Consider the following 128,726-nt stretch of genomic DNA (forward strand, 5'->3'; position numbering starts at 1 on the left):
ATGGCCAGTGGTGTAATTCAGTGCTACACGAATACTGAGCAGAACAAGCGAATCGCAGAGCCTGATTGCGCGCTGGAACACGGTAGAAAATGGCATAGTTTCGGTACCTGCGCATGTGACTGCAGGACCTTGGGAACAAGCAGAAGTACATCTCTCTTGCTTCAGTGCGAAGTAAAACAATAAACATGCAGACATTCCGTTTGTGTGTTTTATTAGAGAGGTTTAGCTTGTCCGGTATTCGGGTAAACGCAGGCGGATGGGGACGTTGGGACGGAGGTTAAACGGGAGCAGCCTGAATGGTGCAGCCACTTGGTGGCACAGACCTCAAAGAGAAAAACAGCTAGTACTGCCTTAACCAAGTGTATTCTACTTCACTGCTGGTGTAAATTTTCGGCAGCAACGCGACTGCGCCAGTGCCGAACATTTACGCCAGCAGCAAAGTAGAATACATTTGGTTAAGTCAATACTAGCTGTTATTCTCTTTGAGCTCTGTGCCACCAGGTGGCTGCACCATGCAGGCTGCTCCCGTTTACGCCTCTGCTCCAACGGCCCCGTCCGCCTGCGTTTACCCGAATACCAGACAAGCTAAACCTCTCTATTATTTCTCTAAATTTCACTTTGTCAATTCAAGCAACAGATCACACAAATACCAGATGTTGCCTTGGATAATTCTCAAAGTCACGTGTCACCACGAGCGAAGTCACAGTGTGGACCCGACTACGTAGGCATAGGGACGCGACTATGTCGCCGTCCGGCTTGGAGCGCGGTCGCCGCGAGAGGAAGCGAAAGCGGCGTTCGGATTGAAATTTCAGACCTTTCCATGGTGCGTAGCGACGTAATTCTTTGCAAACACGATTGTTAGTACGCATTGTACGCTCTACGCTTGTCAGCTCAAAAGGGCCAGACCTGGTGAGGGGCCTTTTAACGGGAGAATTTCAATGTACAGTGCAGCACTTTCCACTGGAAACTATGACAGAGTTTATACAGCCAGTTTCATCACAGTGAAGTATTACACAGAATTGAATGCATGCAGGTCCATGCAAGCACATTAAAACTTCAACAGCAGTGTCAACAGCAAGGTATTACATCTAGTGAAGTGCAAAAATTCAGTAAGTACAGTAAGTAAATAGGCACTACAGAAAAAGCCCACATCTTTCTAAACACTAATGCATTACATAGAAACAACAATAAAAACAAAATATTCGCACTGCTTCACACAGATCAGTGAAGCTGAGCACCCTCAAGCAGAAAAATATTGCCCAACTAAGGCTAAGCTTACGTGACGTATAAAACCTGCAGTGACTGAAGCAAAATATGATTTCACCCAATGGAAGACTTCATAGAAAGTGTAGGCATACAATAAAGCTCTGCCTCAGGGCTTTACATTCTACGTTGAACTGTTCTAAAAGCAAAGTTATGTAGATATGGAAAAGAGAACACGCTGACATAACATGTAATTTAATGCTTTTGAAATCATCGAAATAATGCAACATTAAACATTTCTGGCTTTCATTTGACACTTTCAGCACTCCTTGGTGCTTAGGTTTCATACTGACGCTTGGCATGTGAACAATTGAACTGTTTATTATTTTTCTGGAGGGCCAAACTGAAGCCAAAGCACTGCAGCTGCAACAGCAACATGAGAGCATTTGTACACTTAATAAATGCACAGCTGAGAGCTCAAGCTGAAGTCTTTCTCTTAACATTATGATTAAGATGGTTGTGGCACTTAAAAACTTAAGGCAACACTCTTATGGCATCCTGATTGATTAGGGTGCAAAAAGAACAAACCTGGGAGCCATATTCTGTAATGAGCAATTCCACTATACATTCTTTAGGCCTTATTGTTGGCTCAACTACCGTTGTGCAACCATTATCACTGTGATTTATCATTTGGCATGATAGATGACAAGGAAAGAAGAATGGAAAATGAAATACTGCATCCAGGTATAATGAACATTTTCAAAAGTAAGGCGCTGTGCTATCACAACTAACATTTCAAACCCTGTAGCTGTAAAAGGGGGATGCATGTGAGGTTCCGAAGCACGGAAGTACGACCAAACTGGGCGTGATACTCAGGCGACCAGAGTCAGCATGAACACGGCTCGACAGGCCACTGCCACGCAAAGTGTTGGCTGTTATGGTTTGTCGACCATTTGCTTACGTTGATGCTGATAACGGTTCACGATGGTGTTCTACCTTTAGAACTTTGCACTTTTTTGGTCAAAGTGAAAAGAAAAAGGAAAAACGTAACTTTGCGGCGCACGACGTAAATGTGGCCGATGCTGCAGCCATGGCGGCAAGACTTTTGCAAAATGCTCGTATGCCACAGTAGTTTCCTCTTCCAGCCAACTAGAATGCTACTCTATCGTATTCAGAATCCACTCATGTCGCACTCTTAGTAACATATATCACAAGCTCTCGAACAAATAATGAAGTGGATGCACTCGTAGTTTCTAAATGACAGGTGATCGGAACTGGCCGGGCACCGTTTCAAAGAGGCTTTTCATTCTTTAATGTTTAATGTTTTTAAAGGAAATTTGCAATTAGAAGATGCATAGAAGTGTCAGGAACAAAAATGAAAGCAGTGAAAATTCAATTTTCAGACCAACGTGGTGTTGAATCGTAACAGCCAATGCCAGCTGCAGTGTCTTTAATTTTTTTGCATTTTGAAGGGAGAGTCCACATACAGTCGAAACCACTTATAATGATTACCAGTTTTAACAATATGTCGATTATAATAATGGGAAGCTGCTGCACCATCAACTTCTGTATGTTTTCCCCGCTTACTACAATGCCCGGATGCCGCATTATTGGTTATAACGACAAAGTTTGGCTGCTAGGTGTCTGAACCGAACGGTAGTGAAATCCAAAACCTTGAAAAAAGAAAAAAGGAAAACGAGAAATTCGAGCCCTTGCATGATGGGCCGCTGCTCCAACAGCCACAGTGCGCTCATTTTCTAGCCATCTCCGCGCGCCTCTCTCCTGTCGCCCTTCCCCCCTCCGAACAGGAATGGGCTGTGCACACAGCTTGGTTACACCCACAGCTCTACGCCGCCCCACCCTCTGAAACATGAATGGACCGCGCCAACTGCGCTGCTCACAGGTTGCTTGCATGTTGCTTGCTGGCTCCTCATTCAGTGCAGTTCTGCAAATGTTTAATAGCTCGCGTTGGTCTTCGTTGTTTGCGTCGAAATCGTTCCTGGCCACGCAGTTTCTTGCCGCCGAAACTGAAGGTGGCTGATCCGCCCACTGATCATTGGCAATGCGCGACGTTGCCGGTGAAAAGAATGCGCACAGCTGTAGATTTTGAAACTAAGTGCTTCTAACCGATGAGGCGATCGGCGCGACTGTGCTTGCATCAGATAGCGACGGCGACGACGGCAGCAATGACACGGTTGGGCACGCTGCCTCAACGTTGTCCTCACAGGAGGCTCGGCAGATGATTCCGTCACTCCGGGGCTTTGTTATCGCGAGAAACCTTCCGCTGCACTACAAGAAGCACCTGGATGCCTTGGAGAAGGATGTCGGCAAGCTTCACGTAAAGCATGCAAGGCTGAGGGACTTGGGGTTTTCTCGTGCAAGTCAGTGAGAAGTACGTGTCGAGATGCTTGTGGTGATCCCACCTCAGCGTTTCTTCTGAATTTCTCGCAATATTTAAAAGGCCCCTTTTGGGGCCACCAAAGCGATGCCTCGGCGGTACTCACATATCGCTTGCCACCCGCGAAACCTCTTTGCGGTTGTTACAGCAGTGCCATTCCTTAACGCCATGAGCCGTGGCTTGTTACACGCGATCAGAGTGCCCAGGAAGGAGTTAAACGAGTGAACACAATCAGCAGCTGGATGGAGGAAGATGGTGGGGAGGGGCACTGGCATCCCTGCCATTATAATTTCCTCACAACAGCTCTGCCATCACCCTATTTTGATTTTTTCATGCAACCCAGTTATAACAATTATCGGTTAGAACAATGGAATTTTCATGGCACCTGAATATTGTTATAAGGGGGTTCAACTGTATAACAAACTGCTGATACAAAGACCACTTTTTGTGGAATTATTGAGTCAATTAAAATTAAAATTAGATTATGGGGTTTTACGTGCCAAAGCCACTTTCTGATTATGGGGCACGCCATAGTGGGAGGCTCAGGAAATTTGGATCACTTGGGGTTCTTTAACGTGCACCTAAATCTAAGTACACAGGTGTTTTCGCATTTTGCCACCAGCAAAATGTGGCTGCTGTGGCCGGCATTCGGTCCTGCAATCTCGTGCTTAGCAGCCCAACACCATAGCCACTAAGCAAACAAGGCGGGCGTCAAGTTCATTATTAACGGGTTCAACCGTAGCACCCCTGAAGGCATGGAGCGTTTACTGTACACAGAGCTATGTATATCAGTATGACAATCCATATGCTTCATACTTCCTGCTGTTTATGTGCAAATCTACATACACTTCAGACGTGTTAGAACAGCATTTTGCCTGTAGCATAAAGGTGCTTGTTTTAGAGTTGGAGGAAGGTAACACTTCCTGCCGTGGCACCGAACCTCTTTCACTTATTGTGGGCATCTATATACACTGTGGCCGAAGCGAAGCCAGCAATGCTCAGCATCACGAGCTGGTCTCATTCTCAAGTACTGACAAAGCACAATGCTGTTTAGCATTGGTGATGCGATGAGAGCTGGCATATTCGGCATGATATAATTAATGGTCTCTCTTCCACATATAACAGCAAATTCCATAACTCTCTGCTGGCTCAATGTGGTCCTTTCTGCCACAGAATATCACCTTCTTAAATTTGCAACGTGGATACACATTAAACTAACACATCTGCTTGTTTACTACACATAGCCACAAGCGTTTGGCCAAGTGCTATGACTGTGCACAGTTCATGCCAACAAATAACTAAAACAACTAACTAACTGAGCAACAAGTTAAATTTTCTCAAGCAATGAATGTGAACACAGAGAAACAGAAGCACAAATCTATGATGCACAAGAAAAATGGAGATCATACAGTAGTGTGGAATGATAAAAAGTATACAGTGTGACAATGTGGCTACATAAATGGTCAACAATCCATGGCTCTCATGTCAGTCGCAGACACAGTAAGGAGATGAGGCATCAAAGCACCAGTGAAAATGTGAGGGCCAACTGTTGATGCTGTTAGGCACCACCCTCCATCATACTGTACGATCTTTAAAGTACTTTGTCAATTCATGAAAGTGTTGTCTTAGAATCACTTCAAGCAAATTACTCTGCACTATACAGACAGTTTTACAAGAGCATATGCAAGGCCCTTGGATACCTAATCAAATAGCATGTCCAAATTGTGCAGTGCAGAATACAATGCAGTTCTTTGCAAGTTACTTATGCATGTCATCTTTTGGATTTAGTATGACAAACTTTGTGTGGATTGCATAGCTAACATGAAAACATTGCGCCATACAGGGCATCCCCTTTCTTCCACATAACCTTTACTATTTCTTCTTCATTGCATATGCAACAAGCAAATGATAAAACAAGCTTTCATTTGGCCTAATCACTTCAAGAACTAAATGTCAACAATGTTTTGTGGTTCTTTTCAAGAGACAAGTTGCCCGGTATTACACTGCTATGCTTAAAAAGACATCAGTGCTGCTGTAAGTGCTTCGATTTCAGCCTACCAGACAGTGCTGCAAAATTCGACCATTGTCAATGCTTTGGAGATGTAGAACGGTTTGCTAAAGGCCTCTTTGAAGATATGAGTAGCATGCCATAGCTGTTTTGGATGCATACATGCGACGCTGCGCTAAAGCTGTACATTACAGACTTTGTGCAACTCCAGTGCTGCACATGAGCCTGTGGTCTGCTCTGAAGAGCAAGTGAGCCATTTCATAGGCATTGGTCTTGTTGGAACAATATGCATCCCACTATAGAATCAAAAATGATTTTGTACATACAGGATGAACATGGGATCCTAGCAGACAAATTTCCATGCTTGAGTATGACAGCTAGCTTAGTGCATGCAAAGCTGTACCATAAGATTGCAGCAGAAAATAATAGCACCATATGATACATGATGGTAACAATATCAGCCAGCAGAGTGCAGTGCTTTTTACCCTATGCAAACCAAAGCCTGCAAGCAACTGGGATGCTGGGAGAAGTGTTTCAGAAACCGCATGTCAATCAGCACCCATGCTAAGGAACAATTATAAGCTATAATGCTGAGCAGAGCTACCAACAAAACATTAGGACATGCATAGTTGCTTAGGGCATGGATTTGGTTGCTTCACTGCACTGAATGATTAACACAAAGTGAAAGCTCACCAGTGAGCTAACCACAGATAGCTGTTTTGAGTGGACCTCTGGGCCCACTTTAAGAACAGCACTCAAATGAGCATGACTTAACCTAGGTCATTTGACCTCTCTATGGGAGGGCAACTACACTACTTAATAAATGACAAGAAAAAATCTTGCGGAAGGACGATTACAGCAAATCACACGAGTGCAGTGCTGACGATCTCAAGATGCAGCACTGCTGCTTCAAAAGAAAAAAAAATAATGGCACTTAAATTACAAGAGAGTGACTGGTGGAGAAACCTCCTTTGTACAATGTCTCAGGTCCATGATTCATAGAAACTGAAAAGAGTCTTTCTCTACACTATTGGAGACGTGTGCTTGGACTGCCCAATCACCGTCATTGCCTGGTGCATGCACCATCTGGGCAACAGCATGATGTCAAAGACATGCGAGTGCATTGGAAGAGGGTGTTCACCTATGCTTGTAGCCTGCTTCTACATATTCTCCCTTTTACTTTTATATTTCGTGGACATTTTCATCTGTATAGAAACACAGAACTAGGTTGAAATCGTTTGCAGCCTTCTAACACGTCAAGCTATCTTAGGTATGTTCCGCCTTCACAGTAAAGCATGTGTCAGTGGGTGTCACAATCTCGACCAAGCAACTTGATGCTTCTCAAAAGGCGTTAGAACAGCAGTAAAGGCATTCACACTGAGACAACTTTCCAGTGTACTCAGTGGTGAACCTATCCCAAGACAGTGTTTTAAGTCTGCCTTAAGAGGAAGCTTTAGCTCGGGCCCAACTCCAACGCGGTCTATTCAAATACATGTAAAACGCAAAAACGCTTTTCTGAGATAACGCCTGGACCGATCTTAATGAAATTCGTTGCATTTGAGAGAGAAAGTTAAATTCTAGTGACTGTTAGAAGCGGAATTTCGATTTAGGGCTTGAATTATGTTAAAAATATTTTCAAATATTCGACCGTTTGAAAAAAATAGAAGCACGAAGTTTACAATTTCTTTGCGCAGCATCAAGAACGGATATCGCGGTTCTGTAAACGGCATCCATTAGATCATTCAAAGCGGACAAATTCGATATGTCATGTTACATTTTACGTGAATTTGTAACGTAGGTTACAAGGGTTCTGCAAAAGCTGTATTTCCATATTATAAAATTTTTTTATATTCATGTGTAACATATCAATTTTGTCCGCTTTTATGTACTATTAGTTGCAATTCCCAGAATTGTATTATCATTTTTTGTTGTTGAGTTACAGAGTTGTAAACTTGATGGTATCGTTTTTTGAACATTTTTGATTTTTACCAATTTTTAATAAAAAATTGGCGACCTAACTTAAAAATTCGAAACTAACAGTCACTAGATTTTAAGTTTTTCTTTTAAGTACAACAAACCTCGTCAAATTTGGTGCAGTGGTTGCCAGGAAAAACGAATTCTCCTTTTACATGTATTTAGATAGGAGCACCTGAGCTAAAGCTTCCTCTTAAGGCCCAAGTTATTGCAACTTTGCTCTTCTTCAGATGCACCATGATTACTGCACTCTGAATCCCAGTCCCAGTGAATATGCAGAGGGGGTCCAGAACCACCTGCTCTTTGTCAGCCATAGGCAGCTACAGGCACAAACTTTTCACTTCAACAATTCCTGCAATGTGGTAGAAGCCAAAGTTAAAGACTATGAGCAATATCAGAAGTGGTGTATGGCTCATAAAGGGACTGGTCACAGCACAGCCAAATGAGCTGGACAATTCCAAACAAATATCCTCAGTGGACCTGGCAGGCAGCTTGCTTGGCCTAGCTTGGCCCTCTTCAGATGTCCAGCAACAAGCCCACCTAAGAACAAAAGTGCCCATTATCAAAATCTCAACGTGTGTCAGCATCAATGCGCATCGAGCCTGGTACATGTGCTAGGCATGTTCTATTTATGCTTGCATAAACACTCACCAACCCCCCCACCCCCTCCCTGGTGATGTTTACATTTACTGTAGGCCGAGTCCTCAACTCCATTACTGCACTACCTGCCACCTAATTTCTTTCTTATACTGGCGAAAGCAATATTTTTACATCTCAAGCATGCAACAAAGATCACCATACTTGATATTCAAAGAAGAGGTTATCCCTCACCCTGTCACAGATGTAGACAGGTCACCCTTGTAATCTAACCAAATGGGACTTATGCAAACTGTTTCTATGTAGTCATTATGGTTTCAGTTAAAATTCTACTGCATGTTCATGTGAAGGGTTGCACCAGTGTAACAGCCGCAACCCTAAATTTGAGTTAAAGGAACACTTAAGTGCAACACTATATCACTTTACTGTGCTCTTTAAAAACTATATTTTCATTCAGTTGACTACTAATCCAAAAAACAAAAGTCATGCTTCCCTTACTTATAATTTTGCGCCAAAATCTTAGCACCAATACAGCAGTGCGATGCCAGGTATATCGAAATATTTTCTTGATTATTGGCTCATTATTTTTCTATTTTACCATTTAAGTCATTTTTACTCCTGCATGGGCTGCACCGCACAATTTAGCCCCCCCCCCCCCCACCTACCCCCCCGCCCCCCCCAAAAAATTAAGTGCTACCCTTATACCAATGGTTCTTAAATGGGGGTCCGTGACACTCAAGCCCGCAAAAAAATAAAAAAGGAAAGAAAAAAATTCATATTCGAATTCGATTTGAAAAATCACCATTATCATCATCATCAGCCTGTTTTATGTCTACTGCAGGACGAAGGCCTCTCCCTGCGATCTCCAATTACCCCTGTCCTGCGCCAACCGATTCCAACTAGCGCACATGAATTTTCTAATTTCATCACTCCACCTTGTCTTCTGCCATCCTCGAGTGCATTTCCCTTCTCTTGGTACCCATTCTGTAACCCTAATGGTCCAACAGCTATCTCACCGGTGCATTATGTGACCTGCCCAGCTCCATTTTTTTCCTCTTAATGTCAATTAGAATATTGGCTATACCCTTTTGCTCTCTGATCCAAACTGCTTTCTTTCTGTCTCTTAATGTTATGCCTAGCAATCTTCATTCCATCGCTCTTTGTGCGGTCCTTAACTTGTTCTCAAGCTTCTTTTCAGTCTCCAAGCTTCTGCCCCATATGTCAGCACTGGTAAAATGCACTGATTCTACACCTTCCTTTTCAATGATAATGGTAAGCTTCCACTCAGGAGCTCACAATGTCTGCCGTGTGCAAGCCAACCCATTTTTATTCTTCTATGAATTTCCTTCTCATAATCAGGGTTCCCTGTGATTAATTGACCTAGGTACACATACTCCTTCACAGACTCTAGAGGCTAACTGGCGATCTTTAACTCTTGTTCCCTTGCCCAGCTATTCATCATTATCTTCGTCTTCTGCATATGAATCTTTAACCCCACTCTCACACTCTCTCTGTTAAGGTCCTCAATAATTTGTTGTAATTCATCTACATTGTTGCTGAATAGAACAATGTCACTAAGGTATGTCACTAATGTTGCTAAGGTATTCACCGTCGATCCTTACTCCCAAGCCTTCCCAGTTTAATAGCTTGAATACTTCTTCCAAGCACACAGTGAATAGTATTGGAGAGATTATGTCTCTCTGTCTGACCCCTTTCTTTATAGGAATCTTCCTGCTTTTCTTGTGTAGAATTAAGGTAGCTTTGTAACTTCTGTAGATATTTTCCAAGGTATTTACGTAAACGTTCTGCACTCCTTGATTACGTAATGCCTCTATGACTGCTGGTATCTCTACTGAATCAAATGCCTTTTCGTAATCTATGAAAACCATATAGAGAGGCTTATTGTACTATGCGGATTTCTCGATAACCTGATTAATGACATGGATGTGATCCATTGTAGAGTATCCCTTCCTGAAGCCAGCCTGTTCCCTTGGTTGACTAAAGTCCAGTGTTGCCCTTATTCTATTGGACATTATATTGGTAAATATTTTATATAATACTGAGAGTAAGCTAATGGGCCTACAATTTTTCAATTCTTTAACGTCTCCCTTTTTGTGGATTAGAATAATGTCTGCATTCTTCCAGTTTTCTGGGACCCTTGCAGTCAATAGACACTTCGTACAAAGAGCCGCCAGTTTTCCAAGCATTATGTCTCCTCCACCTTTGATTAAGTCGACTGTTATTCCATCTTCTCCTGCCGCTCTTCCTCGTTTCATGTCTTGCAAGGCCCTTCTGATCTCATTGCTAGTTATAGGATGAGTTTCTGTATCCTATTCATTACTGTTTCTAATTGAGGTATCCTGACTCCTCTGGGTACTGCACAGGTCAGTATAGAATTCTTCCGCTGCTTTTACTATCTTCGAGAGTGCTGATGATATTAGCCTGCTTATCTTTCAGTGCATACATCTTGGTTTGTCCTATGCCAAGTTTCCTTCCAAGTGATCTCAGGCTGCGTCCATTTTTTATGGCTTCTTCAGTCTTTCTCACGTTATAATATCGAATATGACTTATTTTCTTCTTGTTGATCAATTTTGACACTTCCGCGAATTCTATCTTATCTCTTGAGTTAGACATTTTCATTCTTTGTCGTTTCTTTATTAGGTCCTTTGTTACTTGGGAGAGCTTACCTACTGGTTGCCTTGGTGCCTTGCCTCCCACTTCAACTGCTGCCTCTGAAGCCAGCCTAGTCACGGTTTCATTCATTACCTCTATGTCATCTTCAGCTCTCTATTCTAGGGCTGCATATGTGTTTGCAAGTACCAGCCTGAATTTGTCGGCTTTTATCCTTACTGCCTCTAGGTTGACCAGTTTCTTCTTAACCAATTTTACTCTTTCTCTCCTCAAATTGAGGTGAATCCTAGCCCTCACTAACCTATGATCACTGCACTTTACCCTACCTATCACTTCTACATCCTGCACCATGCTGGGATCAGCAGAAAGTATGAAATCAATTTCATTCTTGTTTCACCATAAGGGCTTTTCCAGGTCCACTTCCTGTTGTTACACTTCCTGAAAAAGGTTTCATTATTCGAAGCTTATTCCTTTCTGCGAATTCTACCAGTACCTCTTCCTTTAGCACTCCTAGAATCAACGCCGTAGTTGCCAACTACTTGTTCACCAGCCTGCCTTTGCCCCGCTTTTGAATTGAAGTCACCCATTACTACAGTATACTGAGTTTGCACTTTTCTCATCGCTAATTCAACATCTTCATAAAACTGATCTACTTCATCACCATCATGACTGGATGTTGGAGCGTAGGCTTGTGCTTCCTTTAATCTATACGTCTTACTAAATTTGATTACAACTACAGCTACCCTCTCATTGATGCTCTAGAATTCGTCAATGTTGCCCGCTATGTCCTTATGGATTAGGAATCCCACCCCGTTTTGCTTCTTATCTGGCATACCTCTATAGCAGAGGACACGTTCGTTATTCAGCAATGTATAAGCTTCTCCAGTTCCAATCTCACTAAGGCCGATGATATCCCAAACAATGTCTGATAGTTCCTAAAAGAGTCCTGCTAAGCTAGCCTCACTTGACAGAGTTCGGAAATTGAAGTTTGACAGTGTCAGTTTCTACTGGTGTCCTGTCCGGACCCAGAGGTTCTTAGCAGCCTCTGCTGCGTTACAGGTCTGACTGCCGCCTTGGTCCGGTGCTCCGCAGCTGCTGGGGACTGAGGGCCGTGGGTTGATTGTAGGAATCATTCGGGAGATAGCTGCGGAATACTGCACCAGGGAGGCCAATTCCTGTTCTGGTTCTGGTTTGTTGAAGCTTAGTGGGCTTTCCTAATTTGGTTGTACCTGGATTAGTACAGCAGCCCCACTCGCTCTCGGTATCTTTTGCTGGTGTCAAGCATCACTCCAAGCCTGCAGATTTGTGCACTGGAGGAAGTGAATTTCAAGCTCACCACCGTCGATTTGAAGAATAGATGTTCAAAAATGTTCGAATATTCGGTTCGATACGAATATACCAATCAAATCGAATATGTTGCTGGCTGTGCAGGAGCAAATATGGTTCTTAGCACTTGGTTTTATTGAATCTAAGAACATTGTTGTGATATTGTAATGAATTTTATGATAATTTGATGCTCCTTGCAAAAGTTCACTTGTAAAGCGCACTTAGCCGCTAAACGTCTAAACTGTGCGGGAAAGCCAGCCTCAGCAGCAAGGGGCAAGGGTTTGCAGACAGCAAGGATGCTTTCTTTTTTTTTTTGTCAGTGCCACCTTTAATTTTGAGTTTATTGCTTGAAAGCAAGTGCGATGAGTGACCACTGGCACAGGGTCAAATGCCTGCGAGTTTGCAGGCATTTGATGCGGTATATTAAGGTGCAGGTTAGCAAGGGCAGCTAGTGGGAATTACTCAATTTTCTAAATTAACATGAGCCAAATGCACAATTTCTTTAGTATAATGGCTTGCTAGTCTAATTTAGTAACAGTGACAATGTAATTGTAATGTTCCAACATATCAAATTAATCTAACTTGCTAATAAGTGCATGTGCATATCATTACTCGATATTCGATTCAATATGTGAAGCTTAAGTATTTGTATTAGAAAATTGTGATATTAGCAAACCCCTAAAAAAGCATTTTTTTTTTTAATTGCATGTTTTTTGGAGGCCAGTTTAGCCTCGACTCATTCCCAGTTCTGGGATCTGGTCCCGGAACTGCGGCAGCAATCCACACAAGACAATAAAAATATAAAACACGTCACAATGTTCGCTGCCAATTTTGTTCATAGAAAAGAAAATCTTCCTATAAAGAAAGACTCTTCGTAGCCGTCAGCACAAAAAGCAAGTGCTGCCACAGCTAACCTTTGGCTGCCACTAACTTGCGAATTTGGTGAAATGAGCTATATATAACGTTTCCTCTACTCTAGAATTAAAAATAAAACTACAAAAGAAAATTGCAGTCACATGCAATACGAGTGGTAAAACAGTACCCGAGGTCGAAAGCGCCCCATGGCTACACGGCGGCGCCGACATACAAAAAATTGATTTAAAAAATATAAGTAATTGGAATAGTGTTCAGCTCTCTGAAGTCTCATATGCTGGTGCCAGTGAGCAGTCTTGGGGCCCCTTCAACTATGAGCACTGTCTTGCAGCTCATATTGCACGCAACTGTAGAACATAGACATCGAGAATTGCACCAACACTTCTCATTTAGAAACCAGAGATGGTACCACTACACTAATGTGCCACTCAAGATGGCGGCTTTCTGACTGGTTATTTGATACATTGTGAAAGGTACATTCAATTGCCTTCGCAATGTTTCTTTCTTTTTCCCCGAATTTCGGCTTGTTAAGGCATCTTTCCTCCTAGTCTTGGCAAATTGTATACATAAAACTTCGCTCCCTCACAAACATGGAGCCTGCGAGTGCCACTAAAAGCACCTTTCTTTTCAACACTATGGTTTATGGCTGTATTGACATGGATGTGCAGTGCTCACATCTTCTACAGCGTGCAGTCGCTGCCGTTTACTTCCTGAACACACCTGCAGTGCAAGACAAGCGCAGTACAGTGCTGGTACACTTGCAGTTCAAGATGAGCGTAGTACAACACTGGTATCATTGATGTTGCTGCTGCCAAAGAAGACATTGCAACACCTATTTCCATGTAAGAACCCCCCCACATCCCTCCGGCTGCTGTCACCACTGTACATTTGGCTTCTGTTCATTCGACTCCAGTTAATTAGATTTTTCGGTTAATTTCATCCCAGCCGAAGGTCCTGGCCAGCACCCATGTATTTCTATAAACTCAAAGTTTCATTATTTCAATCCTAAAATTAACCTTTGCTAGATAATTTGCACTTGACTAGTCAGCAAGCACGTGCCTGGCCCCTATGATGAGTCTGAAAGCAACCCCTTTAGTGGTAGCACCCGTCTCAGCAAAGTTTAGGGGGCAGTGAATGTGTTAAACGCACGTCATTGCTCATCGAAAACACTCATTTTTGGCCTGCCCTAGGAAGATTTCCCACCAATAGCCATAGCTCACAATGTCTGATTATGGTATTTACCCGATTCTAACATGTACCTTTCTTTTCCTAAAAAGAAGATTGGCCTTAACATTGCTTGCGCAGTGCAACTGAACAAGGACACTAAAACCACCTTTGCAACGTTTGTATGCTTTACCGCATAACACGCACGTGTCGCGGCGAAGCTCACTTAAGGAAAAACGTGTGTCGAAGCTGACTTTAGGAAACCGGCTGCAATTGTGCAACAATATTTCTTGCTAAAGAATCGGGTACGCATTAAAATTCTTTTTTGTTTAGGCACTTTTACGTCATTTCTAAATTGTTTTTTTACTTTTAAGACATAGAAAATGGGCGCGTTTGATTTGGGGATATGTTAGAATCGGGCAAATACTGCCAAATGAATCAGCAGTGTGTTTTGGCCTATTTTGTTTTTTGCACCTTGTTTAATTTGAACTGCCGGATAATTCTACCAATCTCATTGGTCCCGTAAGGGTTGAATTAATGGAAGTCAACTGTACTCACAAATAATACTCACAATTCACACCATGTTGCAAATTATTCTGGGCAAAAAAGGCAAGTACTGCATCCAAGCATTTTAATTAAACAACTGCCTCCAGGAAATGACACCTGTGTGTGAAATTTGAGTGCAAGCAAGCTAGTTGTTTAATTGGTACAAGCATTTATACCAGGCTCACTTAGGCATGCAATATCAGATAAATTGTCCCAGATAATGAAAGAAAAACTTATCCTCCATCCAACAGTAGCACAGAGTTTTAATGGAAAGCCTTGCTTCAGAGTTGCTGATTACTGTATTTACTCATGTAAGGCCCGTATTTTCTTCTCTTCGATCTTTTACAGGGTGTGAGCATTACACAAAGGAGGCTCATGGCTACTCGTTGAAGCACTGAACTGTAGTCCGACTGCTATGCAGGAAAAGGCCGTCACTAGCGGCAGACTATGAGCGCATTTACAGTTCCAAACCAACTTTTGTACACAGACAATGCCGCTCAAATGTACGAATAATCGGGCCGACATTTAAATGAATTGTGGTGGTAAAAATCAATTCTGCTGTTTTTTAGACCACCAGCACAATGGAAAATTAATTTACAGACTTTTGCTCAGTGTTATGTGCCATTAACATAAAATTAATCGAAAGTTTCGTGATGGCCAAGGCCTAGGGTGTGTCCCGGGTCGTCGTGAAGTGCAGATGCTGTGCATGTGGCCTTGACTTTGTGTCAGTTAAGCTATGCTGTGCAAGATCAGTCTGGAACTTTATATGGCTCTATGGCAACAAGCAAGCTTACGCCGTTCTGCAGCCCAGTAAGTGCACAGACAAACTTAGTAGGCTGTCACAGTAGTTTCCAACTGAATGGCTACAGACCCAAACTCCACTTCAGGCTTGTAGCCGTCAGTCCAGCCTGTGCATGTGATATCACAACCAATTATCGATGTGGTCTGCTTGTACAAACATTGTAAGGGTGAACCTCCCAAAACGACTTGCCACCCACCCACTCCACCTACCGGCTAGGCCTGACCGGCAGTGCTTCATCGGTGACCAAAGTTGCAATTTAGCTCGACTTTTAGTGTTACCATATGGGGTGCAGTGATGGTGATAATGTTATCATTAGCCAAACTACCGTATTTACTCGCATAATGATTGCACTCGCGTAATGATTACACCTCTGAATTTTGTCGTCAAAATTCAATATTTTTTATTTTCCGTGTAATGATCGCACCCTGAACTTGCCGCAGCGATATGTCGTGTGCCAAGTCTAGCTAATAATGATCGCGCTTACCATCTGTCGAATGCTACGCAAATGACTCTTCAAGACAAACCAAGTGGTCTGCACACACCAAACATTCTTAAGTACTAGATGCCTCATTTCATTACTTTCATCACTTTCCGCACTTCCATGACTAAAAAAAAGCTGCAATCAAACATGCCTTGATTATGTGTAGGCATTATAATGGTTGTGGTCAACAACAACAAAAAAGGCGCCTTTTCGATTCTTCTCATCTGCACTCGTGGGCACGAAACAAATCGCAAGCGGCAACGATAGTAGCCACGTTTACACAGATACGTTAGAAGTGTACCCTATTCATACGCCGACGCTTGTAACACAGCTAAGGTATTCACCCAACCTCAGCGGGAACATGCCGTATTAGGATAGTAGTGAAGATAGATGCCGCAGTTTCCGCAGCATGCCGGCCATGTGTTTCTATGTCACTGGCAGCTAAGCGCGCCCATCTGTTTCTGTCCCCTCAAAGTGGACATGGCTACGTTATTGCCGCAAACTTGCCGATATTAATGATATTATTCATTACTGGTATGAAAGAAACTGTTTCAATGCACATAATGTACTCAAGAGAAGAAAAAAAAATAACATTTGGCTTGCTCTGCCGGCCGCCATTCTTGTTTTGGTGTCCCACAGCAAACGCGGGATGAAAAATTTTTTTATTTCTTTTCGCGGGATATTTAACCCGCGTAATGATCGCACCCCTGACTTTGCGTCAATTTTTCTGACAAAAAAGTGTGATCATAATGCGAGTAAATATGGTAGTGCCATCTAGTAGCAGCTTGCGGAATGTTGGTATGCATGTGTTCCAAGTTTTCGCACTCCGGGGTGGGAGTCCAGCCCTTACGCAAGTAAATACGATAATTCAACTTCGTTCTACAACCTACTAGCCTCCTGGTCATCTCAGATGGTAGAGCGACTGCCCCAAAAAGGCAATCCATGGTTTGATACATGGACAAGCACAAATTTTTCTTCAGCTCTGAAGCTTTCTTTATGAAAACCGACATGAGATTCCTTCGCAGCTTTGTACTACTGTTGGGTGGATGAAAATATTCCCTTTCATGAAACTTTCTCTAAACTGCAGATTTCCACATATTTTATTTGCAGTTTTAATGGATTACATGCTTGCGTTTCACCTAAATACAGCCTACTCTCATTACAACGGACCCTGATAATCCGTCAAAAAACGTCCGTTTTATCCGCAGTCCGTAATATCCGATATGCCTCACTCCTGAAACTTTCGTTGCAATGTCTACCATCATTGCAAAGAGTGAGTGATGAATGTCCACAGTAAAAAACAAACAAAAAGGTCGCACTTCTGCTTGAAAGGCAAAGCATCGATTGCGATAGCAAATTAAGCTAATTAAGCAAGATAAGCGTGGCAGTAGCAGCAAGTGAATTGACCTTCGTGCTGTCTCACTTCAATGCGAACTAAACGTTGAAAGCACAGTGCATACGAAGCTACCCATACTGGGTGCACTTTGTCCCCATGGCAGATTGCTTTCAAGATATGGGGTCCACGCGGGCCTGCACTCTGTCCGCGTCACAGATCGCTTTCAAGATACAGCGGCCGTGCCGTAAGGGGCAGCTGCTGCAGAAAAATCCCCCTCTCTCTCACCTCACCCCTCAACCCCACCCCCCGTGACTCGCACGCGAAAGAAGATGGCACATGTCTGCCCTACCTTCCTCCCTCGCGCACATGATATTGAGCTGTGACTGTCGGCTGAGCCTCACAAGTCAGTTGTCAGCCCGTGTCGACATGGCAAAAGTATGTTTTAGATGGCCAGTATTGAAAAAAAAATTCTGCTAATTTCGTCTGCTGCAGCTGATAGTTCGTTGTAGCACGGTCTGTTAAAAGTGAACTTCGTTGCATTATTAAAATAGGCAGAACAAACTAAGGCTTAAATATGGTCTGTTATACTTGAAAGTCTGTTGCACGTGGGTCCGTTGTAACGAGCGTAGACTGTCTCTGCAAAGCTTTACTTGGTGTAGTATGGTGAGCAGAGGTTTGTCAACTGTGCATGCCTCCGACTGTTGGTCGGGGGGCAGCAGGTCAACTGGGCACATTCCTTCCTTGTTACGTGCCTCCAGGGGTGCCCCGTGGTGCATCAGCAGGCGCACCAGCTTGTCCTGCTCTCGGCTGGAGGAACGGCAAGCCATGTGCAGTGCTGTGTCACCCGCGTTATTGGCAATGGCAACCAGGTGGCGGGGGTTGTCCGCATTCAGCAACAGAAGCTGCAGATGACATGCCAACAGGCTCTTTTTGTTCTCTTTCGAAAAATAGTGACAATTTGCCTAAAACATAAAGGAAGCCCATATTTCCGTAATAAGAAAAGAGATATTTCCCTTTCAGTGACAGTAGACACATCCGCGCACATGACTTCCTTTTACAAGTTCTTTCCAGCTGTGGGAAGGAAAAAAGCCCCAGACATTCAGCTGCAAGTAAATTGAACTCTCTGCTTAAGCAATGTGGCTCCGTTTTATTTTAGTCTGCAATCTACAAGTGAATTTGTTTATTTCCACCCTGACAGGACAGATGAAATTCATCTAATTATTCGGCGGGTCGAATTAAACAAGATGCAGAAAAAATGGCAGAACACATTGTTGCTTCATTTGGCAGTAATTGTCCAATTCTAACTCACCCCCGAATCAAGCATGTGCCCACTTTCTATTTGTCCAAAGTAGAAAACTAACATAGAAACAGCGCCAGAAGTCCTAAACGAAGTAGAAATCCAATGCACTTCCGATTTTTTAGCACGAAGAATGGGCGTTTAATGTATTGTGCAATGGCAGCCACTTCATTATAATCAACTTTGCAGCAATATATTCGTGTTATGCGGTAAAACATACAAACACCGCAAAGGCAGTTTTGTTTCATGTCCGATTGCACCGCACAGTCCATTTTCAGCCCAAATTTTTTGGAAAAAGAAAGAAACGGCATGCATCAGAATTGGGTAAATACCATGATCCTACAATGTGAGCTTCACTATTCCTTCAACATCTTCTTAGGCCAGGCTGAAAATCGGTGTTTTCAAGAGGAGATGACGTGTGTCACTGCCTTCTAAGGTTTGCCGGGACAGACACTTCCCCTGAAAGGGTTGCTATTTGGGTCACCATAGGTGTCAGGGGGCATGCATGCTGACTGGTCAAGTTCGAATTATCCGGCAAGGCCAATTTCTCAATCAAAATAATGGAAGCTTGGGCCCATAGTAATGCATGGGTGCCGGCCAGGACCTTCGGTCGGGATCCAATTAAGCGGAGTCAAATTAATGTAAGTCAACTGTATTGGTATATATGACCATTTTACTGATGGCACTGCAATGTTTGACCGGATGTTGAATGTGTTTCTACCAGCGATGGTTAAGAAATAGATTTTTGTTCCTCATAATCTCAGTAGCCAACATAAAAAAAAAAGAAACAGAGAGAGAGAAAAAAGAAAAAGAAAAGGAGGAATCACCGACGATTACGATACAGCTATATTGGCTGGCGAGGACAATCTGTCTCGTGTAGTGTGTTGCAAATGGAGCTAAGTGTGGCATGACTGCCCAGCTAATCAGGAGATCGCGAGAGGCAGTGTGTGGGTGACGCGTGGGCATGATTCACAGCAGCCGTCACAGACACTCAGGCAGTGCCTTGTTTCCATATGCGTGACGTGCGACACTCCGGCACCATCTTGTCGGCACTGTCGCCGCAGAGCCCTTCTTGCACAGCACTACACTTTTCTTCTCCCGCTTTTGCCATACCCTCTTTCTCCAATTTCATCCTTGCTATCGGTGTCTTTCATTCCCCGCTGTGCTCCACGTTTGCTCTTTCACCTTTCACTGTGCTTGTTCGCTCGGTTACAAGGGATGCTGACGCTCACCGCAGGAAGCGGCGCCCAAGAGCTGCACTCTGAAAAGAAGGATTAGCTAATACAAGAAGTGCTTAGTGCCCTTCGAAATACCATATTTGCACGATTCTACCGTGCCCCCGATTGTAATGTGCAGTTATATTACAACCAAGATGTATAAAAAAGAATAACTTGCTGCCGATTCTACCGTGCACATCAAGTAACGAAAGCTTAGTCGATGCGTACCGTGTTGAAACAATTTTATGGGACACACAAAGGCACAGACACGCACACAGGTGAATCTTAGCAGCTAGTCGCTATCGGAAACTGACGACACCTCCTTATCGCTGTCTACCGGCCACATAATGTCATCTTCAGTTCAACTGATTAGAAATGCGTTAGATGGAACAACAAAACAGCAAACAGCAAACTCCAAAATGACGGGCGCAAAGCAAGCCCCCCCCCGCCTCCCCCAAAAGAAAGAAAACAATGTCCATTTGATAGCAGTGTGGCTAGCTACCATGCATGGAGCATTTTGTTTTAGTAAGAACCAGTTTCTTTTTTGATGTTGAGTAGAATTAGTTAAGACTGTAATGCACATGCAAATTTGAACACACTTTTTATCGAAAAAAGGTACACACTAGAACCGTGCAAATACGGTAATCTCTAATGGAGTCAACACACTTGTGTAACCTTTTCTCCCACTGTTCAAAGCAACCCTGGATCTCCTCAAGCTTAATGCTGTTGAGTGCCCTCTGTGAAGTAATAAATCTGCTTCATTTATTGAATTTTCTTTAAAAAGAAATAAAAGGATCACAGGAAGCTTGGTCTGATGAATAAGATACATTGGCCCATCCCTGAGAAGCTAATTACCACGTCATAGCCAAACCAGTTGGAGCTGCGGCGCTGTCGTGATGGAGAAACCAGTCACCTGCATTCTACAATTTTGCACATTCTTTCTCAATCGCCTTAATAATTCCAAGTAAAACAAGTGATAGACAGCCTTTCCAGGAGGTGCAAATACCCACTGCAAAATTCCACAAAGACCAAATAAAAGATATATTAAATGATGAACATTGTCTTCCCATGAGTGCACTTGTCGCATTTTTTCAGTCTTGCTGAACACGTATTTTGTGGGCTCGAAGCTTGTTGGTGCGAGCTCTTGAAAAGCTGTCATGTCATCTGAAGGGCTCTTCCTTTGTTTTTAACATCGATCACTCCCACTTAGTGTGGTTGAATCGAATGTCAAACAAATATGGTCGCTTGATGTGGTGGTGTCTAGCAGATCAACAGTTTGATTTCCTAGTGCGGCACAAAAAAGGCAAATGCCATGCAAATGCTGACTGCCTTAGCTGTATTCCCTAGATTTTTTTTTTTATTGCTTGTGTGCATGCAAGTTGATGCAGGCCTTTTCGATTCTTGTGTTGTTTTCATGTGTTCTGCTCCCAGTTAATTCAACTGCCGGGCTTTCCTAAGCTTGGGCGCGAAGTTGCTTCTGACGTAGTTACTGTGTTTTTTCCACTTGTTCACTAAGTCCCTTCAGATCCTGTCATGTCGGCTGACGGGGTGAACCACGCGCCAAAGGTCTGCGGCGGCTCCCTGTCGCTACGTGCTCAGCAGCCTTTCAGCACTCAGCGAGTAGTGCTAATTATCAGCGTCACCTACTCCTGGGCATCCCAGCCCCTCTCCATGGGCTTGTTGTTCGAGCCTGAAGACGCATAGTGCTTTCTTCACCCTTTCTGCAATGTCTAGCTCAACTTGCCCGCCTGTGCCACTATGCACCTCGGTGTCTTCACCTATTCCAAGGGCAAGGAAAATGTGATCGTGCAAAACTTGTCAGTGCTGTGCTTGGACAATCTTGTTTCCATCACTGGCTACCTGTTCCCACCTCCAGTTGTTCAAGAAGCGTAATCCTCTTGAACGCCTTCCAAAATGGGTAGCTCTGGCTGAGCTGTAACATTTGCGGTGCTGGTCACATTCTAAGTTGGGGCCTGCAGATAAGATTGCCTTGCTTGCCACAATATATTTTATTTTATTTTGCCACCCTCTGATTGGCTACTTGGTGCACAAGAAGCACATCACTGAAGGAATAAAGGTGATCATTTTCCTGGCGCTGAGTGGGTCGTCTGTTCCCTAGGCCGGTCGTCCTGCCACCCTCGGCATCTAGCCGCCGAATATGTAACAGCCTCCAGTAACCCGGTGCTATTTTGTGAACTGTAATATGTTTAGGGAAAAACTAAAGCTCTCCAATTACTTTATTCTGTCATGGGAAAACAAGGGGAAGGTGGGAGATGGAAATTCAAGATGATGTATTGAAAGCAACATGTAACATATTCTGCTAATTGACACTGAAATCCGCATCGTCACCGATAATCCGAAATCCATTGTGAATTGTGCGCCATCCATCGTGAATGGGGAGAGTGCTAGTGCACAGGAGCACATTGGCAATGTTGGTGTCGCCGCGCCGGCTGCGCACCTTTACTTTTTCCATCTGCGGCTCGTTCTTTAGGCCCGACTGGCGAGAGACGCATTTGCACCTAGCCAGGCATAGCCAACGCCTCAGTTACAGGTCACTTCTCTCCAGTGAGGTTCCGTACAAAGCTCAAGGACGATAAAATCGTTGCCGTGCGCCGTATGCTGTATGTGCGAGCGAAAGCGTGCGAGGGTGAGCTGGCTTAGGCGGCTCAATCCAGCACACGCGAGTGAGGAAGGCGGGGCGGATGCACGCCCTCCTGAGGCACGGGGGTGAGGTGAAAGGAGAGCGGGCGGGGAGACCTTCTCCAGCCGCTGCTGCTTAAAGTACGGCCATGTGGGCTTCATATCTTAAAATTAAATTATGGGGTTTTACGTGCCAAAACCACTTTCTGATTATGAGGCACGCCGTAGTGGAGGACTCCGGAAATTTCGACCACCTGGGGTTTTTTAACGTGCAGCTAAATCTAAGCACACGGGTGTTTTCGCATTTCGCCCCCATCGAAATGCGGCCGCCGTAGCCAGGATTCGATCCCGCGACCTCGTGCTCAGCAGCCCAACACCATAGCCACTAAGCAACCACGGCGGGTGGGCTTCATATCTTGAATGTGATCTGCAATGTTTGCAGAGTGCATGTAGTGCTGGTAGCTTTTTATGCAATGTGCTTTCTATGTTTGGTTTGCGTTGAAGCGAGAGCTGTATGAAGGTCAATTCGCTAGCTGGTACTGCCGCGATTCCTCACTTCAGCGTTTTTCGTTGAGTTTGCGCAGTCATAGAGCGAGATGTGTTCAAGTTTACCTGCACGCGTAACACCGCACTTGTTAATTTAGTTAGTAAGCGAATGTTTACAAGTTTATATGGCCGATAAAACTACTATCTTTACTTCGTATAGCTATCTACTAATTTGCTATCGCAATCAATGCTTCGCTTTTCGGGCGAAACTGCGACATTTTTTTACCTCCGCGCCAGTCACCGCGACAAACTCAAGCAAGAGCCATCTCGACATTGGTCACGTTGGACCGCGTCGGCTGAGCCAGTGCTTCAAAGTATAGACGTTGTTGTTCCCGCCAACGTGATGTAGCGCGTGTGCGCACATGCTCAAGCCACGTCGGACTATATACGCGCCTTAACCGAGCGATTTTTTTCTGACTTTCATTAGTTCGAATTTTGTATAATTCGAATTTCTGTAGCATCCCTGCAGAATTTGAATTAACAAGCTTTTACTGCATACTCCATTTTTGTCAAGCAGCGCACACATATTTTCATTACCTGTTTCTGCCTTATAATTTCTGCAAGTTGATCAGAATCAGCCTGTGTTGCTAGTATACCATACAATCAACATATGCATCCTTTGCACATTGTTTTAGTTTATTAAGCACCATTTGTACTAGCATCATCTGTCAGGACTACCAATTAGTATCAAAAAAGTTAACGGAAAAGAGATGCTTTTGAAAAGGCAATGCATCTCTTATACACAACCCTGTGATATGTTGTTGAGGCTAATAAATCGACAATCAATGTTGGTAAAAGTGGGTATGGCAAATTGACAGATGCCTAATGTCACCAAAATCAGAAAGGTACACAGCTGTAACAAATACATAAAAATTTTATTCTGGAGTTTAATGTCACGAAAGTGCCAGTTGGTTTTGAAGGATGCCATAATGGAGGGTTCGGCATTAATTTAGACCACTTCAGTTTCTCTAACTTGCACCCAACACATTTTTTCTTTTTGCCCTGTGATGACAGGTTCCTTGAGTAAGAGTTATTCAAGTGAGGCAGAGCCTCACCCCAGGAAAGACGAAACCATTTTTTTCCAAAAACAAAACTTAATATTCATTTCAAAAAGAAAGAAAAAGAAAAGAGAACAAAGAGCACACAAAAGGTACAAAATAGCAAAAGTACAGCAGGCAGTGTTAGTCCACGCAATGAGTTCAAATCACTCACAGTCCAAAACAAGAGGGGAAAAAAAAGGAATAAAACCTCAAGCATTGGAAATTTTATTTACTTGAGTGGTAGCGGCGTGGCGGGCAATGGCAAACTAGGCACGGGGACGCACGGTAGAGCCAACCCCGGATGACCGATTCCAAGGCCCAAGTTTAAGGCCAAGGCTATTGGAGTCCAAGGCCATCCAAGTGCAACTGCTACAGCTGAGCAGTGTTCGTACCGGTTCCTTGGCTCGCGGTTCTTCCCAGGTGCCTCTCACCAGTGCCACCCCAGGCCTCTGGTAGCCTCCAGGCAACCTCCGCTTTCCGCACGGCGGCTCAGGATCAGGACCAGGATGAGCACCAACAGCAGCAGGTCCAGTCGGAACATCTGAGCCCTACGCTTGGCGGATCTGTCTAGCAAGGGTCGTCCTGGTTCTGTCGAGGCTCTCGGGTGCGGCTCTGGACTCTAACAACACCGACCTTAACACCAGCGATATTCGAGCCCCATTCCCGAGCAGTGTTTCTCCTTTCCCCCGGTTTCCATCCTGTTCTCCTTCTCTCTCCTGGTTCCTTGTTCCGCTTATTTCGTGCAGCCCCCTGATTGAGTGATGTTCCTTCTCCCTCGTCCGACAGCTCGTGCCACCGCCTGCCAACATCTTCCTTATTGTTCGGCCACTCGAGGGTATTTGCAGCTATTGCTGTTCCACAGTGTTTTGCCACTGCACTTTTCAACAGTCTTCAGCAGACACTTTCCACTCACTCATTACATGCCCCCATTGGACTGTGGCCACCGTGCCATGGCCTTGTGCCCAGTAGCGCAATGTTATAGCCACTGAGCTAACGTTGAGAATTGTAATGAATTTGAGTATTTTCAATGAACATATATGGGAGAAAATGGACTTGGGCTTTTTCTGTATTTTTGCCCTAGTGCAAGAAAGAAATTTAACTTGTGGGGATGTGCGACTCTTACACGTGCCCTGATCTGCTGTTTTTCCCACATGTCTAGAGTCTCCTGTGATCTGGCTTCTTCGCGTAGCTTAGTACCGCCAGCGGTCTGTCTGGTTGCAGTGCATTACGAGAGATGGTGCGAGCGTTGTGCTGATGATGCTGCCTGGCAGTGGAGTTGGTTGGGTGCGACGGGAAGTAGGCTCTTTCTCTTTGGCTCGGGGACAGCAAGTGGCACAGATGTGTTGTGCACGTGTGCCAATGCATGCTTCTGCGAGACTGTCTCGCAAGGCCTACACCGGAATGGACGAACGCGTTCATTCGAATGCACCAGCATTCGTGCGACTGTACACGGAAACAACCAGAAGTTGGTGCCCAGCATGGGGCGAACATACCGTATATACTTGCATAATGGTCGCACTTTCTTGTCAGCAAAATTGACGCAAATTCAGGGGTGAGATCACTACGCGGGTTAAATTTCCCACGAAAAGAAAAAAATTTTTTTTTCGGCCCGCATTTGCTGCGGGATGCGGGACACCAAAACAAAAATGGCGGCCGGCGGAGCAAGCCGAACGCGCCGAACGCGATCTTTCTTTTTCTTCGCGTGAGTACATTACGTGCATTGAAACAGTTTCTTCCGTATCAGTGATGAATGGCAAGTTTGCGGCAATAACGTAGCCATGGCCACTCTGAGGGGACAGAAACAGATGGGCGCGCTTACCAGCTGCCACTGACATAGTAACGCATGGCCGGCGTGCTGCGAAAACCGGTATCTGTCTTCACTACTATCCTAATCCGGCATGTTTCCGCTAAGGCCGGGCAAATATCTTAGCTGTGTTACAAGCGTCGGCGTATGAATAGGGTACACTTTTAACGTATCAGTGTAAACGTGGCTACTATCATTGCCGCGCACGATTTGTTGCGTGCCCACGAGTGCAGATGAGAAGAATCGAAAGGCGCCTTTTTTGTTGCTGCTGACCACAACCATTATAAAGCCTACACATAATCAAGGCAAGTTTGGTTGTACCTCTTTTAGTCATGGAAGTGCGGAAAGTGATGAAAGTAATGAAATGAGGCATCTACTTAAGAATGTTTGGTGCGTGCAGACCGCTTGGCTTGCCTTGAAGGGTCGTTCGCGTAGCATTCGACAGATGGTAAGCGCGATCATTATTAGCTAGACTTGGCACACGACATATTGCTGCGGCAAGTTCTGGGTGCGATCATTACACGGGAAATAAAAAAAATCGAATTTTGATGACAAAATTCAGGGGTGCGATCATTATGAGAGTGCGATCATTATGCGAGTAAATACAATATTTTCTCGCTGTCCGGTCATAGTGAGTCGGACTTCCTTGATTTGTTGCACATCCATCGGCATGTTCTGTGGACAGGAATTCGGCTAGTGGGCATTAGTGTATGAAAGCTGCAATAAATGCCCATGTGATTGTTTGCACTACTGCGTTGTCGTTCCTTTGTCTCAACAGCACAGGTGAGACCTCCACAAACTCAACAGAGACTTAAATTATGGTTGTGGTGGCTCAAGAAATGCTGTAGATATAAAACATAGTGGAAAAGAAGTAAGAACTTGATCCATCCATTCTATCTAATGAATTCCAGAGAGAGCCATACGAGGAAGTCCAATCATGGTTGCAACGTTTCCGCAGTGCATTGCTGTGAAGTTGCTCTGTGAATTCAAACAAATATGTCCCAGCATCCATCAAAGAGTTTAGAGAAAGCTGCATTCTGATGTCATGCGAGTTGTCCAACATGTTGGCATGCCACCATCTCCTATGGAAAACAACACTCTGCACACAGTGTTTCCAACAGAGCTGGACACTCAAGAAAACTCCTACTGTATCCACATAGGCACTGTAATGTCAACCTGAGGTGTATACCTGTACAAGGTCAACCTTGTGGTGCTGGGCAGCATAGTGCAAGGCAGTCTCTCCAACCCGGTCCTGCAAGCCCAGCTGGGCATTGGTTGTGGTGGCCAGCAGCTTGACCACCGTGTGGCAGTCAATTCTCTCATATGCTGGCTGCTGGCCTCTGCTGCTTTCGTTACGCAGTTTTCCTCCATGGCAAAGAACTGCCAGATGAAGTGGTGTGCGTCCTAGCACAGATCCAGGAAAGAAACAACAAATGCAATGTAATGAAGCAAAATGCCCATTTTTAAGATTCCTGTTACTCTATCAAGGTTTAACTGCACAATGTCTTTAACACATCAAAAATGTACATTTCATTTTTGTTGAACAGACTACATCTTGATTTCACGGATGTGCTTATTTCACTTTATATGAACACTTTTGGTAACTCAAGATTTGATATTGAACCCACAAGCGGCATTGTTCGGCATTAGCTTAAATTTATTTAATCACACGATCGCACAAGCTCACACCTATACGAGCTTCAACCTCTGAACATTCCCTTTGTGTAGTAAACACATCTGTGCCGCTGCCACCCTGCTCAATTGCAAATGAGCGCTCATGCACATTCCCTGAGCAACTACTAAGTGACTTGATAGGAGTGTACTTAAATTTGTATCGAAGAAATCACACACAGTGCCGCTGCCACCTCACTCAATTGCAAATGAGCGGACACACACACTCCTACAGCTGCTTATACACACACAGAGAAAGAGAGGGTAACAGCCAACCAAAACTGTCTGCCACATGGCAGCATTACACAGTGAAGTTTCCTATTCCAAGAATCTCTTACTTAAATTTGTGTTCAAGAAATTACACACACACACACACACAAATAAGGGGGGAGGGGGGAACAGGAAACCAAATGCAAACTTAAACTTGATGCAAGTGGATACTAATTTTGCAAAGAACAGAGATCGCGCACACAAGCAAATAAAGAATAAGGGAATTCATCAAAGCCTATGCTATTAAGGTTGTTCTTCATGGCACAGGTATCACCGTGTCTGCCATAACTCTGAGCAAAAAAAAAAAAGTCATTAGCTTAACCAGTGGCAATCACTGGTGTCGGCATGGCTCCACAACAGGTCATTGCGCATGCAATGTCAGCACGGTATATACAATAAAACCTTGGTCATATGTTTTGGAAAAAACCGAGAGAAACAGTACTAACTGGGAGAACGTACGGTCCAAAGTAACTGAAAAGTTTGACAGGCTCAGCTATCGTTGACATCTACATAATGTGGATTGTTGCAGCACGAGAAGCTGACATGCATCAAGCTGGTCGTGCTCTGGCGGCCCGAGACACGTTTTGTTGCTTTCTTATTGCATAGTGTTTTAAGAGGGCGAAGGAAACCAAAATGAAATCGAGCTGGTGGGCGACACCGGATGCCGCCGAAGCGAAATGTGATGCCCACATCGCACTACCTGCGGCAGGGAAAGGTGGCGCGTTTGGATTATTGCCTACTAAAAGTGTGCAGTATGCACTACGCACCACGCGCTGTAAAACAGATAGGTGAAGATGCTTATCGTAATAGGTTTTGTGGCAACAGCTGTGAATGCGGCTTGCGACCACCCGGGCGGAAATTTGCTGGTACCGGAATAAGAAACTGTGCGTGCAGTCATTTTCATGTGAGATGGGAGGCTACATACTGTTCTCGATAATGCGCATGCCTCATGCCTTTTCTTGTTCACATGGGATTTAGCGGCCAGAAAACGTACACGATCCCAGCCTGCAGCAGGGAACGATGGCGTGTTTCAGTTATTTATTGCCCATTAATAGCACGCTCCACGCTTCCAGCGGCACCACGTGCTATGAAACAGATAGGTAAAGATGCTTATTACAATAGGTGTGGCGGCGACAGCATGAATGTCGCGTGCGACGACCCGAGAGTAGATGTGCTGGTACTAAAATGAGAAACTGAGCATGCACCGGCGTTTTCACGAGACGGACGGGTGAGTTTTGCAGTGAACCTGCCGTGGCGGGCAGCTAATACTGTGCTCGATCACACGCGTCTCGCATATTTTTTCATTTACATGGGTGGTCGTGTTTTTCGGGAACGTATGAACAGGTAAAAAAGTGAGCGTAACTCTATTGGGTCATATCTTATGTTCTCTATTGCGAACATTGGTGCCGGAAAAATGTGCACAATGGGAACGTATCAACGAGCTTCTATTGTATTCATAACTTTGTTGAAAAATAAACAATCAATATTTTGTGCTTGGTGTCCCGGGTCTGTGTATGCTTTAGTGTGTTTTTTCATAATTTTTGGAGCACTTCTTTAAGCATGTCTAGTAACTATGGTCGGCTGTCATGTTTTCATTAGGAGGATTTGTCACAAGCCAAGCGAAGAGCACACAAGGCCAGGTACCTTTGACATCTTGGGCATTGACGGAGCCAGGGCACGGGGGTGCCAGCAGCTGCTCAACACATGGATGGTCTCCCCGCTCTGCAGCCAGGTGCATGGCTGTGGCACCATTTTTGTCCCGCATGTCCCGGTGGACCCCGGCCTCACACAACAGGCCCACGACTAAGGCCTGTCGCAGCTGGCACGCGTAGTGCAGTGCTGTCTGCACACACAGACACATACACTGTGTACCCAGGAGATTAATGAAGGAAAACCTGATTTTGCATTGACAACTGCTTTGCCCTTTTCTTTTTCTTGCTCCAGGCCAAGAAAGATACCATAGTGCCCACACGCAAGCTACTCAGCAAACTAAGTATAAAGAGAAAGCTAAACTATGCAAGCTGGTGTTAATTTCACAATTACAACAGCACAAAATGTGAGGACAGAAAGAGGACAACTATGATCAAGGAGTAGGACCCAATGCTCACTCCTGTTATCTTTTTGACATATAGCTCAAACCTATTTGCTTGTGATTGCTGCAATCATTGCTTGAATACCAATTATTTGTTCTACCCGCCCATCTAGAGGCAGCTGTAGTGTCAGGGTTCTCCCCATGGTGAGCAGCAGTTTTGCTGCTTACCACTCCGGCCGACCGCCCACCTGTCGGGCTTCAAGTTTTCTGAACTCGGGGACAACTTTCTGTGCCTATGCAGTGAAACCTACGAGCGCGAGGAGGCTGGCTTTCACAAATGCGCTATTACAGGCAAGCATGAACACTGGCGGAAAGCAGCTGCACACACTCACGAGTGAAAAACACAGGCTGGGAAGCTGGCGGTAATTGCAGAAAATCACAATACTAAGCCTCTAGAACACTGTAGTGGTATGGTGGTGGGTGCTATTCTGGACACTTGTTGAAATCCGCCATGTTGTTGAAATCTCAAGGTTGCATAATCAATTGGCTGAGAGCAGCCCGAGAGCCTGCTCTCAACCAATCAGATGAGGCAACCTTGAGTTTTCAACAATGTGGCATATTTCAAAAAGTACCCAGAATGGCACCCCATAACGTCAGACATGACCTTCGGCCTGCCGATATAGATTATGCTGCCCCCGCTTACTGTGCGAGTTCTTCTATCATCGTTGTCATTGTGGGCACCTATTTAAATGTGGTCACGGCTTGCTTCCTTTAATTGATTTCAAGGTTGTTTATGTTTTTATGAAGCTGCATTTTTCTCTCCAATATTCGCACTAGTACAGCGCCGACATGTCTAACTCATTTACGCTTTCAAAACATACAGTTTTTTACCATAGTGTGGCTACGTTGAATGTCCCACATACAGGCGAGGCCGGCATGTGGGACTCCCAGTAGACTGTGAGAGGGACTTCTCAGCTCTGAAACTTATTAAGACACAACTGATAAATTGCCTCAAAGAGAAGTCATTGGACTACTTCATTCGTACTGCATGTGAAGGGCCTGACACCCATATGATATGGTAGTGGAAAACTGGGCCAAGCTGAAGAATTGGCGGATTAAAGTGTAGTATGTCTGGAATGCAGAAATAAAGACTCTTGCATTGTTGTGTTGTGTTTGCGCTTGAACGTCTGCTGTGTTGTCATCATTCAGTATATGCCTGTGCCTCCCCCTCCCCCAGTCCTCAAATGTCCACCTCTCAAAATTTTCTGGGGAGAACCCTGTGTAGTGTATAGTATAAACTTTATAGTATAAACAGCGAAACAATTTCTTTTTGTATCAGCTGGGCATACAACTTGCTTGCAACAAAACAGACTAAATAAATTTTTGCACGTACCTTTTTTTACCTCTTTATAAGCCATACCTCTCAAGCCCTACATCTCACAGTGAATTGAGAAGTACTATCTTCATGCTGGTGTAAGTCACATGTTATGTAGACATATTCAAGAGATTTTGCATTTCTCTATTTACTTGTGTAACGTTTAGTCTAAGTGGTCTTAAATTGCTGTCTCTGCATTCCATGTGTTTTAAGTGCGATCAACAACTAGCCTTTGACTATAAATGCTGCTTTTTCTGTATTTAATGTTAACCATATATGCATGAAGTCATCATCATCATCATCAGCCTGGTCCACCTTCAGTGCCTCGCTACCTATCATAAACTGCTGTTCTCTTCCGAGGCTGTTAAACATTACTTTAGTTTTCTGCAGATTAAGTTTTAGACCCACCCTTCTGCTTTGCCTCTCCAGGTCAGTGAGCATGCATTGCAATTGGTCTCCCGAGTTACTAAGCAAGACAATATCATCAGTGAATCGCAAGTTACTAAGGTATTCTCCATTAACTCTTATCCCCAATTCTTCCCAATCGAGGTCTCTGACTACCTCCTGTAAACATGCTGTGAATAGCATTGGAGAGATCGTATCTCCCTGCCTGACGCCTTTCTTTATTGGGATTTTGTTGCATTCTTTATGGAGGATTACAGTGGCTGTGGAGCCGCTACAGATATCTTTCAGTATTTTTACATACGGCTCATCTACACACTGATTCTGTAATGCCTCCATGACTGCTGAGGTTTCGACTGAATCGAACGCTTTCTCGTAATCAATGAAAGCCATATATAAAGGTTGGTTACATTCCGCACATTTCTCTATCACCTGATTGATAGTGTAAATATGGTCTATTGTTGAGTAGCCTTTACGGAATCCTGCCTGGTCCTTTGGTTGACAGATGTCTAAGGTGTTCCTGATTCTATTTGCGATTACCTTAGTAAATACTTTGTAGGCAACGGATCAGTCTATAATTTTTCAAGTCTTTGGTGACCCCTTTCTTATGGATTAGGATTGTGTTAGCATTCTTCCAAGATTCCGGTACGCTCAAGTCATGAGGCATTGCGTATACAGGGTGGCCAGTTTTTCTAGAACAATCTGCCCACCATCCTTCAACAAATCTGCTGTTACCTGATCCTCCCCAGCTGCCTTCCCCCTTCGCATAGCTCCCAAGGCTTTCTTTACTTCTTCCGGCGTTACTTCATTTTTTTTCTTTCTTTTTTTTTACTTGTGGGATTTCAAGTTCCTCTAGACTATTCTCTCTTCCATTATCGTCGTGGGTGCCACTGGTACTGTATAAATCTCTATAGAACTCCTCAGCCACTCGAACTATCTCATCCATATTAGTAATCATATTGCCAGCTTTGTCTCTTAACGCATACATCTGATTCTTACCAATTTCTAGTTTCTTCCATGAAGTAATATAATTAAAATCAGAACTCCTCATGCAATACTGTCATGCACAACACACTACTCTTCTTACAAGATGCTGTCCAAAATTATGGCAATAAAGTAACAGCAGAAGTTAGCCCACCTGTCCATTGAGGTCACACACTTCTAGGAGTCTGCTGGAGTTGTCCTGGCGAAGGCGCACCACCAACCTGTAGACCAGTGCCAGATTCGCACAGGCCACAGCCTCGTGAAGATGCCTGTAAGTGCAAAAGTCTCTCAAAATGGAGCCACACACAGTGAATTGAAGAGTACATGCAGCTGTAATGATGTTTGCTTTCACACTAAGCGCTTTCAAGAGGCTATGACTCAGTTTTTAGAATTGGTTCTCTGGTTACAAGGGCTTCTATTAAGAGGAAGTGTTGCCTCAGGCCCAACTCTGGTTTACCTATTCAAAAACATGTGAAACACAGAAATTCTCTCATTAGACAGCCATTTAACAAATCTGAATGAAATCTGTTGCACTCAAGATAAAGAGCTGAATTATTAGGAAGAAATTTTTATTTATAGCCTCACAGTTTTTACAAAATACTGCTGAAATTTGGTTAGTGTAAAAATAAATGAAGCACATAGTTTGCACATCCATAACTCTGCACTAAAAACAAATGCTTCCGCTCTGTGAACTGTGTCTGCTAGAGCAGTGGTTTTAAACAAGCAGCTCGCGGTGTTGCATCGTAAAGTGTATGCCTTCTTAAACAGGTGGCACTAAGCGACCTAGCCAAGACCTGCATGGTTATGTCACGTGTCGGTGTCACATGTACAAACGGGCAAGGTACTTAAGCACAGCATGAAATAGAGAAAGCTCCATTTCATCTGTTGCCTCGTAGTGTTTTTCACTTGTCGCTGCCTCAGTGGTTCTGGTGCAGTACAGCCTGTTTGCGAGCAATGCTCCCAGCTCGGCAACAAAACACGTGGCACTCTAAGGTACTGCCTGTGTAGCCCCACTGCATCCCCTCTTTTCCCTACGACTGTGCTGCTGCGCATTTTCCGCCTTGCCAAAGTCTCAGTGTTCCTTTCAGTTCAGCAGTTTTCGTGCCAGAAAATCGCAAACATCGGCAAAGGAATAACCAGTACAGACAGACCTCTCAAAGTGATAATAGCAAGCTAACAAGATTATGATAATGAGCATGCTAAGAATACTAAACATGACCATGGTCATCCTTTTACTTGAAAACAGGTGCGGGTGCAATACGACTTTCCCCTCTCAACATATAATAATATGAGCGGGACAGGCACATGCCAAGGAAGACATATGCGGAAGACGTCCTTACCCACGTTTACATTACAGGCAGTTTTGCAAACGGTCAGTTCTTTGGATCTTGTTGCGCCCACACTGACCCCTTGGCATACAGTGTCAGACATGGCTCCCTCTTATGTGCTGAATGCTTGGCAAGAATTTCCATGCAATTACAGGCAAATGCTGGGCAAAGGGGTGGGGGCAGACAAGGAGCGAGAAAAGGGTGCCGCATGCCTGGCAGTGGGGACCTCAAGGAGCTATGTGGACTGGATGCGGCGCAGTGTCAGAGATCAGCTTGAGACCACTGTGCTAAAACATCCGGAGCAGACAAATGTGTTGTTTGACTTTACAGCTTATGTGAAAGTGTTACATTCTTTACAGGGGTTTTGCAAAAGTCCTGCTAACAAGTAGGTCGTATATATTTCAGTGGGCTGTACATAATACGTTAATTTTGTTCGATTTAGGCTTCTCAGTAAGTGCAGTTTACAGATTTCCGATACTGTTTTTCATTGTCAAGTTGCTAACTGGATGCTTTAGTCCTTTTATTTAATTTCATGATTTTTAAAAACCTTTTCAGCAAACATCTGGAGGACTCTTAAGCTTCACCTTTAAGAGTGGATCGCGATAAATTTAAAAGTGTCCTGACTGATCGTCACGCTTCCCAGCAATCGCTGCTTTCTTGTGTATGCGGGGAGCTGAGTGCAATGGTGTTGTTGCAAGGAGCCGAGCGGCCTGCGCCGCTTGGGAAAGGGGTTTTTGTTTGGGTTTCTGTGGAACAGAATGATGTTTTCTGGTATACTGAAATTAAACTCCGACGCTATCGTGTCTGTGGGTTGTGTTTAGATCATACTTTACAATTTTTCGGAGGCATTTTCTTTTAAGGAATCCAATTATTTCAGTAAGGCCTTGGGCCACGTGGAGGGCCTGAGTGGGTGTGGTTCAGAATGATTTTTCGTCAAGCGACGTCCGATGCTGACATCGTATTTTTTTTCGACACGGGGGCCTTAACGCTATCACATTAAAAGTTATGGCTGACTTAAATATCTACTTCCTACAATCAGTAGATTGGAAAATTTTTTGGAACACACAGATTGGAACACATTCACTTCTGCAGTACTTTTTTGAAGTCCTGATTCCTGTGTGTGATGACCCACCATGGGTCACTTGTCATATTCACCTGGTGCATCATGGTCCATGGCAAGTCTCCAGGGACTTATGCACCTTTGATACTTTCACAAGTTGCAGAGAGATACAACTACAACAGCTCTTAGTCAGAATCAACAAGTCTTCTTTTTCTCCTTTGTTGATTTGTATAGCACAGATATCGATGCAGAAAGACATGCACAGCTGAACAGGGTGAATAACCACTGTAGCCCACCAGTGCCCTAAGTTGCAGTGAATGTGTCCAATGCAACAAACCTAATCAAATTTGGTGCAGTGGACACTGACAAAAACAATTTCTCTGTGCCGTGTATCTTTGTGTAGGAGCTCCTGCAATAAAGCATTATCTTAAATCAAGTTAGTAAACCTACAAACAAATTCTTTCATAATTTCATTTTCACAACTTATTCTGCACAATCTGCTTTGCAAGACTGACGCGCACATGTAATTCTACCTACAACAAACAAACAAGCAAGCAAACAAACAAGCAGGAAGACAAACACATACTAAACAGTATAGGGTTGTTTGTTCGTGGAAAACAAACTTAAAACAACTTTTCTTTTCTGATTAAACTGTACCACCAGTTGGACTAAGCAACGGTGCTTCATAACCAAAACTACACTTGGAGATAGTTGTCCGATTCAGCACGAGCTAAGAACATAACTAATTTTTTCTTGTAAGGAAGACCAGCTCTATGTGAGTGGGTATTGTAAACAAAACTCAAGTTCCCAGTTCAAAGTAGTTTTTGTGTGGGTGCCTTACAGTCTCGCCACAACTTGAAAATGGTAAACGCACCAGCAGTAAGCAGAATGAGAGCACAGTTCAACGCATGCATGCTGCTTTCGTTCAAACCTAAACTGACTTAAGTGCAGACTCCAAGGTGGCCAGATGAATTCGGACAAAGCAGATAACCATCTCAAAACTAGCCCAAACAATCTACATGGCTTTTTCAAAAATAGCACAATACAAACAAAACAGTTAATCCAAAGAATCTACTTTAAGGTATGGCTACTAATTTGAGTTCGAAGCATACTTGGAACACCAGCTTTTATACAGATCTTTAGAGATGGCCGAAAGGCTAAAATAAGAAATAAAAAGTAAGAACAGCCACAAACTAGATACCATCGCTGATTAGAATATTTTGCACTATGCTGTGATGGTCATGGTAGCTTTAGGGTTGCTCTTCTTGCTTTCAGTGAGAGCCATGTAACTTATGAGAATTGCAGAACACTACAACCAATCTGAAAATATGAATATGTAAAGGGACTCCTAAATGCTAGGATATAAATCAAATTACAAACTTGGGAGATTGAAAAGCTGATCACTACCAGGCTAAAAAATCTGTGACCAGTAATTTGAGAATTTTACAGATCACTCAGTGAAAGCAACAACAGGGTGTCTACCAAGTTGACATTTCCAAAATCCCCGAGTTTTCCAGGTTTTCCCTGAGTGCCTTTGCAAAATTCCCTGAATGACGCAGAGCTATGTTTTGTGTCAAGACGGGCTGAAACCATGTCGCCTGATGCTGTCACTCTCTAGTAAGCATATGAAAAAAATTTTTAAAGAGACTACTTAATCAAGTTTGAATACTAAGGAGTAGTGTTTGTTATTCAAGAAGAGGATAGAAGGTAGGGGCTAGTAAAGTGCACAGCAGATAAAATGTCTTCGAAAAAAATCGCGAATGGAGTCGGACTATCTCAAATACAAATAAAAGGAGATGCATACAGAAGCAAATATTTTCGAATACGAGCTATTTCTATCAACTGATAGCTAGCTCAGTGGTATGAAGCCCGAACTTTGTCACAATTGAGATTCTCTCTCAACAGCTCGTAAGTCAACCTCCACTGTCCTGAAATACTCTCAGCCCGCGCACAACACCTCAGTATTGTGTTTCATTGCTTTAAAGAGTTTTTTTCGGTTTGGAAGAGGGACACCAGCATCTCAGCATCAGCCAACACTTTGATTTTTGAGCTCAAGCTCCTTCAAAACAGCGGCAGCACGCTTCCTTTCCCTTCCATTCCTCAATGTGTAGGTCGTTCTTGTTCTTGTCCTCCTTCTGCCATTCATTCCCCCCACGGACCATTTGAAGCATCTTCTTGGTCAGTTGCACAGTCCACGTCCAATTTTTCGAACTCCCTAGAGGCCGCGAAAACGTCCGAAAAATTGGCCAGTTGGAAAAAATAAATGCATGTCATTTACTGCCCTTAAGGTCTCAAACCGCTCCAGGCACATTCGAAAACGCTCTGAAGGCCTGTCGGTACACGCATTAGGCAAATCAGTGCTCGTACTGTGACAGGAGACACCGGGCACACGCATGTATAATTAAGGAATAGATAATGTGTCCCGTGGCAATAGCCCCTTCCCACGCTTGTTATGCTTCACTGCAGCACTTCTGCGCATCTATCACCAAGTCACATTTCTGTACAGAGGCAAGCAGATCTGCGTGCGAGAGCGCCAGTTTGAGGAGGCGAGGTAATCAAAACGGCAGCGGTGGTGGCTTAGATTAATGCCCTTTTGGACCTGCGGTCACGGCAAAAAGCACCGGAAAATCGAACGGCGAAGATTTCTTGCGCCGAAATTTCAGACATTCTGATACATTGACTCAATGGGGTGCGTGGTGGTGCTGTGAAGCTATGCAAATTATTGGGCATCCGGAAAGTCGGTCGTTGACTGTACACTGGCAACTTCTCCAGCTGATGATAGGGCGTCAAAGACGATTCATTACGATTCCTGTCTGTTACTCGAGCCAGCATTACCGCAACTTTTGACCCTTTCAATAAAATTACAGCTAATTTTCTCTGATAGAGGCACAAATTCCTTGAGTTTTCCCTGAGTTTTTCCAGACTACTCAAAATGCTTGAGAATTCACGGTTTTCCCAGCTGGTAGACACCCTGAACAAATTAAACAGCCCCTTATTTTTCTCCTCTGCAGAATAACCTTGTATTCCCGTCGGTACAAGAGTTAAAGTGTTGCAGGCACAGCACAAAGTGGAGCACGTGCTTCCCTCTTTGCACATCAAAACAGAATGCCCAAAAGTTGTGATTGGCACTTACGTGCGGCCCTGTGAGTCTCGAGCCATTAGGCTGCCTTTGGCTTGCAGCAGTGCAACAATACCGGCTGCATGGTTGCATGCGGACAGGGACAGCGCCTTGCGCAGACGTGCTTGCTGAGGCCACTCTGGGTCGGGATGCTTGGCAGGAGGGCTGACAGGGTCCTTGTCCCTGCAAACACTGTCAAGGGGCCTGCTCATCAACACACACTTCCCAGGTCTCTCTTGATTTGGCTGCACTTTGTGAATCAGTTCTACAGAGTGTTGTGCACAGTGCTGCAAGAGTTGACATTGTGCAAGTGCGGCATGTAGTGCCTACTTGCCCCGTGGTCCTTACTTACAGATAGAGAAAAGTGCAGCAACAAATGAGCTCTGTCATCTACTGCCTGTGGTTAGGTTTTTCCAACAAGTGCACATGTAGCAAAGAGGAGGGTGGTCTGTTTCTATTACTAGAATAATCTCTATCGTGGTAGTACTATCTGGCGGCAAAGGAATAGTGGCCGTGGATGCTATCTTTTTCATCAGAAAACGCATCAGAAGATGAAGTAATTCAAACCAAAGGAATTTAATGTGTTACAAACTTTTATCAACGTACCATACAGGCATTGAAATTGTACCTAGCCTCCTCATGCCAGCTAAAGAACAAGTTGTAACCAAAGTGGGAGATAATTATGTCTGCATACTACAAATCAACTTGTGCTGCACCAACATGCCTGCTGTGAAGAGCCTGCACATCACCTACCTTTCCAAAGTAGCAAGTTCAGCAGAATAGTTAACTTATACTGAAGTGGCCTTGAATGGAGTTAAATTGAAGAGCACGGTGGAGGCACAACGTGCTTTGCACTGCTGAATTGAGGAAAAAATTTCTGCGTTCCTTGAACTAGTGCAGAAAGTGCAGTCAAATTCAAAAAGATAGCGCCAGACATAAAGGAGCTTGTAAAAGCTTCAATAATGTGTGCCTTGATTTAGGATGATAGCATGTGCCATGAAGAAGACAAACAGGCAATATGTTGCTACCATTGTTCGCGCACATATTACCTAGTGTGTTACTGCATTTTGTCAGTTTATTGTTCTATTGTATACTTTATGTCTACTATTCGACATCTTGTTCAAATGTCATATTCCTAATGCTGGCTGATGAGCTTCGACCTGCACCCTTCTTCCTTTTTGTTTTCGTTTTGCCTGTTTTGTGAAACTGGTTAGTTCTTTTTCCCACCTTGCGATGATCCCGATATTGGGATTGCAGTTAAACCGTTACACCGTTTAAAACTGTTGCATGGTATTATTAATAATTTAACAAACATTAATTTTGACTCTTACATGAAATATAACACTTCTTGCCCAACACGTGGCAAACACGACTCGACAATAGTAGTGCCACGATGCCGAACTAAAGCTTACCAGTTTTCTTTCTTTCCAAAAACAATATCAGAATGGAACGGGCTTCCGCGTGACGTGGTCAGCTTGACAAACCAAGATTCCTTCTTATCTGCTGTCGTGTCTCTGTTATAGACAGTGTGTTTGTTCATGCTCTTATTTTTTTTTTTTGAGAAACCCAAAATATTTGTTCTTGCTCCTGTGTTCGCTTTTTTTGTGTGTGCGCACGCTTTGTTGCATCGCATTGTACAGCGATGTATGCTTGTTCCACTCCTACCTTGGCTACCAAATGGCGGCTGGCAGTATTGAAAAAAATATATATATATGATGATTCACTTGGAAGGTCAAGAGGGAAAGGGATAGTTTTATACTTGTGACACTGATCTTGGGCAAGTATTGCAAGTATTGTTCATCTGAACCGCAGCTTGAAGTAAGTACACACACACCTCAACCTTTCTCATGCTGTTAAATTACATACTAGAGTTTACGTATGGACAAATATTTATTCTTATTGACAGAGGCAGAATTACAAAATTTCACCTGAACAACTTTAAGCAGAACATGAACATCATGGCTATTTTACATGGTCTTCAAAGATGTTACTAGACAACATGCATACCACACAAAGCTGTAGCAACCTTGTCTGCACTTGGCAGAAATGAACTTAAGGAAATTGCTCTAAAGGCAAATTTCAGCTGCAATTTCAATTGCAAATTCACCCACAGACATTATCACTAAAAGAAATTACTTTCTTGTAAGTAGAGGCAACAGAGTGATTTGGGTAATAGGGAAAGGGGTTCAGACGCTCAAAAGACAGGTATTTTCTTCAATAACTCAGTTGCAAGTGGTGCACTATGGTGCCTTCAACATTTCTTTATCTGTCTCATGCATTTTAATGTTTTTAGGGTATCAGAGCCAAGTAATTCAACAATCAGCTTTGTTGCAAGCTTGACTAGTCCATAGCGTTCCAGCAGGGGTACTGTAAATAAATAAAGGAAACAGTGTCATGCCACCCTCAGTACAAATAGAACAAGGCTTCCAATGGACCCCTCTCATGCCTTTTAACACACTCCCAGCGAGTGCACTGCACTTATGGCCTCCAAAGTAGTTAGAAATGAAGTTTGCTTGACATTGTACACTTTGTTTCGTGATCCCAAGTGATTTCTATTAATAAGTGGTGCTGCCTTTACGTGGAAAATACAGAACAGTGGAACAACCCCACAGCTTGAAGTAATGAGTTGTCATTCTTCAGGGGAACATATTATGTAATGCATTTTGATAAAACCTCGTTCTTTTTCTACTGTGGTTGATACGACACTCCAACCTGATATTTATCGATAGGAGGCTAACCTGAAGGCTACCATTACAAGTATATATGAGTTTTTAAATACCAGTGAGGCACCTAAACTAACACAGTTCAACTTATTTTCCTATTTAGTGTCTCTCCAAGTTAGGAGTGTTTATTTCTCATTTGCATGAAAGAGACAGCCATCAGTTCCATAGCCTCACAGCATTTCACCAGTATATATAGGTTTTCTGAGCACCATAATTACTACAAACTAATGTTAATGGTAACTATGGGAAGCAAACAATCCAAGCAGACAGTCCAAAAGTGCAAGTAATTTCACAGCACCCGACAGCAATGTTCCACCAAGCATACGCACAGGTACATGGCGTGCACCAGCTGCGTAGTGTATCAAATTACCTCACGTGGGGACGAATCTACACAGGACACTCACTTGTATCTGGCTGCTCATTGTAAGACCTGCACATGCCAAGTGCAGTTCGACTGAACACAAACACTTTTTCATCACAAAGGTGTGATCCTAAGGAAGATAATGGAGGCACTGTGTATCAAAAAAAGTGGAAGCTTGTGTGTGAGCTAGCCATCACTGAACTTTCTGAACTTGCTCTCTTAGATATCTGACCATTGCATTAACAGGTATCTGTTATTTATATGCCTGCGTGTTTTGTTAGATAATGGTGTGATACTGGTGTCAGTATGGCGAGCATATGCAGAAAGAAGCTTGGCGACTCTATAAAAGACTTGTTCCAATAAAAAAAGGTCAGTTGAGAGTCAGTGCATGGTTCTGTCGTTTTGTGTCTCCCCTTCATCTTCTGTACTGTAGTAATTATGAAGTAACCAATTTTTTTTTATGCTGTGTCCACTTGGAACTTGCTGCCTATTGCCTTTAAATCAGCTGATATCCTCACATCATCATTTAACAATATACTTAAAAAATGTTTTCTAGCTAATCTGCTTTCAGTACGTTCTGAAGTAACTATAATTTACTTTAATTACGTCTTGTTTGCATCTCAATAATTTGTGTCATGTTGTGTGCTCCCTTATTGGCATTATTTCTGTTGTAAAGTTGTAACGGGTTATATTATTTGCGTTTAAAATATTTCATTCACTGCATATTGTCTTGATGGTATGCACCGTCTCTATTAAACGATGAGAACTCTACTGATGCGATTAATCACCTGCTTATATTCAGGGGCGGATCCAGCTTTTTTTCAGAGAAGTGGGTCAGCAAGCAAGAAGGGGGGAGGAGGGGATATCAGTATGACAGTTGGTGAAGATATAGTCACAAGAAAAATCTTTTGCACATGAGTGGGAAATTTATTTTCCAGCAGAAGTACTCTTAAACATGGAGTTGTAAAAGTATTGTTCCCGTCCAAAACCTTCACTATTACTACTGCCAAACTCCTTCACTGTGCATGGGGTTGGTGGAGGTTATTGAATCACTAAAGTAGATTCCCTCTTGTTGGCAAAGTGAACTATGACAACATGAAATAGAGCAATTCTCAGAAGATATTTCTGCTCACACTATGTCCCTGTAGGACATAGCAAAACCCTGCAAATCCTGCAAAACCAGACGTTTTGCTGGAAAAAAGCGGAGTGCACCTATGCTTCACAATATCCAGGAACTGCTTCACCGCATGGCATGAGCGATGAACTGGTCTTAGATTCTTTTCTGTATCCGAATAACAGCGGTGTACTGAGCATCTATTTTTTCAGACACTATTCCTGGGTTATTTATCTTTGAAATGTATATTCTGAATTTCCCTTGATATTAACGTTTTTGTACATGTTTTTTATTATTGTTTTTATCAACCGCCAGCAAAACGGGCATATCTAGAATTGTATGTTTTACCTAATGAATTTTTTTGTTTGGCAACGTATGCTTTTGGAAAGAGCAGTCCATTATGCACAATATGTTGTGCAGCAATGTGTTCTGGAACATTATTTGTAGTGGTAAATAATTTTTTTCCTGAGACCTACACAGATCGACCATTTTCTCGTGGTAACGAAAGAGTTAAATAACATTCCAACAACCCACAAACAATGTGCTGAGCTCCAGCTACACTGGAGGAAAAACACACACGGTGCGCCACTGGTAGTAAAACGCTGCTGCGGCCATGTGCTGCAGCCACGCCGACTGGCAGTGCGCTGCTGCTCAGCTGAGCAAGGAAACGGCAGGTTCGTTTTTTAACTTCCAGAACTTTTCTTCCGGTCATCCAAAAGAAAAAAGTTCAGTGCAAGGTATTTCAATGTAGCTGAATAAAAGTGCGTTGGCTGCAGTTAGTGTCCTGTCGAGTGATGGTGCTCCACAGAACGTGTTATGCGAAACAGTATAACTCAATGCCACACAAACTTTTGCTACTGAGTATGCCCATATTCATACTTTTTTGGAAATTGCTTTAGATAATATAACTGTCGTATTATACGTGGAGTGTCAAAGGAGATTTCACTGCAATCCGGCATAGCACCAAAGCACAAGATGTGCCCCTGTGCACCAACCTGTGCTGATAATATTGCTGATGTACAAACGTGACTACAACCGTTTTACCGTGACATCCAGCTGACGTTTCGACAAAAGTCTGAACATAAACCCTGGATCTTCCCCAGCCTATTCTTGCATATGCATCTTGTACATGCATGCTCAGTTGGTTGCCCTGACTTATTTTACCATAGCCTCCTCCTGTCAAGCTTACATTGTCATGTAATTGCTTGTGTTAATCATGTGCAATAAATCTCAATGGTCCACAGCCACATAGCATAAAAAAAAACATAACTCAAGATATAAAAGTTACCTTGTGGACCTGGTTAACTAACTTTCTTTTTCCCGTGTAAGAATGCATAACTTGCCACTTCTGACAATAAACAAGGAATACAGTAAGCTGCTGGCATAATGGCTCATGTGAAATAATATGACATTACACACCTAACTTCTCAGGTTAGTCTTACATAATCACAAGCCTGCGTGACCTGTTCCCTCACCCTAAAGCCACCTAGTTGTACACCCACGCCACCTTTCATTCTGGGACAAAACTGAATATATATATATATATATATATATATATATATATATATATATATATATATATATATATATATATATATATAATTTTCTTATTTTTTTTTTTTGCAGGTGCACCCGAGATACGCACTGCAAGATACTGAAAGCACGTAATATTTCCCCAAGGTAGAGCGGTTGTCAATGATGTCAATCAAAGTTGCTCGGCCTAAACAGCGCACGTTTCCGCGACCAATGGCGGGCATATAAGCTCAGGTTTAGCCACCGTACTCAGGCGCAACTTCTGGATCCTGCAATGCTACGGCGCATATTTTACTACGTATTGGTACGTGAGAATATCACCACGTCCAATTTTGAGTAGATATCGTCTCATGACCTATCTGCACATCGTTTCCCACTATATGAGTGAAAATCGGTAGTGGGGGGTAATCTTCATGAAGAGCTAACACTTTTTGTAAAAGTGAGCGTAGAACGCACACATGCATAGTGTGCACATAGTACCTGTCTTTTTCTCGCGGACGGATGGGCTTGAACCGAGAGGCAGCCCCGCGGTTGAGCTCTTCAACAACTACTGGCAAGGGTACAACGACTGGCAAGGGTTCAACGACTGGCAAAGGTTCGGGCTCGCCTTCATGTAGGAATTGCAAGATCGCCTCTAGTTTCGCTTGTTTATCGGGATCGCCGTACTCCACATCAGTGCCGCTGCTCGCGGTGCTGTGAATCGTTTCGTTCGATGCCGGTGGAGACAGCGAAACGGCCGAGTCTACCGATGAAGACCGGTCGGGCGAGGGGCTCCGCCAGTCGTCGGTGCTGCCATAACGATACGGATGCGGGCATAGTCGAGGCGCCGTCTCGTGACGCAGGGGACCTCGGCGCCGCACTGTAGGACTCGCGTAGTTCGCGTCGCCGTCATCCTCGTGATCGGGCGACTCGTAGCCTTCGTCGTCGACGCAAAGCGAGTCGAACAGGTACCGCAAGTCCTCCACTGGCTCTCCGCTCACCATTTTCTTTTATCAGTCGTACCCGCCAAGTCAGTGACTAAACACGCATCCTTCGACGTTACGTCCGGCCGGCAGCCTCGCTGACGCCAACAGCGAGTCGATAGGACAACACGCCGGTGCCACAGAACAGCTATGGTGCGCTTTTCGTGCTTTTCACCCCAACAGCTGGCATACAGCTGGCCGGCCGTACTGGCACTACACAACTCTTCTGGTACACTAAACACTGCAAGACTGTAACTGGAAGACAGAACACCGCCATGCACCTCGCTTAACTCTATGCCTAGCTGGCTGGCATAGCAACCAGCAACTTGTTGGCTTGTTGCGCCACATGGCCATGTCGTCACCATTCGTCACTGCCTTCCCGTTGTTTATGCATTGGTGCGGTTTGCACATCATGCTGCAATGGTCGCTCTCTTATACATAGATGTCACGTCACACGTTTTATTTTCAATCAAAAATAAAGTGCTGTTATTTACGTTTAATATACTGTTGCTTTGAACTACTTGAACGCATAACCTTCTTTTGTGAAAGTAGCGCAGCTTAAGTATCTAGTCATCGCGAGCCAAGTCAAAGCTAAGCGAAATCCACAAGCGTATATGTACAAAACGCAAACGAAGCCTCCAGCGGCCTGTGGTCTCATGGTTTCACATTGTGCGAGTGTCGTAGAAGGCGCTCAGTGAAGATGCCGCGAGCAACCAGCGGTTGTAGCTAGCCTAAGTCTCAGAATGCTGGGCCCAGCAGCTGCTGTGGCGCTGCTTTGGGCGTGCTTGGTGCAGCCGACGCCAGCGCAGCTGATCATCAACGTGCGAAACGCGGGCGGCGACTTACTTCGCGAGCGGCTGCTAGCCAACACCAGCGACGAGACCATCACTCTCGAGTTCCAAAGGGCTGATGGCACGCACGTTACCCAGCTCATCGACTTCCGCATGGTTAGTAGACGTCGCCACATATGCGTGATACACCGTACCTGTCGCGACTGTGAAAGGGCGCGCGCATCCTGTAACTGAAAACTCTTCGCGCGGGTTGAGAAAGGTACGTTCCCGTAATGAAGCCCAACATAGTGAAGGTGTTTCTGCACATGTTGGTGAAAGGCGAATCGCAGAATGAAGGTTGACAGAAGGTTAAGTCAGCGCTAAGGATTATACAATGAAACGAGCATCGAAAAGTGCGTTCATGGAAAAAGGACGAACACTGCAGGTGATTCCGAGTGCTTGGTTGTCTTCATACCTCGTATTAGCTTTGTAAACCTGAGAAATAAGCGACTGATACGGCGCCTTTATAGCGCTCGTGTTTAAGCTATTTTCCTCCTGTTAATTGAACAAGCCGTTTACATATTCTACTTATATGACATGTTTGCATTTAAATGGTAGTTTTTTTCTGCGACTTTGTATACCATAAGCTGCTTCACAACAAAGAAGTTAGAACTAAACTGAACAAGCACTTGCCCCTCACAAAAAATAGAAAGGGTAAAATATCTATTAAACGTATGACTTAATAAATTTGCAATCTGTAGCTGTGCTGTTTCTGCTTCACTGTTGTGCAATTTAAGGCAGTGATTATGGGCTAGGGTGACTTTAAATTGTGAAGTGAAATTATATTGGAGTACCGAATTTTAATCGCTTGATTCTTCAGATCCATGCCTGCCAAGCTGAGTGTAGCGTTTCACTCAGTGGCTGCTAGACTGCTAACGAAGGTGTTCTGAGCATCTTGCATTTACTCCGGGGTGCTGCGACAGCACCTGTTGATTGATTGTTGGCACGGTTCCTGCTTTGTGGCAGAGGTGTGCTCTGCTCAGCTATGCTTGTTTGCTCACGAAAGGCACTGACGTACATGTGCTCAAGGACAAGTAATGTGAAACCCAGTACCCTAGCAATAGCTGCCACATATATGGTTAAACAGAAACTAAGCTTGTGTGTATGCCAAATAAATATCTCATTGGGCTTGATATTCGAAGAGAGAATGCAGAAAGCACTACAATAGTCTGAACGATATGATATTGTAGTGCAGTAATACTGGAAAGGAAAGCCTAGCAGCAACAGACAGAGCAGAAAGAAAGATGGCGCTACTTTCTGCTCTGTCTGTCGCTGCTAAGCTTTCCTTTCCAGTATTTTTACGCTACAATATCATGTCGTTCAGCAAGCACTAACTCACCCGAAAAAGAAGTTATTGTGCAACAGTCTGGAATGGCATCGTTGTGCACAAATGACATTAGCCTTGTTTTACCGACACATATTTTGCTTTCTTGCGGTTACACTGACTGTTTTGTACATGACCAGTTTTGCATATTGCCCCCATTGAAAAACATGGGCTATTTATCTACACAATGCTGTGAAATTTGTAATATTTTATTTTTGTGTTTTTCATCGTTAGAAATTTCATATGAATGCAGCCATAGTGGCTAGGAATCGAAACCATGACCATCATAGATGGCATAGCCTCTGATCTACTATGATGGTATTAATTCCAGCCCCTATTCTTTTTTTATGGCATATGGTAATATTGAAGCATGTGATACCATAGTAGGTAATGTCCCAATGTCTTCATTTCTCTTGTTATGAACTGAATTCATAATTTTATTTCAGGGGCTGGATTGATGTCAAGTGCTTACAAAAGAGTTTTCATGGTGCAGTAACCAATTGGTCACTTCTTCAAAGCAGTGCACACACACACACTTGAAGTACAAGTAAGCGTACATTTTGTAAAACATGAAAAATTAAATGGGATCCATCTTTATGGCACTTAATGACTCAGTTATATGTTGTGAAAAAAAAAAAAGGGAGGTTGAAAAGCAACAATGGAGCTTTTGTTTTAGGTGTCTGCTTTAAAATGTCCCATCTGAAGTCTGTTAATACATATTGCATAATATCCTAGACAGTGAAAGGAATGATGAATGATTACAGATAACTCTTCAGCTCTTTTATTATTATTCATGATTTAGAGAAATGTCAGCATTATGCATCAGAAGGACGGTTTAGCTGTCTTGTAGGCCTCATCCATTGTTTCATCTGTAAGAAGCACTTGTTTTGTTTGGTAAGGTGCGCTGAAAAATTGTATTGCAGCCCACACAGCAAAAAGCATGTGAGCTCACTTCCTCAGTGGCATGACTCAGCACAGCAGGCTACCTGGAAAAGCAACTAGACAAGCCCTTTTTGTGACATGTGGGCTACTGAAGTGCTGTGTCAAATTGGTACCTGGACAGCTTTAGAAACAAAGCATGGATCAAACAAGAGAAAATGAAAACAGACAGGACAAGGATTGCACTGGCAACTGGAGAGTTCATTGTAATAAAGGTCAATTAATAGATGGTGCTGTGCATCACACAGGCACGATAAAAAGAAAACTCTCGAGGCACTCAAGTGTGCAACATAAATGTTTAAGTGTTAGCTGTTGTGCGGGAGTAGGCAATCTTGATCTCGCTGAATTGCTTGGGGGTCTGAAGGTCCTGCTTCTTGCACGACATTGCAGTGTAAAGGATGTTTTATAGCATTCTTGCTTAAACAACCACACTCCTCTGTGAGTGTTCCCTGACTTTCTAAGCATACAATGGTGCAGCCGAAGACGGTATGACGACAATGGGATGATGATTCTGAAATGATAATGGTACAAGGGTCATTCAGGTCAATCCGGGACATTTTTAAAAACAAATAGAGGAACAAATTTCAAAGTGTGGAAAGTGGATTTATTTCTCCACATAACCTCCAGCTAAAGTTATACACTTATCGCAGTGTTCACCTAACGCCTGGAATGCTTTGGCATAAAAAGATTTATTATTATGACAAGACCATTCTAGGACACCGTTCTTCACTTCATCATCAGTGTTGAAATGTTTTCCTCCAAGGAATTCCTTCAAGGGCCCAAACAGGTGGAAATCACTTGTTGCTAAGTCAGGACTATAGGGGGGGGGTGTGGTAATACAGTATCTCCCAGCCAAGTTCCTGGATTGTTCAGAATGTGCGTTTAGCGGTACGTGGTTGTGCATTGTCTTGCGGAAAGACCACACTCTTTGCAATCAAACCCGGATATTTCTTCCGTAAACTCTTGTGCATATCACACAGAACATGACAGTAATACTCACTGTTGATAGAGACATCATGGGGTAAAAAATCAACATGAATAATGCCCTGTTTATACCAGAATGCACTTGGCATCACCTCACCAGCAGACGCAACTGTTCGAAATTTCTTGGGAGCTGGTGATTCCATATGCTTCCACTGTATCGATGCTCTTTTGGAATCTTGGGTGGAATGGTGAACCCATGTTTCGTCACGTGTCAACATGCGATTCAGAAAATCCTGGCCTTCCCTTTCACAGTGTTCCTTCGGTTCTCTACATACTTCAAATCTTCTGTGTCTGTCAAAAGCAGACAGCTGCTTTGGGACCCAGCATGCACTCACTTTTCGGAACAACGAATGATCATGAATTATTTGTTCACTGTTCTTAATGACGGATTACATACCCTTGCAATTTCAAGACAGGTTGTGCGACGATTGTCCACGATCAGCTGCTCCACATGCTGAATATTATCAGGAATGACTACCGTGGGCTGTGATTTACCACGACCGGGATTGTCAGTTATAGAGATATGGCCATCTTTGAAGTGCTTACACCATTTAAATGTCTTACTGCGACTGAGTGTCTCATCACCGTAGTGAGCCTGAAGTCTTCTGTAAATTTCAGCAGGTTTTATGCCCTTGTTCACTAAAAACTTCATCACAACACGCTGCTCTACATAGACATTTCACACTGTTGTCTGCCATCTTGAATAAGTCTATCCAGAAGCGCGGGAAATGAGCGCTGTCTACCAGTAACAGGATACCGGTGCCAGTTTCTACTGCATACGAAAACTCCAGCCTAGGCAGCCATTTAAACCTGAAAGAAAAAAAAGTCTCAGATTGAGTTGGACGACCCTCGTATAATGATGACTGCATAAGGACAATGGGGTTACATCACTGGTATGATGAGAATCGGATGACAAGACTGTAAATGACGACAATGCAACCACCATGACTGCATCACAATGGTGGTAAGACAACAAATGCATGACGACAGTGCAATGATGATGGAATAATGGTGACTATGATGACAATGGGTGGTGGTAACAACTTTATTGAGACTCTGCTTAGTTATCATCTGGCAGGCCCGAGTCCTAGGATGGCTCCTCACGAGGAGCGACCCTTTCAGCCCAGGCAACGAGGGCTTTTTGTAGTTTTTCATCCGGCTTTCTGAGCAGCTCCTCCCACGTCTGTTGTGAGGGAGCTGGCAGGAGCGACCTGGGAGGGGGTAAGCCCTCGCACCCCCAAAGAATGGGATTTTGGGTAGCCAATGTTTGATTTGTGCAGTTTTGACATATTGGGTTCCATTGCCCATTGGTAATTATGGCTAGCCAATGTGGGCTGGGGATTGATTTAGTTTGGATTCGACGCAAGATCGAGGCTTGCGCTCGCGTGAGGCTTGCGTTTGGAGGCGGGTAGATTCACCTTTTTTGCTTGTAGTAGTTTGTTATCTCGTGGTATGTCGTCGGTGCCTCATCCATGGGATCTAAGTCTGAGGGGCACACCTCCCGGTTGATTAGACCTTGGGCTACCCAGTGCGCCTCCTCATTCCCTTGATTCCCCAAATGGGCAGGGACTCATACGAGTTCAACGGTATTTTAATTTGTAAAGTCCCGTAGGACTCGCGCTGCACAGACGCCTATGCTGCCTCTCGAAAAGTTGACTATTGCCCTTTTGGAGTCGCTTATGATAGTTTGCACGGAGGGATTCATGATGGCCAAAGCAATGGCAGTCTCTTCCGCTTCCACGTTGGACGCTGTTTTTATGGTCGCGGCATTGAGAATACTTCCCTCTCCGGTCATGACGCTCACTACATAAGTTTGGTGATTTTGCTTTGCTGCATCGACATAAACGGTGTGCTGGTTGCTTTGGTACCTTTCTTGAAGGGCCTTGGCTCTGGCAGACCGCCTCTTGTCGTGTCTCCCAGGGAGCATGTTCTTGGGTAACGGTTTTATAACCAAACGGCGTTTGACCGCACCGAGTAATGTTGTTCTTCCTGCTGCATTCATGACGGAATTCAGCCCGAGTTTACTTAAAATGACCCTGCCAGTTGCGGTGCTGGAGAGTCGTTCACGTTGGGCTGTTTTATGGGCCTCCACGAGTTCGTCTAGGGTATTGTATATACCTAGCTCAAGTAATCGTTCAGTGTTTGCATACCTCGGGAGACCAAGGGCAGCTTTATGAGCTGTGTGAATGACGCTGTTAACCTTTTCCTTGTCAGAAAGGCGTAGGTGGTTGTAAGGGAAGGAATACATGACGCGACTGATCAGGAAAGCCTGCGTCAGATGGCAGATATCAGCCTCCTTCATACCGCGGTGTCGTGTGGCTACTCATCTGATTAGGCCACATATTTGGCGGGCTGTCGTCCGTAATCGGACAATCGCCTCAGAATTATGGGTGTTATGTTGAATTAGCATGCCCAGGACTCTTATAGTCAGTATGGGCAGAACTGGGCTGTCTTCCATACTGACTCGTATAGGTGATGTGGCATCCCTTTCGGTGGCGTGTTTGGTTGATTTATCTCGGATGATGATTAGCTCCGATTTTGTCGGCGAGCACGCTAGACCATTCTGTCGCACAAAATTTTGTACGGTATCCGCGGCCGCTTGTAATGCTTCCGTGATTTTTCCATCGGAACTGCTATTGGTCCAGATGGTGATATCATCGGCATAGATGGAGTGTTTGATATGCGGGATCCTTTTCAGTAATGGAGGCAGGTTTCGCATAAAAAATTAAAATTAAATTATGGGGTTTTACGTGCCAAAACCACTTTCTGATTATGAGGCACGCTGTAGTGGGGGACTCCGGAAATTTCGACCACCTGGGGTTCTTTAACGTGCACCTAAATCTAAGTACACGGGTGTTTTCGCATTTCGCCCCCATCGAAATGCGGCCGCCATGGCCGGGATTCGATCCCGCGACCTCGTGCTCAGCAGCCCAACACCATAGCGACTGAGCAACCACGGCGGGTGGCAGGTTTCGCATGGTCACATTGAAAAGGAAGGGGGAGAGGACCGCACCCTGAGGGGTGCCCCTTGTACCTAATTGAAATTGTCCGCTTTTAATGTCCCCAAAATGTATTTCTGCAGTGCGATCCTTGAGAAAGCTTGTAATATAGCTATAAGTGCGCTTCCCGACATTCATTTGGGCTAGATTTGTGAGTATTGAAGCATGTGACACATTGTCAAACGCTTTACTGACGTCCAGCCCTAGAATTGTACGGGTGGCTCTTATAGGGCCCGGATGTAGGATATCTTGCTGAATTTTTCACATAATCTCTTGAGTGGACAGATTTGATCAGAAGCCTATCAACGTATGGGGCAGAAGGTGTGACGAGATTTGGACAACAAAGCTGGAGTGGCCTCGACACCATCATGACGACTGTATGACAACAAATGGAAGGTAATGCATGTATCCAGATCTAATTTTAATCCTAGCACTTACTATCTTAACAACATTCCCTTAGATTTCGTCATGTGATATAAATATCTTGGTGTACACATTACAAATAACTTTTGGACCATTAATATAGATTATGTCATGTCATTATTAATGCTAATCACATGCTTGTGTACTTACAGTGGAACTTTCCCAAAGCGCCATCTACTTTAAAACTACAGCTTTACAATACTCTAATACACACGAAACTTGAATATGTATCTGCAATATGGAATCCCAGTCATGTTAATCTTATTATTTCACTTCAGCTAGTACAAAATAACTCTACTTGTTTCATTTTTTTAAATTATAACCATACTGCAAATATAACCTCAATGAAAACTAACCTAGTACTTATTCCACTAGTTAACCGCCGCAAGGTCGCCAGTCCCTTTCACTATTTCATAAAAATATTCCATCATGCAACACTCATGACGCCTTCATACTGCGGCCTCAGTACATTTCAAAACGTGTTGATCATCGCAGTAAGGTAGGAATTGATTCATGTTACACATTTCTTTCAATCTTTCATCCCCCACACATCTCGGGAATGGAACCACCTTCCCTCATGTATTGTAGCCGTCATGGATAACAATTTTTCACAAAATGTTACCTGACATTATATAATCAGGAGAATTATTATATTACCAAAACTCACTGCACTTGTTTATGTGTTTGGTTACGTTACTTCACTACTTCATAACCACTCTCCTCTTTAATGCCATAAGGTCCCAAGGATCATCATCATCATCAGCCTTGTTATGCCCACTGCAGGGCAAAGGCCTCTCCCATACTTCTCCAACTACCCTGGTCATGTACTAATTGTGGCCATGTTGTCCCCGCAAACTTCTTAATGTCATCCGCCCACCTAACCTTCTGCCGCCCCCTGCTACACTTCCCTTCCCTTGGAATCCAGTCCGTAACCCTTAATGACCATCGGTTATCTTCCCTCCTCATTACATGTCCTGCCCATGCCCATTTCAACTAAGATGTCATTAACCTGCGTTTGTTCCCTCACCCAATCTGCTCTTTTCTTATCCCTTAACGTTACACCCTCCTCAATTTAAGCAGAACTCTTTTCGTCAGCCTCCAGGTTTCTGCCCCATATGTGAAAACTGGTAAGACACAGCCGTTATACACTTTTCCTTGAGGGATAGTGGCAACCTGCTGTTCACGATTTCAGAATGCCTGGCAAATGCACCCCAGCCCATTCTTGTTCTTCTGGTTATTTTGGTCTCATGATCCGGATCCGTGGCCACTACCTGCCCTAAGTAGATGTATTCCCTCACCACTTCCAGTGCCTCGCTACCTATCGTAAACTGCTGTTCTCTTCCGAGACTGTTAAACATTACTTTAGTTTTCTGCAGTTTAATTTTCAGATCCACCCTTCTGCTTTGCCTCTCCAGGTCAGTGAGCATGCATTGCAGTTGGTCTCCTGAGTTATTAAGCAAGGCAATATCATCAGCGAATCTCAAGTTGCTAAGGTATTCTCCATCAACTTTTATCCCCAATTCTTCCCACTCCAAGTCTCTGAATACCTCTTGTAAACACGCTGTGAATAGCATTAGAGAGATCGTATCTCCCTGTCTGACGCCTTTCTTTATTGGGATTTTGTTGCTTTCTTTATGGAGGACTACGGTGGCTGTGGAGCCGCTATAAATATCTTTCAGTATTTTTACATCTGGCTCATCTACACCCTGATTCTGTAATGCATCCATGACTGCTGAGGTTTCGACTGAATCAAACGCTTTTTCGTAATCAATGAAGGCTATATGTAAGGGTTGGTTATATTCCGTACATTTCTCTATCACCTGATTGATAGTGTGAATATGGTTTATTGTTGAATAGCCTTTACGGAATCCTGCCTGGTCCTTTGGTTGACAAAAGTCTAAGGTGTTCCTGATTCTATTTGTGATTACCTTAGTAAATACTTTGTAGGCAAGGGACAGTAAGCTGATCGGTCTATAACTTTTTAAGTCTTTGGCGACCCCTTTCTTATGGATTAGGATTGTGTTAGCGTTCTTCCATGATTCCAGCACGCTCTAGGTTATGAGGCATTGTGTATATAGGGTGGCCAGTCTTTCTAGAACAATGTTCCCACCATCTTTCAACAAATCTGCTGTTACCTGATCCTCCCCAGCTGCCTTCCCCCTTTGCATAACTCCCAAGGGGTTCTTTACTTCTTCCGGCTTTACTTAAGGGATTTCAAATTCCTCTAGACTATTCTCTCTCACATTATCGTCGTGGGTGCTACTGGTACTGTATAAATCTCTATAGAACTCTTCAGCCACTTGAACTATCTCATCCGTATTAGTAAGGATATTGCCGGCTTTGTCTCTTAACGCATACATCTGATTCTTGCCTATTCCTAGTTTCTTCTTCACTGCTTTTAGGCTTCCTCCGTTCCTGAGAGCATGTTCAATTCTATTCATATTATGGTTCCTTATGTCAGCTGTCTTACGCTTGTTGGTTAACTTAGAAAGTTCTGACAGTTTTATTCTAGCTGTAGGGTAAGAGGCTTTCATACATTGGCGTTTCTTGATCAGATCTTTCATCTCCTGCGATAGCTTACTGGTATCCTTTCTAACGGAGTTACCACCAACTTCTGTTCCACACTCCTTAATGATGCCCATAAGATTGTCGTTCATCATTTCAACACTAAGGTCCTCTTCCTGAGTTAAAGCCGAGCACCTGTTCTGTAGCTTGATCCGGAATTCCTCTAGTTTCCCTCTTACCGCTAACTCATTGATTGGCTTCTGATGAACCAGTTTCTTCCGTTCCCTCCTCAAGTCTAGGCTAATTCAAGTTCTTACCATCCTATGGTCACTGCAGCACACCTTGCCGAGCACATCCACATCTTGTATGATGCCAGGGTTAGCGCAGAGTATAAAGTCTATTTCATTTCTACTTTCGCCATTTGGGCTCCTCCACGTCCACTTTCAGCTAACCCGCTTGCGGAAGAAGGTATTCATTATCCACATGTTATTCTGTTCTGCAAATTCTACTAATAACTCTCCCCTGCTATTCCTAGAGCCTATGCCATATTCCCCCACTGACTTGTCTCCAGCCTGCTTCTTGCCTACATTGGCATTGAAGTTCCCCATCAGTATGGTGTATTTTGTTTTGACTTTACCCATCGCCAATTCCACGTCTTCATAAAAGCTTTAGACTTCCTGGTCCACATGACTGGATGTAGGAGCGTAGACCTGTACTACCTTCAATTTGTACCTCTTATTAAGTTTCACAACAAGACCTGCCACCCTCTCGTTAATGCTATAGAATTCCTGTATGTTACCAGCTATATCCTTATTAATCAGGAATCCGACTCCTAGTTCTCGTCTCTCCGCTAAGCCCCGGTAGCACAGTACGTGTCCGCTTTTTAGCACTGTATATGCTTCTTTTGTCCTCCTAACCTCACTGAGCCCTATTATATCCCATTTACTACCCTCTAATTCCTCCAATAACACTGCTAGACTCGCCTCACTAGATAACGTTCTAACGTTAAACGTTGCCAGGTTCAAATTCCAAGGGCATTTTAAGTAAAATAATAAAGTGTGACTGCCAGTTTCAGTCAAAATGAAGTACTACTTCTTCAAAATTACATTGAGCAATCTTGATCAATTTGAAATTATTTGAATTTTCATGTAACGAATTAACATTGTGATGAAGCATGTGATGCCTGGTGGTAATGTCCATCAAGCTGATTTACAAAGAGCAATTGACAGAGTTTGTGCATTAGCAAGGAGCTTGCTACATTGTTTTTGTTCTAGTCATCATGGTTATAATGACTAGAAAAGGAACAAGTTTGGACTCAACATGTTACTTCTCTGTTTGTCATAAAACGCACTTAAAAGCAAGTAAGCTTGTGTGTCAAATTTGAGCAATCCCGCTCAGTGCGATACCAAACTGTAGACTGCTGCTTTCCTGATGGGGCTCACACCCCTCTATCTGGTAAACTTGCAAACATTTCATGGTGAGGCACATAGCTCAAGAGGACCTGTTGTCATTATAGTGACCGTTGAGCTTCTCATGGTGTGGCTTGGGCAGCTTGCAGACCAATAATCTCTTGAGGCAAAGTGCAAAAAAGCACGATGACAACAGAAAGGAACGAAGACACAGCACTGTGTCTTCGTTCCCTTTTGTTGTAGTCGTGCTTTTTTGCGCTTTGCGTCAAGTTATGCAATACCAACTAGCCCACCAGTCTGTGCTCTTGAACTTCAATAATCTCTCTTTTGTCTGTCTTCCAGAAAAGAGAAATGATAAAGCCATGACAAAGATGCAAGCAAAAAATGATGAAACAAAAGTTAGTCCAAGAAATGAACAAATCACGGTTCTAGTTGAAGTGTTCAGAAACATGCCTTGTGGGGATTCAGGCCCTTGATGTTGCTTCCATTGGTCACACATTCACTGTTGACTCATAAGTCCAGGAACAATAGAGTCCAAAAGGATGAACAAATATGAGCAGCATTCTTGGAGGCTGAAGTCATAAGAAAAAAGAGCCTCAATTACTATGGTGGAAGTTTGGGTGAGTTTGTGATTTATGCATGACTAAGAACAGTGCAGAAAGTGCCCCATGACAAAAAAGTGCGCACGCACGTGCACACACACACACCACTGTTTCACATGTGCATTTCTTTCAATGGTGTCTTTGTGTGGGCTCTGCTTAGTGAAGCCTTGTTTAGATGACAAATTTTTCTGCCAGATACTAGGCAATAAACACTCATTTTATTATGTCTCAAATGCAATCAGTCTAACTGTATTACCAGAAGTACATTTGCCACTAATTTGCAGTGAATTTAGCTCAGTTTGTCATTATGCAGAAGCAGCCAAAACTATTTATTATTTATGCTGCATTCCATGTCGGGAATTTTAGCAACATGGCCAAATAACAAGAGCCTCGTTTGAATTGCCTTTAAACAGCAATAACCTTACAATTATTATTAGTTTCCACGTGTAAGAAATGACTACATGAATCTGTTTTATCCGCCTCGCACGCAAAGTTGAGATTGCAAAGCAGTGCTTTTTTACTCACCGGTGCACATGCCCAGAAGCTGCAAGGTTAGTTCACTTTCATGGGTAGTCTCCAAACGGACTGTGCTCAGCGATGAATTATTGCACTAGCTAGCAAATTTTTTCTAAGCAACACGGCATTGCACCAGACACGGCAGATCACTAACGATGGAAGCCATGCAGTCGTTATGCCAGTGAAATGCTGCAACTGATAAAGTTCACTGTCTTTATATATAAACATTCGCTTTGTGGCAGCTACCGAATGTTGGATGCATAAACTGGCCGAGATGCTATTGTCATCTAATTAAAACAAACCTGCTGCTCAAACGAAATGACCACCTGGTTTCCAAATATTACTGCCATACAATTTGAATCGATAAATGGCCTGGACTGCAATCGATGCCAATGAGCTGCTGCTTAGAGAATGTCAGTGACGTCCTGAAACCTTTATTAAAGTAATAAAACACAGACTTATTATTTAATAACAGAAGTCTAATAAAAACAGTAACCTACTTAGTTTGTATAAAATGACATGGTAACTATGTTTGTCGGTTATTATATGTACATATACAGATAAAATATTTAGTCGCATTGAACGCCCCTAGCGTAAAGAATACAAATTAATGCATGTGACCAAATTACAGTAGCTCCATTACTGTAACTGTGGCCTGTTCCACTAATGCTGGAACACGCTACGGTTGATTTTTCAGCCTCTTTGGCAATCGCTGGAACTGAGTGCACGAGGCTTGGTCTGCGCCTGCAAGTGGCGACACAACGGCATAAAACTAAGAAACATGGCGTCGCATGCACTTCTCTGGCTGCGAACGGCACAGACCTGATCAACGAGCTATGGAAAGCTAACAGAATTTAAAATGGTAAATTGAGGCTCGTAGACAAAACAGGAAACTCATAAATTGTACTTATTCACTCATGCAGCACAATGAAATGTGGCAAGGAAGCCTTTAAAAAGGGGTCCCGAAACATTCTTCTAAATAATCGTAGAATAGCCTCACTATTATAGCCTCGTCTTATAGCCTATTAGCCTATTAGTATTATAGCCTATTATAGCCTCGTCTACAACACTTCCCAACGTGCAGCGTTTTGACTCTCTAACAATGGATCCAGTAATTATACAACCCCTTGGCATCGAAAAAATTATCGAATCATTGAAAGTGTCCTCAAGCCCAGGAATTGACCTTATCAATGCGAAATTCTTAAAAAGTACCAAAATATATTCTAGTATTATGCTATCCAAAATATTCCAACAATCACTTGATGAATCCACACTGCCATCCGACTGGAAAGTCGGCAAGGTGGTTCCAGTTCATAAATCTGGAAGTAAAAATTCACCCCTAAACTATCGCCCGATTTCACTAACTAGTATCCCGTGTAAAATCCTCGAACATGTTCTTTACACAAACATTGTTAATTTCCTTGATGCCAACTCGTTCTTTTCGAAGGCTCAACATGGTTTCCGCCGATCTCTTTCCTGCGAAACACAGTTAGCTTCCTTTACACACAAGCTACATACAATTCTTGATCATCGTTCTATAGCTGACTGTGTCTTCCTAGATTTCGCAAAAGCCTTTGAAAAAGTTTGCCACAGTTTACTTCTCTTTAAATTAAGCAAATTGAACATTGATAGGAAACTTCTCTCCTGGATCGAATATTTTCTAACCGGACGCTCACAATTCGTGTCTGCTAACACTTATAATTCCCCGTTGAAGCCAGTTCATTCTGGCGTGCCCCAAGGCTCAGTGCTCGGCCCTCTCCTGTTTCTTATTTATATTAATGACTTGCCGCAATGCGTGACCTCTAACATTCACTTATTCGCCGACGATTGCGTAGTCTTCCGAGAAATTATTGACCAAAATGATGTTACGATCCTTCAAAACGATATCAACTGTATATCTAACTGGTGTAAAGTCTGGCGGATGGAACTCAACACTACAAAATGTAAGGTATTACGCATCTCCCGTACAACTTCTTGCCCCATTTCCTACTTGCTCGAGAATTCCGCTCTCGAATCCGTAACATCCTATTGCTATTTGGGTGTACACATAACTTCCTCTCTTTCCTGGTCTCTTCATATTAGCAAAATAATTAGCAATGCAAACTGCTCGTTAGGTTACCTCCGGCGCAATTTTTCATCTGCTCCTGTTTCTTTAAAACTCCTCCTTTACAAATCTTTAGTCCGAAGTAAACTCGAATATGCCTCTTCAATCTGGGACCCCAGCACTGCTATATTAACCTCTGCCCTCGAGCTTGTCCAAAATAACTCTGTTCGCTTCATTCTAGGAAACTACAGTCGTACTGCCAGTATCACTTTAATGAAAGAGTCCCTACAGCTTGCGTCACTCGCCTGCCGCCGCAAGTTTTCCCGCCTATGTCTCTTCCACAAGATATACTACAGTCCCGCCCTACGCAACGACCTTATTCTTCATCCATCATACATTTCCCCTCGTTTCGATCATGCACAAAAGGTGGGAATAATGTCGTGCTTAACTCAAACATGTTATCAATCATTTGTACCCCGCACCTCACAGGACTGGAACCACCTTCCTGGAGCAGTCACGTCCACTGTTCAATATTCCCAGTTTCATAATGTTTTAAACACAAGTGTATTGCAATGTAACTAACCAACTATGTAATTATATTTGTTATCGGTCAATTGCTTGAATTTTTGTTGCTTCACGTTTCAGCTAACATTGTATTAGCAGAAGAAAAACCTGTATAGTGTCTTTTTTATGTTCCACTCCCCTCTGTAATGCCTCTGGCCCTGAGGGTAATACTAATAAACAAATAAATAAAAGGACGTTTTCTCACAAATATCATGCCGCAGTAATTTTTCGAATTTGTCAAGTGTAAGCAAGATTATTGCAGTGACACGCAGCTTTATTTTTTTGTCCCCGCTAGTGTGCTGGAAGCTACACAGGGGAGAAGCCAAGGGCACAAAGCCCCATTGAAAGTTGACTGTCTGGGTGGCAAAATTGCTTGTCACGGCACCCCACGCTGGCCGTGGCAGACTGCACTGTGCAGCATGCCGCTGCTATCTTGGAAACCTCGTGCAACTGTTGTACGTAAACCGGCAGCACAAAGATGAAATTATTTTTCTGTCTTTTCGAGATCGTAGACATGTATATGTTTCATTCACTTAAGGGGGCCCTGGACACTCTTTGAACACAGTAAAGAAAACAAGAACAATTTGTTAACGAGGCTCTTGTAAACATGCGAGCCAAATATTATTGCACTGCATGCCGCAGGGAATTTACAATGTCGTGTCAAAAGCAGTGAACAGACACTTGGTCTCGCATATGCAATGTCGTCATCAAAGCTTATCGAAAGCAGTTGTTCAACCAGTGTTATTTATTGTTTGATTTCATGATTGCGAGAACATTCTCAGTAATGCATTATTGCTAGATTTGAGTTAAATAAATGAAATATGTATATGTCTGCGATCTCAAAAAGGCCAGAAAGCCATTTCATCTTCACGTTGCATGTAGCGGTGTCTGCAGTGTGTGGTCTTCAAGATGGCAGCGGCATGCTGCCTAGTGTAGTCTACCGCAGCCACCATGGGGTGCCGCGACGCTCAACTTTCGGCCGAAGCTTTGCTCTCTTGGCTTCTCCACTGTGTATTTTCCAGTGCACTAGTGGAGATGAAAAAAAAAGAGAATGCCGGGTATCAGTGCGATAACTCTGCTTAAAGTTGAAATTCGTGGGACGATGTACTTTCATAGTGAGGCCATTCTATGACTAGTTATAAATGTGTTTCAGGGCCCCTTTAACTGAAAACTAGCAATTATGTGTTACTGGTAATGTCTTCGTGCTCATGAAATCAGGCAATAGGTGGTGGTGTGTCCAGCTGCTTGTGATGATGCTGCATGGCGAAATTGCAGAAGCGAGAGGAAGTGATATTTCTCTATTTTTTACATCAGATTATAAAATCCCTGTTGCATGCATCATCATCAGCCTATTTTTATGTTCACTGCACTATGAAGACCTCTCTCAGTGATCTTCAATTAGCCCTGTCTTTTGCTAGCTGATTCCAACTTGTACCTGCACATTCCCTAATATCCCACCTGATTTTCTGCTGTCCTCGACTGCGCTTCCCTTCCCTTCCCTCGACACCCATTCTGTAAGTCTAGTGGTTCACTGGTTATGTGCCCTATACATTACATGGCCTGCCCAGCCCCATTTCTTTCTCTTAGTGTCACATAGAATATCGTCCATCCCCATTTGCTCTCTGATCCACACTGCTGTCTTCCTCACGTAACATTTTTTTTTGTTCCATCGCTCTTGGCACGGTCCTTAACTTGTTCTCGAGCTTCTTTGTTATCCTCCAGCTTCTTTGTTATCCTCCAAGTTTCTGCCCCATATGTTCTGTTCATGCTATTTCCAAAGATGCTTTGTGTGACAGGATTTACTTTCGTGTTTGTGAACTGCCACAGAGTTATCGGATTGCACTGCAACCATGCATGATGACACGCCACTCAAAGGTTTACGTTCATATTTTCATAAGCTATGCTTTGTGGCAGGGTTGTGGAGGAGTATGTGAAACTCTCGAACATTGTGGGAAACCTCTGCATTGTGAAAGCAAGCAGCCTTCACCTACCTTCGGTAAAGATGTGACCCCATGCAATTGGTCACATTATCCTTGCTTTTCTTTTTGCTACTTATGTTTTTCGCACCAGGTTCAGACAGAACAAATTACTTATATAATGACTGCATCTTGCAGAATTATCGTGTTTACAAGTGGTTTCAATCATATTATAGTTAGCCAGAGAATAAAATTAACACACATCTCATCACAAGTTTACACCACAGCAAAAAAAAAAAAAGAAAACATGGTATTTGCATTAAACAAAACATATTGGAGAGAAAATGAAGCCGATGAGAGGGAAAGGTGTCTTGACCTTCTTTTAGCATGGTCTTCTTTTGGGGTTTGTTTTAGAAAGATACTTAATTCAGAAAGGCACTTAATTCTCATAAATGAGGTTATGAAACACTCGAATAATGGTGACACACTTGTCAAGGTAGGCTATCTTGCTAGACGTTGCTAGTGCAGCAGTGGTGTGTCTTTGCTTGTTGATATGCAAAGGCTAGTCAAGTATGCTGCTCAGTTGATTAGGAGAATTATAGTAACTTTTGAGATAAAACAGCAGAAATTTGAATTATGTGAGCTGCAGATCTGTCGCATTGAAGGAAGAAAAAAGGAAATCCCACTCCTGCTGGGTTGTACTCTGCATTGTTTTTCTTCTGACAGTCTAATGTTATTTTGCTCCTCACTGTAATGTGTTGTCACCCTTCTTCACTCTTGCTTCTGGTCATCTTGTATCTTGCAGGTTCTGCCAGTGACATGTTTCAGATTCAGCATAGAGCCACTAATGCCCCCCCACTGGATGTAGTGTTTCTGTATCATGAATGAATGAATTATTTCGGAAGTGTAGCGAGAATGGGTCATTATTGTATTGCTGTGTTGGTGTGTAGGTGCCGTGCCTAGTGTCCGGGCTGATGCAAAGTTTATGACTGCAGGAGGTGCAGGTGTTCCGGGTGGTGGTCCTGGCCGAGGAAGAGCAAGGCCACAGGGAGCCTCAGGTCCTGTGCTTCCTCATCCGCTTCAACCGCCTGGGCTTCATCTCGGTTGATGCCATGTCCAAGTTGCGGCAGGTCACTTGCTTTCCCTTGTGGGCTTTCAAAGAGGAGAGCCAGTAAATAGATGGAATAGATGAGATTTAGCATCCCAAAGCAATGTGGGGGCTATGAGAGGTGTCACAGTGGCAGTCTATGGATTAATTTTGACCACTTGAGACTATTTAGAAAAGAGTAAAACTTAAAGACTTCAGAGTGATAAAAATCAAAACAAGAAAAGTTCGCGGGCAAATGAAAGCTTGAGGTCGTGAACAGTAGTAAAGTATGTTTTGACACTCTGTTTTCATTCATTTGGCAGTAAAAAGTTTATTACTAGTGGAGAAATAAACCAAAGGCCATACTTCATGTTTCTAGCTTTTATGCCAGAAGCTCCACACTGGTACGTCAATATGACGTTATGAATTTCAAGGTATTTTCTCATACTTGGGCTCACAGGAAAAGTTCTCAAAGCTTGCTAGGTGGAGTCCATGGTTCCATTATAATGCAATGTAGTCATTATTTACCGATAAACATATAACTAGGCTTGAATTCATGCTGTCATAATGAGTTGGCATGGAAAATTGAGAGTGGCATTGCAATAACATCTTTCATTATTTCACCTTTTCTGGTGTACGAAGGCCCCTCTCACAGTAAGAAAGGTAGTTTTGCTATTAGAGTCATAATTTATTAATACAGCTGAACTTAGTGGTTCTTTTTAATATCCCTTTACTGTACACAACACACAAGTGTTGTTGCATTCCACCGCCATCAAAGTGCAGCCACCACGGTAGGAAACCCATGACCTCACACTTAGCAGCAGAATGCCATAATAACTGATCCATTGCAGCAGGTATTTGGGAAGCCATAGTGAGTACTAAAGATGTCTACTGCTTTATAATGGCATAGGAAAAATGTATGGGAAGAAAAAAGAATGGAAGTAAAAAAAAATGGTAAGACAAAATTTAACAATTGGGTTCCAGGATTTGAAGTCATGTCTTCTTGATTTAGAAACCCTTGCTTTAGACAGCTCAGTCATGGTAGTGGTATGCCATTCGGCTGCCACATTTGTGTGCTATAGCATATAATAAATATTGGTGGCAGCACCTCAAGCATCACTTGCAAGGATTTGTGTTTGTTAGTGGCTTGACTCACTTTCAATACTCACTTGAACATGGTCAGTGCTTGGCAATTCTAGCAGCACTTGCTGAATAAGTCCTTGTCACTTCCCTGTGCATTGAACAGTCGGCATAAAGCGGCCCTCTAATAATGTTTTATGAAACCCTGTGGTGTGTTATCCATTTGCAATACCATCAACAACAGCTATGAATCAACACCTTTATAAGCCTACACTGAGAATAGCTTGTGTTGCCTTTGCTTCCTGAAAGAAAGTAGAAGTAAATTTGAGAAGGGAACACTTTTTAGTGTCTTGTTGGTTTGTGTTATGTTTGCATTGTGGAGCAAGCATGTAAGCGTCCATATTTCACACGTTAAATAAGCCTACGAAAGTACCGTACTTCCTGCCTTCAGCCTTTTCTGACTTGTCATCTCATGACAGCGCAACCCATTGGCCGAGCGAGAGCCTGAGGATGACCGTGGCCGGGAGCTGGTACAGCTAGACCTGAGCGTGGACCTGTCCCGTGCGGGCCTCATTTCTCCACACGTAGCCGCACTGTGTGCCGATGCCCCCCAGGCAACCTTTGCTCGACAAGGGGACATGCAAGCATGGGCTGCTTCGCCTGCACGCCAAGGTCCGAGCCATTTACTGTGCTTGCTTCTCTGGGAGAGTTGACCATTGGGTGCACACTGGACATGGAGAGTTGGCTTACCAATGTGCTTACAGTGTCCTTTTCCTTCGTCCTCTGTTTTGCTACCCTTGTAAGGCTTGCATCTTCTGTGGCCACATGTCACATGACTAAAACATCAGGCTGATTCCTGGCTCTTCCCATTTCCTTTTTGTCATGTTGTGATGAGGCTGTGAAGAATAGAATCGCAGTGTTGTGCACCTGCCAGGCAAGCAAATTAGTGTTATGTGAAGCAAGCATTGATCAATGTTAGCATTGTTGGTTAAAAGTCACACGCTGTACTGACTTATAGAAGTTCCCCGACAAGGCAGTGATGAAAACAAGTTCCCTTTTCGAAACACTATTACGCCAGACTCTGGCTTCTCTTGTTGATCATTTCAAATGTTCATTCCTGTGACCCCTTAGGCAGCACCAGTGTCACTCACCACACAATGCACTTGCCAGCAACTGTGCATTTATCAAGTTGACTTCGCAAATTTTAAGTAGCGTGTCCCTCCAGCAGTTCTGCTTCAAATAAAATAAAAAAATAAAAACTGGAATAGTATGACAATATCTTCTTTTTTCTTTTTTTGCACATATTATAATGGCTAAACCTTGGCATAACAAAGTTGGTAAAATCGGCCATTTGGTTTGTTATATCAAAAATTTTTTACATTGAAATTCAACCTTTTATGCAAATACACTTGAACCCACTTATAATGGTACCAGTTATAATAATGAGAAGCTGCTGCACAATCAACTTTTGTATATTTTTTATGGTAAAATAACCCGCTTACTGCTTACTACAATGCCCCCGAGCTTCATTATCAGTTATAACGAAGTCTGGCTGCTGGGTGTCCGTGCCGAAAAGAAACAGATGAGAAATCCTTGAAAATAAAAATACAAAGAAATTCGAGCCACGGCACCCTCCCCACTGCCCCAACGGCCACTGCGCGCTCATGCAATAAAACCTGTTTTCCAGCCTTCTCCGCATTGCCAGCCTCGCACACCTCTCTCCCGTCACCTTTCCGCCCTTCCGCACATGAATGGGCTGTGCCCATAGCTCTATGTTGCCGGTGAAAAGAAGGCGCACTGCTATAATATATTTGGAAACAAAGTGCATTATCGTGAAGGACTACTAAGACAGTAAAAAAGGTGTGTGGCTTGGTGAAGAAGTACGGACTATCGCAACCGACAGTGTCGACAATAATCTGCGCAGCAGAGAAGTTCAACAAAGAAAACTGCTTGGTAGACAACACACTCAAACACGTCTGACAAGGTGCCTCTGAGGAGGTGTTAGAGGCACTCTACGAGTGGCTTCTCGGAGCCTGTGACATGAACTTGCCCATCACTGGGCCAGTTGTGGCCACAAAGGCGAAGCAGTTTGCCCTACTCATCAGCAATGTGGACTGCCTAAGCTCTCAATTGAGCATGGAAATTTTTTTCCTGCTGATGAACATGACAGCAGGCTTGCAACCCATGGACATTAGCGTGATTGCCTATTTTAAGGTTGTGTATCATCGCCACATCCTGAACAAGTTAGTCTTGTTGATGGACATGGCCACGCAGACAAGCAGGGAGCGGCCAGACTTGAAGGTCAATCTATTGATGGCTGTGCAGTTTAGCTTTGGTGCGTGGTCTGAAGTGAGCGCTTCTACAGTGCGGAACTACTTTAGGAAAGCGTGCTTTGTCTGAGGCAGCAGTGGCTTGTATGAAGCTTGCGAAATTCCCACTGACGAAGTGATGGGAGTATCCTCGTCTGCATTCGATGAGGATGCTTCAGGACTTGAAGAGTTAATACATGCAGACGACGCATTAGAAACATCAGAACTTCTAACCCATGAGGCGATCGTCGTGAATGTGCTTGCTTCGGATAGCGACGATGACGGCAGCGATGGAACGATGAGGCACGCTGCCTCAATGTTGTCCTCGCTGGTAGCGTTGCAGGTGATGATTCAGTCTCTCCGGGGCTTCGTTTTCACAAGGGACCTTCCACTGCACTACGTGGAGCACCTGGATACATTAAAGAAGGATGTCGGCAAGCTTCGCATTAAGCAAGCAAGGCTGATGGACATGGAATTTTCTTGTGCAAGCCAGTGAGGAGCATGTGGCGAAATCAGGGGTGGGGCATTTTTTATACAAATGCCAATTCTTGTGCCAAACACAGAAAATTGACCGAAATTGCACCACGCTGAACCAGAACGACTTCGGCATGTGTGCTGTGGCAGTGGCTGCAGAAGAACGAGCTGATGAGTGTAGCAGTTCAAATTCCGCACACCGTGCGACGGTGCCTCCCACACAGTTTCTCATAACTTATAGCACTGGACCTTTCAGCGCTGTCGGCAAGTGGCTGGCATGTGCATGGGCACTTATGGCTGTCGTGGCTGCTGTCGGAACAACCAGGGCGGCTGTATTTCTGTATCTAGAGTGTACTAGAATACGGTTAAGTGGGCCGAGTGGGCGAGTGAACTATAGTTGGATACAACTTAAGTCTGCAGTGAAGCTCCGCCCATGCCTTCATAACCGCCAGCCACTGTTCCTCCACAATGCTGCAAATAGTTCGCACTTTAAACTTTCCTTGCTACCTAAATAAGGTGGTAACCACAAAAATAAAATTAAAGCTTCATTTTTTGTTTTCACTCGTCTGGTATAGTGAAACAGTGAAAGCCTAATTGTTTATTGAACTGAAATAAAATGCTTGCTTTACTGTAACTTATTTATTGTCAAGTTTCACTTCAGTTGGCAGTGAAGTTTAGTGAGTAAAACAGGCACAACAGTGAAATGAACTGTATCGCGGACTTTTAAAGAGCGAAATGTTCAGACTCCATACACTTTGTCCATGTCTCTTGCACGCCTCGTCGCTTTTGGCGATGAAAATACTCTTCATAAACAGCAGACGCTCTGGAGGTATCAAGTACGACCCCATTTTGAAAAGATCACATGATGATGATTTTTTTGCTTCTGTGATTGGCTGGTGGAGTAACACAACCCTGCATGAGCTGTGTGCCTTGGTTGCCAACTGCTGTTTTTTAAGTTGTATCCTACTATAGAACCTTTAACTGTTTTTCCTTCATGTCCAGTGCTTCATTATCTTGTTGCCACTGTGGCCTCCGGTTTTGCTCTTGTACCATGGCATGAATAGAAATGAGTGCCGTAGCGAACACCTTTTGTGTATAATTACAGTCAACGACCAATTTTTTTGGACATACCTGATAATTTGGATGCCTTCGGAGATTCACCCCCTACCCCATAGATTCAATGTTTAAGAATGTGTGGAATTTCAGACACAAAGCTTTTCGCTGTCTGACTTTCCCGACTTTTTCGCTGCGACTGTAGCCCTGAAACGGCATTAATCAAAGCCACTGCCATTTGAACTATATGGCAATTGCTCGCATGCCAATTTGCTGGCAGCCACCACCGCGGGAACGCTAGGCCTAGCTGCTTCAGACGTTCACAAACTCTCCATATTATTTCTTCCGGATTTCTCAAGCTGAGAGGCTGCCGCTGTAGCCTTCTCGCATTTTGTAACACCCCTTTGGGGCCACCGAGGTGATGCCTTGGTAAAGCTCGCATGTCACTTGCCGTCTATGACTCCTCTTTGCAGTTGTTATAGTAGTGCCATTCTTGAATGCCGACAGCTGCAGCGTGTTACACATGATGGGAGCATGCAGGAAGCCGAGTTAAACAGGTAAACGAGTCGATGCAATCAGCAGTCGGATGGAGGAAGGTGGTGGGGAGTGGCACTGGCCTCCCCGTCATTATAGTTCCTCACAACAGCTCTGCCATCCCCCACTTGCTTTTTTTTTCATGCAACCCGGTTATAACAATTATCTGTTACAACAATGAAATTTTTGTGGCACATAAATATTGTCATAAGTGGGTTCAACTGTAACTACAGTCGCCGATGAATTTTCCTTACAGGGAAGGGATCGAAAAATTTTTCAAATTATCAGGCAATTGGAAAAAGCACATTTGAATAAGAAACACATTCATCTTGTTTAACTTGAGAGTTGGCGACGAAAGATATGGTTTCGTGACATGTCAATGATACCTTCACATCGGCGGCATGAAGCAAAGCCAGCCCTGCTTTTGTGTCCACTCCGCCCCCGCGGCTGATAGTGCTGCCCACCAAGGGACGGTGCTATAGTGAAACGCACTGGCTATATGGCACCGGCAGGGGGAAGAGAATGAGAGAATGTTTTCTCTACCTCTTGCTGCAATGCATCTCTGAAACTCGAGATTACGTAACCACCAGCACTAAATGGGCTGAAAGACAGAATACGATGCCATGCCATCTCAGCTCTTCTAGTCTTTGCACACGCAACAGATTACCTCTAAAACAGAGCGTGCTGGTTGTGTATGCGCTCAGCCACACTGACAGCCATGCACAGCCACAGTAGAAAAGGAGGTGCGTGCAACTTTGTCCCCTCGCCATCACGTATGCTTGATCGCATTACTGTGAGCTTTCTCCCCTCCCACCTTTCCCCTTGCTCATGTAGGAAGACGACGCTTGTCAGCCGACCATCCTTCTTGGCTCACCGTTGCACACTGATCTCTTCACGTTTAGAGATCAGTGGCCTTGCATGCTTTCACTCACACCTAAAGCAGACAGCGCACGGGGCACGATAGGATCTTACCGCACTTGGACTTTATACAGAACATGATGCTGCTCCACTTTGAAGTACACTCTCAGTCGCACACCGCGCAATTTGAGAGGTTCATGTGCAAGCAACTGCATGTAATTCAACAAATTGACCATCTACATCTGCGGAAATTTCGATTTATTGTATCTGTACTTCCTTGTGGCGGCAGCAAAATTTTGTTGTATAGAATTTGTGTATGAACACACTTCTTTAATTGAGGTTCGAAATACATGGTGTTCTATGGTTAAGAAGTTTGTTATATTGAGGTTTAAATGTATTTGGGTGGTTTGTACACCACCTACTGCAGATGGCACTTGCATAAGGGAACTTTTGTGGAGATGGGCCCCAGTATGTTGATTGCTTTTGTGAAATTAAGCAGATGTTTGTCTTTCCCATGTACTCTGTACAGCATCCGGCCAGGACCCACTTTTGCTGGCAACTGCTGTGCGTCCGGCACCAGGAGCAACACACGCAGCTGCAGGGCTGCGCTGTGGTGCTCTGCCTCACACTTCGTCGGGTCCATGCGGCTGCCGGCTGCAGCTGTGCGTTGCCTGGTTTCCATGTGGCCTCAAGTGGTGCCGTGATGCCCGCCGAGCTGCCTTCCGCTGTGGCATTCGCTCTTGCCGCAAGTGCCGAGAATTCCGTTTTCCTGTGACCAACCGCATGCAGTGCCTCTGGGATGATGCCTCCACTTCCTGATGGTTGCTGGCTTCGCTTGCCTACCATGGCCGGCCTTAGGGGCGCAGTGTTGGCGAGCATGGTCTCTCGACAGCCACGGCCGAGATGCAGCTGGCAGAGTTTAACTACTCTACAGTCGACTCCTGTTAATTCAAGCTCGACCATGAATATCACATCTGCAGTGATAAGTGTCCTGAACTCTCCCTCAGCTCAACATGGTGTAGTAGGCATTGAGCGTGGTAAAAGTCAGCCACCCAGGTCAATGTGCAGGCACGGCAGTGTTGCCAGGCACGCGCATTATTTGCATGGTCCTCGCAAGGTCAACATATGGTCATAAGTCTAATATAAGATACGTAACCCGCCGTGGTTGCTCAGTGGCTATGGTGTTGGGCTGCTGAGCACGAGGTCGCGGGATCGAATCCCGGCCACGGCGGCCGCATTTCGATGGGGGCGAAATGCGAAAACACCCGTGTGCTTAGATTTAGGTGCACGTTAAAGAACCCCAGGTGGTCAAAATTTCCGGAGTCCTCCACTACGGCGTGCCTCATAATCAGAAAGTGGTTTTGGCACGTAAAACCCCAAATATTATATAATATAAGATACGTAAACGAATAAATTGTGCGAACAAAACTATAATTTATTATGTGAGAATATGTGCATAGGCATATTTTTAGGCTTTTCTAAAAACATCACATGATGCGCAGACAAACAAGAAACTAATTAAAACCTTGGTAACCAGTTCTGCCATATTGCAGTTGTCACAATTTTTTTCAAATGTACTTGAAAATGTACTAGTTGACTTCTTTGTCGATACATTTATTTCAATATGAACATTTTTAACCAGCTATGTTGCCATTGTTCAATGCGACATGAATGTCCTTCAGCAGCTTTTCTTTGGCCATGGCACACTATGCTATTGTTCTGCCACAGAAAACTGTGAAATTAGGATTAGCTGAAAACTCTGTTTAATCCTATAATACCTTGATAGCAATGAGCATAAAATATACCAACCATATTATCTTATTTATCTTGCCTTTTATTTTAAGCACATGGTGGTATACAGTTGAGCCTTGCAATAACAAAATCAGTAGGGAACATGAAAAGATTTGCCTTTGTGAGAATTTCGTTGTTGCGAAATGAGATAACACAAATAGGCAATGCGTCGCAGAAAGAACCTTTGCTGTCAAAATTCTGTTGGCCTCCCATGGCAAGCTCTGCTCAAGGATTTAGAACAGCATTGCCAGCAGTACAAAGTGCGCCGCATGCGTCGATCAGCAGCGGAAGCACTGCCGTGGAGCAGTATTCTCGGTCAACAGATGGCTTTCGGAGACACGATCACTTTTGTGAAATTTTGTGTAACTGCGTACCTTGGCAACAGATGCAGAGCAGCAGCGCTCCACACATGCAGCAGCATTTCTCCAGCGCAGGCTGTTGCCAGTGGGCGCCGACGCACCCGGTGCCACGCGCAAATGTGATCGTATCACGTATGCTCGAACGCAATCTATCGAGATTATGGCCCCTTCCCGCAAATCTACGTCTGGTGACAAATCCGCACCCGATGCCTGTCGGGTGGCACCAAAACCAGTGTTCTTGAAGCAAGGGATGCATATGCCTGGAAGATCGCTCAATCACAGCCTGATGCGTGGCACTCCCTGCTGGTACCGCCAAAAACAATTCCACGTCAGTGGGACATGGATTTCCTTGGTTTTGCTGCATTTTCCTCACGGAGGCGCACATTACGCACTGCACTAGGTGTAAACCATGATTACACGTCGGTAGCAACATGCGTGCTGCTTCAAACAGGCGATCAACAAACAAGATGGTGTCAGTGATGTGTTTCCAGTGCACGTGATCGGTTCCAGTGCTTGGCTGTTTTTGTCAACAAAAATGGTGGCGCCCGTGCATGTGTAATGTCGTGATACTTCATGCAATTTTAGTGCAAAGCAATTGCATTTGAGCACATTTTGGAGGCTGCTAGCCTTGCGCGAGTAGGTAATATGTGGGGTTACGTTCCAGCAAACTTCGTTGATGTGGAATTGTAGTACAGCGACATTTTGCTGTCGAGAGGTATGAAACGCATTGAATCCTATGGCCGTGCGCCGGGGTTACGACAATATTCTATTGTGAGAATTTTGCTGTCATGGGTTTTCACTATAGTAAGTTGAAGAAAGTTGTGGATGGTGCCACATATACAACCGAAGTTAACTGTGTATTTACAGATTGCAACTATCCTCTTTTTGGAACACACAAATCTTACCACTACACTGTGTAGTGCAGAACTTCCCATCATCAATTGGTGAATAGTTCTCATACATTTGCATGTAAGGTGACATCGCAAGCCACTTTCTGCATGCACCATAATCAGAGTTGTGGTGCATGTACTATGTGTAGATCTCTTCATGGGGCAAAGCAAGTATTTTGCATCTACTGGTCACAAGCTGCACAAGGGCACATGATTTTTTTTTGTATAATAATAGGCAGAGCATTACACCTATAAATTGTGCAGCATTGGTTTGCAGTGAACCCATAGCATGACAACCAAAATTTAGCTATTTGTTTCAAATAAACATGATAGCAAGCTATGAGGTTTTTACTTAACACGAGTCGACCGTAACTTAACTTGGCTGGAAGTTGTCTGACGTTTGGTTTAGCTCCATGAGTGGCAAGAGGAACAAGTCCATTCCAGCTTTTCAGCCGCATGTGATGCAGCTGGTGCCTGGAAAGAGTCGCAGGAATGCCATCCAAGTCTGGCACAAACATGGTTCTGTGTCTGTGGATAAAACTGATGAAATCTGAAAAGCAACCTCCGATAAAAGTTTTGCCAATTTTTAGTTATCCCCAAAACTGAATTTTGGGACCATGCAAGCAATCTGTTTTTTCCTTTTTTTTAACATTCAACAATGTTTGTGACTTACCGGACAATATACCTTCATAAGAACACATGGATAACGTTGGCTCCAAATTCTGGTGACAGAGGTGATCACTGCAGTATAGAATACACAGCAGAAATTATGCTTTATTTCACCAGTATTCTTGCACTACAGCATGATTTTCTTAAAGCCCCTCAATGCTGTAAGAAGGTTTCTAAAAAAATTTCTTCAGTGAAAATAACCTAAAAAAATTTTCCTGAAAAAAAACAAAGAACCCCAAGTGTGGTGCAAAGAATAGCAGATGACAAAGTGCAAAAATAAAAGAGAAGGTCACAATGCGAAATTTGTCACTCAAAGCTTTTCATTGCATTTGATGTGTCAAATAATGCCTTAATGCCTTAGGCATTAGTGCTGCCATCTGGCACTAGGGTCACCAGCCAATTTTTCAGGCACAGAGGTTGTTAAAAATGTCTGGAAAGCAAATTCATAAGATCATCATTTTTAGGGGTTTTCAGATGAAGAAATTACAAATCAAGTAAATATATAGGAAACACAGGATTTTGGAATTCCATTCATATGGGCAGGATATAAATGAGCTAAAAGCCAGATCACCCCAGTTCCTGGTTGTCTTATAACAGCACTTAAGTGGCCAGTAGACCATGTTTTCATAGGAGAACAAGCCGGAGAAATCTATTGAGAGTGAATAGCACATTTACTGCAGCCAAAAACCAACATTTTCCATATATTCTTCCACACAACTGCCCCAACATGGATGCACGCTATAACAGCAGTGATTACGGCTGAAAACGTATGTAAATAAAGAGCACCAACCTCTTGCAGCAATTTGCATAGGCCCTTTTCCATGGCAGGCAGCTTCCACTATTCTCAACAAGCTGTATTCAGTCATTACCAGGTATGAAATTCTCAAATTCAATACTATTTCAGTTTAAAAAAAATAAGTGTTTGATGTGTATTCGTAATTGCGAATGCATGTTTGAGGTAATTTCATTGCTTCTTGCCTTCCCAACAAAATTGTGCCAGCTCAACTTTTTATTACCTTGGTCATCACAGATAGCACGTTGGTGATCAAAGCTATTCAGATTGCTTCTTTATTAGCCTTGACTGCTAAAAAATATCCGGAAACTCAAGTGCATTTTCTATTACTGATGAAACATGGAACTGCAACATATCTGAAATGGTGCAGGGCATATTAAGAAAAAAGTTGTAATACTGCTTGCCATCTCAATTTCTGGTTGTCATTTTACTTTTGCTGCCTGAATCAGTTAATGACTACCTTCTAGCAGTGTACCAAGAGTGACTTTATCATTAAAGCCTTTCTTATGCTGGCAAGTATGGTAGTGGGGAGATACTTTGCATAGTATGACTTAAGGAAAAATATAAACACAGAATGTCCTAATTCACACATTATGTCTGAGCAGAAGATGGTACTACAGTTAAAACTCAATCTAACGAAACCCGATTTTACGAAGTTGCCGATCTAACAGAAATTTCCATTCCCTGGCAAGTACTCATAAGGTTCAGTGTTGTCATCAACCCAAATTAGCGAAACTAGCTTGCATTAAACTGGATTTAAAAAAGCTTTCCAGAAATAAATGAGTAAAAAAAGGTGTGATTTTTCTCATTTTGATGTAGACTGGTTATTTTTTTCGAGCGTGCGCTCTAATGCTATCGCGTTAAAGCACTTCAGCACCCTAGTCACGGCCTTAGCTTTATTTTGACGAGGCTGCACGCCGCGTCCATGCACAGAACAATGGACTCTGCAGTCACTAGCGTTCTCTTGCGTACCAGATGGTGCTAGGTGCGCGGCGGTAGTTGGGCGCCCCTCATTGACTTTCTACACACGCAGCTGTGTGTTAGTGGCAAATACCATGCTGCGGTACCTTTTGGATGTCGCTAAGTTACAATTCTAGATTTCAAAGGGCTGAAAAATCAGTTTATTTTCCTAACTTTCTGATTTAACGAAATAATTCGAGTGTGGTCATCACTTCGTTAAATCGAGTTTCAACTGTAGTTACACGCAAGAAAACATGTAGATTAACAAAACCTGCTGGTAATAGTTGGAGACACGGAATATCTTTGGAAATTTTCATGCAGGGTGAAATTTTCAAGTTACATAACTTTATGGGATTGATTTATGGCAAAACTACAAATGAGGACATTTATAATCTCTCTTATTCCTGTGAATTTCATTTTAGGGCATATATTAGTAAATGGAAAGGTGCTTTTAATTGTAAATTTAAATCACGTGCCACTTTCATATCGTGTCAAGTTTCTTAGTTGTTTTTTAGATCATACATTGATTAATATATGCAGGCTTGTAAAAATTTATAAAAAATAATGTTCAGTAGACGCCAATTGCGTGGGCTCTCGGGACACAATGTGAAAACCTTTGTTGATTCAGCACTAAAATAGAGTAAACAGATTGATGCAACATAATTCGGACTTTTGAATTTTCATTTTCTTTTTCAACAAATGCTGCACAAATTAGAACGTCAGGTATATGTGACTCTTCTGGCTGAATTGATTTCTTGTTTGCGCTTGAATTTCGCACAGAAGCAGTATTTCACAATGCCTGCATTTTAATATCATGTTTGGGTGAATTAATTGGTTGTTTTATGCAGAGAATATCAGAAGTAGGTGGCATCTGCTGTGATGCCAGACAGAAAAGAAAGTGCATTTCTCAGAAACAGGATGGTGGTGCCATCTGTCACTATAACGGCAAAATATGGCATGGGCCATGTTTCATGCTACGTGACAGATGCCACTATTCTGTTGCAACCAAGTCTTTTCTTCTGTTGTCTGGTAATGCTACAGGCGTGTCGTTTTGGTTTTATTCTTAGCCGGAAGGCTCCCATATGCCCAGCGCTCTTATTCACACAACGTTCAGCATGTTCACACTGCCTGAGGATAGACGCTAGCTTTGTCTGTTATGCCAGTACCTGTGTGGGCACCAGCTTTGAGAAATAAATGGAAACATTCTTAGGGAAAGTCATTGTTGCCAGTGCCTAAGTTTTTGCATGACAAAGGCTGTGAGAAGTCCAGAAATTCTTCTGGTCACTGAGCATTGCTGGTGTTGACATACAAATTACAGAACGAAGGGCTTGACTGCACAGCTATTTTCATGGCCAGATATGTGTCTACTTGCACTCTGGCAATTGTGGGTATTATGGGAACAGTGTTAAGCCCTGGAGTCAGTACAAGCAGACATGTACGTATCATATCACTGTTCTTAAGACAGATGACTCAGAATCCCATTGAGTGTGCAGAACAACAGAAACCTGCCTCATTTGGTGTAAGTAGCTTCCTTGGCTGAAGCTTGATGTGTGAAGTAGTAAGATCGCAACACAGTACGAGCACTGCAGTTGCCAGGTCTTTGTTTGTTAATGAGTGTGTTGAGGTAGCGTGCTAAACTTTGGCTGTCTGCTGTGTGCTAGCTAGTGCTTGCAGAGAAACTCATTTTGCAAACATCTGTTTGCACTTGCAAAAAAATTTGAGACTCCTGCGTGTAGATGTTTGCTCAAAATTTGTGAGCGGTGACTGGCATAAAGGTTGTGGGCCATGTGTGTGCGAGCGGTTCCCTAGGTCTGTGCTTTCCTCACATAGTGATATTTGCTTTTCAATGCCCTCAACTCTGCAATCTTACAAGTCTCACTGTGCCTTTGTCCTAAGGGTGCCGCACTAGGCATACATGCTTGTCTTGAAATACTGCTGGTATGGCAGGTGCTCTGCCAGGTCTGTAAGGCTTGGTCCGCATTTCTGAGCATTTGCCTCATGATAAGCATATTCGGTGGATAGTGCGACAATGTCTGTTTCCAGGTGTTCAAACCTCCGGCCACCACTCGGTGCAAAACAGTTAACTTGTATGTAACACAGTTGAGTTTATCCACTGGCTATGCATGAAAGTGAAAACTGTGTGATGCGATATTCAGTGGTGTTTGATTTTTTTATATTACTGCAGCAAAGTATGATAGTTATGAAGTGTCCTGGCATGATCTATGTTGCCTGGCAGTAATATTGTTTGAAGGCAACATGTGGTATTCTGTGCACGGTAGCTATACAGGTAAAGCTAGCTGCAAATGCTGAGCAACACATTGTTTTCTCTAGGCTTGCATGTCTGCATTAGAAGCATGATGGTAGCATTTTACTCTTTAGCAGCGTAATTTCTCATGTCCCCAACAATGTAATTGTCGGTGCACTGCGGATTCAGAATAATTGAGAATAGCCAAGTGCCAGGTGTTGGGACCTCAGCAAAGCAGTCAACCTTTATCTGTTCAAACTTGTGTCGGTGAAAGACTGTAGATTTTTTTAATTACTGTATTGCATTTTTCACTTACAAAGAAAAAGCATATTTTGTGCACTGTTCTTTCGTACTGCAAATTAAGTTAAGCACATAACTCAAGGAAATGAGGCTTTGTTGGATGGTTCTTCTCAGTTGCTTCAAGCATTTGAATACATAGATTCAACATGTGTTCTGAAATAAGTTGTCTGTTCGAGAAGGCATTGCTGATGGCAAGACTTAAAGACAAAGTAGTATTCTGTATATGCTACATCTTGGTTTTGCCAACCCTCTACAAATGTCTTTTTTCAGCTGCTCTTGGCCGCAGAGGCCACATGTCTTTGGTACCGCATGGGCCAAGCAAGCAGGAAGCTTCAGTTTACTGAAAGCCCTATTCGAATTTACCATTAAGAATACACTGGAAACATTGTTGACTAACCAAAATTTTTGTTTGTTCAATATCATCAAAATCACGTGCCATTCAAGTTTGGATTATCAAAAGTGAACTGTGTTACAGGGACAGTGCATTTGTTCATTCTTGAAAATAGATATTTTGTATGTTTGCAGAAACATGCCAACTCGGACATAACACGTCTGTGCATGCCACATGAATGGTTGTACACTACTTTCTGTTGTGTGTGGATGTGTTACACATCTGGCATTATATACAACAGTTCTTTTTCTTCCCTACATTTTATTACGGGATTTTTGTATGCAAGAAAAGTTGTGTGATGAACACGTGACCCTGCTTTCGAGAGTTGTGTTTTGTGCACTGATGTGCCTCGGTGTCTTTTATTGGGTTGTGTCATTTTAGGCAACTCAGCACAGTTGGTGCAGCTTAACCAATTCTTGACGTTACATCTTCAGTGCTGCCAATGCAATTTGCTATGTTCAAATTCCAGAGTATTCTAATACAAGCTTGAATAAGTGTGTTGTTTGTTACATTTCTTTAACTTTTCAGCGTGTTCTGTAGGGGCACTGCAAATGCCTCAGCATCTCTAGTCACAGACAATGTTTGTATGTTGTCAGCTGCTCTTTTTCGAACTGCCACTAGGGAGCGTTATTGAACTCACTGATGCATGATGGAAGTGAAACTAAGAATGATGCTGCATTCATAGCTTTTCACCTGTGAGGTCTAGCATTTATTCAAATTTCCATTGCTGAACGGTCTGAGTACCATAATATCCCGAGCCATCACTCACGTCTTTTGTGAACATAATTGACCAAAGAAGGGGTATGCAGGCAGTCTCTTTGTCTACAAGCAGATTATGTTCATATGCCAAGGATGAATTGCCAAGAGTGGCCTGTAATTGATATGCTTTATCAGGGTTTACCAGCATTGTTCAAGCAAAATTGTATCCAAACTTCATTCCCGTCAAAGTAGTCAAAGGAGGCACTGTATTCTTAATGAAGTAACTACAGGCGTGGTCTTGTAAGCTCCCTTTATTCCTGAACGGCTGCAACACAAGTGCTTTCATGAAGCCCAAGTGCAGTATGTACACTTTAACACTTTGTCACGGTGTCTCTTTATTTTTGAATGTTCCGACAAGTTGATGACAAGAAAGAATTCTTGAACATGGCGCCTGAATGTAAATGCAACCCTCTGCTAACCAAAACCAATGTCATAGGTTACTTTAGTGCAGAGAGTAATGCAAAAGAAAGGTAATTTAAGAAATGCACTCTCAGGTTTGATGAGAAGGTTGACGAGTTGCTGTGCACGACTGCTGTTAAATCACGTTCTTTCTTGCACCAGAAAGCCTTCAATTCAACAATAACTGCCGCATATGCTTGTAACAAATATTTCAGTCATTTCAAAGATAGTGCATCATCTATAATATGTCAATATCTGTAATCAATTAATTTTTGTACTTGTGAAGACTGGCCTGTAGTGACAAACATTAATACTTCAGGTTAGTACTTCTTTATACAGAGATTGTGTCATATTTCCAAAAATATATATATATTTGGAGTGCTTAAGAACGCTCAATTGTAATTTGTGACAGATGGTTAGGAACACGTAAATAAAAAGTGTCACTCAACTGCTGCCTAAATGTCTATGGGTGTAGCTGTGGCAGTGCACTTGCAAATCATGAGTTCTGTGTGGCTCTTGAGGAGTGGGCAACATCTGGGTGTATTTTGCAGAATTAGTATTTTAAAATAAAAGGGTTATGAGCCATGACTCGGGATATTATAGTAAATTTGATCGTGCACTGTCCTGGAGATGTTCATAGTGGCAGAAGCTACATTCATTTCTGAAGAATACTGCTTGTTTTCAGTGTAAAATGCGCCGAACATGTTGGTCACAGTGTCTCGTTCCACTATTCTGTGCTTGTAGTGAGTCGCAAGTTAAATCGAGAGAGGGCATGAGTGCTTAGTTGAGAGCACTACGCGGATTGAGTCTGTGGTGGTCATAACCTATGTGGCAAGCAACTGGTATCTGCATCATATTTAAAGTGTGCTTTGTTGACTATAGCTCTTGAACCCAATTAGCTCCAGATCACTTGGCCACCGTTGATCCGTGATCAAAGGTCACCTGTGCTTTGCTACAAGTGTGCTTCAAGAAGCTTAAGCGATAAAGTCCTCACCTTTAGTGCCATTGCAAGTATGCAAGTTTGTGCTCGTTGTAAGCTAGATACTCTGCTAGTGTTCTGCAAACAACCACTTCAATATTTTTTTCTTGATATCCATTGCCAACTATAGCAAGTCAGCCAAGCTTGCTGTTTGGCTTGGGATTTCACAATGATACTGCTTTTGTTTGCTCGTTTATTTTGATGGGTTTGCAAGACATATGTGTGCATAGACTATTACGGTCTAAACTGGGCATGACTGTATAAGGTGATAATTTGCTGAAGTTGCCAACACTCAATTAAAGTATACTTAGTAATCTAATTATCTATGCTGTTTGCAGGCTAATGATTTTTGCAATGTATAGTGAAATGGTTCCTGGTTTTAAGGGATTACAGGTATTGAATTCCTAATTGAGGCTAGAAGCTTGCTATGCTCGTCTTGAGTCTTGTTTAAGCTGCTAGGTAGTGGGTCCATTGGTGAAACTCTATGGATCTGTGGGCTGTCATATGTTTTGATGGAAAACTCCACAATAACAGAAGTGAGTTCTTGTGTCGCATGTGCATTTCTTAAAATTCTCACAGCTGCTTCTTTTGCGTTGATTATATTTGTTTCTGCAATTTGTTTTTGCACTTTTCATAGTTTTGATGGTAAGCCTCAGCAAGCAGCATGAATTACTCTTTGACTGTGCATTGCTTGCTGTGCAATGTTTTCTTTCTTCCAGCTTGTGTGATGCAGATTTTAGAAGCGCATTGACTTTAACTGACTCGATCTACAGTAGTCCAACTGTCTTAGCACTGACTGCTAATCGTCAGAATTCTCGGTGAACCAACTACTATGCTCAGTTTGGTAATGAATTAAGATCTTTGCCTTACCCTTTCTGTGGTACCAATTTCTGCGGGAGTAAAGCCCAGTCATGTGGTCTCATCTGAATCTGCACCTCACTAGTTCTACTTTGGAAACCCACTGTTTTACAGAAAGTGCTGTCAGAAGAGCTTGTTGGGAAGCCGTACACTTGGCTGCCTTTCCCATTTTATATGTTGTTTGATGAGCGGACAGATGGTATAAATCTTCACTATTCACTTTTAAAAGCCATTCTGAATGATTAGAAGTACTATGGTTAATATTCTAACAATTTCCTTTTATTGAAACTTGATCGCATCTGGGCATTAAAGTGAAATGGCGAAGCTGCCAGCTACTACATTTCTGTCAATGTTTCAGTGATCTGTTTTGTAGTTTCTAGCCTAGCAGCTGTGAATACTACTTACTGGCTTGCATACCGCTAATGTTATGGCTGTTATCGCTCCACCTTTTTTTTTCTTTCTTTCTCTGTGCTGGTTGAGCTACTGGCAGTACGTGATCACTATGTTGCAAGTTTTATTGAAAGGTTTTAAAGTGTCTTTGTGTGGTGAACTTTGACAAATTAACCATACATTTGTGCATACTGAACAAATAGCACAGGCAACAGGGCTACGAGAAGTTTGTTCGCTATGTGAATGTTCAACCAACTAACCCAAATTAGCACTCTTGTACTGCATAGTTTTGAGCTCTCTGCTTATTGAATTGGATTAGCATAAAGTGCTCGTAAGCCATGTTCAGTTACTCTGATACTTAACTATACCAGGAGATCAAATTCTTGGCATTGTTACTGTATTTAACATGTTGAGATTTTTTTTTAAGCAGTAGTTGGATTGCTGCTGTGTTTGAACAAGTCATTGAGCCAATCTTTGGTGAAGGTCTTGACAGTACTATTGACGTTTGTAAATTAAGGCAGCAAGAATGTACATGCTTTCATGTCCCTTGAGGTCATACAAGACCAGGGCAAGCGCTCCTTGACCCCTTGTATGGTCTGGTTGTTGATTGAAGATAGACAATGGCTTTGCTGAGGCCTTCATATTTCATCTTTTTAGTTGTTTCCATCTGTTGATGGTGCGAATGTGAGGCAACATTTTCCAACTAGCCCAAGTTACTGTAGTTTAATTAGGGATGCTGTGATGTACAAAATGTGCGTGTGTGGACAGCCGTATTCAAGAACAAAGTGCATGGCCTTGGTGGCCCGTACTGATTGTTTTCAAAGTGTTCTGCCACTGCCATCCCGTTGGCACAAGGCACCCACTTGTATCAAGGTCTTCCCTCGGCACACCATGCCATATGCGCAGCAGCTGCTGGAGTGCTCTCTTGCGTGCTCTCCGACTATTGTTGCTATTTTACACAATAAAGTTTCTTTTGTATGCTACGCAATTTGTGTCTGCTCACATTTACTTGTTGCTGAACCTCTGTTTAATAAATGATCAACTATAACAAAGTAATTATAATATTTTCCCATCGACGTCAGCGAGTAACAAACATACAGTTATGACAAATGTTTTTGTCTCGTGAAACTTTGTTATAACGAGGTTCGACTATACACATTGTGTAGTGTATGTATGACTTGTGTTCAAGAAATCTACGCAATTCAAAAGATTATGCTTATTGTCACCTGTGTCCCCTCACCGAAATGTATGGCCATGTGACCCATTTCATGCTACTTCAAGTACATGGCCCATAGAGTGCAAGCCTTTATACTTATCTAGAAGGTGTTCCAGACTAAGAACCTTTTAAGACAGTGCTTGCATAAATTTTTCGGTCATTTCCTTTTTTTTTTTTTTTTTGTCCAGAATCATTCAGAGGCATCACGGGCTACAAGCTGCAACAAGCAGCTTGACACAGTCTGGGAGGTCTTTTTGTAACGTTATGTGAACACTTCTCACCAACTGTCAAATGGATCACTATGGAAAAGACTAAAGTATTATGAAAGTTATAAATGAACTCTACCTAAAGTCATCGACCAATTTTTAGGACACAGATGGGGCTGCCCAAATTTCCGGTAATTGGGCAGTCTGAAAAAAGCAAATTTTGATGTAAAAATAAATTTAGCTCCTTTTAAACTCCAATACTGCAGAAACTTGGTTTAAAAAATGTTGCTGTATGTTGTGCTTTGTTGAAATACCTACTTGAAATTTCATGATAGTCTAGGCCGCATGTTAGTTTCACGTTCACCCGTCTCAAAATGCAGACATCGCATGTGCGACCTCGATGCTGTCAGTTTAAGCTGTATTGTATTTAACCCTTTGAGGGTCAATGTTTTTCGCCATATGCGACCGCTCAGGGTCGATTTTTTTATTGCAGATTCCAATTCTTCTTAGGAACTTGTTTCGAAAAAAATTTACCGCAATTTTTCTAGGGTGACTGTAAAGTGAAAAAGAAAAAAAATATTTTGCATTGGTATATATGTACTCTTCATTCATGAATAATAATAAAAAAGGAAATAAGCTTATCAGGATTATAAATTTGATGCATTTTTATACACGTAGTTCAAGGCCTTAAAAATGCACACACGAGAATATCTTGCAAGACTCAAATGTTCCGGCTCTTAAACTAATGTGTACATTCATAGCGTAATCAAATTGCGTAGATGCGCACACTCAAGAAATATGTGTGGTCCTGTGCCAGTCAAATAAGCACCTGTGACAAACTTCCGCTAATCTTGATCTTATCGCCAACCAGAGGCAATTCGTTTTCGCGTGTCAAAAAAAAAAAGAAAGCAACGGAAACACATGCATGGCGGCATCCTTCCTATGCACACCCCTGTGAGCACTAAACGAGCGAGAAAGAGGCAGTCACCCTTTTAGCGATTAGTAACGAGTTAGCCATCAGTTTTGCAAGCTCAAGAAACTGACACCGCCTGCAGAACAAAACCCGAACTGTCGCCCGCGCGCACCAATGCGCCAGGCCAATATATAGAGGTGCGCCAATATATAGAGGTGCGGGAGCAAACTAGCTCTAAAACAAAGAGAGGGAGGCGCACGAAAAAAATTCCCTGTATTCCCACATCGTGGCAGCACATGACAGAAAAGAAAAAGGAAATTGGCACGCTTTTTAAACATACAGACAGCACAGTAAATATACGGCATCGACCATTTTGGGACTTGTTTGTAGCGCCGTATATTTACGTCATTGACCCTCAAAGGGTTAAGAACACATGCGAGATTATAGCATTTTGTCCCGTAAGCATATATGCAAACCCTGTAGGCACTCGCGATAGCTGCTGGCTGACCGCCCGTGAACCACATCACGCAGCCAGCCTTGGCAAGTGAACACTCCGTGAAGCCACAGTGGTGGCCCAACACATGACCTCTTGCATCGAGATCACGGAGAAAGGATCGAGGTTTTCTGAGGTGTTTGGTTCCCAGTAGCTATGACAGCAGTTCTTATTCAGTGCGCGCTTGTTCAGCTGCCCTGCTGTGGCTCTGCCTGCAGAGTGGGAACACTAAAACGAACCGCGCACTTTGATGTGCGATCACGTGTTGGGGCAACAGGTTCGACTTCAGTTGCGTTGCGAAATGCTCCCTCCTAACTTTTTCCTTCCTCCATGGCACCAAGCCCACGGCCGTGCTAGAGGGAAGACCCCTCGTGTACCACCTATGCCCGGCCGTGCCAAGCCCATGGCCTCCGAGATTTGCGCAGACAGTGCATGCAAATCGGATGCCATGCCGAGCCTCAGCTACTTATCGTCCTTTACTACAGATGGCTGTAGTTGTCCTGGTCGGTCGATGAATTCGGCGTTTACAGCATGCCAGGCTGCCATGTGTACGTATCTGGTTAAGTCAGATACGTCATGCCGGAGATGCTGAAATTGCTGAAACTTTCCCTGCTCTTTAAACATGACCCGCAGCAGCACGGCAATCAGTTGTTGCCGCAGCGCAAGCGCCAGCTTCATTGTGTAGCGAGCAGCGAGCGACAGCTTCGTTTTTTGTCGAAGGCACAAGCCTAACACGCTTGCATCCAAGGAGGTTATATGCTTGCATCCATGTAGGAAAGAAAATGCTCGCATTTGTGAACTCGAACTGCATATAGGTCAGCATGCTGCCATACAGCCAAGCTAGCACACGATGCAACTGGTTACAGCGGCGGCTCCGGCGTACAATAAGACACGTTCTATTCCCGCGCCAGTCACACTAGAATGTAGAGCATCCAATTTTCACCAACGTAGCATAAAGCTTCACCACATATGAATTGTGTCTGCGTTAAGCTAGACTATATTCGCGCCTTTAGCTTGGCCACCCCGATGCGCTCTTCTAGGAGTGGAGGCAGAATGCACCGAGGCTCTGCTTGTGGAACGGAGATAACCAGATAGTGAAAACCGGCTTGACTCTGATAATACTTTGCATTAAAAGAACATTGCGGGTGCGCATCGGCGTTGGCACAAAGCAGCTAGCAAAGTATACCAACTCTGTAGCTAGCAGACTAGCAGCAGACGACCCAAGCACTGGTTTTCGGTAGTCTCCAAAGTACGTCACTTCCAGCGACTGATAATGCTGGCATTCTTTTTTTAGTTTCGGTATAAAAAATGTCGATCCTTGTGAACGTTTTGTCAAGTGCCCAATCGCATTTAAAGCATAAAATTTTCCACATAGGCTACATTATTGAAATGTGGCTTTTTACGCGGTTCAGAATTTCATTGCAATTGGCCTTTAAGTAACACCTCCTGTATGAATACAGCAAAGTAACACCTATATCATTACTATTATTATATACTAACATATACTTAATCAATATAATTATTATATACAATACTATTATCAGTATTATATGGAAGGTATGAAATGTCCCAATTTGAAAAGGCAATAGCTCATCAATGAATTGTTTACAAGAAGATATTCTTGAGTGTGCCTTGTATAAACGGAGTTATCAGCAATCAAATGCAGTCACGTTCTCGTTCGGCCTTCCCCACTTTCCTCGGATTACGCTTGGAGCTGTGCCACCGTGTACTCTTGGCCCACCATGATCAGGCATTGGCTACGCCCAATCATCACACGCTTTCGTTGATCTCCCCTACTATACTGTTTGTTCTCCCCCACTAGACTCCACCATCGCCCTGTCACATAAGCCTCCTGAATAAAACCAGGAAAATGCACACTGCAGGTCCCAAACGACTTTCGGTTAAGTCCTCTCAATATAATTGTCTCTCTCTCATGTACTGGGTGTTTCAGCGAACACTTTCAAAATTTTTTAAAGGTTGCCTGTGGCAGATAGCATAATTCTAGTTCGTGAGCTACTCGAAGAGGCAGACATTACTTCAATAAATTGAAGTGCATAATAAGCTAACTAACAAGAATTTGCCAATCAAGTGTTTAGCTAATTACCTTTTGGCCCATATTGCCATTTACAAATTCTAGCCCTGGAGTTCGGAAGGCAGATACACATGGAACGAATTCTCAGGATGACACCAGTTTGGAGATATTAATTCCCAAATTTTGCAGAGAAATGCATTGGTGCTCCAGTTACTTTTGTGCTTCAATGCATAAAACCTTTTGTTAAAGGTGACGAATGCCAATGCATTTCTCTGCAAAGCTCGGGAATTGATATCTAGAAACTGGTCTCATCCCGAGAATTCATTCCAAGTGGATCTGCTTGGCGAACTCCACGGCTCTAAGCACGAGGTCGCAGGATCTAATCCCTGCCATGGCGGATGCATTTCAATGGGGTGAAATGCGAAAACACCCATGTACTTAGATTTAGTTGCATGTTAAAGAACCCCAGGTAGTCCAAATTTCCGGAGCCCCCACTACGGCGTGCCTCATAATCAGATGGTGGTTTTGGCATGTAAAATCCCATAATTTCTTTTAGTTCACGGCTACAATTTGAACATTGCAATGTGGGCCATAAGGTGATTAGTTAGAAACTTAATTAGTGCATTTTTGTTAATTAGTTGGTTATGCTTTCAATTTTTTTTTGCATGTCCGCCTCCGCATAAACGAGCTCATAAAATAGAATCGTGCTATCTGTTACAGGCAACCTCTGAAAATATTTAAAAGTGTTCCCTGAAACACCCTGTATATAGTGTATGTGTGTGTGTGTGTGTGTCCATGCGTGCGTGCATGCACGTGTGTGTATACAACGGACCCATGTACAACAGACTTTTGGATATAACGGACCATATCTCAAGCTTAGTTTGTTTTATGTTATTAATGCAACGAAGTTCGCTTTTAACGGACTGCACTGCAACGGACTATCGGCTACAGCGGACGAAATTAGCTGCAATTTTTTTTCAAAATTTGCCGTATAAAATGTGCTTTCCCTGTGTCGACATGGGCTGGCAAGTGACTTGCGAGGGTCAGCTAATGATCGCGGCTCAATATCGCTCACATGAGAGAGGAAAGTGGGCCAGAAATGCGCCATCTTCTTTCGCGTGTTCCTTCGCACACGAGGCACCGAGGGAGTCAAGGGAAAGAGGGTTCTACTGTAGCGGCTGCTGCTTACGGTGCAGCTGCACGACCGCCGTATATTGAAGGCGATCTGCCATGTGGACAAAGTGCACCCAGTGCTGGTAGCTTCGTAATCGCTGTGCTTTCGACGTTTAGTTCGCATTGAAGTGAGAGCCAACACGAATGTCAATTCACTTGCTGCTGCTGCCGTGCTTCCTCACTCCATTTTCTTAAATTATGGGGTTTTACATGCCAAAACCACTTTCTGATTATGAGGCATGCCGTAGTGGGGGACTCCGTAAATTTGGACCACTTGGGGTTCTTTAATGTGCACCTAAATCTAAGCACAAGGGTGTTTTTACATTTCAGCCCCATAGAAACGCGGCCGCCGTGGCCGAGATTCAATCCCGTGACCACTTGGTTAGTCGCCCAACACCTAGCCACTAAGCAACCACGGCGGGTCTCCAACGTTTTGACAGCAACTTTACGTGGTCATCGAGCGAGATAAAATTGGCAGTGGCGTAGCTCGGTTACGCCAGGATGTACGTAGCGAAAGCTAAGGCATAGCATGGTTATCCTTGGTTAATCTTGATTGCAAGTCCAGGTTAGTCTGGTTGTCTAGCTATGTTGCAGCGTTTAGCCAGTCGTTCGGCGCACTGTTCGTCTGTTTCCTGGGCAATACGTTTCCTATTCATCTCGTTCCGATGTCGATTCCAGGCCTCCTCCTGCTTATCAGAATTATCGCCGTCCATACTGCTGCCTCAACTGTGGTTGCGGCGCACGTGAGCTCTCCTTTTCAATCCTCCGATATTTATCAGGCATGCGACGCAGCTGCCGAAGCGAGCAGAGGCGAGCACAACGACAAGGAACGCGGTGTGACGTCATACCAAACGGCGGCGGCGGAAAGGCGGAACACCTGTGGCTCGGTGCTACTAGTGGTGCATGCACAGTAGTGACTAGGGAGCAAGAGAGAGAGAGAAATATCCGCGGCGAGGCGCGCGTTGTGACGTCATGTGCCTCCTCGGAGCACCGCCACGGCGAAATTGCAAGTTCGCGGCCAGTAAAGCTTTCGCTTAAAGACTACTATCCTTACTTCGCATAGCTGTCTACTGATTTGCTATCACAATTGATGCTTCGCCTTTCGGGCAAAAACTGTGACTTTTTCGTAGCATTTGTACTTGTGTACACTTTCTTTGGAGCCCACTCTCTATAATGGCCTGTGCAAGGCTGACACTGTTCGTCGAATAAAAATGTAAAGCAATGAATGTTGTTTCCTTGTATTAAATGGAAAATATTATCTGCAATCGCACTGAATTGGGCTGCGTTTAGGAAGCTGCTAGCTGTTGAAACCAGCCCTATTCCGGTAGGCCTCAGAAAGTAAATGTTTTGTAAACGTTCGTCCCTCACTCTTTGCAATAACATTGCAATACCAGTAATCACGTCCGAAGTTTTGGAAGTGAGGCGTTCTGGATATCACGGACATCGGGTCACACGGACGTTTCTTGTTGGATTTTCAGGATCTGTTGTAACGAGAGTCAACTGTATGTATGTGTGTGTTGTGTGTGTGTGCATATATATATATATATATATACATGAGCTACATACATATATGCTACAAATATACATATAGCTATATACACGAGCTCGATGCAAGGGGTATCCTCCTGATTACTGAACACAAGCATTGAGATGCTTGGCATGTTTTGATTTGGCCATACTGAGGTGCAGTTAGAACACAGGCGAGAGCTTGCACGGACAAGGAACAAGCGGATAACACAGGCTTCCAAGAGCGAGGGTGATGCGGCATTGCGGCGGTGCCTTCTCCCCTTGCGTAACGCCTGGAGTGCCATCGTTGTAGCAGGTGTTCCTTTTAGCCCACTCTGCTCCGTCAATACGCGCTCGTGCCGTGGCATCACAGCCACTGGAAACTCCGTCGAGGCGCCCTTTACGTTGTGTCGTAGTGAATAGCAATGGGAATTTAGGTGCAGTTTCGCTGCTACAGATGACAGACGCAAGGATTTTTCACTCAATCACCACCTCAATTGAGTATTTCAGCATAGCGTTACCGTTCTGTCGTTACTATTACCGCTTCTCCCAAGTGCACACGCGCAGTCGACGGCAGGTGGTATTACGACAGAAATGTAACGCATGCTACAACTACTCCATTATTTCAGGAAAAAATAAACACAAACATGGACAAAGAAACATAAAGGGTGTTTTTTTGGCTTAGCCAAATGAAAAACAAATCCCCTGTGGCAGATAGCACAATTCAAACCCTTGATCTAAATTACTCGATGAGGTGGCCATTACTTCTATGAGAAATCAAAATGCCTAATTTAATAATTAACATAATTACACTTATTAACATTTAATTAATTACATAAGGCACATATTTTAATCTTCTAATAGTAGCTAGTGAGCATGCAAAGCATATTCAGGTAGCCGTCGGCTTTCGCCCTGCGCCTCAGGCTTGCTTCTCTCTTGAGATGGGCATGAATTTGATCCAGGGGCCCTCGCGAGGCTCGCACACCATAGAGTAGAAGTGAAGATCGAGGTTCTCCTGAAACCAGTTGCAACGTCCATGTTAGCCTTGCTTATGCTGTGACGAAAGCCAGAATCAGCCATAGCATTTTGTGTCCATTAAAATTGTAGGGACAGTCAAATCGTCAGTACAGTGCGTGAAATCATTGAGAGCGCCCAGCTTTGTTTAGGGGGCGTGCAAACATGCAGAGCTTGCACAGTTGCAAGTGATTGAGAACTCGGAGCCGAAATAAGTGGCATCATCCAAAACCCAATGTCTAGGATGTGTTTTTGGCTCCCACAATCACTTCCACTGCGTGGAACCAGCAAAAGCATTGCGAGATCTGCATTTGTTATCCAGAGGGTGCCAGCATGGGGACACCATGGAGATTTACCATGGACCATAGAGATTTACAAAAATGTGAAGAAATTAGAAGGGAAAATTTGTACGATAGCACAGGAAAGTGACTAGCGATTTGAGCATCGAGCTGGTTGCCTAAGGACAAAAACATATTGGAGCCAATATTCGCAACTAGATGAGGCATGTAGATGCTGCTGCGAAAATCTGGAGACTGATACTCAGCACATCCTAATGGAATGTGAAGAGATTCACCCAGTGAAACCCAGTCACCCAGTGTTTTAAAGACTGTGGTTTGGGAAGGGGAGGTGGGACGCTTGTGTAAGGTAAAGTAACTCTCACCTCAACAGTACCATACAGGGTAAAGTAGGAGAAAGACACGAGGGGAGTGGTAAAAGAATTAAGGCGCACTCACTGTGCCCAAGTTGTGCTCACCTTCTGTGAATTTCCGGGCTCCAGGCGGAAGCATTCCACGATGCGGCCCACGGTGTAGATGATCTCGACGAGTGCCAACCTCTTGCCAATGCAGTTGCGGGGACCCTGACCGAATGGCTGGTATGCCATGCCATGCTGCTGGGCAACATTCTCTGGCAGGAATCTGCGCAGGAACATGGTCGCGCGATTTGATTGGACAGCTTGAAGCGATTAGGTTTTATTAGATCATGCGAGCTGCTTGTTGAGCCTTTCCGTGTCTCTCTGAATGAGTGCCGATACATGCGCAATAGCGTGCACTGACGTCGAGCAGGGCTTCTAAGATCCAGTGAGAGTGTATATGGTGCTGCTTCTATAATGAATCCACCTATGCAGTTTGATATCGCAAGAAGGGCCTGTAGCACTACAGGGGCTCTACTCTAGCCATTCTGCCATTTTCTTCGAGGCGTGACGTAGACGCAGTGCATGGGGCACTGATGCCTAGTTTTGCTTTCATAACGTGATACATACTTGACTTTTTGCCTAAGAAACTGGAATGAAAGCACTGAACCTAACGTTCTTGTTAAAGCAAAACAGTTTTCCTCCTCAGTAAAAGTAAAGCAGCTAGCTAGAAGCATAAAATTATTCCATCGAAAACGCTTCTCGCTTCCTTCGTCTGCTGCGTACAAGCCAAGGAGGTTAAAGAAAAACTGCTGGAGTAGAAACTATGTCCCGAAGCTAAAGCCGCAAAGGAGGGGCACGATAGAACTATAGATCAACGATAAAAATGACGAAAAAGCACTTTTCGCACACTTCCCATGAGTTAATCAACCTCCTTAGTTAATCATTGCTTACTTTACCAGACTGATACTTATCTATGTGTATCTCTGTATTACTGGTTTTAGTGTATAGAAATAGAAATATAGAATATAGAAATGTAAGCAGTTGTGCGGAGTTGATGACATCTACAGCTATTCTTCTCCGCCTTCTGTACCATTAGTTTCTGAACCTCTCGTTCTACTGTTTCCTGTGTGGCAACATTAGAGTGAAAAATAAGTTGCGTGGTTCTTATTGTCCCCGCTATTCTTTTGCACTGAAACTGCTATCATGAATCAAATAAAACTGGCCTGAGCTTACGAGCCTCCTATTCTTTATCGCTCTCCCATTATCACCTTTTCCACTAAATCATTTTGGCATTTCGTTCCACTTATTCATACTTTATTCTTGTGCTATGTATGAAAAGCGCTCCATTCGTATCTCTTTGCATCCTGTCTTTTCATACACTACGCAAGGAGATAGTATGAACAGCCACCAACTTGCTCTTCTATCACTCTTTTGGCACTCATTCATGTTTTCAACTGTTTTCAATCACCAGAATTCTTTTACAGTAAACGAGTGCTGCAGGATGAAGCATGTTTTTTTTAAATCTACAGGGTGTCTTTTTTTTTTTGCTTTGGCTGCAGCAAGTGTTTAAAAATTACCTGCGGCAGATAGCTCAATTCTAACCCTAGATCTAAATTACTCGATGAGGCAGCCATTACTTCTACAAGAAATATAAAATGCTTAATTGAATAAGTCACATAATTATGCTAATTAAATTTTGAATCAATTAGGTTACAGCACATAGTTCAATCTTCTAATTATAGCCAGTAAGTTCACAAGGCATATCTAATTGGAATGAATTCTCAGGACTGCACCAGTTTCGAGATATTAATTTTCAGTGTGTCCGACGAGATCCTTTGATGTTCCATTTACTTTTTAAAAGAAATACTGTTCTGTGCATTGAAGCACACAAGTAACTGGAACACCACTGCATTTCATCAAGACACACTAAAAATGAATATCTCGGCACTGGTGCAGACCTAAGAATTCATTCTAAGTGCATACGCCTTGCGAACTCACAAGCTACAATTTGTAAATTTATATATGTGCTGTAAAATAATTATAAAGTTAATTAGTGTACTTATGTTAATCATTTAATTAGGTATTTTTCTTGTAGCAGTAATGACCGCCTCACACAGTATATTAGATCAAAGATTAGAATTGTGCTATCTGCCACAGGAAATATATAAAAATTTGGTGTAGCTCAAAAAAAAAGAAAGGACACCCTATGTAGCCTCCTCATTTGCTGTCTTGCTGTCGACGACAAAGAAACGTGGCTATAATCCTCAGAAAAAAGTGAAATAATATAGAAAGATAAAGAAACGATAAACATCGCTGATGCAAAACAACAAAGTGTGCAAATGCAGACGCATCGCATGCGTCAACCTGAATTTTTTGTCATTGGTAAAGAAAGAGAGAGAGACGAAGCTCTTAATTGAAATGCAGAGAATTGTGCCGGCATGTGTAAAGTCACCTGCATGCTACTCTGCATGGGGGTGGGGATGAGGGTTGAAAGGCCCTAAGAGAGAGAGAGGGCGAAAAAAAGAAGAAAAATATTTAACAAAGACCATGGACTTGGGTATTTACATATGTTTGCTATGTTGCATTCAAATGGAAGGCTATGTGAAAATAAAGTTTGGTCATTCTAATGTGTGCTTGCATTATTTTCCAAAGCTTGCCAAGCAAGTCGGTATCCTGAGGATAAGCAAACAACAAGCTTAAAGCCTGCCGCTGCTTAGAAGGACAAGGCGTAGGACCTAATGTGCTTCTTAGCATTAGTAGTGCCTGCCTAAATTTGTCCATTTCGTTTTCAAAAAAGGTCCTTTCATTTATATGAGCTGGACATTCTAACAAGCTATGCTCTACCATTTCTATGGCATCGTTTATTTGTAAAAGCTGTTAGACGCATACTGTCATTGAGGCACTTGTTTGAAAGAGAAATTGAGCAAGAACTATCGAGGCACACACACCATGCATATAGCACCCATTATGGAACTACTCTGGTGTTAACCTTCCCAAGCCTCTTATGAAGTTTTACCAACATATAGAAACACATTCCTTCTATACTTCAGCAATATCACGCTTATTATATTGATGCGTGCTCTATCCAGAAATGAAGAAGACGAGGAGGATAGTGCTTTAACGGACTTCGTGTAGTGGGGCTGGGGAAATGCAGAGACAAAGAAGACGCTTTTGTTCTGGTGGTTTTGCAACAAGCTGTTCCGCCGTCTTGCTCAATGTGTTGTTGTCTCTTGTCACACGTTGAACTGCGACAATATATAGCATCCGTCCAGTGCACGGTTAAAGGCACAGTTAGAGTGACAGGTAAATTTGAGGGGCACTGACCACCGCTGTTCATCCGATGTGCAAGTCACCATCATGTAAAGACAGGCTGCTTATTCGGTAAACAATTGTGCATTTTGCAATCAATAAGAGCAGACTACTACTTTTGTACTTCTTTGTAGTTCATCACCTCGAACAATATTTGCCGTGTAACTTTTGAAAACTTGACTACATCTTGTCTTCCGAAAAAATTCACAGTGTTAAAGTTTACCGAAGGTACTTTCTTGCTTGCTTGGTATGTAACGGTACGCTCTGTATGCTGTCTTGGAAGGTGCCATTAAAAAGTTGCATAGGAAGGTTGAATGTCAAAGCATGCTTGGGCATCCTTGCGAAGATATTGGCAGCCAGAAGAAGCGTGCCAAAACACCACTTCCATTTCTTGCTCAAAAGAGTGACGCACCCATTCGACTCTTCATTTTTACTGTGACAATGGTCATTGAAAAATGGGCCATGAGACATGGTGCAAACACATCATTCAATTGTTGCAGTCTTGCCACTTTTGTGGATTGCAAAACAGTGGGAATGCGACAAAAAGTGTTGCAAAAGTCGTATGGTAAATATTACTATTGTTGAAAAGTTCCAAATAAAAAAATATCATAGGCCTGTGCGGTACATGCAGCACAGTCACAACGTAAGCTGGAGGAACGGCTCCATAGGAGCTTTATTTTTGGCCCCACACACTACAGGTTCTTTGCAGCGAAGTCTTTTCGCGTCGTTTTCACAAGAAGGATTTGAACTGTCAGCCTGGTGTTGACGGCAAGCTCTGGCGTGTGCTGTGGCTTGTCCTGCTCTCTGCACAGCGGTCTGCTGAGCCCGATGTTGAGTTGTAGCATATGCGCATAGCCGTATAATTAGCTTTTTTTGGCACCTTGCGAGGGGGCGCCAAAACGTGTACCGAAGAGTAAACACAGGTATCCAGTGTTAGATATGGAGCTGTTTCCTGAGCCTACTTCAAATTCCCCAGACCACTTCGAATCGCGCCACTTCTAAGTAAGGGATGCAGAAACACGGATGACACATTCCAGAGGATCGCTCGAGCCAACAAGTTCACGTGCCAACAAGTTCGTACGCCGCGGTAGCTATTCAATGCTTGAGTTTTCCAGAAAACGAAGGGATCGCCCGGCATTGTTGCAAGGAAAGTGGGTCCCGAAACAAGACGGCTGTGATGTACCGGGAAGGCCTGGCAGCGTCGCACCGGTCGCCTTTGAAGAAGGCATTTCCACCACAGCGGGGCCGTACCACCGGGAGCAGGTGGGCCCTCGGACAATGGAGCCCAATCATCCCCCCTTCGCCGCCTTTGAAGAGAGCATTGCACCACAGCAAGGCAAGACCGCGGGGAGCCGCCGGGTGTGACCTCACCGCACGGGTGCCTACCATTGGCCGAAGGTGGCGTCATCGGAGCGGACTCTCCCATTGGCCGAACATGACGCGACTTCCAGTGCTCGAAGGGTTTAAAAGAAGCATTTCAGAGAGACCAGAGCATTCCCTGATTGAACTCTCTCGAACTTCTTGCCGCGGGCCGCAGCGTCCGAGTTGCTGCCGGCCCGTAATGACTGTACTACTGTTACTTGACTCTCACCTCTCTGTATATAATGTAAAATAAACCCTCCCAAGTTTGTTTTTCATCCCGAAGTCCGTCCTTCAACCCCTACACCAGACAACACGGAGCCCCCCCTCGCAAGGTCCCTTGACCTGTGGCATGGTACGTTGCTATTGATGATGATGATAATGATGGTTTATTGGAATCCCCTTCAAAACGGGGTAGTGACAAATAGCCACCTACCCTGCTAGAGTTAACCAGGTCCAGCTATGTCCAGCATGCAACTGCTATATGACATGCCACCTGGTGTAATATGCGACTGCAATGCAAAGGGCGCACATACAGATGCTACGCAGCGCGCTACTCACATCGCAAGGTAAGTGGCACGATACGATGGTAAAAATTATTTATTGGCATCCCCTTTGAAACACGGCAGTGACGTCACGAAGCCAGCTTGATTTAATCAGGTACATATTTTCTAGCATTCTTATATACATCTCGTTAAACTTTTCTTCCCTAAACCTTCTTAACTACCTTGTACTGCTACCTGTGCATCTGCTACACGGCATTCTACTTGGTGTAATAATATGCAACTGTAATGCAAAATGTGCAGGCATTGACACCATGTGGCGTGCGTGGGACATTGCGCGTCTCCTTGCGCATAAGTACATGTTTATAGGGCATTTTTCTGCAGAATGCTAGCAAGTGCTGGTGTGGCTCAGTGGTAGAGTAGCTGACTCCCACGCAGTGGGCCTGGGTTCAATCCTGGTGAGAAATGGGTACTTTTTTCCTCATTCCTGGTGACAGCTGTTACAGACACCGGTGGCAGCAGTGGACACCATCACCAACCAAAACGGCTATTGGAATCAGCCGATAACAGCTTACGCTGTAATAAATAAATGAAGGAAGGAAACGTGGAGCAACCTGTACTTATAGCAAAAGGTGCGGGACTAGTGTTTGCAGAGTGGATGCACATAGATAGTAAATGAAGAGTAAATAGATTGGAACCTGTGTAATTACTTGGCATACTGTGAAGCAGTTACAGCTACAGGGTCCAATACCGCTGTGCAAGGTCACATTCTTCTTATTCATATCCCTTTTCGAAGCTCCTTCTGTTTGGCCTGTTACTACTTTTTCCTTTTGCACTACTATATAGCTTTGCTAAAAATAATCGACTCTACCTGAAGTTGATCTATGCTAATCCTGTGTAGTTCTTATCTATCGTAAATACTCGGAAATAGGTCGAACACGAATATAAGTTGACCTCTGTATATTGAATTCACCGAGAAATAAAAAGAAATAACTCGGATATATAGGTAAACCTATCTCCTTTTAGAAAAACCTAACACTTTGTACATGACGCACCTATCTCTACAGCGAGATAGGCTACTGAATCTTCCTAGTCGGTGCCACAAGCTGCATCTTTGTATAAACTGCCAGAGAAGTTGTCCTCGTCGGATGCTTTGCAGGATTCCTCGGCACCACAATCAACGTCGTCCACAGTGCTGTCAAGCGCATTGGGTATGCAGCATTTTTTTAAGCGTCTGGATAATCTCCAGACTGGCTATACGGTGGATGTGACGGAGGAACTTTGTTACCTCGGTACTTTGGCTAGCTTTGTTCACGAATATAAGATTATTTGGTCATGAATGTAGGTTGATAGCTCCTTTTGGGCAACATTCTCGAGGGGACAAAAAGGACTGATCTTTAAATACTTAAGTTTCCTGTTTTGCTATGTTCGACTGCAGTCCTATAGCACACGGCAACAGCAAGCTCGTGCAGTAATTTCCAAGCCAAGTCCCTGCTTATGAATTAATAATTTTGTATCTTTCGTCCCCATGAACACGGACCCAAATGTCCTTGCTGCAGTGCTAATGAACATCTATTTGTTCATGGAGCCGTTTTACAACACAACAAGAAAGAAAGTGAACGGGTAAAACTCCGCTGCACTGCAAAGCTCAGGTGAAAGCTAGCGGCTTCTGCGCTGCATACCTGTCGGGATCGAAGCGCTCTGGTTCTGTCCAAGCCTTGGGGTCCTTCTGCACCACCATGGTTGGAGACATGATGCTTAGGCCGGCGCGGTACTTCACGCCTTTGTACTCGAAGTCTTCTCGCGCAGACCGAGTCACGAACCTGCGGCGAGTTGCACAATGATAAACCAAGCACTGATCGCAGGCACCTGCAAAGTGGCACCATAAGTGTGTTATACGCACGCAACGACCACAGGGAAGAGACGCAATGTCTCGTCCACTACGCACGACAGGTACTTGAGGCCTTGCGTCACCGCCGTGTAGTCCAGGGTGCCCTGCATAAACATGACAGTGAGCACCTCTTTTTTTTTTTCTTTATTTTTTTATTTATTCATTTACTTTTTTTTTTGAAGGGCTCCATGTCGGCTTAGACTAAATGGTAATATTGGATTGCGGAAACAACAAGTCTACAATGTAACCATACATATGAACCGCAAACACGTGTCTAGACTAAAAGAAGGAGGGAAAATTGGGAGGACTCTTAAGCTTCACCCTTAAGAGTGGAATGCGATAGCATTCAAAGATCCCTGACTGCTGCTCACGCTTCTCGGTAACTTCAGCTTATGTAACCGTAATGTCTACCGGGAAATGCTGCCAGTGAGTGCTATGCACAAAGGCAAGCTTTCTGGTAGAAGCACGGCTTCTTACATGGGCTGATCCTGGAAGTAGTGCACAGCCGTGTCAAAAAATTACATCATTTTCAGGTTTCTCTTATTGCTTCAGGCTTTTAATGTTTAAGTCTGATAAGATTTAAAATAAGAGGCATGCGCTGTTAGTGTTTTGTTTCATTGCTTTTGTTTGTGGGTTGTCATTCTCTAAATTCTGAGGAATAACTTTGTCAAGAATGGAAGACAAGGTATGATCAACTTTAATGATAGAATGGTGTGGCAATATAAACCACATATACCGCATGTCATATAGCAAGGCGTGGCATATACATATACCTAAATATATACGGCATTTTTTGCTCACAGATAACTGTGCCGATGCGGACACCGACACTGAATTTTCTGCAACATGGGGCCCTTAACGTTCTCGCATTAAAACGAGAAAGAAACAAAGGGCGTTGCTTCATACTTCCATGTTTTTCATTTAGAGTATTTATGTATGTTTTTACCCACGGCGCCTACATGGCATCACAATGGGAAAGAATACAAGAAATACAACATAGTAGCCGACATAAGTAGCACAATAAATATCAGCTACGTCGCATGTAAAAATTGTGGAATGGAATAAATAAATAAGAAAGAAAAGAAAAGTAGCAGCAGGAAGCTCGGAGAAACGACGTTGGGAATGCGGCAACAAAAATCAAGGTAACCCTGGCTACCTCTTACACACACATACACAAAACAAAATAATGATGAAAACATCCGAATACATGAATCGAAAGGCCCCGCATTCACGCATACAAACCCCCCAAAAAGAAAGATGAAAACAATGTCGCATATTTCAATGGCACGGAGGACAGCTTTACAGGTGTACATCAACATAAAGCCATGTAGAACACTAGCCATCACAGCATATTTTGTGTCAATATGTTTCCTGCATTTTCAAAGCAAATAAATATGTGTCATGGCATCAATTGCCACAATGGCTACAAGACAGTCAACTTCACTGACAGGTTGTTTTCGGAAAGGAAGTGCTACTGAATGCAGCAGTCCTACATTTATGTTCCTTTACCTTTATACAATGGCCAAAATGTGTGGACAGATAGTGGGGCAAAAAAAGATCAGATTCACACGAAATATCGATGTCTGAGTAACAAATCTGATGCCATAGCTTTTCTCAGGTGGAATGCATATTATTCCTGAGAGTTAACTTGGCACAATGTTCATAAAACAGAATAATGACGAACAGGTCGGTTGTGGCCACGATGTCCGATTCTAACTGCAATTGTTGTTTGCGTGATTCAAAGCGCTTTTTTTCGATTGAGCAGTTACGGCAGCTTTTCCAAGTAAGTGAAACATGCAGTGAACGTCTCAATGGGAGAAGCAGCGGGGAGTGCAAATGCTCCTACAGACTTTTCCATATCATTACGCTGAAAGGAGACTGTTCAATGCATGCCTGTGAGTGCATAGATGAAGCAATAATTATTTCTCCAGAAAACGTCAGGCTTCTTCGTGACTGAACTGATGGCCTGTGTCGTTACCATGTATAACGGAGGTGTAGAAAAAAAAAAGTGCCCCCCCCCCCCCCCCCTTCATGGCGTCACCCCGAAAAAAAAAAAAATAATAATCTTGGCTACGGAACCAATATATAGTCTCCTCAGACCCAACGAAATGCTAGCACAACACTACCCTTTATAGTCAGCTCAGATTGTCAGCTGGTCTCTTACGAATTGGAAAAAGCTAATTGCTTGATCACATGGGCACGAGTGCATGCTTAAACCAGATGCTGCATTACGTAACTGGAGGCCATTTCTCTATTTTGTTCATACACGAATGTCTTTTGGTTGCCTGAACACATAGAGAGAGGTTTAACGTCACCTGTCAATTTGTTGCTTCCACTTTTTATCCTGTAGATGTGCCATATCTGGTGTCATTTGAAAGTGCACAACACATTCATGTTTATGCTTTGTGCATTTCTTTGCATGCTCTTGCTGACGAGTATACAGATGGATCATGTGGTTACCCATAATTTGGTTAAATCAGTGCACTGAAGGAGCACGGGCATGTAGAAAATAAGGATAGACACAGAGGGTTGGCGTATGCTTTAACTAAATTTATTTGGAACCATATATGACATTTGAGGGTGCCTAAACCATACTTAAGAAAAATGAAAGCACTGGTGCCATAGGACTTTCTTTTGTGAGCAGTTGCTATTTTCCTCCACAAATGACAAACCGGTTTCAACGGCGCAGCCATACCAGCTGCTCCAAACATTAATTTCTTTATTGCACAATTTAAGCAATTTAATTCCTCGTTTGCTGTCACAAAGGGAAGAAAGAAAAGGAAATAACAAGGAAAAATTGCCTAAAATATGAAATGCCTTGTTTTGCTCAAATTGTTGCAATTATCTTTCTATTATAATTATTATTATTATTATTATTGTTGTTCTTGCTGTTGACCTGCACTTTACATGTTTAAGTGCTAACATGGATGACGAAATCATCACCCCTCAGGGCACATCAGCAGCTATAGATCAATTTCCAATTTCCTCTTCACCAAGTCCTGACGGCATATGCCAAAAACTTCTAAAACTCAGCCTTCCATATGCCACATTTAAGCCACTTTGTTCCAGCAGTCTATCGACTCAGGGCATATGCCAAGGGACTGAAAAATCTCTCACATTATTCCTGAACTAAAATCCGATGACCCCTCAATAGCTCCGAATTACAGACTGTAGGGAAGAGAGACGCTAGTGGGTTCAGCGTTACTGGCTCTAAACGGTAGTGGGTCAAGCGCTCCTGCTCAGCAACGGCTCTCGTGCTTGGAAGCTGTGACTGCCCTGCCCGTCGACGTTGCGCTGCTCCGAGCTCTGCCTAATAAACACCTTTAGAATTGGTGGAGGTGCTGGGTACCCTCAGACGATCATCCTGGAACTCCGGTCTCGTACCCTACCATCTACCATGCCTCAAGACGCGTCCCAGCAAACGCCTCCTCCTGCACCCACTGCGTGTCCCGGGGTGCCTCGTCATCCGACCCTCCTACCTACACTGGAGCGGACGACACTAACGTGGACGAATGGCTCACGGCGTACGACAGGGTAGGCGACCATAACAAGTGGGACGAAGCGGCCAAACTGAGCCATGTTCTGTTCTACCTCGCTGAAGTTGCCAGCCTGTGGTATAACAACCATCAAGCAGAGTTCCAGACATGGTCGGAATTTAAGACTTCCCTCGCCGATGTATTTGGTCGCCCTGCTGTTCGCAAGCTGCGTGCCGAGCAACGTTTGCGAGAACGAGCTCAACAGTCAGGCGAAACGTTCACCAGCTATATCGAAGATGTCCTGGACCTATGCAGGAAAGTCGATTCGACCATGGCGGAGTCTGATCGAATCCGAAACATCCTGAAGGGCATAGAAGACGACGCCTTTAACATGTTGCTGGCCAAAAGTCCATGCTCTGTGGCTGAAATTGTCACACTGTGTCAGAGCTATGAAGAACTCCGCAGGCAGGGGTCACTGACCCGTCGATCTCTACCGCGTGACGAACACCTCGCTGGTTTGGCTGCCATGTCCAACCAGGCAGCGTTGCTCGCAGAAATGAAGGCTTTTGTCTGCGAGGAAGTTGCCCGGCAACTCTCGTTGATGGATTTTGCACAGCCGCAGTCGGTACACGCGCCTACGCCAAGTTTTGCGCCTCCGCTTCGTCCCGTCATAGCGCAAGAACTGCACGAGGTTTTGCCTGAGCACCACCAGAGTGTTCCTGCGGCTGCGCCTCACAGCTACGCCGAAGTCATGGCCAGGCCCCAACAGATCCCGACAGCTGTGCCACTCAGCTACGCGGAAGTCGTCACCCAGCCTCAACAACTCCCTCAACGGGGACCTCTCACGTACGCCGAAGTCCTCGCTATGCCCCGACAACAGCCTGCTATGCAATCAATTCACCAGCTGCCACGTCCAACGCGTCCTTCCACATGGATGGGACCTGCCGCAACGACTCGGTGGCGTACAGCGGACAATCGACCGATATGTTTTGCGTGCGGCTGCGCAGGCCACGTCGCACGCTACTGTAGTCGCGTGCAGTCGCCTAGCGCTACACCATATGGGCCAAGTTCTATGGCGGGTTCTCCGCGCCCTTATTACAACGACGAACCTCGGGCTGCGTCACCACCATTCCGCCGGTCCGCCAACATCCGCCGCTCAACTTCTCCACGCCGACGCTCCCCATCACCGATGCGGCCTCGGCCCGAAGCTCGGGATGAGGAAAACTAATCGTCGCAGTCCATGAGGCAAGGGCTGCGACCCCATCGAAACGCGGAAGTCCTCAACGTAGCCCGACCAATGCGATAGACGTGTTAGTTGACGGTGTGCGCACATATGCCCTCGTGGATACCGGAGCCGCTGTATCAGTTATGGACGCAAAGCTTTGTCGCTTCCTTCGAAAGGTTACGACGCCCATTGCTGGACTCGCCCTCCGAACAGCAGGCGCACAGCGTATTCACCCGATTGCGGCGTGCACCGCTCGTGTTCTCATCGAGGACGTTGTATACGCCGTCGAATTTATTGTGATTTCCTCGTGCTCCCACGAAGTTATCCTGGGGTGGGACTTTCTCGCCCGCCACGATGCCGTCATTCATTGCGCACGGGCCGAACTAGAACTGTCGCCGATCTCAGATATGACGCTTGCCGATAATGCTTCTTTTGCGAACAAACTACTCGTCAGGCACGAGACAAACGTTCCTGCCAACTCGTCAGTGATTGTATCAATGCAGTGCAGCAGCCTCTATGACGCCATCGCACTACTTTCTCCGTCGGGCCACTTTTATACTCGAAAAGGTCTGCTGCTGCCTTTTGCGACTGTGAACGTCAAACAGGGCTCCACAGCTATTTTTGTCTGTAACCCCTTCCCATACCCTGTGATGCTGCTTCAAGGCGAATGTCTTGGCCACGTGGAAGTGATCGACGCCGTACAAATTACGGATGTTCCCGAAGACACGTCCTGCGCCAGTTACAACACGCTCGGTTCTCTCTCTACGTCGGACCCTTTGCCCACAGGTGTGTTCGATTCATCTATTGCCGATGGCCTCACCCCACCTCAGCGTTCGCAGCTTCTGCGCATCTTAGAAGAATTTCGTTCTTCTTTTGATGTCGGGCAACCTTCCCTTGGCCGGGCGTCTGCTGTCACGCACCATATTGACACTGGCTCCCAACCGCCACTGCGGCAACGACCATATCGCGTCTCTGCCACAGAACGTCGTGTGATTAATGAGCAAGTGGACGATATGCTTCGCCGCGAAGTGATCCGACCCTCGAACAGTCCATGGGCATCCCCTGTCGTCCTTGTTACGAAAAAAGACGGCTCGGTACGGTTCTGTGTAGACTATCGGCGCCTGAACAAGATCACTCGCAAAGATGTATACCCGCTGCCGCGAATCGATGACGCCATCGATAGCCTACACGGAGCAGAATTCTTTTCATCTCTAGATTTACGCTCCGGCTATTGGCAAGTACCCATGGCTGACGTCGATAGGCCGAAGACAGCCTTTGTCACACCCGATGGCTTATACGAATTTAACGTCATGCCGTTTGGACTTTGTAATGCGCCAGCAACCTTTGAACGCATGATGGACACAGTTCTCCGCGGTTTGAAGTCGCACACGTGCTTATGTTATCTCGACGACGTTGTTGTTTTTGCCTCTGACTTCACCACGCACCTTCAACGCCTACGTCGTGTGTTGACGTGCTTAGCAAATGCTGGCCTCCAACTGAACCTAAAGAAGTGCCGATTTGCAGCGCGGCAGCTCACGATACTAGGTTACGTCGTCTCGAAGGATGGAATCCTCCCCGATCCAGACAAACTTCGTGCCGTAGCTGAATTTCCTAAACCGACGTCCGTCAAAGAACTGCGCAGTTTTGTAGGTTTGTGTTCCTACTTCAGGCGCTTCATTCGCAATTTCGCCGCCGTCATATCGCCCCTGACGAAGCTCCTTGGCAGCAACGGACCTCTCCATTCCTGGTCGTCCTAGTGCGACGAGGCGTTCACTAAGCTCCGTCGTTTGCTGACGTCTCCTCTTCGCGCCACTACGACCCAACGGCACCTATTGAGGTACACACAGATGCCAGCGGTGTTGGCCTCAGCGCTGTCCTAGCGCAGCGCAATGAAGGGTTTCCTGAATATGTTGTGGCATATGCAAGCCGTATGCTTACTAAAGCCGAGACCAATTACACCGTCACGGAAAAAGAATGCCTGGCGATCATCTGGGCGCTTACCAAGTTCCGGCCCTATTTGTATGGTCTACAATTTGATGTCGTCACGGACCACCATGCACTATGCTGGCTGTCGTCATTGAAGAATCCCTCAGGCCGTCTCGCCCACTGGGCGCTTCGCTTACAGGATTACGACATCCGCGTACTGTACCGCAACGGACGCCAGCACGCTGATGCTGACGCCCTCTCACGTTCTCCCTTGCCAGTCGACAAACCCTGCTGCGCAATATCCCAGCTTGACGTTTCTTCCGTCGACATTGGGACCATCGCTTCTGAGCAGCGCAAGGACCCCTGGATTGCCTCCATCATAGACTGCCTTGCTGATCCGTCATCGCAGCTAACCACTCGTGCATTGCGCCGTCAAGCTCGCCATTTCGCCATTCGAGACGACCTGCTTCACCGACGCAATTACACCTCTGACGGCCGCCAGTGGTTATTAGTTGTACCTCGAAGCCTGCGTTCTGAAATCTGCGCATCGTTCCACTCTGATCCACAGTGTGCTCACTCGGTACTTTTCAAAACCTACCAGCGCCTCCGACGACGCTACTACTGGCGGGGAATGTACAACTACATTCAAAAGTTCGTTCGCTCATGCCCCGACTGCCAGCGCCGAAAATCTTCACCCCACCACTCGCCAGCTGGTCTGCAGCCTCTACCCTGCCCTACCCGGCCGTTCGGGCGCGTTGGCATTGATTTGTATGGGCCACTTCCCCTGACGTCGTCTGGTAACCGCTGGGCCATTGTGGCAGTAGATCACCTTACACGATACGCTGAAACCGCCGCTCTCCCAGCAGCTACAGCGCGCGATGTTGCATCATTCCTGCTTCGCCGATTCATCCTGCGGCATGGTCCACCTCAAGAACTGCTCAGCGATCGCGGATGCGTCTTCCTGTCGGAAGTAGTTGAAGCGATTCTCAAAGAGTGCCACGTTGTTCATCGTACGACTACGGCGTACCACCCTCAAATGAATGGCCTCACAGAACGCTTCAACCGTACGCTCGGCGACATGCTTTCAATGTATGTTGCCTCCGACCACACGAACTGGGACGCCGTTCTGCCATTCGTCACCTACGCGTATAATACCGCTACGCAGAGCACCACTGGATTTTCACCCTATTTCTTGCTGTATGGTCGACACCCTTCGCACACCATTGACACCATTCTGCTGTACCGGCCGGATGCATCCGAGTGCGTGCCTATATCTGCCACGGTCAGACATGCAGAAGAGTGTCGCGACCTCGCACGGGCCTTTACTTCCGATGATCAAGAGCGCCAGAGGAGCACTCGCGGTGACGCCACTGCCACGGTCACCTTCGATCCGGGAGCGCTCGTGTGGCTCTCAGTTCCTTTAACTGCCCCTGGCCTCTCATCAAAACTGGTCCCTAAGTATGAAGGCCCTTATCGTGTTCTCGAACGCGCATCTCCTGTGAACTATGTCATCGAACCAGTTGAGCCATCTTCAGACATGCGCCGCCGTGGACGAGACATTGTCCATGTCGACCGTTTAAAGCCTTACGACCCGCTCATCGTGACGAGCTGCTAGGTCGCCAGACGGCTCCCTTCTCGCTCCCGGGGGGTGATTGTAGCGAAGAGAGACGCTAGTGGGTTCAGCACTACTGGCTCTAAACGGTAGTGGGTCGAGCGCTCCTGCTCAGCAACGGCTCTCGTGCTTGGAAGCTGTGACTGCCCTGCCCGTGGACGTTGCGCTGCTCCGAGCTCTGCCTAATAAACACCTTTAGAAGACCTATTTCGCTAACGTCACTTGCAAACTTCTAGAGCATATCATATCATCCACAGTTATGAAATACCTAACGAAGCATGATTTTTTTCTTTCATAATCAGCATGGCCATGCTGATTATGAGCCATAGAGGGCACAAAGGAACGAAAGATAATGGAGAGAATCGAAAAACAGGACGACAGACTCGACCGTCTTGAGGCGACCAGCAAGGTAACCAACGAACGCCTCACTGCGCTCGCGCAAACACTTCAGCAGATGACAACGAACATACAGAGCACGATCCAGAACATGATGGCGCAGATGCAAGCACAGCTGCAGACGCAGATACAGGCACAAATACAAGATATGGAAGCACAGATCATCGCCAAACTGCAGCAATCATGGACGGGACAGCACGTACAGCAGCATCCACACCGCCAGAGAGAGACCTCTTGGTCTGGCACTGGAACTGCAACGGCTTTACCGGCAAGAGAGCGGTGCTGCAGCAACACTTGCAGCAACTAACGAGGAAACCAGACGTCATAATGATTCAAGAAACACACAGCGAAGAGACGCCATGACTACCGGGCTACCGGTCGCACGACAGCCCGCCGAGCAAAAGGGACACGTCCAAGGGCAAGGGCAGAGGGGTCTGCACCTTCGTTAGGAAAGGGATCACCTTCATGGAACACGAAATGATCGGCAGAAGCGCCATCGAACACTGCACGATGGAAGTAATCACGGGCAAGTGGAGGAAGGAGAGCACTTTCCTGGTGAACGTCTACAGCAATCCGTCCCACGGACAACAGAAATTCAAGGCACTATTCCACAAGGCGAGTTCAGTCGCGGGGAGCAATACGCTCGTAGTGTGCAGAGACTTTAACGCTCCAAGCCAAGACTGGGGCTACCACAGAACGACGGTCAAGGCGATAGAGCCGATGCAAGACGCCACCGACGTGGGACTGAACCTAATCACGGATCCGGCCTTTCCCACCAGGATCGGCACATCGGTTACGAGAGACACCACTCCGGACCTTACCTTCGTCAAAACCGACGGAGGATCGAGAGAAGCAAAATGGAGAAACACGGGCAAAGAGCTGGGCAGCGATCACTACATCGTGGAGGTTGTCGTACCGCTAGAAGGCCAAGGCAACAGCACTGCAGCATAAGGAAGCATCGCATTACGGACTGGGACGCCTTTCGAAAGGCGCTACCCGCGGTGCAACTGGACATTACGGACATCGAGCAATGGGCGGCCAACGTCGTTGAGACGACGGAAGGAGCCACCAAAGAGCTGGAGACGTACGAACGGATAGACAAGATGGACAGTCGGCTGGCCCACCTGATAGAAGCCAAGCAGTCTATAAAGGCGAGGTGGCAGAAGCGACGAACCAACCGAAGTCTAAGGAAGAAGATCGCCGAGCTCAACAGGCAGATCGAGGTCCACTGCAGGGTGCTATGCACCCAACAGTGGAGCGAGGCCTGCAACGAAGCCGACGGACAGATTCACAAGGGCAAGACGTAGAACATGCTGTGGCACCTCCTCGACGAAACCAAGACCAAGGGCCACCAACACAACAACCTGGCCAGGATCCTATACAAGGCAATCTGCGAACACGGGGAGGACGAGGTCAAGGGGCGCTTGGACGCCAAGTACCTACCGACCACCCCCATGGAAAGACACTCGGATTACCAAGGCAACGAGAAGGAGACGCTAGATCGAGACATCCAGACGTGGGAAGTCAGAGTTGCCCTGCAGGATCTCAATGGCAGGTCCGCCGCGGGTCCCGATCAAGTGACCAACAGAGCGCTCAAGAACCTCAACGAAGCAGCCATCAAAACGCTCACGAACTTCTACAACAAGTGCTGGCAAGAAGGAAGGCTGCCCAAGCAATGGAAAACAGCCAAGACGATCCTCATCTCCAAGCCTGGCAAGCCGCCCAACATAGAGAACCTCAGGCCGATCTCGCTCACTTCGTGCGTGGAAAAGGTCGTCGAGCACGTTCTCATGAACAGGTGGCAGCGTTACCTGGAAGAATCGGAGCTTTACCCAAATTCCATCATCGGGTTTCGGAAGAAGCTCGGGATGCAAGACGCCATGATCTTACTGAAGAACGAGATCATCGACGATACGACGGGCACCAAGGACAACAGAGCCATACTCGGGCTGGATTTGCAGAGCGCCTTCGATAAAGTGAGGCACTCGGCTATCCTGGCCCAAGTATCCAGACTAAACATGGACAGAAGGACATACCAGTACATCAAACACTTCCTGACGGAACGGACCACCGAAATCTGCGCGGGAGACCTGCAGCTCGAAGAGAAGAAGCTGGGCAGCGTCGGAACTCCGCAGGACTCGGTGATCTCCCCGCTACTCTTCAACCTCGTGATGATCGGGGTGGCCAACCGGCTAGAAAGAGTAGCGGGAGTCCGGCACACTATCTACGTCGACGACGTTACGCTATGGGTACCGGGACGAACAACGGACACATCGAGACAACGCTGCAAGAAGCGGTCAACGCCATCGAGGAGCAGCTGGGCGGGTCTGGACTCGTTTGCTCTCCGGCCAAGTCATAACTGCTGGTGAATCCACCGACAGGAGCGGGCAGGAAAAGAAAGAATATGGAAGTCAAGTATGAGCGTCCCAAGATCACGGTCAAGACAGCGGGAATACAAGTAATACCGGAGGTCGAGAAGACTCGAGTGCTCGGGCTGCTCATCCAGCGAAACCGATGTCGACGGTGAAACGGTCAACAAGCTCGCGGGCAAAGCGGCCGCGGCAATGAGACTCATCAAGAGGGTGTCCAACGGAAGAGCGGGGATGAAGGAGGAGAGCCTGACTAGGCTCGTTCAATCCTTCACAGTTATATAACGTACGTGGCCGCCTTCCACAACTGGAGGCCGAGCGAACGTAGCAAGATTAGACACCACCATACGCAAGGCGTATAAGGCGGCTGTTGGGGTCTCGGTGCTGACGCCCGTTATTGCCAATGGGTCGCAAGCCCCAAGGGTAGCGTTGGCCTGGCGGCCTGGGGCACTGGAAGCATCCGAAGGTCCCGGCAAAGCATGAGAAGACTGGTAACAGAACAACTTGTTTATTCTAACATAGCAAAAGAGCGGCCGGTCAGGTCGACCGAAGTGGAGAGACGGGAGAGCACGTAACTCAACAGTACAAATCGGAGCCTCTCTCCTGGCGTCCGGGGGCAGCTGCTCTTATACCCTCGGCATCGCGGGCCAGAAGGAAGGTCACGGGATGAGCCCACGTGACGGCGGAGCATGAGCCCACGACGGCGCGCACGGTCGAGCCGAGAGACATGGTGAGCCGAGTGTAGTGACGCATCGCCAACCCGCCGACGGACAGACCTGCTGGCTCCTCACTTGGGGAGCTCCGCTCCCCGGCTGCCGCGCTTTGACAAGCGTGGGCACACACACACACACGCACATACGAAGACACGTGGCACTGAAACACGCCTGGACACGCTTGGCGGGGAGGCGTTGCGGCGGCGTCGAACGGGCCAAAATGTCTGCCGCTTTGAGCGAAGCCCCGGCGTCCGTTGCATCCGCGCCGGCATTACCGCGCGTTGTAGGCGAAACGTAACAGACCGCCCCGCCGGGGGAAGGAGATCCCGATGGTCAGGGGACTGCATCCGCTGTCCGGAGGGATGTCGCTCGATGATGCTCATAACCGAAGTCGGGCGTCCTTTGGCATTTCTTGAGCGCAGCGCACAGAGAAGGCCTCGTTCTCACGTTCACGTTCACACAGGACACTGCAAAGTGACTTCGGGAGAGTTGACATTTTTGTTCTCGTTTCCGGCAAGCGTTAGAACTACGCCGAAAGTCAACCGCTCAGTCAGCAAGCACGGCACAACCCTCACTAAGCCCTGCCAGGCTCTTTCCCCTTTTATACTGCTGCCTAGTTCCTTACAGTAGTTTAGCAGCACTCAGAACGCGTCCACAAATCGGAGAATTGCACTAGAAAGCACATATCACTTTGAAACACTACACAAAAGCAATAAGTTAAAAAAAATCCTGCCTCAGGAAGAAAAACAACAGTAACAAGCAATTTTGAGGCTGATTCCCACGTTAGGGGCTTCGACTTAAGCCATCGGCGTTACCGTTGAGACTCCCCTTTTTGTAACGCACCTCAAAGGAATATTGTTGCAAAGCGAGGCTCCAGCGCAGGAGGCGGCCATTTTTGGGAGAGATGGTCTGCAGCCATTGGAGAGGGCAGTGATCCGTCTCAATGATAAACCTCGAGCCAGCTAGGTAACATGACAATTTCTGAACGGCCCACACGATACACGCACACTCTTTCTCGGTGGCGCTATACGCCTGCTCACGACTCGTCAGCTTACGACTAGCATACAGGACGGGGTGTTCTACTTCTCCATTTTCCCGTTGGCACAGTACAACGCCCATGCCTCGCTCACTAGCATCACACTGAACAACGAACCCTTTTGTGTAGTCGGGCGATCGTAGCACAGGCTGGCTTGTTAGGGCGCTCTTTAGGGCGCTAAAAGCTCTTTCCTTTGTCTCGTCCCAGACGACTGTTTGCGGCTCTGTCTTTCTTAGAGCATCCGTTAGGGGAGCCGCGATATCAGAGTACCTGGGGATGTACCTCTGATAGTAGCCGGCGACACCTAAGAACGACCGAATATCGGTCTTCGTGCGCGGTTGCGGGAAGTCTCGCACAGCGGCCACCTTTATTTCAGAGGGGCGGCGACGACCCCGACCAATCACGTGTCCGAGGTAGACAACCTCGGCCTGTGCTAACTGGCACTTGGGAGCCTTGACTGTCAAGCCCGCATCGCGCAGGCGGGTTAGCACTGCCCGCAAGTGCGCCCTATGCTCAGGCCAGGATGCGGAGAATATCGCTACGTCGTCTAGATACGGTAAAGCGAATTCTTGCTGTCCCCGCAACACTTTATCCATGAGGCTTGAAAAGCAGTATGGCGCGTTCTTCAAACCAAAACTCAAAACTTTAGGACGGAATGTCCCCATTGGTGAAATGAACGCCGCATACCTACTAGCCTCTTCTGTAAGTGGAACCTGCCAATAACCCCTGACAAGATCTAGGGTGGAAATAAACTGAGCGCTACTCACTCTCTCAAGGCGCTCCTCGATGTTAGGGATCGGATAAATTTGATCCTTAGTGATGGAATTAAGCCTGCGGTAGTCGACGCAAGGACGAGGTTCCTTGCCCGGTACCTCAACTAAAATCAAAGGGGAGGTATAATCACTCTCACCTGCTTCAATAACACCGAGCTGTAGCATCTTCTTTACCTCAGCCTCCATAATATCGCTCTGGCGGGGTGACACCCGGTACGCCTTGGATCGTACTGGCTCTGGGGAGGTAAGTTCTATGTCATGAGTAAGGACAGAAGTCCTACCAGGCCTCTCAGAGAACAGACCTTGAAACTCTTGTAAGAGCTGGTGTAGTTCGGTTTTCTGCTCAGGCGACAGCGATGCTTTACTTATTAAGTCACTAATGACTTGATCGGTGTCTTTCCTGTTCGTCACTGAGCCTAGTCCCGGAAGCTCGACCGGAAGCTCTTCGGGCACGTTTACCATCATGCACACCACTGCTTCCCGTTGCTTATAGGGTTTGAGCAGATTACAGTGGTAAACTTGCTGTGCTTTCCGCTTTCCTGGCAGACTCACCACGTAGTTAACGTCCGACAGTTTTTGAACAATCCGTGCTGGGCCCTCCCACTGCACGTCGAGTTTGTTCTTTAGCGATGTGCGCAATATCATGACCTCATCGCCCACCTCAAAACGACGGGCCCTGGCTGTCCGATCATAATAAACCTTGGCCCTCTGCTGGGCCTCTGCCATTGCTTCACCTGACAACTCCTGTGCCCTTCTTAAGCGTTCGAGGAGCTTAAGCACGTACTCTACCACGACTGGGTCGTCGCCCCTGCCTTCCCATGATTCTCGAAGCATGCGAAGCGGAGATCGCAGCGAGCGACCGTACACCAGTTCAGCTGGCGAAAACCCCGTAGCCGCATGCGGCGCGGTCCTTAATGCAAACATCACTCCAGGCAGACACAGCTCCCAGTCAGTTTGATGTTCAAAACACAATGCTCTCAACACGCGCTTCATGACGGAGTGGAGCTTCTCAACGGAATTCGACTGGGGGTGGTGCACTGAGCTGTGTAACAGCCTTACCCCGCACCTTTCGAGAAAGGCTGTCGTCAAAGCGCTAGTAAACACTGTACCCTGATCTGACTGGATTTCTGCAGGAAAACCAACTCGCGCAAATATGGACAGTAGTGCATTGACTATCTCAACTGAGCTGAGTTCTTTAAGCGGCACTGCTTCAGGGAACTTTGTCGCTGGGCAGATCACAGTCAAAATGTGTCGGTACCCCGTGGTTGTTACCGGCAGAGGTCCCACTGTATCAATAACGAGCCGTCTAAAAGGCTCCGTAATGATAGGTACCAACTTCAACGGCGCCCTCGATTTGTCCCCTGGCTTGCCCACCCGCTGACAGGTGTCGCATGTCTTCACAAAGTGGTCTGCGTCCCGAAAACACCCTGGCCAATAGTACTCTTGCAAGAGACGGTCCTTAGTTTTCTTAACTCCTAGGTGTCCGGACCACGAACCCCCATGCGACAAGCGCAACAGATCCTGACGATAGCATTGAGGCACGATCAGCTGATCGAACTCCACTCCCCTGCGGTCTAGATACTTCCGGTACAGGACCCCACCTCTTTCCACAAAGCGAGCATTTTTCTTGGCGATACCTTCCTTGACAATGCAGCGTATGTTTTCTAGGCTGCCATCCTTCTTTTGCTCGGCTATCAAAGCCGACCGGCTGACTTTTAGCAACCTGTTTAGTCCGTCTGACGTAGGCGCGATGAGCAAATCTGGAGACAGCTCTTCTAACTTTCCCGTGTCGGGATTTTCCTCTCCAGTATCTGGTGCCTTTAACGCTACAGGCTCAATTTTATTCAGTTCGGGTGTGCTCTGAATACCAGCTTGCTGCGCCTCTGACCCTTTCTCATCGTTCAACAATGTCGGTCCCGCAACTACCGCCTTTGCAGCGAGCTCCCGAACCTTCGATCTGGTTAAGGCCTGAACGCTAGCCTCACCAAACAAAAGCCCCTTCTCGCGCAGGAGGTGATCGGACCTGTTCGAAAATAGGTACGGGTACTGGGGGGGCAGCATAGATGACACTGCGGCCTCCGTCTCAAGTGCTCCGAAAGGTCCTTCAATAAGCACTTTTGCTACCGGCAGACACACGCTATGAGCTTCCACTGCTTGCTTGATCCATGCGCACTCGCCCGTGAACATATCGGGTTCTACGTAGGAGGGGTGAACTACATCCATCGTAGCTGCTGAATCGCGAAGCACTCGGCACTCTTTCCCGTTCACGAGGAGGTCTCGCATGTAAGGCTCGAGAAGCTTCATGTTCTCGTCAGTGCTGCATAAAGACAAAAACACGACTTTTGTTTTTGTTTCTGGACACTGCGCCGAAAAGTGACCCGGCTTCTGGCACGTATAACAAACGCGCGCTTGCCTCGTCTCGAACCGCTTTCTGCGTTCGGCTTCGGTTGCCGCCGTCTCCTTACGTTCGGTCGGACTGCTTTCACTCGCATCCGAACTACGTGTGTCCCCCTTTGCTCTCATGGGCGTGAACTTTGGCCTCTCAAACTTGGAGCCAAATTCACCCTTTTGACCGTCCTTAGCTCCACGAGCCCGACGCGTCACAAACTCCTCGGCTAGCTCAGCGGCTCGAGCCACCGTACTAACGTCTGGCCTATCCAAGACCCAGTACCGCACGTTCTCAGGTAACCGACTATAAAACTGTTCTAGCCCGAAACACTGCAGAACTTTCTCGTGGTCACCAAACGCTTTCTCTTCTTTGAGCCACTCCTGCATGTTTGACATAAGCCTGTACGCAAACTCTGTATATGACTCACTTTTGCCTTTCTCATTTTCCCGAAACTTCCGACGGAACGCCTCCGCTGACAGCCTGTACTTTTTTAGCAGACTCGATTTCACTTTGTCGAAATCCTCTGCCTCCTCTCTCTCCAAGCGAGCGACTACGTCGGCCGCCTCGCCGGGTAGCAAAGTGAGCAAGCGCTGTGGCCACGTTTCCCAAGAGAACCCCTGCTTCTCGCACGTTCGCTCAAAGTTAACCAGGAACAAACCAATGTCCTCTCCAAGCTTAAACGGCCGCATCAGGTCAGTCATTTTGAACAATACTCGTTCTCCTGCACCGTGTGCCTGACTTCCATTACGAGCGCGTTCCATCTCTAACTCGAGACGCTTCATTTCCAAAGCGTGTTGACGGTCGCGCTCTTCTTTTTCTTTCTCTTTTTGTTCTTTAAGTTCGCGCTCCTGTCTTTTTGCCGTCTCCCTCTCCTCAATGGTCTCAAGGCATTCCGACAGCTCGTCATCCTCAGCTTCTAACTCAAGAATAGCCCTTAGCAGTTCTGGTTTTCTGAGTTTGTCTGGGACATCCAGACCCAACTCTCTTGCAAGCTCCAGCAATTTCGGTTTGCGCAACGACTTCAAATCCATGGCTGCTCTGAATGCTGCTTTCTCTACTGCCTACTATTGTCTTGCCGCAAACTAACCCGGCAGCAACGACAACCACAATTACCAGCTCTGTTTCTGACACTAACAAAAGCCTGGCAAAACTCAGAAGAAGAAAGTCCCGCACTCACCAAACCTCGCAGCCAAGAATTCCGCGCAGTCGTTCCGCTGCAGGCAACCAGTCATCACACAGGGCTCGTTGCACTGCTCCCGGATGGTCGTTGTGCTGCTCAGCATACAGTCAACCGCATCTCTTCGCTGCTGGCCTCCGTTGTCGCGATCTCACCGCTGGCAACCAGTTGTTGGGGTCTCGGTGCTGACGCCCGTTATTGCCAATGGGTCGCAAGCCCCAAGGGTAGCGTTGGCCTGGCGGCCTGGGGCACTGGAAGCATCCGAAGGTCCCGGCAAAGCATGAGAAGACTGGTAACAGAACAACTTGTTTATTCTAACATAGCAAAAGAGCGGCCGGTCAGGTCGACCGAAGTGGAGAGACGGGAGAGCACGTAACTCAACAGTACAAATCGGAGCCTCTCTCCTGGCGTCCGGGGGCAGCTGCTCTTATACCCTCGGCATCGCGGGCCAGAAGGAAGGTCACGGGATGAGCCCACGTGACGGCGGAGCATGAGCCCACGACGGCGCGCACGGTCGAGCCGAGAGACATGGTGAGCCGAGTGTAGTGACGCATCGCCAACCCGCCGACGGACAGACCTGCTGGCTCCTCACTTGGGGAGCTCCGCTCCCCGGCTGCCGCGCTTTGACAAGCGTGGGCACACACACACACACGCACATACGAAGACACGTGGCACTGAAACACGCCTGGACACGCTTGGCGGGGAGGCGTTGCGGCGGCGTCGAACGGGCCAAAATGTCTGCCGCTTTGAGCGAAGCCCCGGCGTCCGTTGCATCCGCGCCGGCATTACCGCGCGTTGTAGGCGAAACGTAACACGGCACTCGGTCTCCTCGGGAGCACGAGCACCGAAAAATTCATGGCGCTGGGAGTCCACAACACGCTGGACGAAATAGCCGAAGCACAGAGAACGGCGCAACTCGAGCGTAATCTCTGAAACGAGAACCGGAAGACAGATACTGCGGGACCTTGGCCTCGAGCCGAGGGAAGGCAAGCAGCAGAAAGACGTACAGTACCTATACCGGATAGCATCAACAGAAAGCTCAGGGTCTGCCCGATCCAGAGGAACGTGAACCCCGAGCACAACAATTAAGGAGCGGAGGTTGGCGAGGACCAGGGCTCTCGTGGACCTCCACGCCAGAGAAGAAGGCACCGTCTACGTGGACGCGGCGGAGTATCGAGGGAGCAGCGACGAATACGCGGTGGTGGCTGTCGGGGCATCGACGGACGCAACGAAGACCGCGGCGAGCGTCCGGACTGGAGAGGCGCACCGGGCGGAGGAGGTGGCCATCGCCTTGGCCGTCTCCGACCCCGGATGCACAACAGTGTTGTGTGACTCTAGAACGGCAGTGAAGAACTACGCCAAGGGTAGCGTATGTAGTGAGGCCGCGCGCATACTGCGCAAGGCCGAAGACATCGGACGCAAAAATGCTGTGGTGATCAAGTGGTTTCCGGCCCACATGGGCAGTGACGTGTCGGAACACGGGAACGTGAACCACGTGAACCACAACAAGACGGTCAACTCGGCCGCGCGAGGACAACCAACCACGCAGCTGCAAGCACGGCCGACTCGAAGCGTTGGTCGCGGTGCAGTGTCAAGGACAAGATGACCACCTTCAACGAAATAGTGAAGTGGTACAGACTTAACATACAGACTATGCCGCCACCTCACCCGGGGCTTACCCGGAAGGAGGCAGTGTTGTACAGGCAATTACAGACGGGGTCCCTGCTCACTTGGTGCTAGCTAAGCACATGTGTCCGAGCGTGTACGCGAGTGACGTGTGTAGACTGTGCGCGAAGGAGAGAGCCACCGCGGCTCACATCCTTTGGGATTGTAGCATAAATCCGCGAGAAGCCAGCGAGAAGACGACGATCCCGCTGCAGCTAGAGACTGCAACGAGGAGCTATGACCAAGAGGCACAACTCAAGGCCGTCCAGTAGGTCTCGGCAGCTCTACAGAGGCAGCGACCGCGCGAAACCGAGGAGAAGGGGGGAAGCACCCCCAAGAAGGGGGCGGCGGCCCTCTCGGACCCGCGGAAGTAGCGAGGAACCAAGACCTCGAGGAGCACAATGCACGAGACTGACGTAGTGGCCGCGTCGCGGTAAAAGCTTCTCCTCCCTGCGTGGAGGGAGCCTAACCGACTCTGCAGGCATTTTCACTAAAGTTCTCTCTCTCTCTCTCTAATCAGCATGGGTTTCTAAAAGTATGTTCCTGCAAAACGCAGTTGTTTGAATTCATTATTGATCTCGATAACGCCATGAATTCTTTATTGGAAGTACATGCCGTGTTTATATATTTCAAGAAAGCCTTTGATAAGGTTCCACATATCCGCTTATTAAAGAAACTTTCACACCTAAACATAAAACAAGAAAATTCTCAAGTGGACCGATAGCTTTTTTAAAGGGCCACTCACAGACAGTTTGTGTAGATCAACATTTCTCTCACTTAGCCCAAGTCAAATCTAGGGTGCCCCATGGAACTGTACTCGTACCAATTTTATTTCAAATATATGTGAACTACCTAAACGCTAACATATGCTCTACAGCATATGCATACAGCATACAGCATACAGCATTGTTTGCAGACAACTGCACAATATACAGACCAGTCACTAATACCTCGGATGTTGACACATTCCAGGATGATCTAAACAAAATTAATAAATGGTGCGAAATGTGGCAGATAGAAATAAACGTTTGAAAAACAAAAGCCATTGTATTTACTACTTCAAACACCACAGTCAAATGCCGTTAAACATTAAATAACATGCTCATCGAAACGGTGCCTAATGTAAAATATTTAGGAATTAATTTGACATCGGATGTTTTGCGGAATTGCCATATAGATAAGGTGGTTATCAAAGCATCTCACGCACTTGAGTTCATTAGACGCAACCTACACTCTGCTAACAATGATAGAAAACTACTGGCTTACACTACATTAGTACGTTCGAAAATAGAGTATGCTGTTAAGAACGGCCAGCTGCAGTGCAAGTTTGCCAGCCAGTTACGCCCGCGGTGGTAACCTCATCTTGGAACGCCACCGCCAACCTCTAGCCTCGTCGCCGTTGCGAGTGAAGGAGTTCGACGAAGCAGGCTTTGTTCTGAAACCGCCACCCGGGACGGAGCAGAGTTCTACGAAGCCCCTCTGACGTCGGCTCCGGACCATTACACCTGTGTGTGCGTGCAACACGAGTATGTGAGCCCGCCTCCTCCAAAAGGGCGGGTCATCTACGGTGACGTCGAACGATGACTGAACGAACGTTTCCGTCCACTTGGAATCAAGGGGGGAACCAAGTGCTTATAAACAGCGATTGCCGGCTGCTAGAGTGTGCTCGTCGTAGTGAGCTGAGTGCTCGTTGTCATGCTCGAAATGTACTCGTGAGCTGTGTGCTCGTAAGCTGTTTGCTGTATGTTAGTCTTGCGGGCTCCATGTGGGAGTCACGCTAGACTGTCGGTGTATGTCTTGTCTAAGATGTAAATAATGTAAATAAATCCTGTTCACCGAGTTCCTCTCTACGACCTTCAACTCCTTCAAATGGTGGCAGCGGCGAGATCGTCCGACGACTCCTACATCTGGTTGACAGCGGTGGGATCGTCCGACAACTCCTACAACTGAATGGCAGCGGTGAGATCGGCCTACGGCTCCTAAATCGGCCTACGACTCGGAGAAAGCAACGGCAGCTGACGGACGTTGGCACATGGTGACCGACCGGTATCCTGATCAAGTTGGAAGCGACTTGGGATTTGGTGCTGCTTCAGTGGGTAAGCGTTTGGTTTTGTCTGTAAAATTTACCAGGCTTCAATTTCTCTGTGTTTTTGATTTGATTCGCTGGGGATCTTTTACTTGTATTTTGATTTGCGTGGGTATCGCAACAAGTATTGTGTGACAGCAGAGCCAAAGCTTAAAGTAGCGACCATGGTCCTAATGTGTTTGACGAGGGCTGACCTGTTTGGTTGTGTGAGGAGATCGAGGTGGACGTAGAGGAGGACTTGACGGAATCAAAGATTCGTAAGACAATCCTAGAAAGTAACAATGATTCGAAATTCATAGAACAAATGAGTAAACGAATTCTAAACAAAAAACGGGAACAGGTAGCAATTAGGCAAGAGCAGGAAGAATTTAGGCAGAAACAGGAAGAATTAAGCTAGGCAGAAACTGAAAGGGGTTTCGCAGGAAGAAGGCCTAACAGAAGTAACGAGGCAGTACATTGATGCACTGAACAAAGGGATTGAAGGTTTTGAGCAGTTAATCGAGCAAAGTCAACAGCGGCTTGAGAAATCTGTAGGCTGGACGCAGCGAAAGTGGGAGGAAGTAGACAGCAGATTTCAGTCGAAAGCCGACAGAAGTAGTAGTACCTGTGAGAGTAGCAGCACGTTCACAGGTGAACTCGAAGTGCTAGCAGCTAACGATGCCTTAGTGGCAACAGAGGCCGTTAAAGCGCAGAGTGAGAGCGACGAGGTGCTGTGCCAACAGAGGACTGTAGAGACAGCTAGGCCAGCTGCGAACAAATTGGCACAGTTACCGCGCGTGTGCGTCGCATCTCATGGTAGCAAGGTCGTTAGCGAGGTACAGAATACTACGGACTTGACAGACGCCAGCACCCATGTCGAGTCAGATCTCCGTGCCGAAGAGAAGTGCCAGCTGGGCGATGCAGTTGAGAGTAGTTCTCGGGACGGCGAGCTCCGTAGCTCACGAGAGAACAACTGCATTGTTCAGGGATCGGTGCGGCTCTCCGCCAGTCTGGGTAGCCAAGAGAGGAATGATTTAGTTAAGGATCATTTAGACTGTGCGGGTAAGAGACCGATCCGGGCCGACGAGATGTGTAACGGCCAACACGAGGCGCGAGATGACGGCATCAAAGAGAGTTCGACCAGAAAGCGCCGCAGAAAGAAGCGCCGAAAAGATCGGAATGCGGTGGCTAATGTAGCGAAGCCAAAGACGGCGACAGGCGCGAAAAGGCAGGGCGCGGAGAAAAGAAAGGTGTGGTCGTCATTGACGATGTTGACGCACCCAACACGTTCGAGCCACCGGTCAAAAGGAGACCGAGAAGCATGTTCTGCACGGACGCGGACAAAGGGCACGGGGCAGTTAAATTCCTCGTCGTTCCGTCGTTCTTTTCGAAGCTCAGCGTGTAGTACAAAGAAGCGCAAGGTGGCAAGACGAGACCAGGTGGGGAGTAGCGACGCGGTCAATCGAGGTCGTGATGAAAGAGGGGCGCCAGGACGCAAATTGGCAGGGGACTGTAACGACTTATGGGAGCTGATAGTGAGTCAGCCCTTTTGTTGTTCCTCGGTAGCCAGAGTAGCTTTCGGACCGCGACCACCTCGAGTACGGCTCAAATAGTATGAGTCAGTTGTAAATGCTTGGAACGGGAGGCCAAGAGAGCTTCCGGAGAAGTAAAGCATGTTTTTTTTAAATTTTTTTTGAACATTTGCAAATTTTCGCGATTTGGGACTAGGATTTCTTTCAATAAGTAAAAGTATGAGCTTTGTGTTTTGTTTGAGAAGCTCAGAGATTTGAAAGACGCGTTCTAAGTAAACTTGTAATTTAGCGAGTTGTTAATGAGTAAATAGGCTTTCTTTTTTTTTGTAAGTGAGTAGCCTGAAGGACAAAGTTATCGTTGAGAGGCCTATGGTAACACGCGTGTGTTTTAGTTAACCTTCTTTTTTATGTGTTTTTTTATTTTCCAAGGTTAACCACGTAGATTTCCAGTAAGTGCGTGATTTGCACTGAGAAGAACTCTTAGGTCCATTAGCGCATGTCCTGTGCTGACGGAAGGAAGCAGATTTTTGACTGGGTTGCTCGTGTGTGTTAATGGCAGCCGTATTCTGACTTCTCTGGTACGCGTGCGTAGAGCTAGTCATTAGAAGACACATTTTTTTAAAGGTTCCTCTGTATTGCGTAAGTTACGCAAGTTTGGTTGTTCGTTTGGGGAACGTGTCTTGTATGGACTAAAGGAACAAATGTGAGAAAGCGTAATGAAACGTTTGTGTATGACGCAAGCCCGTGTTCGGAATAGGGACCACAAAGCTAGCGCGATTGTGATTACGTACCTCTGGAGTTGGCCAGGCTGTTGAGTGGCAACAGTACGTGAGATAAGTACGCCACTGCGATAAGGTAAGAACAGGCTGTTCGTGAAGTTAGGCTGCTTAAGTTATGTTCGGGTATTGGTGGTTAACAGCCTTCAGTTTGATTCTGCGTAAACCTTTACTCTTGTGTAGCACGACAGTCAGATCTGGTTAAACTCAGGGGGAACGTGAACGCTCGCTTTGGCGGCACAAAATTTTGGGGCAGAATTTGGGGTTCCCAGTTGAGTGACTTGCATTGAAATTTTGATAGGAAGCCTGGCAGGGTAACAGCTAATTCCGGGCGTTTGAACGCTGAGCGGTATTGTGTTGCCGGGATCGACTCTTCTGTGCCAGTTGTTGTGAGATGGTTGAAGGCATTCCAAGTGCGCAGGGGTTGCAGAGAGCAAAGCCATCGTCTTGCTCGCCAGCCATTCTCTTCCTGCCCAGCGGTTACCAGCACTGGCCAGGCGAGATTTTCCGGGCCATGGAGGCGCTGTTAAGAACAGCCAGCTGCAGTGCAAGTTTGCCAGCCAGTTACGCCCGCGGTGGTAACCTCATCTTGGAACGCCGCCGCCAACCTCTAGCCTCGTCGCCGTTGCGAGTGAAAGAGTTCGACGAAGCAGGCTTTGTGCTGAAACCGCCACCCGGGATGGAGCACAGTTCTACGAAGCCCCTCTGACGTCGGCTCCGGACCATTACACCTGTGTGTGCGTGCAACACGAGTATGTGAGCCCGCCTCCTCCAAAAGGGCGGGTCATCTACGGTGACGTCGAACGATGACTGAACGAACGTTTCCGTCCACTTAGAATCAAGGGGGGGACCAAGTGCTTATAAACAGCGATTGCCGGCTGCTAGAGTGTGCTCGTCGTAGTGAGCTGAGTGCTCGTTGTCATGCTCGAAATGTACTCGTGAGCTGTGTGCTCGTAAGCTGTTTGCTGTATGTTAGTCTTGCGGGCTCCATGTGGGAGTCACGCTAGACTGTCGGTGTATGTCTTGTCTAAGATGTAAATAATGTAAATAAATCCTGTTCACCGAGTTCCTCTCTACGACCTTCAACTCCTTGAAATGGTGGCAGCGGCGAGATCGTCCGACGACTCCTACATCTGTTTGACAGCGGTGGGATCGTCCGACAACTCTTACAATGCATCTATAATGTGGAACCCTCATCGATTATACCTAATGAACAAACTAGAATCGCTTCAGAACAAAGCCACTCGTTTCATTGCAAGGAAGTACTCTCGAACACTGTCTTTTTTCCAAAAACTTTACCACAGTCATTCACCATTCGCCACCTGTTACATCACGCCCGCTCACCACGTTTTTCCTCGACTAGACCATTCCTTCAAAGTGCAGCCTATATATGCGTGATCTAACCACTTTTTTTACTCGCCACTTCTTGTCACTATCAGACACTAGAATGAGCTCTCAGAAGATGCTACATGTCTTACGAATCATGATACATTTGTTAGCCACTTAAAGAGCACATTCTTATGAACATTACTGCTTTTGTTTCCTACTTCTATTACATTCAGATTCAGTTCAATTGTGTCAGGTTACTGTTATTTTTCTTTCCTGTGGTTTTAAATTGCAGATCCCCTCTTGGGTTCAGTGTACTTAGTGCCGAGTATCTGGAAACTGCAAGGCCTGTTAGATTATTTGGTCATAATTCTCGCTCCATTGTTTTACATTAACTATAATCTGTATAGGAAGTTATATTGCGATGTTTGCATCATTGCGTATGGCACGGAGGAAGGAAACTAAGGAGAGGCCCTGACGTCACTCTTTGTGAAGCAAAAGTGAAGCCGGAATTTGGCGTTGCTCATGGCGATGCTCCGCCTTTTGGGCCACCCTCCTCTCTTGTTTACATCTTTCGCGAAACCACGCCGCGCTGCGCGTGGTGTCGCGCGCGGAGCGCGCGCGCTCGCGCAACATCTGGCAGAGCACGGTGCAGGTAACACAGCGCAACAAGACACGGTGACTAACGCAAACCCGCCCACTCAGCGCCTTTGCCACGGCCCGAAACCTACCAGAGCAACACGTGTGAGCGCTCAAAACCACAACAACGCCGCCATTGTGGCCCAAAAGGCGTGGCCATACAACAGAAAAAATAAAAAAGCAGCAAAAAAATGAGAACCTACTACGTCATTTCCGCCACACTTTTCTCCTAGCGCGCGGAGGGGGTAGGGCCTCTCCTTAGTTTCCTTCCTCCGTGGCGTATGGGGAACCAGCGCTGGATAGGCGGCGCGTCGAGGATGGATGGGATGGATGGATATTATGAGCGTCCCCTTTGGAACGGGGCGGTGGGTTGCGCCACCAAGCTCTTAATAGAGTGCGTTGCACGCCGCCCTGGTGACGAAACGCGGCATATTCAAGCCTCTCGACCAGACGACACGTCCGCGGCCGTTTCATAGTTCGCACACATGGAGGAATTCGCACATATGGTTCACATGTTTCCATTTTCGCGCCGCTTCAAGTGGACAGTTTTCGTAAAGAAGCTAGCGCCATCAAGTGAAGAAATGACGAAAGAAGCTTTTTTAAGCTTTATATATTTTTCACAGTGTGTAGCGGCGAGCACGTGCGTTTATTTAACGGTTGTGCCGTGTGCCGTTCCCATGCTTGTGTGGCAGCCTGTCTCGCAAATCTAGTAGCTACGGCGCCGGTCTTGCTGTTTCGGAAGTATTAGTTGGCCTGAATACATTCCATACTTCTCTGGCTAGACATAAGAAATTCTGATGTTACTTGGCCACAGCAGTCAATGGAGAAGAAAGCTTTATCGCATCAGCTGACTCGGGTAAGCAAAGGTTTGAGTGCTCCGCTGCTTGATCCGTAACAGCCCTGGCTACATTTAGCACTAATTACATAAATTTACCGGATGCATCTCAGCGCCGAGTCCTCATCCGCATGCGCATTTTTAAAAAACACATAGGCGGCTTAGTCGCGCGTGCGCCGGCAGTATGCGCACACAACTCGTATTACAAGGCAGCTTCCCTGCCACATAATTCTTGGCAATGAATGCAAACTAATAACGTTTCGTATCGTTCGCTTGGTGTGGTGGCATTGGAAGGAGCTTGGCGGTGGTATTGCGAAGGAAAAATGGTTGGTACACATGCCGGATGGTGCACGGTATTGCTCATTTTGTTTCCGACGAAATGCCGACTGCAGATTCTGCTGTTTGGCACAGGCTGCCACGGCTGACCGTCTTCACTATCGAATAAACCAAGCACACACGCGAAATTCCATTTAGAAACCCGCCCGACACCGCTTGACAGGGCGACAAGACGGGAACTTACTCCGCTCGCCTGACTGCTTGGATGCAACGCCGCCTCCGTTCTTGTTCGTAGGGTTTAGATGGAAAAACGCAGAAGGATACATCCTCCCTCATTCCGAGGTAGTTGTGACACTTGTATACGCAACAGTACCGTCGGCGTCCTTTTGTTTTCCTTCGACTTTCAGCGCACGCAACGCCGCTACCAGAGCAATTTTCCTCCGCGGGAGCGGCTGCATTGTGCACGTTCTGACCGCCAGGATGGTGCTGCAGGTGTCGTAAAAACTGCAGCGCTGGTTCCCCATAGGCTGATAGTTTTATGTTAACTATAGTGTGTACTAGATTCATTGCCTTGTATCGCGCTTTCTTTTCCTCCTTTCTCTTCTTTCTTTTTCTTGCCGTTACATAGTTATTTTCAATTAGGGGAAATGAGACATCCACCCAACCGCAGCAATTGCTACAAAGGATTCATTGCCCCTAATTTCCCCTAATTATAATTACTTCTCTCCACCTCGTAGGTTTACGCAGAACTATTATGTCAAACTCTGGCCTTTGCTTTGAGTTACTGACAAATTCGACTTTGCCCTGCTGCCTTCTGCTAGCCGCCTGGTTAGCTTGGATGGTAAAGCGGCTGCCCCGGAAAGGCGGTGGTCCCGGGTTCAAGTCCCTGACCAGGACGAATTTTTCTTCAACTGCGAGGCTTTTCTTTCGAGGAACCTGTATGGGTTTCCTTTGTAGCAATTGCTACGGTTTGGTGGATGTCTCATTTCCCCTAATTAATTACTTCTCTCCACCTTGCAGGTTTCAGCGGAACTATTATGTAGTTATTTTCAATGAGTTGCAATGTATTTTCTTTTTGTTATCATTTCCCCCTATGTAATGCCCCCACCGGGCCTTTAGTGTAACGGGATAAAAATAATTAACGCAGACTAATTGAAGACGGCAGACCTGAAAGTTCTTGTTCTTTATAGTTCACTTATCATTATTTTGTGATTGTTGTATTTGTTTTATTACAACCAGCAGGCAATGCAAGCCCCAGATAATGGAAACAGTTTTGATTGCACTTACATATTTTTGTCTGACTTGCTTCGTTTCCTCCCTCACTTTTTCCTGGACGTCAGGGTGATTCGCAAGCATGTAGCATACGAAGCTCAGAGCCACGGAGGTCGTTCCAAAACTGAAGCGGGGTAGCACAGTGAGGGTCATTTGGCGCATGCTCTCTCATTTCCTACTAGGTTCATCTCCTTATTATTTTTTTTTTCGTATGCCACATAACCTAAATACAGAGGTTATAGCACTTGTCTGCTTCTGCATATTTTTAATGGCAGAAAAATTCAACTTGTCTACAATGATGGCATCTGCCTTGATTATTGAGGATCTTATAAGAAAGGTGTAATAAACGCCTGCTCCATATATTGGACCACAAATATATAATCGATTCCTTCTAGATTTGAACGCCCGAATCCGAAATTGGACGTGGCTATGGCATTGAATAAACACTATGCTTGGATAAGTAAGAAGTTACTATCAAGTTTATTTGATGGATGTCTGACGTACTTTTGCGGCAGGCCCTCTGAGAACGGACATATGGACAATGTTGGAACGAGCAGCGGATATTGCACTAAACCATGCTTAGAACTTTTATTGTCGTACAGCATGATTACACAACTTTCTTTTTTATTGTCTGAATATATACGCACAGCAAATTTTCACTCATCATCTGCATCTTCAATACTTTATTGGTTCGGTGACTTATTACAGTGGGTCAGCGTTAATGGCATGTATAGCCCAATTACATTACAGTATAATACCGCGATGTAAATATTGACACGTGTACATGTTTATCTTTCTCGGGTGATCAGGTTTCACTGCTTAACAAATGTTATCACGCAGCGGAGGACGCGCCTGCATGTATAGGAAACTTCTGGAACGTTATCGATGGTTCCACCATCCGAATGCACACCTGTGTCTGAAGCCACCAAATACGCCGAGGACTGTAGGTAGCTCGCGTGAACCCTTACGACCGCTGCTCAAGGTCGTCAAAAGCTGCGGCGTGACAGTGGCGCGCTTACACCACTTTTCCCGACTGGTTCTCTTGTTTGGTTGTGGATCCCGCCTCACAACTCTGGCCTTTCAACCAAACTCCTTGCACGCTATGATAACCCCTACCGCGTCATAGACTGCACCTCCGCTGTCACCTACGTTGTAGAACCTGTGACCCCATCACCCGACCTTAGGCATCGCGGGCGTGACACGGTTCATGTAAACCGACTTAAGCCGTACTATGACCGCCTCATACTACCTAAGCCGTAAGTCGCCAGGATGGCTCCTCTTCTCTCCCGGGGGCTATTGTAGTGAAGAGGAGGACGAAAAAAACGCTCTTGTGTCGGCTGTGTGCTCGATCAGCGTTCGTATACTGCCGGTGCAACTAGACTCTGCCTAGTGTCTTATAATAAATCCTCATATTACATTCCGAATTGTCGTTGGCATATATAGGCATGAGCTTACCCGGCAATTAGGAGCATTCCCGTGTTGACAGAAATTTCCCTTGCGGACATCTTCTTTTCGATCTTCAACACACCTGAAACAATAACAAATGATAATCTACACTTCTAGTCCATTCACTGCACTTTGTTCTCGAAATGCTTGTTAAAACAGTGAGTGCAACAGCTTATCTGCACGTAGGAACTCCAATAAAATAATGTACAGTTAAACCTCGATATAACGAAGTATGTAAAATCGGCAATTCGCTTCGTTAGACAAAAATTTCAATGTATTGAAATTCGACCTTTTATGCAAATAAGTACAGTCACCGACCAATTTTTGTTACACGGAAAGGGGCCGCAGAATTATTTATCAGGCAATCGAAAAAAAGGAAATTTGAATGAGGAAAACAATTTGATGAATTTGGGAGTCGGCGACGAATGATACTGTTTCATGCTACGTGGACGACATCTTCACATCAGCGGTACGAGTTAAGCGAAGCCAGCCACGCTTTCGCGTGCATTCCGCCCCCGTGTCGCCCGCAGTAGGACGACGCTATCATGACAAGCGCCGGCAGCAGGGAGCGAATGCTTCGTCTGCTTCTCGCTGCAACGAGTCACCGAAACTCGAGATTACGCAACCTCCAATACTAAATGCCCAAGACGACAGCTAACGTGATGCTACGCCGTCTCGGCATGCCCGCTCTTTTCACACGCGGTAGATTACCTCTAAAGCAGGGTGCGCGGTTGCGTATGCGCAGCCATGGCTGAGACGCCCGCCAGAAATCTGCGCCACCTTACGCACCCCCCCCCCCCCCCCCATGCTGCCCCTTGCACGCGCGCTTGATTGCGTTACCGCGAGCGAGCTCCCCCCCCCCCCCCCCCCCTCCCGTCTTTCCCTTTGCTCGCACGGGAAGACGGCACTCGTAAAGCCACCATCTTTCTTGTCTTACCCTCGCACACTTTCACTCGCACCTAAAGCACAAAGTGCGCAGGCCGCGATGGGATCTTATCGCACTTGAGCTTTAGACGGAACATGATGCGGCTCCACTGCAGTGGTCGTTCTTGTCGCGCCGCACGCGATTTCAGAGGTGTGTTTGCAAGCAGATGTTTGTAATTCAGTCATTTGATCATCAGCGTCTGCGGAAGTTCCCATTTATTGTCTCGGCATTCGTTTGCTGCGGAAGCAAAATTTCATTATATTTAAATCGCATGCACACACACTTCGTTATGGTGAGGTTCTAAATACATGGTGCTCTATGGACAAGAGGTTATGAAAAGTTAAATACTTCATTATATCGAGAATTTTGTTATATTGAAGTTCGTAATATTGAGGTTTCAGTGTAATATATATTTTTGCTTGCGGCTTTCAGCAACGTTAACCAGTATGCTCCAGGAGTGCATATAAGACTCGTGATGGGACTGCATAATTATTAAACAGACTACTGCGGTATAGTCAAATGCTTGCAAATAACGCAGTATTTTATAACCATTTCCGGTCTAATATTACCATTAACAGACGTGAGCAACATAGTGCTGCTGTTTCTTTGACGCGGGGTGTAACTACTTCTTCTATAGATATTTAGCTTCATTATTGAAATTCCATGCTCCCGGATGGTGCACGTTTACAATGTATGCTTGCGCCCAACAAGAGTGAGCGCACTCTGTTGGGAGATGCGAGAATTCCCAGTAATGGAAATAAATATGGGAAGTGCACTTAATTACTCCCACATTATAAAGTTTTCAATTCTCTTTTGTTCTTTAAGTAGATAACAATAGCCAATGTATCCGGTACGCATATGACTGACAAAGCAGGCACCGGTTTACTGAAACTTTATGGTGTTGACCATACCGTTGGTCACTTCACTTTTAGCTTCTTCCTCCTCTGTTTCAGCGTCAAGCAGTATCTGCAAGATGTCTTTCTTGCCATCCTGAAGAAGAAAATAAAAAAGTTTATATTTCACAGTTTAACAGCAGATGTACACCCCGCCAGAAAAGTTTACGGACCACGGGATCTCAAAATACGTTCAATTTCTGAGCAGCCTGTAGCAGTAGCCAGTAAAACTGTATATATATATACGACAATGTTGTTAGCATATTCTAGCCAAGGCCCGAAATGTAAATACCAGGCTGCGTTGTGAGGTTGCGGAGATATTCAGCTTTTTCTCACATTTCACGGTTCGTAATATTTTGTGGCCGGGTGTACATATAGTGTTGCGGTGCGATCAAGTCGGCGCACACAGCGATAGCACCTGGCAAGCGTAGACGCTTCCATGAAGTCTCCCTTAGAAAATAGAGGGATAGACCTGCTCAAGGAAAACCCTAAGTTTCACCCATAGCAGCGGTACAAGTAGTGCTACAAGTACAACGACAATAAAGACTGGCACGACGGCTCCGACGTCGCCAACTTGGGATCAAACGAAGAGTGGGGCAATTATAGCTTTCTTTTTCGACGACTCCCTTTGCCAAGGAAACATGATGATGATAAACATAATACTGACATCTGCAAAATCTACTTAA

At 45.2% G+C, this 128,726-nt stretch overlaps 3 protein-coding genes and 1 long non-coding RNA gene across 4 annotated transcripts in view; 1 reads left to right on the forward strand and 3 right to left on the reverse strand.

The window, feature by feature from the left end:
- Nucleotides 1-954: 954 nt before the first annotated feature.
- On the reverse strand, nt 955-45,237 carry LOC126531786 (NF-kappa-B inhibitor delta-like). Its single transcript, XM_050179514.3, has 7 exons — nt 44,335-45,237; nt 38,139-38,315; nt 32,772-32,886; nt 29,469-29,667; nt 27,073-27,287; nt 18,032-18,241; nt 955-8,123 (listed from the first exon to the last, which is right to left on the reverse strand). The coding sequence occupies exons 1-7, from the start codon at nt 44,835-44,837 to the stop codon at nt 8,100-8,102; spliced, it is 1,443 nt and encodes a 480-aa protein (XP_050035471.1). The 5' UTR covers nt 44,838-45,237; the 3' UTR covers nt 955-8,099.
- Nucleotides 45,238-45,401: 164 nt separating this feature from the next.
- oaf (BRICHOS-like domain-containing protein out at first) lies at nt 45,402-82,037 on the forward strand. Its single transcript, XM_050179517.3, has 4 exons — nt 45,402-45,763; nt 62,867-63,001; nt 64,518-64,710; nt 69,796-82,037. Exons 1-4 carry the CDS (start codon nt 45,560-45,562, stop codon nt 70,083-70,085), a joined length of 822 nt encoding a protein of 273 aa, XP_050035474.1. The 5' UTR covers nt 45,402-45,559; the 3' UTR covers nt 70,086-82,037.
- Nucleotides 47,737-53,702, reverse strand: LOC129385186 (uncharacterized). Its single transcript, XR_008612780.2, has 2 exons — nt 48,991-53,702; nt 47,737-48,420 (listed from the first exon to the last, which is right to left on the reverse strand). It is a non-coding gene; the product is annotated as an uncharacterized lncRNA (long non-coding RNA).
- A 7,201-nt stretch (nt 82,038-89,238) lies between the features above and the next one.
- LOC126531785 (cytochrome P450 3A43-like) overlaps nt 89,239-128,726 on the reverse strand; it is a 101,029-nt gene continuing 61,541 nt past the window's right edge. The window contains exons 8-14 of the mRNA XM_050179512.3: nt 128,059-128,137; nt 126,232-126,304; nt 124,792-124,900; nt 97,311-97,402; nt 97,090-97,230; nt 90,357-90,519; nt 89,239-89,603 (exon numbers count right to left, since the gene is read on the reverse strand). Of these exons, the coding sequence (XP_050035469.1) occupies nt 89,508-89,603; nt 90,357-90,519; nt 97,090-97,230; nt 97,311-97,402; nt 124,792-124,900; nt 126,232-126,304; nt 128,059-128,137 (753 nt within the window). The 3' untranslated portion in view covers nt 89,239-89,507. The remainder of the gene's footprint in view (nt 89,604-90,356; nt 90,520-97,089; nt 97,231-97,310; nt 97,403-124,791; nt 124,901-126,231; nt 126,305-128,058; nt 128,138-128,726) is intronic.

The sequence above is a fragment of the Dermacentor andersoni genome, chromosome 5 (assembly GCF_023375885.2).
Source record: "Dermacentor andersoni chromosome 5, qqDerAnde1_hic_scaffold, whole genome shotgun sequence".
NCBI classification, from domain to species: Eukaryota; Metazoa; Arthropoda; class Arachnida; order Ixodida; family Ixodidae; genus Dermacentor; species Dermacentor andersoni.

Bases quoted from the DNA above. Each gene is read 5' to 3' on its own strand.
- LOC126531786 (XM_050179514.3), bottom strand. From the start codon at position 44,837: ATGGTGAGCGGAGAGCCAGTGGAGGACTTGCGGTACCTGTTCGACTCG. The intron at 29,668-32,771 runs GTGGGCTAACTT...CTGTGTGTGCAG, and splicing joins TGTGTGACCTCAATGGACAG to ACAGCACTGCACTACGCGTG. The intron at 8,124-18,031 runs GCATGCACAGTT...TTTTGTTCTTAG, and splicing joins CCCCCGACCAACAGTCGGAG to GTGGGCTTGTTGCTGGACAT.
- oaf (XM_050179517.3), top strand. From the start codon at position 45,560: ATGCTGGGCCCAGCAGCTGCTGTGGCGCTGCTTTGGGCGTGCTTGGTG. The intron at 63,002-64,517 runs GTCACTTGCTTT...ATCTCATGACAG, and splicing joins CCATGTCCAAGTTGCGGCAG to CGCAACCCATTGGCCGAGCG. The intron at 64,711-69,795 runs GTCCGAGCCATT...TACTCTGTACAG, and splicing joins TGCTTCGCCTGCACGCCAAG to CATCCGGCCAGGACCCACTT.